Source organism: Ammospiza caudacuta, chromosome 11 (assembly GCF_027887145.1).
Source record: "Ammospiza caudacuta isolate bAmmCau1 chromosome 11, bAmmCau1.pri, whole genome shotgun sequence".
Lineage (NCBI taxonomy): Eukaryota > Metazoa > Chordata > Aves > Passeriformes > Passerellidae > Ammospiza > Ammospiza caudacuta.
In genome coordinates this window covers 11,134,492-11,256,387 of record NC_080603.1, presented here as the reverse complement: position 1 = coordinate 11,256,387, position 121,896 = coordinate 11,134,492, and the positions used below count along the sequence as shown (strand labels likewise).

The 121,896-nt window shown below is 43.9% G+C and overlaps 2 protein-coding genes across 3 annotated transcripts; both read left to right on the top strand.

Annotated features, from left to right (window-relative positions):
- Positions 1-244: 244 nt before the first annotated feature.
- CUL3 (cullin 3) lies at positions 245-55,253 on the top strand. 2 transcript variants are annotated; one of them, XM_058811927.1, is made up of 16 exons: positions 245-655; positions 19,261-19,458; positions 26,862-26,975; positions 33,671-33,831; positions 34,714-34,828; positions 36,090-36,318; positions 37,947-38,092; positions 40,934-41,110; positions 42,142-42,312; positions 43,685-43,792; positions 46,725-46,849; positions 47,206-47,302; positions 48,056-48,190; positions 53,083-53,269; positions 54,004-54,149; positions 54,783-55,253. In XM_058811927.1, the coding sequence occupies exons 1-16, from the start codon at positions 590-592 to the stop codon at positions 54,912-54,914; spliced, it is 2,307 nt and encodes a 768-aa protein (XP_058667910.1). In that variant the 5' UTR covers positions 245-589; the 3' UTR covers positions 54,915-55,253. The 2 variants fall into 2 exon arrangements, with proteins under 2 accessions (XP_058667910.1, XP_058667911.1); XM_058811928.1 differs by lacking the exon at positions 245-655 and adding an exon at positions 871-1,030.
- A 7,574-nt stretch (positions 55,254-62,827) lies between these two features.
- On the top strand, positions 62,828-69,594 carry FAM124B (family with sequence similarity 124 member B). The gene is made up of 3 exons (XM_058811850.1): positions 62,828-62,881; positions 63,817-65,103; positions 66,600-69,594. Exons 2-3 carry the CDS (start codon positions 64,384-64,386, stop codon positions 67,488-67,490), a joined length of 1,611 nt encoding a protein of 536 aa, XP_058667833.1. The 5' UTR covers positions 62,828-62,881; positions 63,817-64,383; the 3' UTR covers positions 67,491-69,594.
- The last annotated feature ends 52,302 nt before the right edge of the window (positions 69,595-121,896 follow it).

The window sequence follows — 121,896 nt, the reverse complement described above, 5'->3', positions numbered from 1 at the left end:
GCCCCCCTGCCTTGGCCCCGCCCCCCCTCGCGCGGCGCCGCTTTCCGCCAATCAGCGGCGCCCTCCCCGCCCGCGCGCCTTCCCCGCCCTCCGCTCCCCGCCCGCCGCGGCCGTGTCCGCCCGCCGGAGACAGGACGTCTCGCGAGAGCGGCGGAAAGCTCGCGAGAGCGGCGAGGCCCCCCTCCGCCCCCGCCCCCGGCCCTCCCGCCGCCCCCGCCCCGCCGCGGCCGGATCCGAGTGTGCCGGGCGGTGGGAGGGGAGGGAAGGAAGGGAACGAGAGCAAGGGAAGGAAGAGAAGGGAAGGAAGGGAAGGGGGGGCGCCCGGCCCTGCGCAGTGAGCGATGTTTGTCCGCCATCGCGGCGGAGGCTGAAGGAAGCGCCGCCAGCGGAGCGAGGGGCCCGCGCCGCCGCCTCTCCCGCCCGGCCCGGCCCGGTCGGCCCGGCCCCCGCGCCCTCCGCGCCCCCCCGGGGGCCGCGCTCGCAGCGAAGGTCGCCAGCGGCCTCCCCCGGCCCCGTTCCCGGGTGCACCGCCCCGCCGCGCGTCCCCCGGCTCTGCCGCCCCGCGCCGGAGGCGCCGCCGGCCCCGAAGATGTCGAACCTGAGCAAGGGGACGGGCAGCCGGAAGGACACCAAGATGCGGATCCGCGCCTTCCCCGTGAGTACCGGGCCGGGCCGGGCCGAGCGGCCTCCGCAGGCCCCGTGGGCCGCGCTGTGCGGCGGGGCCGCGGGCAGCGGGGGCAGCCGGAGCTGTCAGCCGGCCTGGGCGCCCCCGGCCCGGCGCGGCCCCGGGAGGAGCGGGCGGAAGGGAAGGCGCTCCTCGGGGAAGCGGTGCCGCACGGGGAGTGGGAGGCGCAGGAACTGCTCCCTGCGATTATCGCCTCCCTCATCGAACAAATCAATTATGGAAATCCACGGACGGCACTGGGGAGGGGGGCAGTGGGCACCGATTTCTTTGTTTTCAAGGAAAAGGCCTCAAAGAGGGAGCCGAAGGTTATGCGCCTTCATCAACAAAATTAGTTAGCCCCGGAAGGTGAGGGGGGGAATATTTATTTATGTCTTCTGCGGAGCTTCCTCTTGCTGAATTTATCTCTCCGCTCCGTAGCAGAGGCTCTAAGTCGTACGATTATAAAATTTAGGTGGCACAATGCCAGCTGTGGAGAAGGTGCTACTATAAACATGTAGGCATAGGTAACTTCTGCAGGTTCGCTGGAGTCGTGAGCGTTCCTTAGCTTTGAGTTGCACAGGGGAAGGAGCCAGATTATTAATTTGCAGTGCCATAACGCTGCTGTGTTTTGACAGTCGGCTCAATTAAAGCTTACAACAGAATAGCAACTACAGCACGAGTAATGGCGTTGGGGAACGAGAGGAATAGGAAAGGTTCGGCTGCCCGAGGATGACCAGGAAGCGTGTGTGTGTGTGTGTGTGTGTGTGTGTGTGTGCAGCGGGGGGTGTGTTAAAAAGAAGATACTTAGTTGAGTCTCTGGCTTTTAAGGCTTAGCGTTGGCTTCTCAGGTTTAGTGTGAACTTTTCAATGCTCTGTCTGATCCCAGTAGGCAGTGGTGTAGAACTAATGTGCTGTGCCTTTACAGAGAAACTGGACATACCTGTTTATCTCATTTCACTGGCAAGGCATATATCAATATATTTGCTTCATCCAAACTCTTGCTGATGAAATTAGAAGAGTCCTTATAGTGTTAGCAGCCAGCTTTACAGCAATCTGAGTTACACTGTTTTGCTCTTTCCTCTACTTTTAATCACTGATAGTTGCATTTAGTGGTAGAAGGAAAAAAAAAAAGTGGACTATGAGATGAGGAATTTGAGCTGATGATAGGTTTTTCATCTCCATATTTCATTTATTTCTATAAAAAGCCTTTTCCAACAATGTCAATTTGAATTATAGAAATAAAGGAGAAGACTTCCTGCCATGTGGCCACAGTTTTACTAACAAGCAGTAGGAAAACCTGTACAAAAATAAACCACGAGAAAAGCAATGTTTGTGTCTTGTAGCAAGCTGCATCTGAGATAGCAGTATTTTAATTTGATAAACAGATCCATATATTCCTACTGTGAATATGTAGCTATGGGTCAGACAACAAAGGCAGACTTGGAAGTGTGATAAGCTGAAGTTTGTATATTTCACCTCTTCTGTTTGTGAAATTTGTTTTGTAGTGGTGAGAAATACTCTAATGGAGCCCTGTTGTTACCTACAGTTAAACATTGTCAAGTTTTTTATAACTGTTTTTACTAGCATAGTCTTTCTTTTCAGTTGCTATAGAATATCTAGGTTAAAATGTGAAAAACAAAGTGTCTTCTTCCTAAAATAACTCAGTAAGTCACAAGTCATCAAGGCTTGCAACTGTATGGGGACATCTGTTGATAGCAACTTTCCAGGTGTCCCCTCAGATATTGGTTTTCACCTAAGACATTTTGTTGACAATCCTGTTATTGATAAAGTTTTTATAGAAGAGAAGCATGTACTTTGTTGAGAGATTTGGAGGGGTGTCCCTTTGTTAATTGCAGAACTCAGCAGCTGCAGTTGATACAAAAATCTTAGCACACATTTTGTGTATGTCTAAGTGGTTGTGCAGCTTGGTCCAGGAAATGACTTGGTGCTGCAGACTGCAGTGGGATTGTTTGTGTCAATGGGCTGCATTTTCGTGGGGACTGGAGTCTGTGTTTAGAAAATGTGGTACTCATGCAGCAGCTATGGACCCTGGCTCCTTTGTCCCAGATGTGGTGGTTCTGCTCTTTGGCTCTCAATTAAGAGTGCTTCCAGAGGTGGTTTTGTAGGCTGCTTCAATTTGTCTTCTTATTGATCATCTTTCCTCAGGAGGTCTTTCTGTTTTAGATTGGTTTGTTCCTTGCATGGAGGCAGCTATTTACTATTGCATGAGGTTAGAAACAGCCAGATTGGAATGGTGGTGTTCCTGGAGCAATATTAGCATAACTTCCTTCATGCAGGTTCTGGGTTTTTTAATATTTTACATTTTTATAATGTTCTTCATACTTCTGTTATTATGTTTTATAATAGCTAAAGGAATTGAGTAATAGTCATTTGCCAAACATTACCAAAGTTTACCTTTTCTGCCCTATGAAAAATTTGATAGAAGTGGGCCAAAAGATTGGAAAAGCACCAGTCTTCCACCTGGAGATCTTAATACTTACGAGTTAGTTTCATTCTAGATTTCTTTTTTATTATTCTTGTAATTGGTGCCAGATTATCTGTCATCCCGAGGATCCATTAAGATTTGCTAGCTGCTGGTGCATGCTGTGATGTGCTTTTTCTTACCTCAGGGCAGTGGCATGGGGTACACTGTTTTGCCTGTACACAAATGGGTTGTAGAGTAATCAAAAATAAGTGAGAAGAAAGTTTCTCTGTGTGTTTAACCAGTTGTTCTTTGCCTAATTTATAAACTATCTTACTACAAAGAACTTTGCACTCTCTTGTTCATCCTGACTTAAAGATGGTGATAATATTTTTGTCAGAGGTAGTCCAGATGAGGATGCATTCTCTGAGACTTCAGACTTGAGCATATTCCAAACCTAGAAAGAAAAACAGAAATAAATTTCTGAGACAGTTTGTTGTATATTCAGGAAAGCAGATCATGAGGTTAAGCTTGTGCAGTTATCCTTATGTACCACCACAGAAGATTTCCAGTGTGCTACTTTCAGGATCCACTTCTGGTGCTTTTAACACCTCCATAAAATGTAGCTGTTCCACATTTACCTAAGGTCTATCCAGAGAGCATTCAGGGTGATGTTAATGCCAGAGATGGAACAGTGCAAGAGGGCTTGCAAAAGACAGAAGCTTCCTTTTTCTAAAGCAGTCTTCAAGCTTTGGTGTTTCAAATTCATACACACTGCAAGAGATATGAATATGGATGCTAAAAATAACAATATATGAGAAATGTCATGTAATTGTCCATGAAATATGTTGACTGCAGTTAGTAAGTTGGGTTTTTTTTAAATTATTTGGAAGAGTGCAGTGGTTTGCTGATTTCATGTGCATTATATGAAAATGCAGGCTTGATGCATCTGCAGAACATGAATTGTACCTGTTTTGAAGTGTTGGGGGTTGTTTTCTTCCAGGTTTAAAGGTGCTCTCAGGGTCTCAAATTGGCTCTCACTCCTTAACTCTCAGTGAGCCCATTACTGCTGGCTGCAGGAATACTTTCAAAGCTCTCAAGTTTGCAGCAAATCTGATTTTAAGATGATTTAGTTGATCTGTCAAAAATGCTGCCAAAAATGGTATGTTTGCACTTAAAACTTTGGGAGAGATGTGATTTCTGTAAGGGAGATCTAGAATGTGTAAATTATGTTTCCTGCAAGTGTATTTGAGCTGTCTTGCTGTGACTGGTTAGCTAGTGAAAAACTGTAGCCTTAAATGTATTTTGACTGAAAAGTTGTACATAGTAAAAAAAAAAATTTGACATTTCTTACAGAAATAATTAGAATGTGTGAATTCAGAAAGCATTTGGGGAATCAATTTTCAAATTTTAAACAAGCAGCATTAAGCTGTGTTGAATGAACTTTTTTGGAAGAACTCATTCTTCTCTCATTGCAGGTGTCACCATAAATTGGTTGGACAGATCTTTCTGAAAGCCAGCATGACCCAGTGTAGGTTATTTGGTTTGATCATTACAGTTGGAGGGGTTTTTTTGAATGCTTCCAATAATTTTCCTTTCCTGCAGAGATATCTTTCTTCTCTAGAGCAGTGCTACAAAGTAGTGTTTTGCCTGTTCTCAGAACTGTTTTGGTGGATCAGTGTTACACAGTTACATTATGAATTCTGCACAGCATTTAGAGAGAGATTCTACACGTGCACTTGGAATAGAACAAGTCTTTAAAAAATGTGGAAGCTTCTGACTAGTTTTATTTGAAGTACTTGTGCCCAAGGAAATTCTCATTTTGATCAATCTTGTGCAGAAGGACAGACAACCTTTGGCATCCTGCAACTATTTATTGATTGATGTTACTTCTTCCTCGAAGAAAGTTACATAAACTTAAAAGTAAATAACTCCAGCTCTTCCATGAGAAAGTATTAAGACTCATATTTTCATTTTCAGCACTCCTTTCTCCTCCATCTAACAGCCACTTGTTCTAGGCTTTGTGTAGGCAGAAGGCTTTTTTTTTTTTTCAGGGAGCACCAACTGCTTCTGTGGTTTGTTTTGAGTCTTGGGGAATTGATGATGCAAGTTGAGATGAGCTTTGTTAAATTTATGCTTCAGCCTACAGCATGAAGATCTATCAGTTCCAGAAGTTGGTGTAAATTTGGTCCATCTTGAGCATCTTAGAGCAGATAGCCCCTAGAAAAAACACTGAAGTGTGGTTAAATTTTGAAGCGTTCAGGTTATGTAAGCAGTACGTGAGGATCTGCTGTGGCTTGTAACCCTCCGAGCCTGTGTGAGGTGTTGGGGAGAGCAGGGAGAGGCAGGGAATGTGGGAAAAGAGTGCAATGGGGGGTGCTTTACTGCAGCCTTTTTCTGCTCTGAATGAAATAATGTGAACATACCAAGTGCTGTGAGATCACCTGGTAACTCCGTGTTTTACATGTTTGCCTTGTGAATCTTGACTGCTCTGTGTTCTCAGACATATTTATGAGAGCATCTTGGCTAAACCCATGTAGCATTCACAGTCATGAGTTCACATTCAGAACCTGAAATTTGGTAGGCTTAAAAACTAGGAATAAAACAGACCAAAACACTAAAACATTCAAAGGTAGGGGCTTTGTGCAAATTAAGAAAAACATGGAAATACTTGCTTACTGGACAGTTAAGCTTATGAAATCCTTCCAGTTTTCACAATTTATTTTTTTTTTAATGAAATGCTGTGAGCAAACTGAATGTCCTGATAATACATTTAGAATTTTTAGAAGGTGAGAGCACTAATTGCAGGGTAGTCTGAGTAGTTAGTTGTAGGTGGGTTTTTATTTGGTTGTTTTATTTGTAACACATGGTGCATATTATCATTTAGTTTTTGTTAGCATCTCGTTAGCAATCCTCAGTTCTGTAGATGTTCAGGTTTCAGTTACAAATTTTCTTGATTTTCCTTGTTAACTGGATCTTAAGTTCTGAGCAATCATCATTTGTGTTGTTAGAGAGTTTTGAGCCAGTGCCTTTGCGTGGCTCAGGAAGGAGCAGTGCCATTTATGAATCTTGCTGTATTTGAAATTGCTTGATTTTGCACAGGGCTGCAAGGCTAAAGCTGAAGTGATCTGTTAGGATTTTTGTACTGGCTAATTCAATCTGATCTGTTAGGATTTTTGTACTGGCTAATTCAATCTGATCTGTTAGGATTTTTATACTGGCTAATTCAATCTGATCTGTTAGGATTTTTATACTGGCTAATTCAATCTGAGCTTTTTCAAGTGGCTTCATTTGGGTTCTTCACTCAAGTTGTGTAGTAATGCATTATTAAACAGGAATTACTATTTTTCCCTGGTAGTGTTAGGTAAAGGAACTCTATGAGAGTACTATAAAACTGATGAAGAGTTTTTGATATTCTCCATGAATGATTGTAATAGCAGTATGTAACATAAAATTAGGCTTTTTTCTGTAGAAGATAGTAAAATTTCTCAAAATTTCCTTTTAATCTGTTCTGGACAGGTACACACAGCATAAGTGACCCCATTTTTCAGAACTTCAAGCAAGTATTCTGAGGTCTTGGGCTTTGATCTGTAGGGCAGGTAGTCCAAGTGCAGATGCTTTTAAATTTCCATCACCACGACTGATGTGCAGTGTCAGTGTCTCTGTATGTGGTGAAAACATTTTGTGATGGACTGGGACAGATTTTTCTTAAGATAGTTTGAGTGAGTCCATTCATAAAACAGAGTGATTGTGTTACAGTCTGTAATAGGTTCTTGACCTTGTACATATGCTCACTGGATCTTATCTTTGATTTCTAGTAGCTGTACAAGTGGAAAAGCAGCTCTTGAGAAGTAAGGTCATGCTTTTCATTCTGAGTCAGGTTTTGTGGAAACACAGAGCAGGAAAGTAGCATTGTAGAAACTGCAGCACAGCCAGGCACACTTTTAATCACATGATTATTTTATTTTTCCAAGGTCAGTTAAAGCCAGTAGAATTTTTAAATGACTGATGTTTCTTTTCTGAAAGTGCAAGTACTGGCATCTCAGCATAAGTAAATACTGTTAGATGGCTTAACAAAAGATCTTCCATATTGACTTCTACATTTTAGAAAGGTAAAAAGTGCACTTAATGCATGAGTGCTGCAAGGAGGACAAAACTGTAATAAACACTTATGTGTGGATGGTGTTTGCAGTGGAGTGGCCTCAGTTCTTTAATTAGCTGTGTATAAAATCAGTGTTTGAGGGCTGAAAATGTCTTGCTTGTAGTTTAAATAAGGTATAATACTATGCAAAATGTGAGCAGATAACTTGCTTTATTGGTGTATGGTTATGAATGAGGTGCATTTGTGGAAAAGACAATTTTTGTTTAACGCTAATGAGAATAAACATAAATTAAGGCAATAACTGAAATTATACATGTGAATGATACAAAATTGGACAAGCTTATATAATAAATTCATAACACGAATGTCTTAGATTGCATGTGGTCTGAGCATAGGCTGTGCGTGTCTTTTTCTTACATTTTGTAAGTGAAAAATCTTTCTTGAAATGAACATTTTACTTCCACACTAGTTTTGTTTTTACAGTGTTGATAGCATCTGAGTGGACCTGTTTTTTATATATTATATACATGGATTTAATTTTCTGTATAGTGTGAATTTTTTTCTTTTGCAGAAATTTCAGTGTTAGTCTTAAGTGTTGCAGGCACTGCTGATCTGTGCATCTGATCATGGAGTTTGCACCATGTGGTACAAAAATGCCCCAGAGAGAGGTTATTGTCAGGACACAGTGGCATTGATTATCTGTAAATTTGTAAGAGATTTATTAATTGTGTCATCCTTCTCCTACCTGAAGCTGAGGAGGAAAAAAGAATCATCCTGTGTTGGCCTCTGTTTACCATAAAATTTTATCTTTCTGTTCCTATGCAAGTTCCCAAATTGTTCTGCTGCTGTTATTATGGAGGAGGAGTTTTCATCAAACCCTCAAAGCCTTTCAGCCCCACCATCTCCCTTTCTTCCTTCATCCCCCTCATCATTCATTGTGTTCCTTGTTTTGGAATGACTACAGGAAATGTGTCTGCAATCTGTATAAGCTGCTGTGTATTTAACAGATTTCCTCTTTACACAGTGTTGATTTTTGGACAATTGTAAAATACTGAGCTACTTGTAGGTTAATTGAAAAAAGCCAGAAACAATTCCTGTGGGATTTGCCTTCAGTGTTGAGTAGGTGAGGAATGGGCTATTTGTGGTTCAGGAAAGCTCTCTGAATTCAGGTCATCAAAGCTGGAAAGTTAATGAACTAATAGATTTTTTCACTTGGAGAGATGATAGCCCTGAGGAGACTCAGTGCCTTGCACAGGAGGTATGGATGGGCAGAACAGCATTGCTCTTTCCTTTGGCACTTCTTAACTGGGATTGAGGCATGCAGCATCTGTCATTTTTTAAGGTTATTATAATGTTAATATTATAGAAGTCACCAATACAAAAGATTTGCCAAAAAAAACTATTAATTTAATCCCTTAACAAGATTTTTTAATTTCTTCTTTTTAATGTTTGTTAGGTGATGGTCTTAAAATTAAATGGACATATGATCACATATTGAATCAAAGTTTTAGTCTGACTAGGTTAAAAACAATATTTCTGTTAATTTAGAGTTAGGAATGATCTGAGCAGTCTGGGGTATAGTGCTGCTGCTTCTGCTGACAGTGACCTGCTGTCAGGCGTTGCACTCTCAGGACAACCTGCTGCTCCTCACCTGCAGTTCTGAGCTCCCACTGTTGTAAAAGGAAATGAAGAGAGTCAGGGACCTAAGTCCCACTAAAAATTGAGATTTCCAGCTATCTTCAGTCTTTGCTAGTACATCTTAGGTTATATGTAAGCAAACCTTCCCTTTCTGCTTTCAAGTCTGTGGTAAATTGGAAGTAGCTCCAGTGGGAGAGGAAGGAGCCACCTTCCTTCTCCTGCAGCGTAAGAGCCTGCACATGGCCCCTTATCCCGCGTAAACAGCTTTGAGGAAATTGCAGGTGAGTGTAATTTGTGTAGTTTGCTCACAGTCCTCAGGTTTTGAAGAGCTTGTCCTTGGCTCTTACAAGCTTTTATTGCACTAGGATGCTAAATGGCTTGAATGAAATTTTTAGGATTTGGCCCTGTTTGTATATGGGAAAAGGCATTCCCAATAATTGATACATTTTGTGCCACTGTTTGCAGTCTTGTCATTTCACCTTTGCCAAGAGCCTGTTAGACAGCCACAGACACACAGCTGAGCTGTACCTGTCCCTCCCCACACTTACAGACCTCCAGGATCCTGCTGGCAAGTGAGAGGGATGATTCACTGCCAGAAATCCAGGTTTTCTTTGTTCAATATTCTGCTGTTCTAATTAGGTTCAAATATTTTCTTTTAACACCAACTTTGTTTAACATAGAAACAAAGCTATTGTATTTCTTTCAGGAACATGTTACACAAGCCTTTTACATTTTTTTTCCATAGTTTTAGTTTGAGGAAAGTTGTTTTAGGATTACTACTTCTGAAGTGAGTCAGGAGGACTCTAAACTTCTCATTAGTTTTCAAAATACTGACAATAAAAAATATTCTGTTGGGTAAGACACAGGAAGTAGATCTTTGGTGTCAAATCCCTGTATTTCTTCCTCTGTTTCATTCAGAATGGATTTTTCTTGAGTTAAGCAATCCTGACACGATGCACTCTTTTTTTCCCCCATGTGTTATCTGCACCATAAGTGACAGTACATCTACCAAAACTAGTCCACAACTTACTTCAGGTCTGAAAATGCTTCTGTTAATTTCCAAAGCTAAAAGGGAAAGATCAGACTTTAGTGAAGTGTGGCTTAGATCTGGACTTCAGCTCTGAGTTTGCACAGAAGAGTGTAGACAGTGTATAGCAGAATACAGTGTACATGGAGAGTGTACATACAGCAGTATAGACAGCTCTTCTTTACCCTTGTTAGTTTGAAGTGCTCTTGGGAAATCAATACTTTCATTGCAGGTGTTTTATAATCCTCCTCTGTTTTCAGGTACTGTAGAAATGTCACTGAATGTTTTTGAAAAGAGCCTTGGTTAATAGTCACTTTTGGCTGTTTAAGCACTTCCATTCTGTATCAGTGACAACTATCTTTTGAGCTGGAACTTCCTAGATTTAGCTTCTTAGCAGTTCAGTTCTTCTAGAAGCTTGAACAAAACCAATTAATTGGTTTTTTTAAACACAACTTTTTAAAGAAGTTTCATAATGTAATGTCAGGTGGGCAGAAACTTGCATCATTCCAGGAGAGATTTACTCATTCATAGCAAATGCCTTTTGATTTTTGAAAGGCATTTAGATTTGTCTGCACATGCTGGGGGAAAAATGATGTTATTTATAAACTTGGATTTCTGTATTTTAATTAATATTTTTCTGGTGTGTTCTTTGGTCAAAACATGCAACTGTAGAATAAAGTCTTGAGTGTAAATAGTAGCACCTTAGAAAGTTCAGGTTGAAAATAAGTTTATTTTGTGTTTTTTCTTTGTTCTTCCTCTGTATTCAGCCCTTTTGGAGGACAACATCCATTAATCCATGCTGAATAAAGCATATGCTTTTATCAAGCAATTTGAGTCTTGTGGGAAATAAGTAGCAAGGCAGATGAGTGAGGAAGAGACAGAGTTAAGTTTGGTATAAATGATCACAGATGTAGGTGCTCCCAACTTATCCCCTCTTGTTACTTAACCTGCTGATAGAGATTTTAGAGAGAGCCTTGAAGACTGGTCTGTGTACATCCATATATAAGCACCAATCAATGCATGAAAAATGAGACTGCATTCATTTTTCATTGTCCCACTCAGACAAGCAGTGTTCTTGCCTTTGTCTGTATTAATAAGAGTTCTTTTTTATCTGTAATAATAGAGTGACTGAAGGAGCCTTTTGTAAGTTGAGCATCATAAATTGCAAAGTGAACCATAAGTTGATTTTTGAGGAGTATAACAGTTTGTAGTTGCCCATTAGTATGAGATAGTGTTGGGAAAGTGTGCAAAGGTCTGTAAGAAGAAAGTTGTCTTTGTTCACAGAATCACCACTGTGTAACTTCATGTTTCAGTTTGTTTGCCTCTTCAGAATGTCTCTGTTTCTTGCATTTTTTAAAGAAATGAAACAAACTTTATGATTATCTTTTGCCTTGTGTTTATCTGGTAAATGATGGCTGCTCACAATTACATAGTTCATAGTCTCAGTTCAGATGAAGCAGGTGTTTGGCAGTTTTTTTTTCTCAATTTTCTCCTCTTCAGCATTTTATGTTCCATAGGTTTGCAAGACTAAAGATGAGGAAGGGTGTTTGGGAAAAACAAAGAAATTGTACTAAATTGAGGTTGAAATCTAGAGTAAGAGAGGTATGTTGGTAGTTCAAGATTAGTCTCATCCTTCTGAGTTGGTTCCTGAAATATGACAGATAAATGAGTATCTGATCCTTAATTTTGTTCAGATGCCTAAACATGTCAAAACTGTTGCTGCAGTATTACATGTTCTAATAAAGACTTGTTTGAAACTTTTCATGTAGGCTGTTAAATTTTGCTGTTGTGTAGTGAAACTCCTGTCAGGCCTAGCTATAGTGCAGGCAAGTGTTACATTTTGAGAGAAGAAACGAATCCTTTTTCCTGGGACTTACTAGAAAAGGAAGTTCTTGGAGCATATTGCATTTTGCTGTAAAGCTCAAAAGCAGCCAGCCAAGCCTTCCTCTTCAAGCTGCTACCCCAGAGCAGCCCTTGTGTTGTGAGGAGAGCAGCATGCTCTGAGACAGTGCCTTGGAGTGGACCAGATGAGTCAGTCCTGGTGCAGGAGTGACTCCTGCTTTAAGGAGCCATCACTTTTGAGGCTGCTTAACGCAACTGCTCTGTGCTGGCAGAGCAGCTTTTCAGTGCTGCAGAACCCAGTCCAGGCAAGTGGACAGGGGAAGGAGTTTGATCTAAAACACTGCAGCTCTTGGATGTTTCAGTCAAGAAGGAGGACTCCTCTTTGATTTCATTGCATGTTCTGCTTGCTTCTGCTGAGCAAAGCCTGGGAAGGAGAGGTGGATATTGCAATTCCTGCATTTCTGTCACTAAATGAGTGTTGTCGTGGAGCCCTGCCTGCAGGGGCTCGAGCCTTTCTGAGGGTGAGACCAGAGTTGATTCTTCCCTTGGCCTTCAGAAGATTTCTCTCAGCACTGGTTACTGATCTGCTGAGCCTGGAATGGAGCACAATGCAGGCTGGGAACATTCCTTGCAGGAGGAATCTGGAGAACTTTAGTGTAGGGTTTGCCCACCCAAACAAGGGCAATGCTTGAATATCAAGGGAAGAGTGAAGAACAAAACACAGATATTAAAATTTGTGTCAGTATTTAATCTTGTAAATGACAACTGGCAGATGTCATAAGCATGTTATAGACATTGGTTCCCCCCACTACACACACCCTCTGAGGGAGTGTAATACTGTAATAGGCATTTCCTGACACTCCTTAGGAGATGTGGATAATACTGGATTGTCATCTTTGATTGTTGCTAAAGGTCACCTAGGAGCAAAAGGTGTCCTACTTATTAGGACAGTTTTGGTAGAGCATTTCTAGGACTTCCCTGTGACTCTTGACAGATGTCCTGAGATGAATAGCCCAGATGCAGGACAAGAGCAGGGGGACAGGGTGCCCCTAACTTTCTTCATGCTCCTTCTCTTAGCCTTCAGTCGTGCTTTTGGTGTGTCACAGCCTACCTGTTCAGATAACACAGTTGGGGAACTTTGTGGAGCTTTGTGGTGGTTTTGGTTGTTCAGAGATCAGTTGTTTTTATTTGTGGGAGAGTGTGTGTAGCCCATGCATCCTCTTCCAGATGTTACATGGTGAGGAAAACTTAAGAACTCAGAAAAGTGTGGACATTGAACTCTCCATTTGACATTAATAGGAGTACATTTTATCTGCTCTGTAGTTGAAAAAAAATGTAGTTCCATATCTTAATATGCCATTTTTCAGAGATATTCTTGGAGCAAATGCTAGACAATGTATCTCTGTCATTGTAAATTCTTGTCCTTTAAATTAACAATATTCAAAGGGTTTATAAAAATTCAAATAGTGATTACGTTCTGAGGCAGGAAATGTGCTGCTCTTGCCCTTTTCTGGATAACCTCAGCCAAACTTCATCCAGAATGAAGGATACAGGCTCAGGGTACTGAGTTACTGTGTGACAGACTATTTAATACCATCTTGATGAATGTCATGTCTTGCAGTGGAAGGGAACAGTGCTGGTGACAGTCTCCTTGTCCTCAAGGACTGTGCCCCTGTGGTGGCAGTTTTAGATGACAGCAGGTGGACCTTTTTCATTTTTTCTGCGAGGGATAGGAAATGGGGGAGTGAGAATAGGTGGCAATTATTAGGTGCAAACGTTACTCCCAGCACTGGTACTAATTGTTGGTACCCACTCACTTCCTTCAAGGTAGAGAGCATAAACACCTGCATTCTGTAATTCCACTTGGTACTTGTCCCAGTGCTCTGTGGTGTTAGACATGTGAAGGATGTCATGGGAAGGAATGAGGCAGATGGTTGCTTTTTTTGAAAGCTTTGAGAAGCCTTGTTCTGCAGTAATCACTTCCAGACTGACGTGTTTCACCTGCTAATGTGTAGAATCGTTGTAAACACTCTCCAGCTGTGCTGTAGAAAAACTGAGTAGTAGTGTTTGTAACATTTTTGAGTAAAAATGTCCTGCAAATGTGTTGACTGTCTATTAAAACTCCTGAGATGTAACAAGTTTGGTCTGAGATCTTTGTGTCAACTTTGTAGAACTTGTCTAGAAGTTTCTTCTGCATGAAGGATAAGAAGCTGTGTCTGGTCACTAATCTTGAGAGTACTGGTTTGTGTGTCTCCTGTTGCTGCTAGTGGACTTCTGGGGATCCTCCTGCTGGCACTGTAGGACATCTGCTTACCTCTTCCTTGCTTCTTTCTTAACCCCCTCTTGTTAAGAAGACTAAATAGCTACTTAAAGCTGGTATAAACTATCAAGATGTCAGCAGGCTCCTAGCAGTTTACTTCTGTAATTTTTCCTTGCAATTCACAGCATTTCAAGCGTGGTTATGTAAGAGGAGTGAGCTGTGTAGTGTTAAGGGCAAGATGATGACGAGTTAAAAAATGACGAATGTGAAGTTGTGTTCAGAGGAAAATGCTGTAGAAGTTAAAGTAAATAGAATGGAAATTAGACCCCAAAACATTTATTTCTTTGCAAAGTAATCTGGATTTCCAGCAACAGGTATGTTGGGTGTTCCTGGATCTGGGAGCTTTAGTGGGTTTTTTTGACTGCAGTTGGTAAAAGCTAGGGAGCAAACACCAGGTTCCACTGGTGACCTCAAGTATTTTGTTGCACACCTTTGTTACCATACAGTGCATTTCCATTGGAAGGCTGGTACAGGCAGTTTCAAAAGGTCACATTTCCAGGGAGCCCTGGTTTTCCAGCTTCCTCAGCCTCCAGCTGTGATGTGTGTCACCAGATCACCCAGTGGTTCAGGCTGGAAGGCACTTTGGGAAGTCATCCTGTCCTGCCCCACTGCTCCTGCTCAGGCACGGTCACCTGGAGCTGGTCCCTCAGGACTGTGTCCAGATGGCTTCTGAATGTCCCTAAGGATGGAGAACTGTGCAGCCTCTCTGGGCAACCTGTGCCAGCACTTGGTCACCCCCACAACAAAAAGTTTTTGTGACGATCACGAGGAATCTCCTGTGTTTGTTCCTGCTGTATCTGCTCTTGTCACTTGCACCATTGCAGATGTGGTTCCCCCTTCAGTACACCCTCCCTTTGGATTTTACACATTCTGATTTGATCCCTGCAGGGTTTCTCTAGGCTGGCTCTAGAGGCTGGTTCTCTCATTCCTATTAGAGGTGCTCCAGAGGGTTGTTACTGGCCCTTCACTGGACTGTCTCCAGTGTGTTTGGGTCTCTCTTGTACTGGGGAACCCAGAACTGGGCACAGTGCTCTACATGTGGCTTTCCAGTGCTGATAAAGCCCTTGGCCTGCTGGCAACTCTTCCATATGCAGCCTAGGATACCATTAATCTTCCTTGCCTCAAGGGCCCATTGGTTTGTCATCAGCTTGATGTCCTCCAAGAGCCTTGGGTTCTTTCCTGCCATATGTGCTTTCCAGCCATTTGCCCCAGCAGGCATTAATGCCTGGGGTTGTTCCTTCCCCCTAGGGATGGGATGTTGCCCTTCTCTTTGAGCTACATGACTAGAAGGGGCTGATAACATTTTGTATGAAGTTACATGTTGATCAGAAAATAACAAGAATCGAGCTGTTTGCTCATTCTCATTGAATGCTGTGGTAGGTTACTTGGAACAGGTGGTGCCTGTAAGCTTCTGGAGGGAGAGGCCTTCAGGATTGTTGCCAGCTTTACCTGCTTTACAGGTGATAAGGGCAATAGATTGCTGACAGTGATTTATTTATTTGACTTGATGATTTTAATAGGGTAGACAGACATTGTTAAAGGAAGGGGCTTGAGTGTATCTGATCCCACACTGTGGAATAAAGGATCTTTCGAGTCCTTTGTAGTTTCTTTTTTGTGAAATGACTGTACTTTCATGTACACTGACATTTCAGTCTAATTTCCTCAAGATGTACTTGTGTTACACTCGGAGTTCAGATGTTTGTGCTCGAGTTGCATCTTTGAATCGTTCGCATTTGGGCAGCAGTGTGTGGAAGGTTTCCAACCAGCGGCTTCTTATAAACAGCTCTCTCTGCTGCCAATAACAGACTTGGTCGCTTTCCCATTCCCCAAGAAAGGTAATGTTCAGATAAGCGTGAGTGCATTAACACGTTTCCTCTGCTTGGACACTGCCTTCTTGCTATCTTGGTGAATCTGGGTGTAGACACTACTGGAATCACTGGGATTTTGCTTCTGAAAGCCTTTCCAAACCTGTGTGGTTTTTTTCAAAGACCAGCAGAAGCAGCAATCTGCGTTCTGCTTAAATCTGCAAGAATTAAAAGACACAAGCAAGGCAACTGCATTCTAACTGTGGATTTTAGCTCTAAAATATAACCATTAGAAGAAATCTGGGAAAAGCATCTTGGCTCTGATCCTGTGTTTGTGGAAGATCTCTTACAGACTTTGTTGCTAGGGATCTTGAGAGTTGCATAAATCTTCATTGGTGGGTCAGACTGGGGGATTAGGATTGCAGTTGTGTTGTCAGAGATGCTTTTGTAGAGAATTCTGAAGAATTCTAGTAGCATCAACAACTTACTGGTTATTTGTTTGGATTTTAAATCTGCATACAAGCCTGACTTGAGAAATGGGATGAAAAGACATGAACCCGTGAGTTAAATAATCCAAGAATAGATTTAGTCATTGCAATTCTTACATACCCTTGAGAATACAGGAAGATCTCTTCTGCTCAAGTGCTGAACAACTTTTCAGCAGCAGGGAGGAAATAATACATATTTGCTCAAACTTCACTACAGTGACTTACTGCCAAATAGAATGGGATTATTTAAAGTATTAGGAGTCTTTGCTTTGTTAGAAAACACTGCTGCAAACAAGTTAGCTGTGCTAGATCTTTTTGGAAGACAGTGCTCTTCTAATGTGATATTCTAGAACTTGGGCAAACCTGTTCCCATAAAACCTCACTGGTGTTAATCTGAGTCAGAAACAGAATAAGAAGCTGCATTGAAAAGCAGAGTTTTTAATGCTTAATCCTAAAAGGTAATAAGATAATTTTTTAGTACTTTTTCAAATATTTACCTCGTGGAGATGTGTATTCCTTAAAATTACCTTCTATTGACCTTTCTTGTGCTGTCAGAATAGCTCGTGGTGTGTCAGTTATTAAGTGGCAAAAAGCTCTGTGTTCTTGTTTGTATTCAGGGACTTTGGAGCAAATAATGTTACAATTATTCTTTCTATTTTATAGCATTTGGATTAAAAGTACAAGAATTAACAGTTTGCTTTTAGCTTTTTGCTGAAGGGATCTGAATTCCCGGATGTGCTGCTTTATCTCTGAATGTCATGTACTGAGATGTTCCCTGTGACCAACCCAGAGACAGGAGCCCTGTAATACTTCTGCACACTGGTGCCCAGTGATTTGCCTGGTTTATACAGATCATACCTCTGCTCAGAATACAAGTGCAATTAAATTGCAGTTAAGATAAAAAGGTTGTGTTGGCTGAGAGTTTTTTAATTAGCAGGGGGAGCCTCTCCTTTGTTTGAAAACAAAACTTTGGGTTTGTGAAAGGAAAGCTGAAAAGCTTTTACTTGGATTGCTGTCTGCAAATCTAAATAGTTGCCTTCATTATCAGTACTTGTGAAATTGCTGCTTCAGGAAAGCTGTAGAAAATAACTTCCCTGAAGGAGCACCAATGTAGCAAATGCAAATTAAAAACAAAACTACTGACCTTTGAGTGTTGTACATAGCAGAAAAAGGAAGTGTGGAGGGACCTGTGACATTCCATCCACCATTCCTCTGTTACTTTGAGGCTTTGCATTTAGGAGATAGGGAGCTACAAATTTTTCAACATGTTTGTGATTTTATCTTGTTTTTGCTTTTAGATATATAATGGTACATCTTAAGTTTGGGGTACATGAAATGTAGTAGTCAAGTGGATCTGGTATCAGAGGAGTGGAAAAAGTGACTACAGGATTATTTTTATAATAAAAATCCTTGTATTTAACCAAAACTCCAAAAGATGCACAGGATAGAAGATTGCATGTCTTGTTTTCATTTTATTCAGCAGCCCATTCCCTCCCAAGGCAGTGCATGGCTTCTCTTTATTGTGACCTGTGTTGTTACTTATCATGCCTAGGAAACTTGATATGCTATTTTGAAAATACATGTAAAAATATACTTGGAGTAAAAAGATTCTGCTAAATAATTGCATTTTGATTACAAATGCAGTCAAATCTAGTCTTCATGTCTTTCCTCTATTCACTTAGTGGGTTTTGTTGGAAGGAGAAGGAGAGGTGGATTAGCGCTGGTTGTGATTTTTCTCTATACTGTCCTACCATTATTCTTTACTCTTTTAATACTTTCAGTTCTTATTTTCAAGACTACTTTGACAGTTTTGATAGACTCTAGGATATTTTCACTTCCCATAGTAATTCTGGGAATAGCAGCTTTTTTCCCCTTCTCTCTTCAGCCCTTTTCTGTAGTTATAAAATGCTAAATCTGTTCCTGATTTTGTATAAACTAAACCAAGCTTAACTTTACATAAAATTGGTTCAGTTTAAAAGTGTTTGGGGTTTTTTTTTTTACCATTTGGGTGATAAAACTTGGCTGAATCACAGACTTTAAGCAGTACTGGCATCTGATATTTTTTGCTATGCTGACTTGCAATCCCAGATACTGCTTTATCTGTGAAGCATCATATATTGAAGCACCTTTGCATTGGTAAAGCACAAGTGTGAAATGATTCACACTAGGTACTATATAGAAGAATTGAGACTATTAAGAGTTTTTGTCCTTCTCTGAATCTTTTTTTTTCTTTCTTTCTGTGTATTTGCTGATGTTTACAGCATCTAAATAACAGATCAAGCAGATGCTTAGTGCTTGGTACATGTCATTTAGAAAAGTATTTAATTGTATTTGTGCAGAGGGAATATCTTCAATGCAGGTGTTTATGTTGGGCATTTGTGGGGTTTCAGTGGTACCTATAATTATTTAAATTGTAGGTACAGTGTTGTAGGTATGTAATTCTTTAGCTGTTAGTCCCTAGTTAGCTCAAGCAGATGACCAAGTTTCCTAAATCTGTGTCAGACATTATTATCTTTTGTTGTACAGGTCTGGTGAGGCAGATCAGTATTGCAGTACAATTTATGAGGTGTCAAACAATGTGTTAATATGGAATGGGAGTTAACCATCTATCACTGTTAACCTGTGGAAGAAGAGTGGGGAAGAGACTTTTATCCACAATTACCTGCCTTTCCTTTTATCCACAATTACTTGCCTTTCCACCCCCAAAGGCTCTGGGATTGGATTCTGAGCATTTGCATTCTGAAACAAAAAAAGCATTAAACTTTTGCAAATTGCAGTTTTCATAAATATTTCTTGAAATCTGTACTAGTCTCATAAATACTGGTTTTCTTTTGATGCAGTTTGAGAAATCTTATGATAATGGAATCAACAAGATGGGGCAGAGCAATTACCTCATATTATCTATATTCTTTTTTTTGTTCAAAACAATAACGTAATGTTTTATTTTTACAGATGACTATGGATGAGAAATATGTGAACAGCATTTGGGATCTTCTGAAAAATGCAATCCAGGAGATTCAGCGTAAGAACAATAGTGGTCTCAGTTTTGAGGAGCTGTATAGAAATGCTTATACAATGGTGTTGCATAAACATGGTGAAAAACTCTACACTGGACTAAGAGAAGTGGTCACTGAGCATCTAATAAATAAGGTTTGTCCATTTGTGTATTAAAATAGAAGTGTCTTATGTGAAAGAATTCTGAATAGTTATTTAAATGACAGAAAATCTAACTTTATTATGTTCCCTTGTATTGCAGTTGTGTAGCTTCTCTCAAAAATGGTAGCATAGAGCTAACATCAGATGAAATCAGATGATTTCATGTTCCTGGGACTGTTTCTGGTAAATTACTGATGGAAGGCAGACCATAGGAAGCATTTGAAAGAGTGTAACAGGAAACAACAACTTTTTTTTTGAAGAATAACTGTCAAGAGCTGATAATTTTTTTTAATGGTTTGTGTCATTTTTGGTGGCATTTTGTGACTTTCTTAGGCCACATTTTGTCATGTTTGCCTCTCGGTTTTTTAATCTGTGGAACAAATAAATACCAATGTAAGAACTTGTTTTCTATAGGCTAATGAACTAATTCCCAGGTTAATGAGACAGTTGTGCTGGGATTATGCTCTTTAAAGAGGTGGAAACAACAACTCAGCAATAGCAAAACTCCTGAGTAGCTCACATTCTGCCATGTCAGCCTTTGCAAAACCATGTAGGTCAGTCAAAATGACATGCAGAAACTTTCTGAACATCTGTCATCTGAGAAAAGGAATCTTCAGGTCTTGTGTTAAACCATGGAGCCACTTATTTAGTCTTTGAGAGAAGTTTAGAATTGATTAATAAATGTGTAAGTGGAAAAACGTTGGAAGTCACTTTTTAGGACTCCAGATAATATTTCATGGCAATAGGATTCTAAGCCTGTGGGAGATGCCATGGTAACACCCTCATGGTAACATCCATAGCAGAGAGGTACTTGTCTGCTTTGATCCCATGTTCTGGCCATGCTTCAGATGGAGTATCAGATTTTTATCCTGTGTTTACAAGATATGAAAAGGAAAGTCAGAGACCATCATGTGTCTTGGATAATTACTTCTGGCTGAATTACAGAGAATGGATGGGAGATTTATGGCTAATTAATGCAGGATGCTTGGGGACTTATTTTATGTGTTCCAAGTGGAGTTACTGCTGTGGCAGAGAAATGTGTTATTTCTTTTCTAAAATCCTAGTTTTCAAAGGTGTGATCCAGATAAGTGTAGTCTAAAACTGCTTTGAATGTGGGGCTTTTTTACTGTGTGCACCAGAGGAGACATCCTCTCTGAAGTGGTTAAATAATTTGCAGTTCTTTTCTATAATTGTAGCACATCTGTGACTCTCAAAAACTTCTGGTTTCATTATCTGTGCATTCATAATCTGTACTATTCATATAAAATGTGGCAAATGGCTGAGGCTTTTTTTTTGCCTTGTTCTTGCATATGTCTATGCACTTAATAATTGTGACACTAAACTTTTATTATTCCTAGGCTTTAGTTTATCCTGGTTTAATTTGATGGGTGTCTTTTTATCTTTGTTCCTAGGTATTTTGCCACTTATCTTAGTTCCTAGCTATTTTGCATATTAAAAACTATGCATTTGCAGAATTAATTATTCTGAAGTGCTGATTGTGGCAGGCTGACAAAAGAGCAGAAAGTTCTGAGTTTGTAATTTCAGTGCAGAGGCTGAGAAGGCTGCACAGATAGCAGTGCAGAAAATGCCTTTCTGACACTTAATATTCCTGTATCTGGTCCTTTAAATAAAATCTTCTCCAATGACCAAATATTCTGATCGTTAATGTGATTAATCAAATTATATCCATGTGTGTGGGTGATAAATGATGACCAAAGCTTTTTCAAATAAAAAGGTTAACTGAGTTTTAGTAGTTAAAGGCTAAATTATTCTGATTATGCCAGCCTGTAAAATAGTCCAAGGAAAAGACTAAAAAAATGTGACTTATGCCAAAAATTTCAGAAAAATAACAAAAACTGATAGGGGCTAAAAGCTACTGCTTGTCTCTTTTGAATGTTTGCTTAGACACATTATGTTGAGGCGTATATAGATGGAAGCATGGAAAAAATGGTGCATTGTTTATCAAGAATAGGATCAGTTCTATAATGACATCTTCTGTTTGAGCCATTAGTACTTGTAAGACAGATAAAAAAAAATTTTGTTTAACCTCACATTTTGTCATAGAAATTTTAGCAAAATCTTTTATGTTTGCTGTCCCTTTCCAAGAGCAATTCTCTGTAAATTTTAAGTAGCTAATGCATGATAAATTAACTCATCACAAGTCTTTGTAAAACTTGTATTCAGAGATTCAGTGGTGGATGCTAGAATTTAGAAGAGGGGGATTATGCCAACTGAAATATTGTTCATTAAATTCTTTAACTTTTATAAAAATGGAAATGTTCACAGATGAATAGATTTTGCTGAAGCACTGTACTCAGTTCAGGGAGCACTGCTGAGGAGCCTACCCCACATTTGAAACTGCATTAATCCTTGAGGTATAACTGTTATTTGCTGCCCACATCTCCAGGTTATCTTTTTAGGAAAAGCTGCACTCTTGTGGTATTCCAGTCATGCTGGTTAATTAGGAGTAGATTTAAGAGACTAGGTAGAGGCAGTGTATATTTTCAGTTGTTTTTACAGATAGTTTTAAAGCTTGGAAAGCATTCCTTCATTTTTGGTGAGGCATGGTTAAGAACTGTATTTATGATTTATGCTAATTTAATTGCCAGGTGAAAGTTGTGCTTATTCAGCATTTTAATTAGCAATCAAACACTAATGAGAAAAGTATTTAGCTTCTCAACAAGAAAACAGTACAATGCACTGTCTTGACAGCTTAATTGTAAATAAAATAATAGTTACAAATATGCTCAATACAAGGTGTGTGCAAGCAAGTTATTACCAAGAATGCTTGGTTTCAGACTTGCAGACCCCAGTGGTGTGCAGTTCTAAATCAGCCTGTTCTGGCTGTGGGATAAAGGCTGTAGTCAGCCAGGTGCTCTGCATCACTGAGACAAGTCAGCTTTCTTGAGCTACCTTGCTTTTACCACAGGGTAGGAACATGATAAAACTTGTCTTTACCTGTGTATTGACATCATTATTTAAGTATGGTACGTGTAGGGCTATTTAAAAATACTCTTGAATTTCGAAAGTACTGAAACCTTTCATCTTAATTCAAGTATTTAATTCCAGTCCCTCTGATACTTCACTAATTTCTGCCTTTCTTGCCCACTGACAATCTTGTAGCTTGATGTGGATGGTCCTCCTTCACACTTCTCAAGCCTAGTCTGTTATTACATCACACAAATGTTGTTAAGTGTTTTTAAAACACACAGAGCTTAGTTTACAGCTCTGTAAGCCATTTGATGATAAGCAACATCATTTGTGTTACAGTAAAAACAAGTTAAAGTTAAAAAGTTTACAGGATAATATTTTTAATGTTCATTTTATGTATAAGTCAGTGGGGCCCAATAAGGGGCATCCCAGAGTCCTGAGGGAATTGGCTGATGTAGTGGCCAAGCCACTCTCCTGATACTTGAGAAGTCATGGCAGCCAGGTGAAGTTCCAGGTGACTGGGAAAGGGGATTTTTTTTGTACCCATCCTTCAGAAGTGTAGAAAGGAGCACCCTGGGAGCTCCAACCTGTCAGCCTCACCTCTGTGTCTGGGAGTATTGTGGAGCAGATCCTCCTAGGAGCTATGCTGAGGTACATGGATGACAGGGAGGTGATTTGGGACAGCCAGCACAGTTTCACCAAGGGTGAGTCCTGCCTGGCCAATCCAGTGGCCTTCTGTGAAGGAGTGACCACATCAGTGAACAAGGGAAGAGCTACAGACGTCATTTCTCTGGATGTCTGTAGAGATTTTGACAAGGTCCCCCATAACCTTCTTGTGTCTAAATTGGGAAGAGATGGATTCAATGAGTGGAGTTCAATGGATAAGAAATTGGTTGGGTGGTCACACCCATTGGATGTGGTCCATGGCTCAGAGTCCTGATGGCCATCAGTGACAAGTGGTGCCCCTCAGGGTCTGTCCAGTACCTGCTGTGTCAGAGTGACAGTACAGGCACTGAGAGCACCTTTGCTCAGGGGGGCACAGAGCTGCCTCAGTGCAGGAGTGGGGTACTGGTCCAGGTATAGGCTGAAAGAAGTATGTCTACTCTGGGGCTTAGAAAGTTATGTCTGGGGTCCTTTGTAAGCTTTAAAATTTGCTATCTTAGTGTTGCAGAGAAAAGGGAGAGATAAGAGTCATCTCCATCAGGGAGTTTGAAATTGTTTCCATAATATCAATGAAATAGGGAGGAATGACACGAGAAGTTGTGTAGGAGGCAAATTACCTACTGAGCATTAGAGTGAGCCTGACTGGCAATGTATGAGTGTTATCTGCCTTTATATTTTCTTAATGATGTTTTCAGATGATCTTGAGCAAGTCTGCTATTATGTGGAGGGCAAAAGGATATGAGGGAATTGCTTGAAAGTACATGACTGTTGAGAATCCCCAGTATTCTGCAGTGTTTGTTTTTTCCTTTTAGCAGTAGGATAGCAGCTGCAGGGGTGAACAGACATTTCTGGAAGTCAGTCCATTAACCTGCTTGGGACTCCTAAGATGTTAGAATACTATCTTGTAGACTACTTGGATTTTTCTAAAAGAAACTCTATAATAAAAGTTCTGAGAGCTTGAGGCCTTGTTTCAGAAAGTGCTGTTCTGTGCTGCTCCTCCCCTCAGGATGTTCTGGCTGTCTTTACAGTAGTGGAAATTACATAATTGGACTATTTGTGCTGCTGCATCAGGCCAGGCACTGTAAGATAGAAATAGTAGGCCATAAGTCTTCTTTATGTACACTTAATCAAGAGTTATTTAAAGGTATTGAAAGCTTATGCCAACAAACTACTATTATTGGGGGAAGGTTTCTGTATTTCCTGAAGACCTGTATCCAGTAGAAAATACAGTTGGGCCTGAAGTTATACGTAAAATGTCATCCTTGTAACTATCAGAAGACCTTACATGTATTACAAAGTTGCTAATTTATTTTCAAGTCCCTCTGTATATGACAGTCCCATTTAAGCTGGCTTTCCCTGCTGTTTACTTCATAACTGCAAACACTGTCACAGAAATCACCACAAGCTCAGCTAATTTAAAGTAACATTCTGCTGATAAAAATGTTTGAGATTTGAAATTTTCTAAGGCTGTGGCAGAGCAGCAGCTGTGTGTCCTCTTTGTTCAAAGAGTGTGAGTATGCACATTTTTTTACTTGAGATCATTTATTCTACCAAAGTGGTGTGACTCTGCACCTTTGCATGGCTAAGATGTTTTGTGCATTATAGCAGTTTCACTGTTGTTTTGCTGAATTAATGGCCCATACAAAGAATGTGTTGAACACTTGTTAACTGTAAAGTTGCTATAAATGATAATTTGCTTGGCAGTATCTTGGTTGGCTTTTGCAGCAGCTGAAAGAATGGCTTTCTAAACCTCTTCTGCAGTTTTAAATAAACCTAGAAGAATGTCATTGAGGAGCTTCACAGGGAAACTCTGAAGGTAGCTCTGTTGTACAGCACCCATTTCTGAGTTTCAGGCCCATTTCCAGAAATCCTCGTGGCACACCATGTGGAGCAGAGGTGCCACTACTGCAGAATGTGCCAGTGTCTGCTTGGAAGCAAGTTGTCACTGCTACCTGGTGGCAGGTGTCCACCCCCTTGGGTGTGACTTGGCACTGGCAGGGTTAGTGTGAGGGATGTGGGATGTGTGCAGTTACAAGGGCACACTGCCTCTGTGTTGTCAAAGTACAGGGTGTCATAAAATTGATCAGTAACTACCCTTGATTATTTGTGTTTATAATCTAATCAGGCTTTGGTAAATTTTATCAGTGTGGATGAATGGACTACCAAATAATGTTTATAAAGCTTTCCCATACTCACCAAAGAAGTGAAAGCAACCATGTCATGTTTGTTTCTCTTGTTCTGGGAGATTCTGCATATTCTTCACAAGTATGTCTGCTGAAGTTTTTAGTGTGTTGGCTAAAAAACTACCTGGACTGGGTGACAACAGAGCACACATCTGGGAGACCAAAGGGTAAATGATGATCATGATCAGAAAGAATGATGCAGCTAAGCAGTGCTCATACCTGCATATTATGTTTTCCAAAAGCAAGGAGGAGAGGCCTTGCTCAGGTGTGCAGAGTAGGTGTTTGAAGATGTAAGAAAGCTTTGAACAACCTATGCATACCTATATTGCCTAGATGCAGTAACAAGGTGAAAATTATTGGGATAAGTTTCCCTTCCTTCGTCTTTCCCCTCTTCCTTCCTCCCTCTCCTCTTTCTCCTCCTTCTTCCCTCTCTTCTTCCTCTACCTGCTCCTTCATTCCTCTCCTTTTCTCCTTCATCCCTCCCCTCCTTGAGAGCATTGTGTTGGATGGTGTTCCACACTGTGTCTCTGGTTTGCTCGTCTGAGTTAGTGAGTGTGTACAGTAGTGTGGCAGACAGGATTCTGTTACCCTGGTTTGGCCTAATAACTTCATAAACTGGAATGGCAGAGTGCAGCCTGTCAGGTGAGTGCATGAGATGTTGCTGCAGCTTGTGGCTGCCTGGCCTGTGCGTTTTGTTTTCCTGTTTGAGTCTCTGTACAGAAATTTACACTATCAGCCAGGTATCAGTCCAAATCAATGAATGTGAACATCCTGTTTGGTTACAACAGAGGGCAGAATATATTTTGCATGTTGACGTAAAAAGTCAATTCCCACATTTTATTAACTCTGGAACAGTTTTTTTACATTCCCACAAGTTTCTCTTTGACTTTAGTTTCAAGTTTGAGTACTGCTGTATATGCCTACTGGAAAAAATCAAAATATGAAACTGGATGGGCTTTTTTAGTAGTAGGAAGGGTAGTGGCAAAGAGGCATAAAACCTGAAGTTGATGAGACAGATAAACTTGCAAATTGCAAATACATTCATAAAAAAAGAAGATGACTTTCTTTTTTTCTATGAAGTCTTATTGTTGGTATTAATGTAGGAGTCTGATCTTTACCAAGCAATTGCTTCCTTTCAGAACTGTTGTTTGTATCTTTATGGTATCTCAGCTTGTCTCTCTAAATGTCATCATGGCCAATTTTCCACCTGTACTTGTTCCTGTTTGTAGCATTTACTGCTGCTACCCAATGTTCTGAAATGACTTGTGATAGTAAAATTACCAGCAATTGAAACATTATAGCACAGGAAATAAAAGCTATGAGGAGTCGTCAAAGACTATTTTTAACATTTGAAACTTCAGGATTTCCTTTGAAATTTAAAACCCATGTTTATTTTGTTTCTCTTGTTTCTAGCATAATTTTTCTTACTTATTTTTCCACAGAAGGGAAATTCGAGGTAGGGATAGTCAGCACCCAAGTGCTGGAAAAGTAACAACCTGTAAAATTCAGGTCCATGGAAGAGCGAGAATTCTCGTGCTGAAGCTAAGTTTAGGATTTAAATGCTGCAGGAGAAACTGACTTGAGTTTATGGCAAAATATCTTTTATTTTTTTCACTTCAGGTGCGAGAAGATGTGTTAAACTCCTTGAATAACAACTTTCTACAAACACTAAACCAAGCATGGAATGATCATCAAACAGCAATGGTGATGATTAGAGACATCCTGATGTACATGGTGGGTATTCTGCTATTTCACACATTTAGCAGTGTAGTAAATTGTCCTCTTGCTTACCAGTCTTCTTCCAAAAACTACTCTCTGTCCCTTGTTTTCAATTTTCTGTGTGCATGCAAGACTGCTACAGGTGTTTGACAAATTGTAATTGGATTTGTGTTTTAGATTATCTCATTAGCACCTGAAAATTTGATCTAAGAAATATTTGAACTTTGCAGTTCTTAAAAAATAAGCTATTCAGACCCATTCTGACAGATTTTAGATGTTAGTTCAGGTAATGGTGTTTTCTTACTGTGGAAAGCACTATGGTGTAAAGCCTCCTGAAAATTCCAGTGTGGTTGTTCTTTAAGCTTTAGAATTCAAAGAGGATAACTTTGCTTAGATACAGTGTGTGTCCTTTAATGTGAAATTGTAGTTGGATCCTTTGCTGTTCATGAAGAACTTGTGTAGCAGATTAAGCAGTGTACATAGAATGTGATTTTTGGTTGCATGCTTGATGTTTCTCACCTATAGCCAACAGAAAAGAGATGTTTTTTTTTGAGAGAGGTCCTAACATTTTTGTGTCTGGATTGTGTTCTGCTTTAAAATTCCCATAATATTGGGAATTGGAGATGTTTTAGGATGCAAGAGAGTATTTTTTGCTTAGCTTCTAGACAAAGGTTTTGACTTCAAAAGGAAGTGTTGAGATGCTGGTTTTTTTTTGTGTAATTTTTTTTCCCTTCAAAGTATCCTAAATATAATAATTGATGCAGTACTTGACAGTGAAGGACAGACAATAATGGACTTTTTGGTCCAAAAAGCAGATGAACTGGAATTGTACTCTGTCTGCTAAACAACAGGAGTTAAGATCTTGTCTTTTAGCTGTTAAAGATCTCCTGCTGTGACATTGACAGTGTTTGTTTTAGCTGTGAAGTTATCTTTGGTCAATAAGCTACTACAAGTTAAAGAATTTGAAGTAATTACAGAATCACAAACAATTATTTTTAACTGATTTACTGGCCTTCATGTTGGAGGAATTGGTTTATTTCAGTAGGGAAAAGACCACATATCAAAAAACAGAGTGTTGGATAACATGCCATCAGTGACCCTGAGTGATTTGTGTGCCAAAAGGAAGATGGACAGATTGTTTTCAAGATGTACTGTCCTTGCTGTGAGAGATCCTGGACTCCCTAATTTGTTTGTGAAGGAAAAATACAAATCAATTGCTGCTAGCTGCATCTAGGCATATTCAAGAGTATTTAATGATTATATTAACCTACTAAAGGCAGTGGTGAATTTTCGGAAAGGTTAGAAGATGGAATCCAGAGCTTTCTAGGAGAGCAGATTATAATATATTATATATTATTTCAGCACAGGAGGTGCTAGATTGTCCAAAGTAATAGATAATGCAAGGTTATCTGCTGCTCTTAAAGTCAATAAATTTCTGATTTTTCAAACAGAGGCATAGAAAACTTATAAGCTTTACTTGTTTTAGTGGCTTGACCAGTATATTAAAGGCCAAAACCTTTTCTCTTTGAGGAAGGGTTGCCTGCTTCAGTTACCACTCCTGGGGGAGCAGGAGAGCTGTTTCCTGAGCAGTATTTGCAGTCAGAAGAGCAATGCCTTGACTTTGTTTTGAAGCCTGGGAGTGCTGTTCAAACATCCAGCCAGCCTTCTCCTTTCCACCAAGATTCCAGGAAAGGGAAAACTGCAGCATTCCTTCAAGTGTAAATTGAACTTCATTGGCTCTCTTTTAGATTGAAAACAGAATAATAAATAAGCTTGAATACCTCTGGACTGTGTAGCCTTCTGTGTGCTGTTGACAGTTCCTAATTATTTCAAGTGAGTGTTCAGTTGAGCCCTCTGCTTGACTAATTATTTGACTCCCACAGATTTTTTTTCCTTTTACCACAGAAACAGAAAAAAACTATCCACAATAAAATATATTTATAGTATAGTAGTAAAAATAGAACAAAATTTTCTTTCAAAATGCTTATATAAACTTAGGGGCACTGATGTTTGTTTGTTAAACCTCTGATGTAATATGGGGTTTATAGTTAATTCTACCTAATAAAAATTAAAATTTTATCTAGTGTGAAGGTCTAATACAATGGGCAGTCTCTCTCCTTTGACTTGGATGGACATAAGACAAGTTGTCAGTAATACATGTTTTGATTACAAATTAAAGAATAATCAATTACTTAAAACAGGACTACTTTGAAAGATTTGCAATTTCACCTTTGTAACTGGCATGTTCTCTTGAGTAAGACATAATTTTCTTCATTCACAAAAGACTAAAAAACATCCCTGTCTTGAACATGTGTTCATTCAAAAAGTTTGGGAAAGCTGCCAGTACCACAGAATCATAAAGCACCTGTGAAAGATCAGACCTGTCTGCTTTTCAAAGAAACAATTTTCAAGAATTTTATAAAATAAAGAATGATTTGTCCTTACTTTCTGAGTTGAGTCTGACTGACATGTAGGTTTATTATGATATGCTTATGTCAGAAATGATTTATACACTTCTATTCAAGCAAATCTAATATAATGACATTAAAAATATTTTATCTAAAAACAGCACCAAACACTGTATAACCTGAGTCACCTGGCATTGTAAATTAATATGCTTGTGTTCTAGCAGGAGAAGTATCTGCAATTATCTTATGTTAATAAGTAAAGCATGACCCAATCCTTCTCTTGTTTTGTAGGCCATCTTGATTACACATCAGTTTCAGGAAATGTACCTATTGCCCAACAGGCCACACTGTGACATCAGTGAAAGTAAAACATTTAATACCCTCTTGAATTCTGGTCATACTCTCTTGAATTCCTGCTTCAGCCGAGTGATTTTACATCTTGAACATCTTAAACCAAATTGTATCTGTTTTAATGCCACATTTTTTTTCCAACTTTGTTTCACCCATTAGCTGCCTTATGATTTAAGTCAAAACAAACACCTTTTCAACCCACCTTAATTTCTTTCCTTTGTTTAATTTTTCCATTTTTAAAATAAAAATCAATACAAACAAATCTTTTTTTAGGAAGTTATGTGTTTTGTACAGTGGGATTTGTGCATTATGGTGCTTAATGACTAGAACACTTGCTGTTTGATGTTATGGCAGGATTTCATTGTTCATGCAGAACACCCTCCACAAAACACTCTCAAGTTTGCCTTATATGCTTTTAAAAATGTGTATTGCCTTGTCTCCTGTGATTGCTCTTTGGTAAAAGTCTGTTGTTTTCATTTCTGTTGCAGGTGTAGGATGAGGTTTTTGCAATCTTTTGCACTTACTGTGCAAGTTTTGTCTTGATTATTTTGAGACATTCCAGGTTCCCTGACTGAATTTCAAGTTTATGTAGTTCCACTGGATTTTGTTTGATATAGCACGAGCTCTCTTCCTTTTTACATGTTTAGGCTGCAGTAATTGGTGCCAGAGTAGATGTAATACGCTGTAAATTCTGGCACTGTCTGTGACAAGCAGTGAGGCACTGAAGCAGTCAAGCCCTGTGCTAAACAGCATCTTTGCTGAGTCAAATCAGGTGCTAAGACAAGTTGAAGTACAAAGTACATTTGGGCACATCTGGAATTCAGCCTGACAGTGGCAGTGCAGGTAAACATACAGTGGGCTTTATTTGGCTGCTGTATGGAATGGGAGCAATGCAGGTGGAGTGTTTGGGCTTTTCTCCAAGCAGTGTGGATGTGTGTATTCTTAGAACGTCAAATGGAAACTGGGTTAAACTGGGTTCTGTCGTGTCTCTATTACTTGTGCTTGCTAAATTTAAAGCAATTTCAGGTATGCAAGTGCAGCAGTCACACCCCTGGCTGCATTACAGGCCTATGGGTAGTGCCAGTTACACACTGTCAGAAGTGAACAATTGCTCCTTCTCATCTTGCTGTGCACAAAGCTGGTGTCTTTTTTTTAGGCCAGCACTGACAGGTTGGATATGGGAGTTTTGACGAATGACTCTCATTGTCCATGGCTTACACACAAGGAAATAGAGAGAAGTGTTGTTTTTATTTCCAGAACTAGGCTCAAAGACACTTAGTGCATACACAAGGGTGTCTGAAGGCTGCTGCATCATCCAGGTAGTGCATCCATGCAGAGATGGGTAAAATGTGGCTACTGGTACCTTACTGGTGACTTCAATTCAGAATTATTCTGGAGTGTAAGCAGATTGTGATTCAACAATAATTGCTGTCTGAAACTCATCCTTGTCTCCTGAAAGTTACTGCTACCTTTAAGCACCCACTGCTTCTCCCCATGGGAAGTGATTTCTGTTCAGTGGTGTGTAGCCTTGTCAGTCAAACCTGTCCCATAACAGGGCTCTCTGGGATTTTCTTTTTTAGGCTGGGAGAGCTTCCAGTACATGTGATCTGTTACCAAGGGTGAGCAAATCAGCAGGATCAGAAATGTTAATGTTGCTGCTCTGGTTTGGGTATTGTTGAGAGGTCTGGCTTACTACAGAGGCTGCTGATAAGCTGAGGGGAGTCACTCTTTGACAATGGCAGCGTTCAGCACTGCCACAACAGAAGCTATGCAGATGAGTCATGGCCGTGGCTTTAATCCTTTTAGATACCCTGCTGCCTGTGCTTCAGAGACCTGAATATTCTTTTGAAATACTAATTATATTCTTTTCTCTTCAAGTTATAGTACTATACACAACGTTTTAATTTGCTTTTTTATCTGTTTGAAAATGTATTTTAAGTTTGTCTTACTTGAGAATCACGTTTACTTCTATTCTTGATGTGTGTAAATAAGGAAGTGAAATAAACAACCCTGTTTCTAAAAACAGAAAAGCAAAAGTGACCTATTCCAAAGACTTAACCCACCACACATCTCTGAACTGACTTCATGAGAGCAGTTAGTAAATGTTGTGCTTTGAGACAGCTGAGCTTGCTTCAGGAGCCACAGAGGAGGCATATCTGACATGTTCCCATCTTGTTTTTTCATCTAAATTCAGGGCTGCCTGTCTGGAGGCAGAGAGTGGGAAATCACAAATTAGTTGCTGAACCCAGTGATTTGCTTTCCTTTGGTCACCAAGTGCCAATCTGGCATATAATTAGTCTAGGAATAATTTTGCCATGTGAATACAGGTGCTAAATGCTGGGCTGTCTCTTCCTTCTTGTCTTTGAAATTGTGGAATGTATGTAAACTTGCCAGGTTGAAATATTTTTTTCCATAGTCTGAAGCATAACATCTGTTCTTTTAATGGTTTCATTTTCCAGGTGTTTGAGTAGCTTTACTCTTTAATTCTGTGTGTGATAAAGCACTTATGATAGTGATGGAACCAGTGGAGAGGCTAATCTTTATACTTATTTTCATAAATTAAACATTATCCTTTATAGAATTTGATTGATTTTAGTATTACTGGTTTTGTTATAGCTATATACATTCTTACAAAACTTCATCCTAGTCAGATTTGTGAGTGGGTACAAAACTCCTAGCTTTTTCTAATGTCATTGTCCTGATGCTTAAATGCTAGCATTGTCCTGATGCTTAAATGCTGCTTAAATGGTAGCAAAGCAATATTTTTTGTAATTGCCCAGACTATGATATAAGAGATATGGATTATGCCCTGACAGAAACTAACAAAAATAATGATTGTTCATCTCAGAAAGGGGCTGTAAAAACTCACAGTTTTTCTATTCTTAATATTGTTTTAAGTGGCCTGACCCAGTAGTGGCTGTTAATCAAATACATACATTTTCTGTCTGCTAGGGACTTTATTAATAGCCTTCCTTTTTTCAGAGTTAAGTTGGGAGAGAGGAATAGGAAAGAAGAGAAATTTTTGGAGCATTTCTTTGGGTAGCAGTAAGAGACTCAGGTTCTGCTTAGCGTTCCCAGTCAAATCTGTATGATGGATTTTGGAACTGTGCAATTTTAAAAATGCTGATCTGAGGATCAGTGTTGGTTTTTAAATGTAGGTGCATAAAAATGGGTAGTTGAGGAGCTTGATCCTTCCCATAGACAGAGATTATATTGGGAGATAGAATTTAAATATACATGGAAATGTAAAAAATATTTTCTTTTCTCCCTCTTCTTTTTTTGAGGAGGAGGTGGTGTATGGGTGAGATTATAATGAAACATAACAAAATTTTGAAAACTTGCTCTAATGGAATGAAAGTGAATTTGGGGAGGGTGGAGGGAGGCATGCCTACAGAAGTCTTATGTAAAATTTTGCAGTACTAATCCATAAAGATTTTGATTGTAACTCTTTTTGGTTTGGCTCTATATTTGCTGCTCTTTATCTAATGATGCTATTTCAGGAAATTTCACTAAATATTGAATATCTTTTGCCTGAAAGGAGTGGTAGGAAGATGCATGGAGGGGAGGGGGAAGTTAAATTATTTTTCTTAAAAGATCAGAAAGAGATGGAAGGATTTGAGTAGGTAAGTAAAACCTCTTGCAAATAGTGCTATGCATTTAGTCAGTGCTTGGAGACTCCTCTGCACTCAGACTAAAAAGTGGGAAGGCTGTAGATCTGCTTGAGTCATAAATGCTGTGCTTATACTCCTAAGCCAAACAGAACTTCCAGTGTAAATGAAGTTTTGGAAAATAGGACTGATTTTGAATTTTGAAGGGTATACATAATTTCCTTCTGTTAAGAGCAAAGATACATTTGGTCATATTTCCACTGTGGAGAAGCAATCAATCTCTTGTATTTTGGAATAGCATTGATGCAGTGAATTCACAGTGTCATTGATGCCCTTGCTGCAGGACCGGGTGTATGTGCAGCAGAACAACGTGGAGAATGTCTACAACTTGGGCCTGATCATTTTTCGAGATCAGGTTGTGCGTTATGGCTGCATCAGGGATCACCTGAGGCAAACTCTGCTGGATATGATTGCAAGGGAGAGGAAAGGAGAAGTTGTAGACAGGTAAGATGTTTGTAAGTGGAGTCTTTTGTTGTAAATAACAGCTGTCAGTTTTTAAAGAGTGACTCAAGAACATATACAAATTTAATTGATTATTTAAGATCACATTTGTGACTAAAATTTCTTCAATTCTGGAGTCACATTTCTTTGTGTATTATATTTTAGCATAATGGTAAACAGGGAAGCTTGCTAATATAATTTTAATATTTACCTTGCTACTCTGCCTGCATTTCTGTGACTAAGATTGCCCAACATGCAATTCAGGAAAAGAAAAAGACTCCCCAGCTACAGCTGTGTATTGTCCCCTACTGCCAGAAAGTGGAATCTTTTTCTAGATGCAGTTCTTTTGTTTTCATGAACTTGCTGATACATTTAAATTTTGGTGGCGTTTATTTTGTGTTCAGCTGGGTTTTTTTTTCATTTTTTTAGATTCTTGTGTGGTTGTTTTTTTTTTAACAGCCAGCCATCCAAAAACCTCAGACTTTGCATAGCAACTTCCACATGTGCAGTTGTTTTGAAGTTGCAGTTGCTCAGTTCTGTGTGTGGTTTTCTTTGAAGTACTATTTTGGGTTAATTTCTTATATATTAATATATATTCTTCGTAATTGTATGGCTTAGTGGAACTTGAGCCATTTGTCCCTGTCATTGCATTTAAAATTCTTAATAAACATTATCAGCTCTTTAGTTTTGAACAAAACCAAACAACCGTGCTTGTGTAGTGTTCCTGAAAATGCCAAAATGCCATGCACCAAACAGATTAGAATGGACTTTCTATTGCTACATTTTATTAAAGTTAATATTGTGTTATGAGTTGTTATTCTGCTGTGTACTCTGTCTTAAAACCACGTAGATTTCTCAAGTTGTTAACAACTTACTTTTTGGCAGAGGCGCAATAAGAAATGCTTGCCAGATGTTAATGATTCTAGGTCTTGAAGGAAGGTCAGTCTATGAAGAAGACTTCGAGGCTCCATTTTTGGAGATGTCTGCAGAATTTTTTCAGGTACAGCAATATTCTATTGCCAAATTTGGAATGCTGTTATAACTCTCAGATCTCTGAACTGTCAGATTTGGTGGTATTTTACATACTTGTTGCTTTTTTGATGAGTATGTCCATGTCCATTAAATGAAATAAGAAAAATAATCACTAATTTGGAAGGAAAAGGTAACAAATATTTTAGAGAATTAGCATAATTTGACTGTAGTTTTGAGCTATGGGTGCCAATGACATGTACAGTAATCATCATGCTAATCATGTGCCTCCTTTAGATTATTTCATGTAACTTAGTCTGCATCTGCTTTGCCCCACAGTCTTTTTGAAATGCCAGTAGCATGAAAGGTTCAAGCTGTTTCAGGCTTGGAAACCTGTCAAACTGCCTTTGAGGAAACTTTGATACCTTCATAGTTTCCACATTTGTGAGTTTTTTTTGTAATAAAATAATCCAAATCAAGGAACTAAGCATAACCAGTGGCTCTCCAGTTGTTGATCAGACACCAAATAATACATTCCAAATATTCTCTGAGGGGTTCTTTTTGTGAGATACTTGGAGGAGGAAAGCCAATTAAGTGCTTGTCGAGTGTAATCATGATCATCTATTGCTGGAAATTGATAGAAATTTTAAAATCATGTTCAAAATATCTAGATAAGGTAGTTTGTGAGTCTCCCAGTTCTTATGCAGGATCAATTGTCATATGCTCTAATCTCCTAACCTCCTAGAAAAACAGAAGCATATGTTGCACAGCTATTTAAATGTCAGTGTTCTGTTTTTCATTGGTGTTTATATAAAATTAAGAGAAAGAACTACTTTCATTTAAGTTCTATTACTTAGCTTTGCCTGAAAAACAAGACATCTTTTCTCCAAAGACTCTGCTGACCAGTAGGAATAAAAACAATTGGACACGAAATAACATGCTCAGAATAAAGAGAACTACGATCAACTGGTATTTGGAAGGAATTTTTGATCCTTCCCTTTCCCCATCTTTGTTTTCTTTGAACCTGTGGCTAAAACTGTAATTGGTAACTGGAAACTTAAATTGGCTTGGGTTGTTTTACTATGAAAAATACATTGTTTATATTTCATGTACCCCCTTATGTAACACATTCAGTATAATAGAACGTTTATTTTGTGTTAGGTGTGTATGTGAATCTTTGATGTGTTGGACATGCTGTGTTTGATTTGAACTTGATTATAAACGCTGATCTGACATGTTTTCTTTTTACCCTTTACAAAAAAGTCTAAAGTATTAATTTTTGTTAATCACAGATGGAAAGTCAGAAATTTTTAGCTGAAAACAGTGCTTCTGTATATATAAAGAAAGTAGAAGCTAGAATTAATGAAGAAATAGAGCGGGTGATGCACTGTCTGGATAAATCAACAGAAGAACCCATTGTGAAAGTTGTTGAGAGGGAGCTTATTTCCAAGCATATGAAAACTATAGTGGAAATGGAGAATTCTGGGCTAGTTCATATGCTGAAAAATGGGAAGACAGAAGGTAAGACTGCAGCATTTGTGAAACACAAATGCCTCTGATACTGCTTATTGTTTTCAAACATGGGATAAGTCAAGCTTAACATCTGTGTTTCTGTGTAATCATGGAAACATTTAGTAACTGTTTCACAAACATCTGAGAATATTCAGTGACTATTGGATGGCTCTTAAAACAGAGCCCATACACTTAACTTGTTTCTGTTGAGTACCAGATACAGGTAGTTTTTTGGTAAACCAAGTATCTCATAAGAAATATGAGATACTATTGAATACTACTGAATTGAATATTGAATACTGTTGTGGTTTTTGTCAGCAGTTGACCATTGAGCCATTTTATTTTATTATTTCCATTCCTCCAATATGTATTTGTGAAAATGTATCACATTCTTTTGGCCCACAGGCAATTATTTAAAAAGTACTTGTGTAAAAGACTTAAACAGAAGCATTGCAGGACCAATTTTTGGGGAGAGGGTGTTGTTACAGAAAGGAGTTGGCTCTTTCTGAGGATAAGAAGCAGCTTATTGAAGTGGTTGAAACACAAGGGCTTGGCTTGATTTGCTTTTCCCTAATAGAGGTTAATGTAGGACAGAGTGAATGAAAGTTATTATGGAAATAGAAGCTAAGTTTCTAAAGCAGCATAACGAAGAGAGGGATTGTAGTATCTATATTTAGAAATCAGTGCTCACTCTAAAGCCATGAGAATGGGGAGCAGCCTTGCTGCTCTGATTAATGGCCTTTGTTCATTAAAGCAGCTTCACAATTACTAGGTGATAGAGCACAAAGTGAGCACATTTCCTAGCTGTAAAAAGGAATTACTCTGTTTAAAAAGAAAATTATAATATTATACTTAACACTTTCATCTTTAATATCCAGTTTAGATAACCTTCAGGCTGAGGGTGCAAGGATCTTGAAGGGTATTCATAAAATACAGGAATTTGTTTAACTTTTATAGGCCTTGGTTTTATCCAAGTAACTAGTAGAGTGGAAATGCTGCTTTGTGAAGATGAGATTTTTCACAAAGGTACAAAGATGGATTGTTCTTTTGGAAAGCAATGTTCAGCCTAAGCCGCTTGTCATTATTTTAGGTGGATGAAATGTAGTAATGTAAAAGTGTATGACTGGCTTTAAGACAAATATAAATTAAACTCTTAAGTTTTTACCGGTTTTTGCTTTTAATACAGAAACAAACATCTCATTAGTGCTGTCCTATTTGGTTTAACTTGCTTTCAAAAAAAAAAGTTGGATGCAATGCTTGATTTTGGGAATGATAGTCTTGGAAGCTACTTTCTTAAGTAACCCTGGAAAGCATAATCTTGCTGAAGGTCTAATAGGTTCACTATCCTTTAGAATTAGCATCATCTTTTGCTGGTCTGGAGGTCAGCAATGACAGCTTTCCTGCTGCAGACAACCTAGAATAATTGAACACAGTCTTTGGTTTTCATTTTGATGCTGCTGCAATCAGCAGCTAAAGGAAAGAGGAGATCAGAAGAATCTGGTGCCTGAGCTGTTACAGGATGCTTTCTGTGGCTCAAGAGGCTGAACTGCAGCTGTCAGCTTTAGCTGTGAGATGAATGAGTTACAGAAGTGTAGCACACAGAGGTGTCCTGCATAATGTCTCACTCTTCCTTGCAGACCTTGCTTGCATGTACAAGTTGTTCAGCCGTGTGCCAAATGGTCTGAAGACAATGTGTGAGTGCATGAGCTCATACCTGAGAGAGCAAGGCAAAGCACTGGTTTCTGAAGAGGGAGAAGGAAAGAATCCAGTTGACTACATTCAGGTAGTGAAATACTTTAACTTCCTTTTCTTTCTCACATCCCCCACATTAGCAGTTCACCACATACACAATTTATAAGGTATACCTTAGTATTGATTTAAAAGGGGTTGTTATTAATAAGGTAAATTTATATAAATTCTTTTTAATGTATGTTCTCTGAATCTTCAGACATGTTTAGAACTTTTACTGAAATTGGTTGGCAAGCACATACTAAGTTTTTGTGCTTTTAGTACTTGCTTTTAATAAACAACTTACTCAGCCTAATTATCTAACAGCTGGAAACTTCTTGGATTTCCCTAAATGCTGTGCCTCCAGAGTGGGTTGTATGTCTGACAAATAGCTTTATAGTGTCCACTTTGTTGAATTTTATGTAACATTAGCTATCAGTGTTTATTGAGGCAAAAATCACATGGCAATATTTCATGGCAGGCTTAGCTGTGACTGAGAGGGGAATGTGTTTATCAGTCATAACAAATTACTCATTCCATTCTCTGTCTCCATAAGAAACAGAGCAGCTCTGCATGTTAAAAGATGTGAGTGTTCTTTCTTGTTCTCTCTCACCAAGTGATGTGTACCATTAATTTATCAAGATCACAGAATATGCTTCAGAATTATTTGTCATCTTTTCCATCGTCTCTGAGAAGATGGTTTGGAACTTGCATATAAAACCTTTAGAGTTTATTGAACCTTAAAGCTGTGTTTCTATAGCTGGAAGATGTTTTATATTTCTTGTGAAAGTGTGTATTCATTAAACATTGCGGTTTTTTAAAATGTGTGCTTCAAGTCCTTGTGTCTGTTCTTCATGAGAAACATTTAATGTATGTCTGTCAATCTGCTGTTTTGTTTGAAGACAATAACTGTGCTAGAACTGGTTACTCTTTGAAGAAGCCATTTGAGTATAAAAACATTTTTGATTGGATTATTAATTTTCTGGCAATGCTGAAGCAAACTTCTTACCAGGCTTGCACAATAATCACCTCTTCAAGGCCTGGTAAAAAAAAGAGAGGATGCCCTTGAAAAATTATTAGCTTTAATGATTAAGGACTCTTGCATTTGTGGTGGTGTGATTTAGAAAAAAATAAAACAGGGGAAGAGGAATGTGTGGAAATTATGTGGAAAATAGGGGTCTGGATTACTTTGAAGTAATTTTAGCTCCTGATGGGCCTAAAGAGGTATCGTAAAAAATTTAACTGAGAAAGAAAGATCTAAAAACTTAATTATAAAGATAGTATCAAGGTTTTCTGTCGCAAAGGTGGAAGGGAAAATGAGGCTGAGGAAGATTTGCCCGTGTGCTCTGGCAGAGCTCAGCCCCTCAGTATGGACTCCAGCATCTCATGAAGATGTCCTGGGGCAGGGACTGACATTCAGGCTGAAAAACCCCTGGAAAGGTTTATCCACCCCCAGAAAGGTTTAAATAGAGAGGAATATCTATGAATTGAGAAAGCACCTTGCTCTTTTCATCTCAGCCATGTTCATGTGAATCTGTCAAGGACAATAGCACTAAGGAGACAGATGTGGAAGCTGCATTAAACCATCAAGAAAAAAAAGTCCATCATAGCCCAGCGCTGCTTCCACAACATGACATCACCCTGAGCATAATTGGTGAGATGCTTGCAACAGCATTGCCAGGGGATTAGATTTAAAACTTTGTATAATAGTTTGAAGGGATGTTGAAATGCTTTTGTAATTCAAGGTACTAACAGTTTCTCCTGTTTAACACCAGGTTGTTCAGATGGTGTACTCCTGGAGAGGAGACATGAGCTAACCTTGGTAAACAGAGAGATAGTGGGATTTACTTTGAATTTAAAATTTCTAATACGCATTAATTAGCCTGTCTAAAGATCATTCCTTTAAGTGAGATGGTGAGTTCCTAAGAAATATTACTACTTCTTTGAATAATTCTTGAATGGCTTCTTTAAGTAACCTCATACGAATAATTTCTTAAGAACCTGAAGACATAAATATCACTTTACTTAGAGTTTTTGCAGGCAGTGATTGTCCCTGACAAATCTAACTCAAGTAAAATTCTCTCCACCTGCCTGCCAAATGCTGTCTCGGTTAAAACCTGTGTGTATCATATTTATTTAGCAAGGTGCTCAGGTGATTTTAAGATGCTTCCCCCTTCTATACTCAGTTGCTTTAACCTTGGCTGAAGATGTAAAAATGATGCTGAGAGTCCAATGGTTTAGTTCAGAAGAGGTGGTTCAGTTCAGGACCCTGATGCATGTATCTAATTTTCATATGCTCCCAGTGACTCCTAATGATCAGCAAGAAACACACAACTGAATAACGCAGAACATGTCCCTGGATTAAATTAGAGGGAAACACAAACACTGACAAGTTTAGACCTGTTGTTTTCTCCTCAAACTTGTTCAGCAGCTCTAGGGATGCGCTTAATGGGTGCTCAGCCTCAGCTTTCCCATATGCTGTGTTTATGATACTGACTTTGTCTATGATGTTGGAATAGAAAAGGCTTAATGAGTACAACAAATACCTCCTTTGAGTTGTTGATTCAAAAATACAGGAAGTCAACCTGTTTAATAAGGATGTTTAAAAAGCTTTCTTAATCTGAGAAGGGCATTTTAACAAACTGCACCAGTGTTTGACACCAATACTTTAGCCAGTTTATGTGAAAATTACTTCTATAAGAGATTCATGGCAGCAATAGAAATTTGAAAAGGCAAATGACATTTCAGATACCTTCTAACAATTCTGAACAGAGAGCATTGCAGAACCTCTGACTGTAGATCTGGTCTTCTCTATGGCCTCATCTATTATTATTGTTTCCCAGCTTACAGCTTCACATCAGTGAAAATGGCTTTGCTTTCTTCTCATTTTTGACAGGGTTTGCTGGACTTGAAGAGTAGGTTTGATCGCTTCCTCCAGGAATCTTTCAATAACGACCGGCTCTTCAAGCAGACGATCGCGGGGGACTTCGAGTACTTCCTCAACCTCAACTCCAGGTCTCCAGAGTACCTCTCCTTATTTATTGATGATAAGCTGAAAAAGGGAGTCAAGGGGGTAAGTATAAACTAGCTCAAAATGTCATGCTTTTTATGCTGTAAACTTGGATGGAATTAAACTAAGCTACTTTTTGCAGAATTATTTTTATATTAAGAGAAATTAGAATTTTACCTTGAAAAGGTGTGTGTAACATGTCTGAGCTCATAACACTTTAGATCTAAACTTACAGAAAAATCAGGCATAAGGAGATCTGTGTGGCTTGTCACCTACCTCTGAAGCAGCATACCTGAACTCCTTATAGCAAATATGTCTCAAAAAAGCAATTAGGTTGTGGTAGATTCTGCAGCTCTCTTCTTTTGAAACCTTATATATCATTTCCTTAAGTATATTTATAGTTTAGCAGCTATTCCCATTATCTAATAATTTCTTTTGAAAATTAATTTGGTTAGAGAAAAGGGTTTGTCTTTGCTGCTTTTTAATGTTTTTGCATATTAGAGAACTATTACCATATCTGTCTTGTAGTTCTGAGTACATCTGTTGCCTTCAGTCTTAACTTCTTTCATGGCATTTTCTGAGGTACTGAATCCAGACTGGCCAGGATGGTTCAGCTGAGGCTTCAGTTACTCTAAATAAAACTTAGTATTAGAGCATACAACTAGGACTTTGGGAATCAAATAGTAAATTCTGTTTTTTTTATAAAACAAATAATAATTTTATTTGTGTGGCACTAGACAGGCTTTGCAAAGGATGTCTTAACAGAAAAAAGCTTTAACTCCAACTAACTTTTCTACTCCTAATACTGCTTTCCCTCATGCTGTTTTAAACTTACCCAGGAACTTCTGCTGTATTTATCAAATTCTACCCATTGTTTCCCTCTTCCCTTGCTCTTGCCTTTCCTTTCATTTTAGATCTATTTCTTACTCCACTTTATTGAGTTAGTGCACTGTTCTCTAGGCTGTCAATCATATATTGGACCAGTTTTGTTGGTTACTGTTAGACCATCTGCTGCTGTGAATTACTTGAAGTACTTAGGTTGTGTAAGACACTTGTGCTGGAAAATTAAAACCAGCAAATTATTTCTTTTACAGCTAACAGAGCAAGAAGTAGAAACTATATTGGATAAGGCAATGGTTTTATTCAGGTTTATGCAAGAGAAAGATGTTTTTGAACGCTATTACAAGCAGCACTTGGCAAGAAGGCTTCTCACAAATAAGAGTGTTTCAGATGACTCTGAGAAAAATATGATCTCCAAATTAAAGGTAAGACAGTACTTGCATAATTTTTAGGGGTTTTTCTTTCTTTTTTGTTTTTCATAAATATGGTTTCTTCTGGTTTTACATGAGATATATAGATAATATAATCTTGATGGCTGCTAAATACAGAGCTGATTTTGAAAGCCCCAAGAGAAACAACAAAAGGTTTTTCAAATATTTTCATTAAAATAAAAGGAAGGAAGTACTGAAAAGCCCCTGTGATGAGAATGCAATCTAGAAAACAATTTTTTTCTAAGTTTTTAAATAATAGGATAACTGCAGTGACTGAATTTGCAGACTGTGTATTGTCCTGGATTTTCTGCTATTCACAGTACAATTTTGTTATTGCTTGTGTTGCTGTTTCTTAGTTGTCTCCATCAGCAGACTGGTGATGGTGCTCAATTCCTTTTTGATTAAGTGGTTTGAAAAAAAAAAAACTTCATATCAGTCTTTAGAAACACATTTTCCTTAGTTGGGTAAATACTAATTAAATAGACCAAGAGATGGAGTAGAAGGTAAGGCCTAAAGTTGAACAGACCTTAAAGTTATACTGCAGCTTCTTCTCAAGTTGCATGATAAATGATTAGAGCACTTCTGAAGCAGAGGGATCCTAAAATGAAACTGCACTGATGCTTATTTTTGAACTTCATATTCTATCAGTGAGCCAAGCCTGTTTGTATCAGATTGCTCCAAATTTCTCAGTATTAATTCCTTCTCAGTTACCTCTCCACCACTTTGAGCCTGGTGATTCAGAAAGCACAGGGCACACACACATTTGCAAGGTGAATTCAGTGCACATGAAGTGCCCTCTTTTCTTACAGAGCTGCAGAGTGGTCAGGATGCTGAATCTAGCAGGTTTCCTTTCCCATGTATCCACAGTATGTGTTAAAAACAGGCACACAGCCCTGCCTGTGCACATCTGTCCCTGTGCAGGTGTTCCTGATTCTCACAAGGCCTAGGAATCTTGCTGGGTAATCTGCAGTCAGCCTTCAAAATAAAACACTCCTAGGACAAAAGAGTTTCCTTGTGATATAAATAAGGTTCATTCCCCTTTACAGAATAGTGCTAAAAGCAGGTGAAAGTGCATGTCTTGATTTGATAAGCTTTCACAGTTTTTTTAATATGATATAGAAATCTAAGACAAAAATACAATAATAGAGAGAAGGAAAGCACGTTAAGATCTGTGTAAGGTTAGATCTTTATATAAAGATAGGAATCTTTTCTGAGATCTTAATGTATTGCAAATGGACATTCCAGTAACCAAAAGTATAGAAATGTAATTTGGGGGATTTATAAGCTAACTTTAGTCTTGCAGTTTGCCTATCAGAAGCTTTGTTATCACAGTGCTGGTACAACAAATGATTTTGTGTGGTTTTAGACTGAATGTGGATGTCAATTCACGTCGAAACTGGAAGGAATGTTCAGGGACATGAGCATCTCAAACACAACGATGGATGAGTTCAGGCAACATCTTCAGGCAACAGGGGTAAGTGCTGGGGTCTGTGTGCTTGACCTCCTGCTTCAGTACATCTGTGTCCACACTTGTGTTTCTTCATTTGTTGGTAAATGCGTGTGCTGAGAAGGACTTGGTCAGCTTGTACAGCTTGTTCCTTTTTTCACTATGTATCTTATCTTATCAACTGTATCAGCGTTTCCTGAAATGCCAGAGTCAGCTGGGACTTCCATGCACGGCTCAAGAAGTGCCGGTTCCATTCCATAAAATCTGAGAGTCCGAAGGGCTGGGCCGTGGCTGCCGGCTCAGCGGCTCTGCCGGGCGGCACCGCCAGGGGGCGCCCTGTGCCCGGCCCCGGCTGCCAGCTGTGCCCGCCCCAGTGTTGTGCCCATGAGTGTTTCCCAGCACAGCCTCCCGTTCTTCAAGGTTAATGGTCAGTTGTGATGAGTATTTTTTGCTAAGAGCAAGAAAAATGCTGCGTGCTGCAGGTATTTGCAAAGCACACCATCTCATGTTAAGCTTTCCTGGCACAATTAATGCCTTTGCTAAATCTGCTGTTTTATTGCAGATTTCAAAATTTGGGTTTTGATGTTTTCTTGAAAATTGTCAAATATTGATGTAGTTGTTTAATTAGAAAAATTACACTGCCTTGTAAAAGTAGGCCCCTGGAATATTTTAGGGAGACATCATTCTTTTCAAGATATGAGTTTACGTGCTCTAAAACATTATTTTTCTGTACTGATGCTCAGTAGCACTTACTAGCATATAATAAAGAGCCAAGTAGTTCCCTGTGTGCAGGTGAGTAAGGTCAGTACATCAAACCTGTTTGAGTCAGTTTCAGAAATCTAAATGCCAGGAGTATTTTCATGGATATACTCTGTCCAGCGTCCCTGGTTGTGAAAGGTGATATGAAATCTTTGTTGTCTTGAAGCAGTTGGCTGAAATCCTCCTCATCAGCATTCTGTGACTCATCATGAGTAGGAGAACAGCATGTTCTCTAATGGGATTCAGAAAAGGATGGAGAGGAATTGGATAAAGGTGTTTTTGGACAGGCAGCTTTATTACTGGTTTGTTTGGTTTCTCTGCTTTAGAGACTAGTCATGTTTTGCTTCTGGAATGCCTGAAATATAAATTTCAATTAAAATTTGTTGGAGCATTCCCTTTTTTTGGTAGCATAGCAGGCTTGGACATGGTGGGAAAGAGGGAGTTGTGCTTAAAGATTCATGTACTTTACGTGACAATCTCAAAATAAGTGAGTTAATAAATGATATCTCTATCTTCTTTTTAGCTATATACAGCTAAGAAGATGAATTTAAAATGTTAACAGATGTTCTGTTAGCTTTATTTGAAACTTCATCTTTCTCTTGGCAAGACACCAGCAGTTCATGTGATGGTTTCCTTGTGGTCAGCCTAATTGTGGCCTTTTAATGAAATTTCCAGAAGTACTATTTAGGAAATACAGGAAGATTTGGGGGATTTTGTTACTGCTAAATTGCTGGTGATGCTGTGTTTCATATGAAATAGTTTGTTCTGCTTCTTTTTAAACCGTTTCAGTACCTTGAATGTGTACAGTGCCTCCTAGAGGTGTCAGGCATCTGCTTTTCTCTAAATAATCCTGCCTGCAAAGTTTCCTTCTGGATCCTCTGTCCTGAGATAGAGGCAGTGCCAGGGTCTGTGTAGATGATTGATTTGCTCTCAGAAAGTGGAAAGCTCAGCACCAGGGGAAGTCCAGGCTTAGACATTGAGAAATTTCTGTAACTGGGATCCTGGAACATTCCAAGGAGTTCTGTAAAGAATGGGTCACTTCAGGGTACTTTCCACTAGTTCATACCATTTTCATGCTGAAAAGACATGTTGTAAAATAAAGTGCTGCCAAAACTTTGTACCAACTGCTTATAATGTAGGATGGGAGACATTCTGAATTAGTGCTGTGTTCTGATCTGGCAAAGACCAAAAAAATTTGGGAAATTGTTGCCATCTCAGCTCAAATGTTTCAGTTCCAGATAAAGATATTTTCTGTATCCTTCTGTCTGCACTGATGGCCTTTTCCCACACTTTGTCTGGAGGAAGAAAACTGTTGAAGCTTGTTTAGGTTTGTCAGAAGTTTCCTGGGCACAAGCTGGTTGGTGCACACAGGCATTCAGTACACACAATACAAAAACTCTTCTGTAGAGCATGGGAATGCTGCTCTGCTATTGAATAGTGAAAGTTAGAGTTCGGGTGGCAGTTTTTGACCTTCTAAAACATAATGTGTTCTATTTCTGTGAAGTGGATTTATGTAAGTTGAATATTGTTTGCTTTAGTTTTTTACCTTCAAAGAACACACATATAATGTGTGTTCTTTGAAGGTATTGGTTCTACCTCCTAAAGCTGAAAGTAGTCCATTTTAAGCTTAATAATGCTCAGCTTAGCTGGGGAATGTTTCCTCACCAGTGCTGAATATTCAGAGTCATGGCTGTCCTTAGGGAGAGAGTAGGTGGGCTGTGCAAAAGTGAGTAACTGTTGGCATGGCAGTCCAGAGATAAGCTCCCTATGGTTTAATATTAGATAGGCAGTATCTCCTCCCTTCTTGCAGAGAATACATTTAGAAAGAGTTCTTTGGAAACTGACACATTTCATGCAACCCAGTTTTATTGCATGTCATCAAAAAACCCATTTACAAAGATTTGTTGTATGTATCACAAGTTCTGTTTATGATCACAGACACTTAGTTCTTGATTAAGAATTCCTTTTGTTCAATTCTGTATGCTCTTAAATGCCAGAGGGGAATAATGTAGAGGATTTTTGCTGTACCATCTACTCTGATAGTGATGAATCAATGTATTTGTCTGGTTTTGCAAAAAGAATGTTTACAGATATGTCTGTTTCTTTTGTAGCTAGACAAAATTCTAAATATTTTACACTGATACAAAGTGAAAAATGGCCTTGTTTTAAAATAGTGTATGTTTTCTTCCAACTACCCTAGGTCTCACTAGGAGGTGTTGATCTCACAGTGCGTGTCCTCACAACAGGTTACTGGCCTACCCAGTCAGCCACACCAAAGTGCAACATCCCTCCAGCTCCCAGACATGCTTTTGAAATATTTAGAAGGTATGTATTACTACAGATTTTTAGGTAGAGGTTTAAGAAGAAACTTTCTAAACTTAGCTGTACAGATTTTTTTTTTACCTGTACAGATGTTTTTTAACAGCTTTGCTGTTAAAGATGTGCTGGCAAACTGTTCTTTTTCAGCTCATGTGAAAATTAGAGAATGCAATGCTTGCATTATGATGCTTGTGGTTTTGGGAGATTTTAAACAAAATTCTGACAAAAGTTAATGTTTTGAAAAAGCAAAAATGTTCTAAGAATGTCCTCAATAGCTCCAAAAGGCTATGTAACTTTTAAAATGTATTTCCTCTTCATTACAAAATGTGAGCTATGTTGTTTTCATTTTAATTCTATTACAGATTTTATTTAGCCAAACACAGTGGGCGACAGCTGACACTCCAGCATCACATGGGGTCTGCAGATCTCAATGCCACTTTCTATGGGCCTGTTAAAAAGGTAGAGAATCAAGATTATATAAATATTGTATCATCTTTTACTTGTAGAAAAGTAATAAATGTGATCTTGAAGGGACCTCAATCATTTGAGTGGTTTAGATTTTTTTGACTGTCATTGAAAAGTGAAAAGGAACTTGTTACTTATTTTTGCTAAGTGAAGTTTAGCCTGCTTTTCACATGCAGAGTGCAATGCAGACAACATCTTTTCAAAAACAAGACTCTAGCAGAGTTTATAGAAGTACAGTGCATAATTTCTATATGTACAAGAAAGGAATTTTATAGTGATTAGACCAGTACTAAAATGCTAAGCTAGAACTAGTAATGGCAACATGCTTGGAGATGTGGGAGGCAATGCAAATTGAAAGCAAAATTCTTAAAACAAAGTATTAATAACATGCACTTGTGAGGATGTTGAAATTGTGTTGCTGTGGGAAGCTTAAGAAAACTTGAAGGGTAGACAAATAATGGAACAGGGGCCTCAGAGGTGGTGAAGTCTCCATCCTTAGCAATGGTCAGTGTTTGATTGGTGGCTGTAGATGGCCTGGCCTGGGCTCTGTATGGAGCTCAGTCTCCCTGGCACTGTAAGGCAGCTGCTGGAGTAGCATCCTGGCCATGCCCCCAGGTGTTTGCTTTTCTGTCACCTCTGTAGGCTGATCCTCTAGAGAAATGTTTCACATGAAACTTTCATCTTACCAAGATAAAACATTTTTTCAGTGAAGAATAATCTAACAGTAGTTTTGGAATTTTAAAATAGGAAGATGGCTCAGAAGTCGGTGTGGGAGGTGCCCAAGTAACTGGCTCGAACACACGGAAGCACATATTGCAAGTCTCCACTTTCCAGATGACAATATTAATGCTATTTAACAACAGAGAAAAATATACCTTTGAGGTAAGTGTGTGGGTTTCTCACCTGATTCTAAATAAGTGGTTTGGGCCCTTCCTTGTCCTCTTGAGTTAGGCATTTGAAGATCAGGTGCCTCTCATTTTATTTGAGTATGGATCAGGCCAAGCAGATCACTAGCAATGCACCTGGGAAGCAGTTCTGGGGGAGGAAATTATTTAGGAGCTGAAGGTTCCAGAAATGTTTGAGAATTGTGAGTGTGGTTGTTCTAGGCCATTGAGCTGTAGAAAAGCTGAAGTTGAAATGCAGCAGGTGGCTCCATTTCCTCATTTTGTCTTTGAGAAGCTGGATTTAGAGGCCAAAGGGTGGAGAAGGGTTTGTATCCTGGCTTCTTGAATACCTAAGTCAAATTGGCAGGCTGGACCGAGCTTGGAGGATGAATCAAAGAACTTCCAGCCCTTCTCTGAGCTGGTCAGCCAGAAAGGACAGTGAAAAAGGCCCTGGATAGATTCTTAACAAGGAGACCAGAGGGGTGTTGCTGGGAAAGGTTGAAATGTCAGCTGAGAGATGATGATGAAGGCTTTAGGAGAGGAGGAGGATCATGTGCTTTGTTGTGTGAGCACTTTATTGTTAAGATAAATTGATAGTTTTGTTTTGGACATTATCTTCTGTTTGAGAGAGCATTGGCAGCCTTGAAAAGCAATACGGGTGCAGTTTGAAACAGTTGATTTCCAGGTTTTCTCATCTGCTTTTGACTGTGCTATGCATAGTAATCATCTGCCTTTTTGTTTGGATTGTGTTTTCAGCTTATTTGGCATACTTCTAGCCTGTTAATAAAGTAAGTTTCTTTGAAAGGGTCTCAGTAGTGATTTAGGAAGGCAGGATTTGATAAGGTACTCTTAATAAACTACTGATAATTTAGAACGTTATTATAGAACACAAAGTCCTGTGTGTTATGAAATCCATTGCAGGAGCATTAGAGCTTTGAGTACTTTGCAGAATATTTGAGGGAGTGAAAACAAGAAGGGGAACTTAACAGCTCTCTTTTTTCTTGAAGCTGATTTTGAAATTGGGCTGGTAGCTGCCTTTTTCCACCAAATTGCAGTCTTAATGAGTAGTAGAACCTTACCCATATATGAATAAATAACACTTGGGAGAGCAGTGAAAAATACCGTTTTTAATACATGCTCTAAATTATACTTTATTTTTCCAAGACCAGATGATAGAGAAATATGTCCATCTGCTTTTAGGCTGTATGTTTTGTTTATTTCTGGTTTGGGAGTTCTTAAACTCTTGCTTTGTGTCCCACTTGAACTAAAACGTTAAGGAGGCATATTTGTGTTGCTTGGTTTCTTGGGTGAAGTGTGTGGGAGTTGTCTTTAACCCCAGCCAGGAAAGCTTATGAAAACTTCAGGGGAGAATGCATTTTATCTTTGTTCATTGATTATTGGATACCCTGATGGACTGCTGAGTGCTGGGCACCCATTCCTTCTCTCTTGTGTCAGATGGGTGCTTTGTGTGTGCTGGTGTATCCAAAGCTGTCTGATACACAAAGTGTTTCTGCAGATTCACAGCTCAACAGATTCCTCTGAAGTTGCCTTCACAGCTGAACAGACTTTGCTGTTTTATTTTGCATTCAGTGTGATTATTAATTGCAAATTTGATAAGATCCTCATAATAATCCTAATAACCATTAGGCCACGTGATTGAGGGGAAAAATGGGATACTGATAATGCAAAAATTATCCATAAAATACTCTGGAAATGTAAATCGTTGCGTAGAAAAATTTCTTCACAAAAAATGTATACATTTATTGTATTCCTGCACAACAACTTTTAATTGTATATGCCAGATATCTACTGACCTTATAGGTGTAGGTTAATGCTTCTGAAGTGGAAGAGGAAGAATCTTCATGCAGGCCTTCAAAGAATGCTAATTTTTTTCTGTAAATTCAGTTTTATTAATCAAGTCTTATATAGTACTCAACATATTTTTGAGTTGATTTACATTACAGCTCAGTATTTTAAAAGGTGAAATCCTCACTTTTTGTAATGGCATCAGAAATAAGCACGGTTCTTTATGTTTAACAAACAGGAAATACAGATGTGACCATAGTAGAAGTTGTGGAATAATTCCACAAAAATGAGAGATTAGAACTATAAACTAGATATTAGAACTATAAACAAGATTCCCTCTTTTGCTGTATGCTCTGGAAGGCACACAAGTTGCAGTCTGTAAATAAAACTAAAAATACTTTTTATTATAAAAATGATAAAATTATTTTCCTTTTTTTTTTCTGCACATTTTCCTTCTAATAATCTGTGTTCTTGTATAGAATGGACGGAGTTCCATACCTAGAATTATCTCTTTTGTAGCCCCCAGATAGAGCTCTTACTTGGTAATATTTTAGCACTGAGATTGTCTAATCAGTACTACTCCTGTGCACAAATCTAATGTGATCTTTAAAATAAGGCATTTGTGGAGATGAGGAAGAAGTATACATTTCTCACTGCTACATCAAATATCTACATAAAAATATGTTCAGGAAAACATTATGCTACAGGCTGAGGGAAAGAGAGCACAGGAACATCTGTTATTCCAATTTACATTCATCGCTGCGTTTTTTTTTTTATTCAGCTTGAAATTTTTGGCTCCTTCTGAGGCAGCATATTGCAGTGCAATTCTTTGTGGTCCTTACTTTAATGCTGGGTTATAAATTCTAAAAGTGAAATAGTTCAAGTGTGTTCATAGCTCAGTGTGAAGTACAACAGCAAATAGTGGTTTGTATAAGGATGGGTAGCATGAAACCCCCTCAAATTCCCTTTTGCTCTTTGTTTCACTTTTGTTAAAAGCGGAGTATTTGTATATATGGCCTTGTAGAACTGATGTAGTTTTTAAAGGATCAGTTTTAACTATTTAACAAAAATCAAAGTTAGGGAGCCTACATGTCACTGGCATTACATCATTAATAAGCTGGGTTTGGTTTGTAGCCTTTAGGGCTTTTTATTTATCTAAGCTCTAAAATCTTTCGCCTTCCCTTGGTTTGGTAAATTTTATGCTGATCAGTCCATTTCAATAAGGTTTGTTTGTTGTGACCATGTAAAGGATTATAGCTGCTTGGGATTTTTTTTTAATACTACTTTGTACTGAATCTGAAAAAAAAATGTGTGAAGGTGACAACTGTGTTTTAAATAAAGCAGCAAAGGAAGAAATAGTAACTTTCTATGAGCAGCTTGGGAAGAAACTGTTTGATACTAGGAAATAGTTAAAATATGTGGATATTCACAACTTCAAATGGTATAAGTATTTCTGAATGCATTATTCCAAGAATACTCTCAAGAACATTATAGTATTTCCTAATCATCTATCAGCAGAAGGTAGCAAAACCCCCGATTTTTTTTAAATTTTTGACTGGGTGATTTTATTCTTTTTACCTCATTCCAGTTCACTTGACCTTATGTCAAAAAACAGTTTTATGTGGCTTTATGTAAAGTCACCACTCTGTGTGTAGTGTCAAGGTGAAAAATAATGCCCATTTTGTCTGAGCCTTGGCATCACAGAGAGCTGGTAGTGAGGTGCTGTGCATGAGGTGCAGTCTAGTTCCTGATAAAAATCTGAGTCAAAGGCACTACATCCAAATCATTTTTATTGTATGTTGTCAGTGGTGCCTGAAGACAGAAAAGTGGCTGTTTTTCCTGGGTTGATTTAAGAAATAACCTGAGTATACTCAAGAAATAATATTATTTGATAGAATTTAGTTTGATTTTTCTGGCCACTCTAAACTTTTAACAAGTTGTTTATAGTTCTTTACAGATCTTAGCATTTTGATCACTTGGAGGTGTTACTGCTGTTTTTAGGCTAAGGTCATCATGCGGACTTGTGTGCCACGAGAATCAGGAATTTATGGGGACAGTGTAAGGGCTTGATACTGCCCTTGGAACCAGAGTTGGGGAAGCTGAGAAAGGGATGGCTCTTGGGGACAGCTGCATGTCTGCAAGGGTTGTTTTTTCTCTTTAGCTGCTACAAGTCCCTCAAGAGTCTGAATAGGAATGTGAAATCAGAAGTGTCTGCAGTTTCCTCAGGCTAGAAATAGGAAGAAAAGAGATGAGAAGAAATGAACTTTTACTGAAGACAGCTCAGTAAACACATTAGGTCTGGGAGAGCAGCATAGTTGGCCTTCTCCTAGAGCATATTAAGGCACCATTCTGCATCCAGTGTAATTTATTTACTAGCTCATGACCACTGTTGACTTGCCTAACATTCATCTCTCAGCTGCCTCTTGAGAGCACTGACAGAGGTACACAAGGTTATGTACATGTTTTACAAACTGTCTTCTTCAAAATTCATATATTTGCTGCACTATAATGGGCTCTTTTTGTATTTCACCTGGAGCAGTCCTAGCCAAAGGCATCTGGGCAGTAAATAAATTGTTGGAGCTATTCAGAAGGGAGAGGTGTGATGATCTAGAGTATTTGTATGCTACAGTGAAACCAGACATTGTTTGTTCTATTTGTAAAAATCTTTTTAACAGCATGGCTGAACACAAAAGTGTTTGTGCATCTCTTGGTCAGGAATGGTCATGAACCATCATGGATGTTTTCCACCACTGAGTTAGTCAGAAGGTTTGGTTTCACCCTGTTCAACAAACCCTGGAAACAGTTAACAAATCCTTTCAGCCCTCTCAGAAATTGCAGGGAAATGGAACAGCTGGTTATTCATTCTTCTCCTTCAGCTCATGGTGACTGTTCATGTGACAGAATTCAGAGTGCTGACCCAGGTGGATCATTTGGCACAGTACCCACTGAGACCTTGCTGCTGAATGAGTTCTGACCTTTCAAGTGCCACAACTGTCACAGTATTATTTTAAGCAATCCCTGATGTTGTGTGCAACACACTATACATCTGCCACAGCCATGAGCTAACAAAGTATTCTTCTTTAGGAAATTCAGCAAGAAACTGATATCCCTGAAAGAGAACTGGTTAGAGCCCTACAGTCCCTTGCTTGTGGCAAACCAACACAACGTGTCCTCACAAAAGAGCCCAAGTCAAAAGAAATAGAAAATGGTCACATATTTACAGTGAATGATCAGTTCACATCCAAACTACACAGAGTCAAGATTCAGACGGGTAAGTCAGCTTTATATTCTATTCTCTCACAGTCTGCCTAAAACTTCAAATTATCTTTTGCAGGATTGATGTCCATAGAGGTAAAAGGAGAGAATTTTTTTTTCTTGGTGATTAGTTGCATCAAAATGAAAATTCAAATGCCAAGAAGAGTGTGGAAGTCAGTTAAGCCTTTTACTTTACAAAATTTGTAATTATCTCTTACAGGAAATACTGAAAGAAAAATAAAATTCAAATTAAATAATAAAATGAAAAATATGCTACTGATTGATTCAGAAATAGGAAAATTGCCTCATAAGTTGCTGTACTGCAGTGAAATGAGTGATGTTTTTAGCCCATGATACAACAGCCATTTTCAAGTACCAGGTAGCTTATAATGGTTTTGGGCAGTGATTTGGGTTTAACAAATAAGGGAAGCTGAGTGTATAATAACCACTTCATTAGCTTATAGAAGTGCTGCTGCTTGTGCCTGTAAGCAGATTTGAGTACTGTTCAAATTTTATCATAGTTGTAATTAAATAACAGTTTGTTATCTTGTCAGTTGCTATCAAAATATGCCAGAAAGTGTTAGTATGTTCTTGTGGCTGCTTTTCATTTAAAAAAAAAATCAACTTTGAAAATGTCAAAACTCAGGAAAATATAACTTGATGTCTAGATGAAATAAATAGTGAAGCTAACACACAATGAAACGCATTTTAATTTTGCTAACATAATTTACATTCTCTATTTTCTTTAAGTTGCTGCCAAACAAGGAGAATCTGATCCAGAAAGGAAAGAAACAAGGCAGAAAGTAGATGATGACAGAAAACATGAGATAGAAGCTGCTATAGTTCGGATAATGAAATCTAGAAAGAAGATGCAGCACAACGTGCTAGTAGCAGAGGTATGCTGGTACAGAGTTTTGCTTTTGCTATTATCTCATTAAAGTTACACAGCTCTAACTGACATGATTCTGAAAGGCTTTTGAGAGATGCTGTATTTAACCCATCCTTTCTTTTCTCCATGTCTGTGAAGACACCTAAATTGTTACCTTTCACTTTAGCATGTACTCATGGGTGTATCTAATTTTCCTTCCTACTTTTGGTGCTGTTGTGATGTTAAATTGCTTGAAAAGCCAACCAGTGTGCTTTACATTATTTTTGGCTTTGATCATGTTACTGACTGTTGGGTCCAGGTTAGAGAGATTTGAGCTCTTAGCAGAGAAGCAGTCCTGCTGCTTTTCACTGCTAAGCTCACACAGCTCCAGGACAGGACACGTTTTGCACTCCTGAACTCCCTTAGAGCTGTGAAACTGGGAGCATTCTCAGGTTGTGACCATGCCTCTGGAGCTTTGAATCATACCCCAACATGAGCAAGCAAGTGGAGGGACTGTCAGAAGTGTGCAAGCTGCTTTTTATGCTCTGTAGCTGTCACCATCTCTGTCTTAATACCTTTTTCTGGTTGTTGTGTTCTGTTAGGGTACATCAAGATCTTCCTTGCACTGTGATTTTATATTGTTGGGTTTATTTTGTTTTAGGTAACTCAGCAGCTGAAGGCCCGATTCTTACCAAGTCCAGTTGTTATTAAAAAACGTATTGAAGGACTTATTGAGAGAGAATATTTGGCACGAACACCTGAGGATCGCAAAGTATACACTTACGTAGCATAAAATGCGTTCAGAAAATTTGATTTATTCTTGGACTATACTCTTCGCATGAACTGGGAAGTTCTTTTAAATCATTAATATTAAGACGACCATCTTCTCTATTAAATTACAGTACATGTTCTAGACCATTCAGATCAAGCCTTTTACTCCTTTTGAGAGTTTTTGACATGAATTAATTGAGCTTCAGGCTTTTCAACGTTATCCCTGTAGAGATCATCCTTACAATTCTTCGGGAAAATGTGAATGTGCCGCGTTTGTTTTCAATACTGTATGAAAACAGAGAAATAAAAATGACTTTAGAAAATACAGCTCATTTAAAAAAATAAATTTGTTGGAATTTCATTTCCCCAGATCTTCAGTGTTGATGTAAATGTGTTTCTGTAGTGTTGCTTAGCACTTCGCGCATTGTATAAGTTGGGTTTAAAAGAAACCACGAGTGGTAAGGCAAAATTCCCACTTACCTTGCTCTGCTTCAAATGTTGTTTTTTTTTAACTAGACATGTTTAATTTAAATACTTGCTAATTTTTTGAAGACCCAAGAAGACAACTTGAGCATGCTTCACTCTTCCAGCTGCACTCACTGTTCCAACAACATGAATCAGGAACTTCTGGGGGCTCAGAAAAGACCGTAATAATTTTGGCTTTCCCTTCTGTAATTTGAGTTCTTCTAAATTAAACTATATTGATTAGTTTTTTTCTGGTTTCTTTATAGGAAAAAGGACAAGATTTTAGTGTGTATAAACTGTATAATAATTTTTGCTGTTGTACTCACTGCTGATGGTGGATTGTACAGGGCGATGTTTTTATTTCACTAAATGTAGACAAAATAAATTTAAAATAAATGGATTTAGTGTACACAAACAACTAATTCAAGTGTGTTAGAGTACAGGGTTGACAATCTTTGGAACTAAATACTGTCCCCTGGGGATGTACTGGGATTGTATTTTGTTAATAAACATCATAGATGGAGCTGTAGCCCCAGGGCTTCCCATCATAAATGCATATTTCAGGAGATTAAAGTGAAGCCAGCGTGCACTATTTGTTTTTAAAAATGCATTTTAAACATGCAATAAAAAACTGTTACTGTAATGAAATTTTTAGTTCTTACCCTAAAACTTTTTTTCTTCTTGACAGTATGCTGCAAAATAGATTAAAAATAGGAGTTTGGTGGCATCATTCTTCTCACAGTTAGAAATTTTTGAGTGTGCATTGTACTGCAGCTTTTATTAAACCATATTTCTGACATTCCAATGCACATATTCTGTGCTTTCCCAGCCATAACTATTCTTCTACTTTAATTCAAAACAGTATTTTTTGGCTTGGTTCACATTACTTTCACCCATAGATCTTGATAAATATAGTTGGGATGGGCTTTCCAATATGAAGAGCTGGAAATGAAGCAAAATGAAAATGTTGGTTGTAGAGCATCTGCCAGAGCAGTTCTTGATGGGCTGTGCTAAACAAGTGCATGGTGCTGGTGCAACATTTCAGTGTGACTGGAGGGTGTTTTTCGCAATGTGTCCACAATTTTACCCCTCTCCAGCCTGTTAAGTACAAGTCCTGGCTGTTGTTCAAGAGTAGCATATTTCTTCTAAAGAGAGGGACTGGAATTAGGATGATATTTTAGCTTGACTGTTTGGAAGCTTTTTTTATGAAGCTTTAAGTTTACTGCACACCCCCATCACACCTACACACACACAGAGTAGTTTTTGAATCAGCAGAAGGAGGTGGTGGCTGAAGAACTTTCTTGCCTTGTCCATCAGGAATTTAGCCCCAAACGAAAACAGCTGGGCCCTTGGCCCTATTGGAAAGGTGTTTGCTGGCTGTTACTAAAACACCTCTGTCTGCACCGGGTATGCAATTCTTCAGTAGAGATGTGGTCATTGTTTAGCCAGTACAACAGTACTAAACACAGCGAGCTGATCTGCGCTTTTGATTTTGTTTAGTCATCAGAAACATCTTCCTCAAAATGTAAATCACTCTTTCATGTACCGATATGAAGGTTTTATTTAATGTATAACTGACTCTTTATTAGCATCAATGTTGTGATATTGCATGTTAATGTTTTCCCATGTGCTTTGCAGGGAGGAACGGGTTCAAGTCCTTTTCCCTGTGAAGTTTACAGAGATGTGTGTGTTGTGATTTGGGACAGGAGGTCTTTGTCCTGTGCGTTGCCTCTGTACTTCTGTTGTACATCAGCTGAAGTTTGCTACTTCTGGTGGCTTTTGGGAGGCTGAATGTTGTGTGAATGACTGTATAATTAGGTGTTGAAGAGTGTCTTTTTAAAAGCTGTGTGGGCAAGAGTGTTTGCCAGAAGAACAGCAGGTGGTGATGGCTGTTTTCAGTAAAAAGTATTAAGAGCATAGTTTCCATTTTAATAGAGTTTTGAAGACACTGTTCAGGAAGAGACTTCTGCTGAAGTCAGATTTCAAAAATATGCCCTTTACCATTGAACATGAGGTAGAGGATTGAAAAATGGAGAATGTGAAAGTTCCAGTAAGAGACAAGAAGACATCACTAAGATGTGCTTAAGGTGAGTTTAATGTTTACATGTTTGTATCTTAGTGGGATTTCATTTACAATCTATAGTAGAATTCTGCTAAGCCTTATCTAATTTCAGTTCCTTCTTAATTTCTACTTAAAGCTTCTTTGTAATTTTGTTAAAATTTCATTAGTAGGATTGTAGTTACATGTGTGAGTGCAATTATTAATGTTTGTTTTCTTTGCATTAATGTGCAGCTGAAAGCAGTAACAAGACTTAATAAACATGGAGTTTAATTCTTTGGAATTTTTTAAATTAAAAGTAGGATTTGAGTTTTGTAGCTGTTTGAAGATGTGTAGGCATGTACTGTCCTTGTACATGAGCTTATTTAAAGGGATTTAGAGTATTCCTCATTTACTGTCATAACAAAGGTGATTGATCCTATGGATCCCTGGTGCAATTCTTGTTCTTTTCCATGTTCACTACCTTTACAGCTTTGGTTTACTCTTTGTGTCACCTGGAATTAATCCAGACAAATTCCCCACTGGCAATTCACAGAATAAATGAATGCCAAGCAGACTAAGTCTGTGATGTTAAACTACTCCTGAATGCAATGTCTTTCCTGTTTTCCAAAGACCAACTTTGCTCTGTTGACCCTGAAGCTTCCAACGCAACACAATTTGTTCCACTTGCTGCTGCTCATTTAGAATCAGCCACTGGTGTCAGATTTACTTTCCCTCACGCAGTGGAACAGAAACTTTGCACTGAATATGCTGAGTGGGTGAAGTGTTTTTATTCACATGTATTGCAATCAAATTGTGTAGTACCTGATGGGTGGCACTTACATGTATATACATATGGTAATACAGTATTTCATAATGCAGAGTTGGGACAAGCTTGCACAGAGATGGGGTTCCAATCTTTTCAGAAGTACCAAAAACTGGAACTACTTGTGGCCTCTGCATGTCCAAAACTGGTCAGAACCTCTGTAGCTCAATCCAACCCTGTGGCTCTGCTTTGTTCCTCGGGGTGCGTAGGGGGAGCTGCACTCTGATCCTGAGCTCCCCCTTCCACAGAGCCCTGTAGAGCAAGGGTTGCTTTGACAGCCTAGAACTGGACTAAATAATGTGCACAGCAGGCATAATCTTGTGTGTGTCTGGGACAAAGGCGAATTTCTGTTGAAACTCGCATTTTGATAGCTTGGACAGTAAATGCAATAACGGCTGTGCTCAGTTTGAAGTGTGAGTTTAATGGTTCCCCTGTCCTCTGGAATGTTCATTTGAAAAGACTGTAAAATGCAGAACTTACATATCCAGCTGAAAGCTGGATAAAGGTACAGGACAATAGTTCACCCACTTTTCTGTCCTTTGCTGTGCAGGGAAGTGTTTGTCGATAGTGCCCCCAAACTGCATTTAATATTAATTTAATACCTCACATCAATATCTGCCTGGGTCTGGAGCCAGTCTGACAGTCTGCCTGCTCTCAGCAGCTGCTTGTCCTAAAGCAAGAACCAAATTGCTGCCCAGGAGGGAAAGGCCTGATTCACCTCCCCAGTCCTGGAACTGCTGACCTGGACTAGCTGTAGTCAGGACAAGGAAATTGTCTGGAGAGCTCCTGTTTGCCTGAGTAAAACTGGAGGGAGAAAATGGGGATCCACCAGAAAGTGCAACTTCCAGCCTCTGTTTATGAATAGAGTTCATTTTAGCAGTCCTGGTTTTGGGAGGAAAAATTCACAATAAGAAGTCCCGGAGCCTCAGAGTGATGCTACATTAGAGCCTGGTGGTGCTTTACAATGGCTTTGGAGTTCATGTGCAGATTTTCCTTTGCAAAGTTACCAGAACATGCCCCAAATCCCAGTAATGCCTGAGTTTCCTAGACCTTAAGAGCTACTTCTGCTAATATTTGTTGGCTGTTTGGATCTTGCTTCTTTTGAAATTCTGTTAAAGATGAGGCTAATAATCTCCTGCAGCTTGTCTGTCACAGCATTTGGTATCAACTTAATTATGCAAATCTGCAATTCCAGAATAATGTGGGATCCAGGCCAAGGCTCTTTTAATTAGAAGTTTGGGTGTATTATTCTGTATCTCAGGAAGGCTGTCTTCAGGAAAGGGAGTAATTAGAAGCCTTCACAGTGCGTGGGTCTGTGTTGTTCCTTGAGCTGGAGCTGGCCTGGCTGGCGGGGTCAGCACCTCCTGGGGACTGGCTCTTATTAGCACTCGGCAGGGAGCAGTCACACCCGGGCTGCTGCTGGCCTTCCAAGAATCCTGCTCTGAGTGCCCTTCCACAATGCCAAATGTGAGCTGGTTAAACAAACACTTCGCTGGGCCCTGCAAGTCTTGGGTTTGTTCAGATCTGCCGGTGTTCTTTTGCTGGAAGATTTTTAATTAACATTAAATCTTTCAGAAACAAGTCCCTGGAGCTGGGCACATAAATTCACATGTAGCAAGCTGACCTCCCCCTTGTCCCACTCTGACCTGTGGGAGTGTGACACTGGGGATGTGGCAGAGGGATCCTGGAGATGCCATCTTGGGTCAGTGCTAAATGCTGGCTCTTCAAAGTCAGGACACCACAGGAAAAGCTGAGAGAGTTGGGCTCGTTCAGTCTCAGGAAGGCTGAGAGGGGATCAAATCAATGTCTATAAGGGACTGAAGGGAGGGTGTCAAGAGAATGGACCAGGCTGTGCTCTGTGTGTGAAGCAATAGGACAAGAGGCAATGGCAGAAACTGATGCCCAGGGAGGGAGGTTGGACCAGATGCCCCATGGAGGTCCCTTCCAACCTGGCCCCTCCCCTGATCTTTGTTACAAATACTTGATCCTGCTATAACCTCCAATTGGCTCATTACGTTTAGTGGGTCTTGTTTTGGGTGCACGGAGTGTCTCGGCTTTTTAAAAAAGTATTTTAGACAAACTGAAAACTGAGTTAAAATGGTGCCATCTGCAGGTGCCCTGTAACTGGCTGAGGACACATAACCTGGTGAGTTGAGTATGACAACCAGCCAAGGCCATGCAGTGCCTTTCTGCAGCACATTTGTTAGTACTGGGAAGCTCACCTCTGTGTCTCAGTGCTGCTTTCAGCCTTGCCCTTGTCCCTGCATCACCTGCTGACAGACCCTTGCTGGATCACTACTTTCTGATAGCTGGCTAAAAAGAAGAAATAAGAACAGCTTGGGAAAGAAGGCTACTTAAATAAATGCAGTAGTTAGATGGTGTTTGGTCTTTTGGTCATTGGGTCTTTAGTTCCTCCAAAGTGGTGATGGATTGGAGTTACAGGGTTTGAAGCCAGAGACAACCTCTGAAAAGACTTTTGTATTCAAGTAAGGCCTTAATCTTGATTTTTATCTCAGTACTGTGTATGCTGTGTATAACTGTCACCTACAGGTTAATTTAGTAGTTTTGTGCTTGTTATAAGCAGAGCTTGAGATTGGTGTAAAACAAAAAAAGTTTTTAAAAGAAATTAGGAAGCCTGAGTCATGTATTTAATGAGGCCTTCTCCCGAGGTGCTTAGGTAATACATACTCAGTCTCTCTCCAGTTAATTACGTTCCAATAATCTTTGTAAAGTACCTTCCTTACAGATGTTGCTCTGAACTTATTAAATCCTGTGATGCATCATCAGTGTTGGTGGTGTCAGCTGGAGCAAAGAGCTCTTTGCCCTTTGGAACAGTGCAGAGGACTAAACACAACTCAGGAATTGATTATGAAAAGGAATTTTTAATTAAATTAATTAAAAGCCTTTCCACTGTAGAATTTTAGACTTCCAGCAGGCAGTATTCTCTGAGGTTTCATACCATAAAGTGTTTATTAGTTGTTTATGTTTGGACTTTAATTTGTGCGGGGCTTACCAGTGTGTGCATTAGTGCCAGTTCATATTTGTCCTGCTCTTACACACAGCTGGAGTGCCCCACAGCTTCCTCTATGTTCTGCTGTGTTACCAGTCACTGCCAGGTGGGAATGGGGCCCTGATTTTTTTGAGTCCCATATCAGAATTGTTCACCCCTCCTCCCCTCAGCAAAGCCACTTTTCACATACCATTGAACTGCTATTTTTCTGATCTCTTGAAGAGATCTTTCTTGGCGTGTTCAGTAGGTCACTGTGAAAAATGTGCTTTTCCCTTTGGCGGCCAGACTGGGAAGCTGGGGGAAGGGGAGGCAGAGAGGAAGGCAAGGACTCATTCCATTCAGGATCAGAGTGAAATCAGCACTTTGCTTTTCTTAGATGACCCAGCAAAAGCCAGCACTGTTCTGGTGGCAGCCATCCCTGTTCCCCTGAGCCTAGCAGTGGATGAAGCTCTTAGCTCAGCAGCTGCAGCAGGGAGGGCCTTTGCACCCAGGCTTTATCCCAAGGCTTGGGGGCACTACATTGGACACAAAGGGAGGGCATGAGGATACCCTTGTCCGAGGCTGAGGAGCCTGGTTTGGGCCCTTCCCGAAGGATATTGAGTAGTCAGAGCAAGGGGACGAGAACAGGAAGGTTCAGCTGGGTGGTGGGGCTGCCCTCCTCTGAGGAACAGGGTCAAACAAAGGCTGAGCTTCACTCCCATGCTCCTTGCAGGAGGACTGGTGGGTGCTCCTGACCCAGAGCTGCTGGGGAGCTGAGAACCAGCCCTAAAACTGTTCTCCAGACAGCTTCATTTCAGAACTGAGATTGTTTCCGTGTGTCACCCCTGCAAGCACAGCAGAAACACATGGTGGAGGATTCAGGATTTGGCCCTTTTTGTGAGTAAGGCTCAGGTTTTTGGCTGCTGCAAAAACAGGAGAGATGCTGCATGCCTTCAGCAGCCTCTGTGGGAGGCACCTACCCATCTGGAAAACAATTTGGCTCCCCCTGGCCACAGCAGGAGCTGGAGAGGGCCGAGGTTTCTGCATCATTCCCTAACCAGCCCTTGCTCTCCATCTGCTCTGCAAGAATTCTCATCTTCTGTCACCTTCACCCCAGAGCTGCAGCTGCCCACCAGATTTTACCCAGCAGGCTGGAGCAGGGCTGGGGCTGAGAGCTGCCAGCAGCAGTGATGGCTCTGCACCAGGAGAGCCTTGCTCCTCCTCAGTGCCCTGAGTGGGAGCAGCTTGCAGGGCAGGACTGGGGGTCCTGCTCCCAGAGAGGGGGCTGTGGGGCTGTAGCAGCCCAAGGATCTTCACCTGGGCTGGGAATGGGGGACCCTGCTCACAGGAGCTGCTTCCAGCAACAACCCAAGGCCTGATGAATTGACTTTCTTCAGGGGTTTTTTGTGTTTCAGTGTTTTCCTGTACAGGCAAATTCCCCTGTTCTTCACAGGCAGGAAGGCAGATGACTGCCTGCCCCTGCCCTGTAGCAAGGAGTTGATGAATCATTTCCTTTTCCATATTTTAGTGAATTGTGTTGTTCAGAGCTCATCTAGAGCATTTTAATGTTTTCAGCACTTGCACTCTTCACTCTCTTCCTGCAATTGTCTGAAGGCTGGATTTTGTTTTTGTCTCCCTCCCAACAGCAGTTACTTGCTTGAAGTGTTGCAGGTGGGTGCAAAAGAATCTTTTTCCTCATTTTCTAGACAGTCTTTTTTAATTTTTATTGTACATAGGTGTCAGTGTAGCTTTTAAAGCATGAATGTGTGTTTCTACCAGTGGGAGAGATCTCCCTAAAGCAAACCAAGGCACTGTTGCTTATACCTTTAGACCTTGGAGATTTTACTTAGTTGAATATAAAGTTAGGGTCATATTAAAAAAAAATAGTTCTGAATTTTCAGAATTTTGAATAACAGACTTATTGATGCTGGGATTTCTTAACAGTGAACCAGTGCTTTGTGTGCTTGGCTGTTTGGAGGGAAGTTGGCACGTCAGCAGAGAGAGATGTGCTGCCCTTAATTAGATGGGCCTGCACAGATCACCAGAGGCCCCAGGTTTGATTTAAATACTGGCTACAGTGGGGGCAGCTCTGCACAGGAAGTGGGTTTGGCCTGACCTGTATTGTGCTGCTGCTGGGCTGGCAAATAGGGGGATGAAAGGACAGTGTGATTTATTGTTCACACTAGAAGAGAGCTGGAAAGCAGTGTATTTTCAGCAATCCTATTGTAGCTTATGCAGTAAGCTAATTACCAATATGTAAACCCAAGGAGCAAGAAAAAAAAACCCCTTGGACTTGGATTAAGGCTGCTGATTACATGGGTATCTCAGGGAAAAAAAACACTAAAGGGGGAAAAAGAAGTAAAGAGGGCACTGAGAATGGGAAGCCTGGTGCCCAGCTTTTATGGGCTATGTACAGTAACCCAGGACCTGGTTTCCAGTTAGGCAGGAAGTTACCTGTGTTGTGAAGGTTGTAACTGGGAATCAAGGCTTTTTCCCAAAGCTCCTCTTTCCTGATTTATATCTGCCCTTATTGTTATCTGTTATGTTCACACGGTTGGGTTTTTTCTTTTGTTATTTTGTTTTCCTTCCTTGTTTTCAAAGAACAGCTTATCTGTGTGCCCCAGAAGGGTGGGACTCAGAGATCACAGGCTTTTTACAATGAGCCAGAGCCAGCCTGCCGACTACAAGGAAATTTGCTGAGCGTTTCAGCCATGAGTGCCACATGGGCTTTGCAAAAGGCAGTGATTGCCGCGGTGGGACTGGGCTGGGTCCGGAGCGGCCACTTCCACTGCCGGGAGACAAGTGAGCATCACCTCACCCTGGGAAATCGCTGCTGGAGACTCTGCTGTCCTGTGTTGTGAACGGTAGGAGGATGCAGTGCTGCTCCTGGACACTTGGGTGGCAGGTACTCAGTGCCCAGAGCTAGGAGTGAGCCTTGAGCCGAGCTCCGCTGGGATGTGACCTGGGACCGCTCGCTTAAAGCCTTGTCACCCTGCACCTGGCCCCTCTGGGGCACACTGTGCTCACCCACGTGTTTCATCTGCTTACTGCAAAGCCTGTGGGAGTCCAGGCTCATTCTCTCCAAGGCTCAGAGTACACCCTTGTGCTCCCGAGGCAGAGTAAAAGGAAGGCACCAATTTGTCTGGTTTGATTTTTTGCCCGGAGTGTTTGCAATGGATGATGGAGCAGAGTCTCTGATGACCGTGCATCTCCTCACCCATTTGGGACGTTCAATCCCTCTGCAGCAAACTCTGGATAGGCTTCTGGAGTGGCTCTGCCTGGACATTCGCCTTTTCCTGGTGTCAGAGCGAGTTCCTCCGCTGAGATACTACGAGAGATACCGCAGGAGGAGCTGCAGCTTTCCTGGGATCTCCATCCTCCTTTTCCTGCACGAGGACTTGGGAGAAGAGCGGATCTTCCAGGTGCACGAGCAGTTCCAGCGCCCTCCCTGGCGCTGCCAGCGTGCCCAGTTTGCCAGTTCCCGCTGTGCCCCGTCCCAGCAGGAATTCTACGGGCTGGAGGAGCAGCTGCCCGTGTGGGGCATCAGGCGGGTGCGCCGCGGCCCCGAGATCCTGCGCGTCACCCTGCACTGCAGCTTCGACAACTTCGAGGACGCGGTGAGGCTGTACGAGCTGATCCTGCGGAGGGAAGGCAGCGTGCAGAAGGGCACCCTGTGTGTGTTTGTGCTGCACTCCGGCCCACACGCGGCCGTGCAGCTGTGCCTGAAGCAGCTGCCCATCGGGGTGACGGCCGAGCCCCCCGAGTCGGCGGCCCTGCAGTTCAAGGTGCAGGAGATCGGGCAGCTGGTGCCCCTCCTGCCCAACCCCTGCGTGCCCATCAGCAGCACCAGGTGGCAAACGCAGGACTATGAAGGAAACACAATTCTGCTCAAGGTATGTGTCTGTGGGGCTCTTTTATCCACTTGTTTACAAGGGAAGCAGGACTGGTTCAAAATGGAAATAACGATTTTGTTTGTTCATGTTCATTTTGTTTTGGATTTGTGAATGCAGTAATCGGTGTCTGCCGGTGCTGCGATGCTGTTGATAAATATAAGCACTGATCCTTGCAATGTTTTTATACAGTTAAATTAACATCATTACTGCTTCCCTGAAATGCAGATTATTGATGTTTTCTAGGGCATACTAGCTTAACATCTTCCCTCCTCTGCCTCAAAAAATGATTGTAGCAACCTAATCTTTTTCTGATAAGTCATTGCTGTATAAATGTTTTTCAAAGTAGATTTTTGGCATCCAAAACCAGAAGTTTTGTAAGTGTAATGTTGATAGAGCACTGCCTGCAATTAAGGTTGTGAGCTCACAAGTGAGTTGCAGTCGGGCAAAAGTGGCAAGGAGATGTGTTCTAGGAAATCTCTGCCTTTCTTTTGAAGTGTGCAGTCCAGAGGTTATATGAATACAAATTAAAAAAAAAAAAAAAAAAAAAGAAAGAAAAAGACAGAGTCTGTGCTGAGATCATATGTAGTGAGGATTACATATGTGAGTAGAATGGAAGTTTGGATTTCTTTCCATTCTAATAACCCCTCCCACCTCTGGTTATTTTTCTTGTAATTTGGATTTTAAATTGTTTGACCTTTTTCCTCCCAGAAGTTCTCTGCTAAAGTTAATTACTTGGTTCAGCCTATTTTTGTGCTGCTCTGAACACTAATCTTAGGGCAGCCCTTGCTGCCTCATTCAATATCAATTTATAAAGTGGTTTTCACCCTCTTGGAGTGGTCAAGGCCCTGGGTATCTTCATATAGCTTTGAAGTTGGTCCTACCTGGAGCAGGGAACTGGGCCAGGTGACCTCCAGAGGTCCCTTCCTAAATTACTTTGTGGCTCTTCCTGCTATAGATACAAGATCTTTGAGCTGACAGATGTACACGAATTCACTGGCAGGAAATTTGGGAGCTTTTTTGGGGCTGTGACCATGCTGTACTGTGCTCCTTGCAAAGGAAGGTGTAATCCACTTGAACTCGAGGATGTATCTTGTGTCCAAGCTCCAGACAGCAGGCTGACAGCCCAGTGCTTTACTCTGCAACTCTTCAGCCCATACTGTAAATCTTTCTTTTGAGCATCTGCATTTACCCCCTGGCCTGACCTCCTGCCATACCCCAAACTAAATCCCAGGCTCTGCTCACAGACTCCACATGGAGTTGTCACTCCCCCTGAAGCCCCTTGTTGTAACTGGCGGTGGCTGTCCTTTCCCAGTGTTTATCGAGGTTTCCCTGGAGTGCATGTGGATTTTTTGTACCCACAGCCTCCTTCGGCAGGGAGTTCCCCCGGTGACTGACTCAGGCTGCAGGTGACCCCAGCACAGCGAGGCTGGAAGAGAGCATCATCATTAGTTAAGGTAGAAATGTGTGATAACCGGCTTCTCTTTCATTTTCAACAGGTTCAAAGCAGCTCCAGGACCCTCGAGACAAACACCGGGCTTTCCCAGCAGCATGGTAACACAGGCAGTGGAAGAATCCCGCGGGACAGTGTGCCAGCCCCTCTCGCTGTAAAACAGGGCGATCGTGGGCGGAGGAGCCGGGAGGTCACAGCTCCGAAGGGTAAAACCGAATGTGCCCCAGGTGAAGCATCCCTGGGCTCCGAGCGGGCGGGCAGTGCCCTCCAGAGGCCCCTGCGCTCTGCCCCCGGTGTGGCCGCCCCGCAGCAGGGCTGGGCAGCGCTGTGGCTGCGCGGGCGGGCGGGCCGGGCGCCGCGGGGAGCCGAGACCGACGTGGACACCGGGCTGGCCGTGCCGAGCCCTGAGAGCGGCCGCTGCCCGCTGAGCCTGTTCCCCGGGGCCCTGCGGAGCAGCCTCCGGCCGCTGACAGACCCGGGAGCCGGCACCGGCAATGCCCTGCCCGGCCCGGCCCTGCGAGCCCCGGCCCGGAGCGACGGGACCGCGCACGGAGCCCCGGCCCGGCCGGACAGAGCCCCGAGCTGCAGGGACAGAGCCCCGCACGGAGCCCCGGCCCGGCCGGACAGAGCCCCGAGCTGCAAGGACAGAGCCCCGCACGGAGCCCCGGCCCGGAGCGACGGGACCGCGCACGGAGCCCCGAGCTGCAGGGACAGAGCCGCGCACGGAGCCCCGGCCCGGCCGGACAGAGCCGCGCACGGAGCCCCGGCCCGGCCGGACAGAGCCCCGGGCTGCAGGGACAGAGCCGCGCACGGAGCCCCGGCCCGGCCGGACAGAGCCCCGGGCTGCAGGGACAGAGCCGCGCACGGAGCTCCGGGCTGCCCCCCGCCAGCACCGGCACCGCCAGCAGCGGACGAGGAGCAGGAATTCTATATATGACCGAAACGAAACGCGCCTGATGGACTCGTGCTTGGCAAAGGACAGCGGAGCGCTTTGGGAAGTGCTGTGACTGCTGCTGCTCTGTCGCTGTGACATCCCACTAGGGGTCACTGAGGCAGACACTGAATTTCCATGGAGAGATGCTAAGGAGGCTGCAGGCAAAAATAACACTGTATTTACAGAAAGCTGATGTTTTGGTTTGGTTTTTTAATGCGCAATAGGTGAGGAGTATGTTGTGCAATGAATAGGAATAAGCCATGTGACTCCTACAGCTGTTCTAAGATGCTAAAAATTAGTGATGTCTTCAGATGGGTTTTGAAGGTGCAGCTTGGCTGAGCTGCCCAAGCAGCTGGATGTCCTCAGCTGTGGGAACTCACAATCCCTTGCTAGGACAAACTGGAACAAGGTCGTGGCATGGTCACAGGTGGTCATGCTGGTTTTCCTTTGTTGGTATTTAAAATCTATGCGTGTTGTCAGTTTTATGCAAGATTTGAAACATAAGAATATTCTTTGAAATATTTCTATTGAGACCTTTTTCCCAGCTCAGCACAGTACATGCAAAAACCACACACTTGAAGAGAAGTGCCAGTAAAACCTGCTGCTGCCTATTCATTTGACACTTAAAATAAACACAGCAACAGGCCAGGCTTTGTTAAACCAGTGTGCAATTAGCAGGCAATCTTAGCTGGTTTTTAATTAACAGAAGACAAGAGAAGTTGAGAGTCTTGGAGGGAATTGCTAAATCCTCAAGAGTAAAAAGGATGGGAGAAATGAAGTCATGATTCAGCATCAACAGATGCTGAAATAACTCCCATCTTGATCAGTTTGCTTTCTCAAGTAGGATTAAATAAATCTCAGCGGGAAAGAGATGGGAAGAATATGAAGGAGGAATGAAATTATTCAAAGAAGAGCCCCACCTGGGGATACTTACCTTCCAAACAGTACCACAAAAAGGTATTTTCTCCCTTAAATATATCTGAATTCTGGAGGGGATATAGGGAAGTCCCTGCTCTGGGCCCTTCTAGCTGGTTCTGCCCTGCCAAGTAATGCTCATGAACCCTTCAATTTGAGGACCAAAACCTACAGAACAGGACATTTCATTCACTGGACACTTACAAACATCCCCCAGGTTTTCACAATTATGGATGGGATAATCATGAACTGGGAATCAAGGCAGAAGTGGGATTCCTGGGAGAAACAGCTTTAAAGAGAGATTTCATGGCCTTCTCTCTATTCTCCCATGCCAAGGTACTTGAGTGTGACTATTTAGCATAATCTTATTTTACGTAAAAGAAAGAGGCAGAAGGTCAGTATCTAGCCTGGGGGAAATTCTTCATCATTGGGAAAAAAAATGGGACAAGTTTCACCTTGCCTGTAAGAGATCATGGAAAAGGGCCTTGAATCAAAGGAAAATGGCTCTGAAAATACTGCTTCTAACAGTGAGCATGTAAAATCTGTGTATTTTAAGCACAGGATATATCCAGTACAAATTCAGTGTTACACAGGCAGGTGTGCAGGGTGTGTTGGGTCAGAGGGCACATTTCTCCATGGACAGACTCAGTAGTGGAAGGCAAAGGTTCCCATTTTCCAGAGTGTTCGTATCTCTGCAACCTCTATTTTATACTTCCTTGCACACTGTGCCATTTCTTCCAGGATTTAAAAAAAAGTCTAACAAGGAGCACGGCTTGGTAGGGTGTGCTGGAGATCAGTGTCCCAAGCACCCTGAGAGAGAGGAGCTTCCTGATAAGGAGGCAGGGAGAATGGGTGCCTGAGGTGTGTGGGGCTGGCAGCGAGCTCAGCCAGGGCTGCCCATCCCCTGTGCTGTCCCAGCAAAGCACACAGGGGAAAACAGCCTTGGTGGGAAACTGAGGAGGGAGTTGGACAAGTTATGCTGAGAGGATCATGTATCACAATGTAGGGGGATAGAAAATAAGAAATAAAGGTGGTATAGAATGTAATCTTACCCCCTAAAGAGTTGCAGCTGAGCCAGTTATTAAGGATTGGAGCAGGCCTGATGTTAACAGGCCACAGCTGTAGCCAATAAAGAAGAGTGTTATAAAAGAGTGGATTGGTTGGTTGTGAGGAACTGGATTCAGTGCCTGGAGGAGCTGCCTGCAGAAAACATCAAGGAGGTATGAAACTCTAGCAATATGGAGCCCTTGCAATGTAATGGCAATAGAGCTCTTGCAGTATAATGACAACATCACAACACTGGATGAAGGGAAATGCAGTGGGATTTTTACCTTTGGTGTGTTGAGCTTGGTATAAGGGACTCGGGTGGGAATGGCTGTGACCTAGCTGTCACCATTGGGGTCGTGGTGCTGTGGGTGCTGAGCTGCTGATTCCTTTGATGGACAGCAAGGTGGGCAGCATTGATTAACACCCTGTAACTGAGATTCTAATTTTGAGGTGTGTGCTTTTTGGGGGACAGTGGGATCCTGCTTTGTTCCAGGCAGTGCCATACCAGGAGTGGGGATGTGGGGACTCCTGTGAGCCACGGGTGACCCCAGAGGGGGCACAGATGCTGCCATGTACCCACAGGGGATGGTGATGAACAGGCCCATCCGAACTGAAAGGCTTTTCTCCTGGGTCCCTGGCACAGTCTGGGTGATGGAGGGAGGAAACCTGTCCTTGCAGGAGCAGGGTGTGTGCTGAGAGAGCGAGCCGTGACACTGGGCTCACAAGATGCAGGAGAACTTGCTCTGGGTCACTTTAATACAACCTGAAGGGAAGGGGTGAGTGCTGTTGCTTTTTTTTGTTTAGCCCCTGGAAGCAGTAATTTTGTCTTTTGTCTCCTCTGGGGGAAGCACAGTGGTGTTTCTGAGGGATGAGGTGCCTGGGAGCAGCAGAAGCACTCCCTGGTGCCTGGATACCAGCACCAAGGCAGGGAGGCTCCCTTGCTCCCCACTCCTGCCATGGTGTGGGCAGGAGCCAGGAAACCCCTGCCGTGGTCAGTGAGGGCACAGGCTCGGCCTCTCGGGCTAAAGAGAACCTGGCAGCCTTGATTCTTTGGGGAAGCACATGCTGAAAGTCCTTTTCCCTGAATTCTGGGCCAAATTCAGCTTTCACGAATGCCTCGGTAAATCCTGAGGCAGTTCTGTGAGCACAGCCGAACTCCCAGATTGACACTGTGGGGCTGGGCTGGGCCTTCCCTTCTCTCCACCCGTGTTGGTGCCTTCCCTTCTCTTCTCTGCACCCAGTACAAACAAAGCCTCGCAGCTGCTTGGTAGGGGACAACAGATGTTTCAGAAATCTCATGTTTGTGACGGGAACACAAACCAGAATTTCTCTTTTGCTGAAGGCGAGTGTGGCAGCTCCAGCCCCTGCCCGGGCTGTGTGTAATTGGTGCCCACCTGTGTCACCTGTGCAGGGCTGGGGCAGTGATGGTCACCTCCTCTGCTGTCACCTCTTGTTTCTTGCAGATTTCCAGATTATTGCTGTTATTGTTACTTTGTGTTATTGCTGTTATTGTTGCTGTTATTGCGGTTATGTCTGTCGGGTTTCCGTTGTCCCGAGTGTCGCGGTGCGGGGCCGGTCGGGCTGTCCCTGTCACTGCAGCTCCGCCTGCTGCCCGCACACGGCATCCTTCCCCCGCCGTGTCCGTCACTCGGGATGAGATCATTCATCATTTATTAGATGCTCAAAATTTACCGGAGAATTGCTCTTGGAAAGGGACAGCGAACATAAAAGATTTTGCTAAAATTTCTATGACAAAACATGAAGTTAAACAAAACTCATTTTTTGTCTATCTTATAACAAGTACCAATGGCACAAACAGAAGATGTCATTATAGAACCGATCCTATTCTTGATAAACAATGCACTATTTTACATAATGTGTCTAAGCAGACATTCAAAAGGGACAAGCAGTAGCTTTTAGCCCCTATCAGTTTTTGTTATTTTTCAGAAATTTTTGGCATAAGTCGCATTTTTTTAGTCTTTTCATTGGATTGTTTTACAGGCTGGCATAATCAGAATAATTTAGCCTTTTTAACTCTATAGCAATTAACTGCTAAAACTCAGTTAATCTTTTTATTTGAAAAAGTTTTGGTCATCATTCATCACCCACACACATGGATATAGTCTGATTAATCACATTAAAGATCAGAATATTTGGTCATCAGAGAAGATGTTATTTAAAGGACCAGAATAGGAACATTAAGTGTCAGAAAGGCATTTCTCTGCACTGCTATGTACAGCAGCAGCTCTCCCAGCCCAGCTGTGCTCCTGCATGTCTGAGCTCCTCATGGAGCTTTACTCCCTGTCCCCACCCTCCCAGCAACCTGGGCTTTTAATCCTCCCTTTCAGTAACACAAAATTAACCTGATAGATTAGGAAGCAATAGAGGTACTAATAACAAAGAAAGCCCATTTCTCTCTCATTCATTAATGTTCTCTGACAGCAGAGTAGTCAGTTAGGGAGATCTGTCATGTAAGTGACAGGGAAAATAGAGTTCTTCTTAATGTGTTTTATTGTTTTTTGGCAGCCTCAGCCAGTGATGCTGTGCAATGTCAGGTGCAGTGGTTACTGTGCATCTGCTGTGTGTGAGAATAGTTGATACAGTACTGACAAGCTTGCTACAAAGATGTTTTACTAAAAAGTGCTACGAGTTCTTCCTTTTCACCAATAGTTGAGCACTGAATGATCACTCTAGTTCAGATGTGATGGAGCAGGGCAGGGATGAGGTGAGGAGTGGGGCCTTTGCTTTGGCAGAGCAGGAGCAGATTCGGAGCATTCCAGGTCATGTCTGTCACTCTGTGCCTTGTTTGCAAAGTGGATTATGAAGCTCAAAGGCCCTGAGGCTTTGCTTTTCTCTAATCAGGAACAGGAAACTTCTGTGGCAGCCCAAGGGATGCCAAAGGAGAGGTCTGGGCTGTGAGAGGGACACAGAGGGCCTGGGGTCTCCCTGTGGTGCCCTGTCTGTGTGGCACACATCCTTCTCTTCCCTCCCATCACTCATGTAGGCTGGCAGTCAGGAGGATTCTCTGCAGCCCCTTCTGCCCATGGTGCTGCTGCCACTGCAGCCTGGAGCTCCTGCCCATCCTTCCTGGCACTCCTGCACTCAAACTCAGCCTTGCAGCAGCTCTGTGGGCCTGTGTGCTGAAGATGTAAGGTCTTGCTGCTGAATTTTGCTGAGTGAGCCTCCAGATATCAGTCCTGCCATTCTGACAGATAGGCTGGGGTGGGACATGCAGGAGTGGAGCACACACAGGTTAGGGCAGGGGGCTCAGCTGGGATGGAGCTGCCCAGCCTGGGCATATTCCTGTTGGAGCTCTGCCTTGTCCCCTTCTCAGGACTGTGTTTTCCTGTTTTCCAGCACCTTTCTTTTGTCCTCAGGGAAATGAAAACTCATTTTTCCTTGTCTTCTGGGCCCTGCTATGGTAAGTGTGAAGGCACATCCCTGTCCCAGGGATGGACACCAGGGAACATGGAGGAGGCCTTGGCAGCAGGAGCTTCCTGAGGATGGGATGGGATGCCATTGCCTGAGTGCCCCCTGGGCCTTGGGAAGGAGCCTGGGGGTGACATGCTTCCCCCTGGCCCTGTGCCTGCTGCTGGGGCTGTGTCCCACCCTGCAGGGCTCGGGGGCTGGAGCTGCTCTGTGACCCCTGCACACGGAGGGAAACCGAAGGTGAGAGAACAAAAATGCCTTTTGAAGAGCTGCCTGCCACTGCAGCGTGTTCCTCAGGGTGAGCACTCTGTCAGGCCCCTCTCCTGGCACAGGAGCTGTGCCTGCAGCCTGGGCTTCAGCAGCCAGCTGTGTCCTGAACTGTGCCCTTCTCAGTGTCAGCTGCTCCCCACCAACTCTATTTCCAGCAAAAGTTGCTCATTTGCAATGCAATATCCTAAATTAAACACCCCAAACACTTGGTACCTCACTGAAGTGTCAGAAGTGTTCCCTATCCCCAAACCCTAACAGCAGAAATACAGAATACAAAACACAGCAGGTGTTACAGTAAGAGCTTCTTTCCTGTTCCCATGTGTTTGTCTTCTTTAGGTGCAGGGGATGCACCTGATCAACCTGTACTAAAAATTCAATTATCCTGTTTTTAAAAGAGAAACAGGGATCACAGCCAGGTTTGGGAGGGTATCTGGGGTAAGAATCAGTGTCCCAGGGAACATTCAGGATGGATCTGTGTCCCAGGCACTGCCAGGGGACAGTTTCATCTTCCATGGAATTTCTCAGCCTCCCATTTCAGCAGGCTCCTCCCGACAGCACAACTGCATTGCAGTTTGCTGTACTGTGCTTCTAATGTTTAATTCTTATTATTTCAGAGAGGTTTTGAGAGGTTTTCATCTCCCATTGAGCACTTGTATTAATATTCCAGCTCAGGATCCCAGTTTTGCTGCTGATTACAGGCAGGGACAGACACAATTCCTATTAGGGTGAATTTATATTCTTTAAGAGTCCCAAAAGCTTTCTTCTCCCCTATCACCCCTCTTCAGGCGCTGGCAGCCTGGCTGTGCTGGGAGGTGATTAGGTTTGTAAATTTGTTCCTGCAGACACTCAGTGACACTGTTCATTTTCTCATCTCCCTCGTGCCACTGAAGTTGTGACAGCCTCACTTCTTTAATTGGGACCATCTCCAGCAGCATCTCGGCACCAGAGGAAGCCTCACAGGGGGCAGCCTGGCAGGCAGGAGCTGCTGTTAGCTGCCACAGCTGGTGGAGATTGAGCCTCCCTTCCCAAAACTGGAGGAGAGGATGTGAAATCCCCTGACAGCTGACTGAAAGATGCTTGCTCTGAAGCAGCCTCCTGCCTGTTGGCCTTGCTGGGTTTCAGCACCTTGGTGAGGAGAAAGAGGATAAAATTTCTCCTTGTGCTCCTGCCTTAGGTTTGGCTCCCTGCTGCTCTCCTGGGAGTGCTGTGAGAGATGGAGGCATGACCCCTTCCAACACTGTCCCTTGTGCCACCGTGCTGGGAGCTGGGGTGGCCCTGCTGGGTGTGGGGCTGCTTGCTCAGGAGGGCTGGGTCTGCCTCAGGCTGAAGCTGCCACGCTCATGGCCCTGACAGGAGCCCAGGCCATCAGAGCCCATCCTGGTCCTTGCTCAGCTTCCCTCTCCTGCTGGCAAGGATGACTGTGTGAGCAGTTCACTCACCTGAGCCATCCTGGCCCCTCGCTGCTTTGTGAACCCAAACCTTCACCAGTGGATGGTTGAAGTGGGAGTGTGGTTTGTGCTTTTGCTTTACCAGAATTGGCTTTAAATGTCCCGGGGATTCTCAATTAAAACAATAAAAGAATGAGATTACACTAAAGGAAACCTCTGGGAGAACACAAAGGATTCTGAGTGAGCACAAAGGGAATGTATTTTGGCCATTCCAGTGGCTGGAAGTTTTATTTCCACTCTGGCAGCAGAATTAGGCAATCAGACCTTGGTTGTGTTCCTGTCCCTCCCTCATTTGTTGGCTGTGTTAGACAGAAGTGTCCTCTCAGGGTGTCCAGGTGTGCTGGGAGCAGCAGCAGCTTCCTCTGGGTGCAGAGCTCTGAACTGGAAATGGTCACTGGGGTGGCTGCACAAAACTGGCATGGATAAATGGGTGTTGTGACACGCTAGATGAAATGCAGCACTTCATGGCACTGATATTCCACTTCCTGGGCTTTCCTTGTCCCCTGTGCATGGTGGCTGCTGTGTGGCCTCCTGCCAGTCCAGCCAGCTCTTGAAGCTGTTGCTGCATCTCCAGAGGTGAGCAGTTGGAAGGTGACTGATCAGGCTGCTCCTGCCACCACCAGCAGTGCCTTGGTGGAGCAGTGACACTGCCTAGGCTGCACTGAGGGTCCCACTGGCCTTGGTGGCTGCTTTGGCCACACTGCTTTCACTGGCATGTTCAGGGGTTTCACACTGAGGAGGGCACTGGGCTCCCACCTCTGCAAAACCTTACAACTAGGACAGGCTGTGAGGGTTTCCAGGCACTCTGTGAGCTGGGACACCAGAGGAAGGGAGAGGATGAGAGAAGAGTTTCCCTGAGAATTTGACTGTGGTTTTCTCATCTTGTTTTAATTTGGAGCTACTGGGCTTTGTGGAGGGAACAGCTGATTGCAGAAATGCCTCATGCTGATGTTTACCAGATATTCTTTCTAGATGGGAAAGTCATTCTGTGTCATGAGAAATATCACAAATGTTGGCTTTTTTTGCAAGTTGGAGTGAAACCAGATTTCAGGAGGTTCATATTTCTCACAAGCTGGGAAGTGTGGCCACCCTGAGGTGCAGCTCCCTGACACCCACTGGAGCTGCTCAGCCACCTCACCCTGCAGCCCCTGGCACAAAGGGTTAAAGTGCCATGGGAGCCAAGCACGTTCTGGTGGGGAAGAGCAAAATTTTACTTCTCTGAGCTGCTTGGACTCAGCAATTGCTTCAGTGGAGACTTCTGTTTTCCAGTCTCATTGTTCAGCTCTGGTAATAACCTCTGTTGTGTTTACAAGCTCTAAGTGATGACAGGCCAGAAGCCTCCCCAGCATTTAATTCTTGCTGTGTCAGAGGAAGGCTTTGCCTGCCTCCATCAGCACCCAGGGCTCTCTGTCCTGCCTCTGCTTGCCCTGGAGCTGAGATGTGAACAAGCCCAGCCCTGGGCTGTCCCTGTGCCTCCCCACTCAGGGCATCCCTCAGGCATCTCTTATTCTAAGAGGTTGCATTTGGTTTGTAGTTTGCTGGCATTGGTAGGGCAGGTACTGTGGCATGGGCATCCTGAAGGACCCTCCTGCTCCATCTGTGCCTTGTGTGGTGTTTGTTCCTGGGTTTAGTCTGGACAGAGGGAATTGCTGCCAAGGCAGAGGTGACAGCAGGAGGTGTCAGAGGTGCAGTCCCTTGGCAGGCAGGCTCAGGTGGAGGGGCTGCCAGGTGCTGTGGGAGGACATGCCCAGGGCAGGAGCTGGTCCCTGCCCATGCAGCAGGGCAGGAGGAAGGGCTCCTGCTGCTCCCTGTGGTGCTGCTGGCACAGCCTGTCCCCTCTGATCGTGCCTGGGGAGTGCAGCACACCAAGCCAGCAGCCTGTGTGACCCTAGGCAGCACTCAGGGGCTGGGAGCAGAGAGCTTCTGGCATTCAGGTTCCAGAGTGGGAGCTGCCAGGCCAGCAGCCCCCACAGTACCAGGCAGGCTGCTGGCACCAGCTGGGTCACTTCCACTCATGGGGCGTGTAGGGAGCTGTGTTCAGAGAAAACCTGGAGCCTTTAGCCAAAAAAAAAAAAAAAAAAAAAAAAAAAAAAAAAAAAAACAGGGAGGAGAGGAAGGAAGGAAAACCCATAAAACACTTTCTTCTAATGTCTTGCAGATTCACAGCCCTTGCCCCACTCATCTGGCTTCTGGGTTTTATTTTCAGCTGTTTGATTAATGAGAGCATGTTCTGGGGCTTTTTGAAGCATGGAGACCACTTCCACCCCCCTGGTGCCTCATTCCATCCATGGTGAGCCAGCAAGGTGGTGCTGCCATGGGCTGTGCTCCCCAGGGAGGCTGGGGCTGCATGGCAAGGTACCACTCTCTGGAGCTGGATTGGACACAATTTACCAAAACCAGGGCAGGAGAGGATTTTTGTCCAGGTTTAATTTGAGCTTTCTGATGTAGCTGTGAGATCTGAGGGACTCCTGTATTTCCTGTGCTCTGCTGTGCTTTTATGGCAGGAGCAATGATAAGCCTCATACCAGGCTCGTCACCAGAGCCTGGGTGTGAGTAGTTTGTGAGGGAAGCTGTGCTGACAATGGAAATACTTCACAAGTATTGCAAAGGTTGAATGGAGATCCACACCCACCATGGACACCCTGGGCCTCTGAGAGGTGGGTGAGGATGGCAGTGCTGGCTGCCCACACCTGGTGGCCACCTAGAAACTCGTCTGTGTTTCTCAGTTGTTCCTCTAGGTAGGATTTGTGTGCAGGAGAATCTATCATGGTTTTGATTCAACACATGGTTGCTGCTCAGAAGGTGATTATTTGAAAGCATTTGCTCTATCTGTGTCTGTTTTGTGCTCTGTCTTGCTTGACCTATACCCACCAATGCACATTGGCACCCTCAGCCTGTCCATCCGTTATCATTAATGCTCCAGCATGTGGTTTTGCTTTATGGAGGATTGCACAGGGTTGCTGATGGTAATGGGAAAGGAGATGTTTTGGGCATGCAGCAGCCCCTTTTAACATTGACATTTTGGATGGGTTTTGAAAGCAGTCGCCCGTTGTATGTTCTAAAAGCTATTTGCCTGTAATCTTAAATTATGATAACAATAATAACAATAACCTTGCTGATGCAGAGGCTATGTGGGAGAAACAGTGAAAATTTACCACAAAGCTTTGCCAAGCTTGAAGTGGTTTTTTTTTCTGTTCTTTTTCTCCCTTTTAGTGATTGAAAGCCCTTTCTCCCAGCAGTGGCTGGCAGCTCCAGCTGTGCTGTGTCGTGGGGAAGCGGGATCTGGCTCCAGAGGCAGCAGGGTCTGGGCTGGGTCCTTTGGCAAAACACGTGGGAAGCAGCGCAGTCATTCCCCCAGAAATGTGGGGATGCAACTGGCCTTTGGTCCAGCAAGGTGACAGGGGAGTGACCACATCCCCTCCCCAGCCAGGTGTGCCCAGGGCTGATACCAATGCATGTGTACAGCTCACGGGGCCTGGCTTCAGGCCTCAGAATCCCTGTCTCATCCAGCAGGGACACTGCACAGCCATTCCTCAGGGACACCTGGCTCATCCACAGGGACACTGCACAGCCCCTCCTCATCCAGCAGGGACACTGCACAACCCTCCTCAGAACACCTGGTTCATCCAGCAGGGACACTGCGCAGCCACTCTGAGAACCTCTGGTTCCTCCTTCAGGGACACTCACAGCTGCTCCTGCTGGAGCGATGCAGGCCCCAGCCTGCTCCAGAGGGCAGGACAGCCATCGGTGGGGCTGCCCTCAGGTGCAGAGCTGCAGTTTGATGCCCCAGAAGCCACCAGGCCGTGGGTGAGGGCAGAGCTGGGCTGGCAGGGTGAGCAGCGAGCTCCAGATGCCGCTGGGATGCGGAGCCGCCGCGCCAAATTAATGAGATTGTCACAGGCCGGTCACGGCTGAGGAGCTGCTCCCGTCCCAGCCTCTGCAGAGAATTACCCTGCAGAGTGCCATTCCTCAGGCTTATTCTTAGCCTAATCGGGTGTACTTGGTTTGGTGTTTGGAAGTTGGATGAAAGTCAATTCATTTGAGTTTAAAATTCAGTCAATCAGATGTGGTTGGCTGAGTTGTTTTTTCTTTCACCTCACGCTTCACAGACATTTTGATGGTCGGCATTGAGAGCATTAGGGCTGAAGTTATCCAAACCTCTCCACTGGATAGGAAAATAGCATTATTCTCATTTTATCCAGAAGGAAATGAAAATACAGGGATTTTGTGTAGCTTGCCTAACATCACAGGGAGACTCCCTTTAACAAAAAACAGATCTCTCATCTCCTAATCTTACAGATTAAAAGTGACATCCTTCTTCCTTTATCCTTCTTTCAGACACTTCAAAACTTTGCACTAACAGTTTGTTTTTATAGACATGGCCTTGATAAGTGATTTCTTTGAGTAATAGCCAATTCACAGGCCATTGTTCAGTGGTAATGAGCTGGCTTAACATAAATTCAACAGCACGCCAAGACTCTACACCTGAACAGGCATCCAGAGGTTGGAACCCTGTCTATTATTTGAAAAAAAACAAACAAACACAACCCATTATTGTTTAGAAAGAAAGATGAGGACAAGTAGGAAGAGGATGAATGCAGAGTTATGGGATATGTACAAACTGCAGTGATTTCAGGCACTCAGGCTGGATTCTCTGTTTTCTTATGCTGCACCATCACTCCCTGTTTCAGGGATGTGTAGAAACATCTCTTTGTCAGGGATGTGTAGAAACAATGGTGATGCCTTTATTTGGAGATTCTGGGGGCTGGGATGGCTCTGTGGAGGCTGGTCAGTGGTGGGTGGAAGGAGGGAAGCCTTTGCATATCTGCAGGAAGAGAAGGGGCTTTGGGGTGGCAGTTGAAGACATGGCTCTTGCTTGGAGCAGTGGTGAGATATTCAGTGTTGTGAGCTATTCAGTGTGTCTTTCTCCATCTAAAGTAGGAGTTGAGAGGCCAGCTAGGCTAAAGTTAAGGCTCTTCTTGGTGAATCTGGGCACTCATAGACAGGAGGGTATCTTGGAGGGATGTGCAGAGTGGGAACAGAAATAATTAATGACTGGTTTTATTTCCATTTTCCTTACATGTTTACATTAATTGAACTACTCTTGTCTTTCCCCCCCCCCTGTCTTTGGACATGCTTATTACTACAGGCTGCTGGAAAATCTTGGGGAGAGGATGGTCTTGCTTTGCAGGAGCATTGATTGTGCTTGGAAATGAAGTCCTTAACAGCATGCAATGTCCACCCTTCCCCTGGTCAAGAAGTGGCTGTTCCACTTGTGTACAGGGCATTCCTTGGATTCCAGGTACTGAGGGCTCTTTGCTGTGCTGGTTTCCTGTGGGTTGGGTCAGTCAGGCAAGGTGTGGCTGGTGCTGCCTTTCAGAGGTCACACATCTGCAGAGGTTTGCCTCATCCTTCAGGAGAGCCCCACAGCCATCCATGGGTTCCCTCTCGGTGTGTGCTTGTTGCCAGGCTCCTGCCAGGGACAGAAAGCAGGTCCAGCAGCCCTGGGTGTTGGAAACATTGAGGCTGGCCCGGCTCACATGGTGCTGCCCTGCAGAGCTGTGTGAGTTGTGTACTGCTGGTTCTGTAAAGCATGACTGGAACTGATTTTGTTTGTTGCTCGCAATAATTTTCTCCTGGGGTCAGAGATTAGGCAGTTTTGGTTTGCTCTTTTCCCAGTTTGGTTTTAATTAGTATTGGACTCCTCACTGCTGGTTCTCTTCTGCACTTGCTGTATTGCAGTCACTTTGCTCTGGGCTGTTTTCTGAGAAAAACTGGGACATACTCAGTACCTTTGGTAGATGTTATGCCTGGAAGGTGGCCCAGTGCTGTAAGAAGTGCTCCTGACTGAGTGAGGGAAGCCAAGAGCTAAACAGTTATGAGAGTGTTCCAGTTAAAACATGGGAGTACCTCATACCATTTCAAGCTGGCTTAGCTGTTGTCATCATGGTACCAAAGGCAAGGTGAGTCCAGGAGAGGGCTGGTTGTGTAAATAATCACTGAAATTAGGAGCTGTCAGTGATAGCCTGAAGCCACCCTTTCCCTCCTGCCTGTGCCCTTGGCTGGTGTAGCCAGGCCAGCTGTGCTGTGCAGGGCTCAGGAGCAGGGCTCATCCTGCAGGCCCAGGGACACACAGGGCATTGCTGGGGCTCTGCAGGGCTCATCCTGCAGGCCCAGGGACACACAGGGCATTGCTGGGGCTCTGCAGGGCTCAGGAGCAGGGTTCATCCTACAAGCTGTGCCCAGGTACACACAGGGCATTGCCAGAGCTGCTCCAACGACCCATGCACTTTTAGCCCCAATGTTCTGCTCTGCTTGGTGTGCCTGTGATTGTTTAAATCTCTTCTGAGAGTGTTTCCCAGGGTGATAAGATCTTAGTGGCACAGTCTCAGTGGTGACCATCTGTGAGTTTATCCTTGCAGAAGGCTGTGCTCTCCCTTTGGGGCAAAGGAGCTGATGGAGAGCCCCAGGCTCTGCCCCAATGGGCCAGGCAGGCAGCTCACAGGGAAATGGGACATCAGACATCCTTCTAAAGCCTCATCCGGGTCAGGGAGAAGCTAAACAAATACTGCTTCTCTTAGCCCACTGAGGTCAGTACCTCCAAATCACATTTTATGGGCTATTTGGCAATTTAGGGCAAAGGCAGTGGTAAGAGAACCTTGAGTGGAGGTACCTGGTTTCAGTGGAATTTGATATTGGTGACCTTTGTGCATAAATCAGCCAAGCCCCAATGTGCTTTTGTCAGTGTGAGTTCTCTTGGCAAGACCTGGGTCTTCTGCTATGTTTGTGAATTTAGTGGGGCAGTGCTATGCCCCACAGTTCTGCCATGTTTCTGCATTTAATGGGGCAGTGACTTGCTGGTAATATTGCTCTGGGACGGCTGAATACTGGAATTTTAGTGTCTAGTGCTGAACAGGCATAAACTTGCTAGTTTGTCAGCATGACTTCCTTTTTTTATTCTATTTGTGCATTAAATCTAACAAACAATGGAGAGCCTCATACTGTGCTGTGGAAATGCTTCTATTCTGTCTTGTGCTCTTTTAAACATTTTGTAGATTGCTTTGTTACCTAGAAGCATAAAGCTCCCTCATAAATTGATGCATATCATGACTTTATAACACTTGGATATGAATTAGCTTGTTATCCATCTGAAGAAAGGATTTCAGAAACCACAAACATGGTCAGAATCACCTTGATCCAGTTTACTCCATAGTTTTGCTTGACAAAGCAGATGTTTTCTGTGTGTTCAGCAGAAGAAGGGTCAAACCCTGTAGCTGAGCCTACTATCTATTTCTGGCAAAACCACTGATGTTTTTAATCCTTTTTGAACAAGACTCTTCTGAGAACTTATTTTGATTTATTAACCTGGTTGTTTGAGCACAGAGAAACAATCTGGAGCTGGGACCTTGATTCAGGAAAGTGTGTGCTCAAGTATTTCTGCTCTGAATCCCTTCAGGCTCAGCACAAAGGCTGTGAAGGAGCCTGACGTGCACAGAGACACAGCTCAGCCTCAGGTGCTTCTCTGAGGGGTTTGGGCATGGTTGGCTCTTCTGCTCTGTGTGGGGTGGTGGGGTCTGCACCATGCAGCTCCCACAGAGGTGTGATGGGGCTCTGCTGGGCTCTGCAGGCTCTCACAGCTGAGGAGCAGTGCCCTGTGCTGCTCTGGGCTCTGCAGGCTCTCACAGCTGAGGAGCAGTGCCCTGTGCTGCTCTGGGCTCTGCAGGCTCTCACAGCTGAGGAGCAGTGCCCTGTGCTGCTCTGGGCTCTGCAGGCTCTCACAGCTGAGGAGCAGTGCCCTGTGCTGCTCTGGGCTCTGCAGGCTCTCACAGCTGAGGAGCAGTGCCCTGTGCTGCTCTGGGCTCTGCAGGCTCTCACAGCTGAGGAGCAGTGCCCTGTGCTGCTCTGGGCTCTGCAGGCTCTCACAGCTGAGGAGCAGTGCCCTGTGCTGCTCTGGGCTCTGCAGGCTCTCACAGCTGAGGAGCAGTGCCCTGTGCTGCTCTCTGCTCTGGAGCAGTGCTGGCACAGGCTGAGCTGCTGGAGCCCATGGCAGCCCATGAGGCACACAATGCCCACTGGCAGGGCTGCTCTCTTATTGACAACAGCTGGCTTTGGGGCTGTCACCCCATGCAGCTGCACTAAATCATCTGCTCTCTGTCTCTGTGTCTCTCAGGAACAGAAATCTCCTGTTCCCACGTGCATTGTGAGTGTGGTGACACAGCACAAGGACAGCTCCTGTTCCCCATTTGGCCCATGGCAGTGTCCATGGTGTCCCCAGGCTGGGCACTGCTGGTGCCCCAGCAGTGACACCAGCCCCAGCCTTGCAGGGGAAAGGTGCTCCTGCAGTGAGTGGCAGGATGAATAATGCCATTTCCATTTTCCGTGGAGCCCGAGTGATGAGGCAGCACTCATCTGGTCTGAGCCTCCCTTCCTGTTACTCACAGAGCTCCTGACTAATTCACACATTTCTGGCCAAGGATTTTCCAGCGTGGCTGCCTCAGAGAAGGCATTTCTGGCAAAAATGTCTGGGTTTCAAGGGTGAGAGGGAGTCTCTGCTGCCAGGGATGGACATGCAATTGCCAGCCTATGTTTTCTTTATAATTGCAAACTCTATAAGCATTTCACTGTGATTGGAACTTGGAGCTGATTTAGAGTGCTGCAAACAGCCTGCACTGGCCCAGGCTCAGCAGCAGAGTGTTCCCAGCCTGAGGTGGAGCTGTCCCTGCAGGGTGGGTGGCAGTGCCACCATGCTGACAGAGCCGTGTACGCATGGGGTGTCTGCTGGATGTGATTACTGCTCCTCCTGCAGCATGGCTGCTGGGAAAGGAAACCCATGGAAACAGGAGGAGGATCCAACAAACAGCCCAGCATATGACGAGTTTGTGCGTTGTCCATTAGTAAGAGATGGCAGCAGCCCAGGCCGGGATACACCCGCCCGCCCTGAGCGCTGATGGCCACCAGATGTTCAGGCAGATGTGACCAACCTCTGCTGCAGCAGCTCAGCCTTTCCCTGTGCTCAGGGCCAGAGGCAGAGCTCCCCCCTCCGAGGGAGGGTCTCTGTGGGACACGGGGGCTTTGGGATGTTTTCAAAGGCCTGAGGTTGTTTGTATAAATACTGGGAAGATGTTTCAAGCAGCTTGCACTGTGTTGTGAATGCTGTTCACTTCTGGGCTTTGAAAATGTGTCAGATGTAGACATTGCTAAGACCCAGCATTGTGTGTGACACTGGAGTGAAACCTGGGGATGGGGAAGGAGAGAATTAAAACACCTCAGCTCACACTACTCTTATATCTTGAATACACTTATCTTCCTCTCTATCCCAGAGAAATCTCAGTGGGCACCAGTGTGTCTCAGTCATTAGCCAATTATTTTGTGTGCTGACTTAAGGAAAATTAAATCCTGGCCCTTCATGTTCTTTCCCAAAGCACACACTTTAACTGTATTTTTAATTTTGGGATCATTTGCCAGAGTTTTTAATTATCAGTCTTGGCTTATCCTCATGTGGCTTTGTTAGCTCAAGAAAGCCTTTTTCTTCATGAAACCTGTCTTCAAGACAAGTTCCATGGGTCTGTGGGTAAAGTCCTGAGGGGCAGCAGGTCTTGTGGGCTGTCCTTGTCATTCTAACTGAGAATAGCAGGGCTGGCTGGTCAGTGGCACAGGGACAATTGCCACCTTTGGCTCCCAGTGACAGTGAGCTATTACTCAGGTGAGTGTTTCTGGAAGTCCTTTTCTACCCAGCAATGCTCTGGCAGGGGATTCACACCCAGGCTTGGATTCATCCCTGTTCTGGTCTGGTCTGTCCTGCTCTGTCTAATGGCCAGGACTGAGAGAACCTCAGCTGGATGGAGGCTCAAAAGGTCTGGGCTGGGCACTGCATTTCATGCCTTGATTGCCCTGTGGTCAGCGCACAACAGCACAGCACAACTGGCTTGGGTACAGAGTTTGTCAGGGAAATTTCTCTTTCAATCCATAACTGTAGTGCATCAGTCAGATTTATTCTGTTATCATGGATCCTGTGGTGCCTACTGTGGCCTCTCTGAAGTGACAGTATGGCTCCGTGTCCCTTTGGCAATTGTTCACTGTGCAGGTGCCTCTTGGATATCTTCACTGAAAAGCCAGGATGTTTTAGTACAAAACTTCAATACCTAATTTTCCCCTGAATTCCCTAAATAAATCACATACTCATCTAGAAAATCCTCATATATTTCAACTTTGTTTTACTTCCTCCCCTGGCCACTCCATTTTCTTATTTTTTCCCTATCACAAGGGATCCCTTGTGATATCCCTTTATTCCTTATTTTGTGCCTTCCCTAACTCAGTTAGGGAGTTAGGGAAGGTTTGTCTGTAAGTGTGCCTGGAAACTCTGCACATGCACTCCATAACAGTACCATAAATTGCTTCCTTTCCTATCAAGTGCCAATAGAGACAATTCAGGGTTGCTTTTTTGAACCTCCACCTGTTCTCTGGAATTGCAGCCTGCACAGCTACAGCTCATTTCCAGCATGGGAGAGCCACATTCAGGAGCTGGAGCTGTGAAGTGATGAGCAGAGCCCTCAGCTGCTCCAGCTGTTTTTCATGGTAAATGAAGATCAGCACAGTGAAGCTGGTGTCTCCAGGTGAGCTAAGGAAAAGGTTTTAGAAGGTCAGTAAGTAGCTGTCTGTTAAACAAACCTGGGGTGGAGATCTTTGTGGTGAAGAATGAATCATAACTTGTGCACTACCTGGTGTTCTTGCTTAAGAAAACAAACAGTTGTTGCAAATCTGGACAAACAGAGACTTTTTGATCAGGATTTGTTCTAAGCCAGGGGTGACAGCATGTGTCATCTGAGGTCATTATAAGAAGCTGTGCATTCAATTGATCTCTGTCAATAGTCTGGGTATAACGATCTGCTAGGAGCTGACATGACAGCAAATGCTGTGTGCCATTTCCCTGGAGTTTCACCCAGCAGTGTGGTGCCTTGCACACTGTGTCCCCAGCCCAGAGCACAGGAGCCCTGTGCTGCTGTTGGCAGAGGAGCCAGCAGCACTGCAGGGCTGGCTGCTGCTCTCCTGGCAAGCTCTGCTGGGCTCTGCTCTGTGCAGCCCCACCCTGACAGGACAGTGATGCCTCTGAGGGACAAAGTGCTGTACAGGACAGGGCACCCAAGGGGACCAGAACTGGGGTCTCTGCCACCTCCCTTGGCAGCACCCAGCCTGTGCCCTGAGCCAGGCAGGGCAGGACAAAGCCAGCCTCAGTGACACTGGGGCCACTCCTGTGCTCAGGCAGTGACTGCATGTGGCCAAAACACCCACATTGTGCAATTCCTGCAGACAGCACGAGGAAAATGAGTTTCCACACGCTTTTTCTGTACATTGATCACTGTTCCTTTGGGATGGATAAAGCTGGTAGGTCTGGGCCAGCCTTGTACCTGCTCCTAGCCGAGGGGAAAGGAGCCATCAGTGCCTATTTGGTTTCCCTGGTTTATGAATTTACCTGTGTCCTATGGAGAAGGAGCCCTCTGTGCACCTCCAGAGCTGATCACCAGAGCAGGATGAGGCATTGGTTCTGCTCTTTACTCCCAGCAAAGTTTGTGCCTGTGGGCAGAGGGAAGGTGGCTTTGGGGAGTGCTCTTCCCTCCTCAGGGCTGTGTTGGGATGCTCCTGCAGCCCTGTTACAGGATGGTGTCACACACAGCTCTGTCTGCCTGTCCATCCTAAGGAGATTCCCTGTCTTAATGCTGACTGTGAAAAGTAGGAAATATTGGGATTTTATAGCTTGGCAGACATGGAATCTGGGGCTTGGCTGCTGTGCCATGAGGGGACAGCATGTCCTCCCTTCCACTGTTTAAAATAGGTGGATTTGAGCACTATAATAGAGTAGGCACTGTGGGTGTTTAAACTTTCAGGATGATTGATCACCTGGCAGAGGGAGCAGATGGTGTGGTGATGAGTTCCAGATCCGTCCAACTGAGCATCACTGAGGAAAGTGCTGTGGACCAGGCTGGGGGGAGGCTGCTCTCAATTTAATTTATTTTAAAACCCCCAACAATGTAGGATTTCACATTAAATCCTCTTAGCTCATAAACAATAACAGTAAAAATTTACTTGGTTTGCAGTTAACTGCCTGACCCCCTCTGGTGTGTGAGCCAGAGGAAAGGGCCTTGGTTCACAGCCCCATGAAGGCTTTGGGGAAGGAAGGTTTGGATTTAGTGCCTGGTCTCAGCCCAGAGCTGCTGGGGAGCTGAAGGGAGCCCAGGTCTCCTCCCAGCCACAGGGCCTTGTCCTGGGCTCTGGCAAAGCATTCAATGCATTCAGTGCCACTGTTTGGATCACCCTCCTTAGAGACTTTTGATCCCTCTCCAGCCCAGTTAAAATATTCCAGTGGCTGTACTGGAACCCTTATTAACCCCACAACAGGGCTGTGCTCAGTGAGCTACCATGGATCTTTATCAGTGAAAAGCAACTAAGGAGCAAAGCTGAGCAGCCTCCCCAGCATGGCCCAGTTCCCTGCTAACCTCAGCTCTCAGGGGAGCATTGATTAGAGTAATTTACCTTTTTCCTTTCTGGCATAATGGTACCAGCTCTCAGCATGTGTGCTGTGGGCCAGAGGAACCCCTTCCCTGGTTCCCCCCCAAGCTTTCCCTGGGGCTCACTGCAGAAACATTTGTCTCAATGTCAGGGGCTGCATCTCCATGTTCTCCTTGGTCCCCACCATTTGTTGGGGAGGCTGGGAATGTCACATTGGCTTCAGTTCACAGAGCATTCACTGCATGGGCATTTGAGGAGCCAGTTAGTTTTTTGAAGGCAGTTTCTGGGCTTTAGGGTGATGTAGAGTTTCTCTCTAAGCCAGTTGGCAGCAGTGCCTGGGTGAAAGCCCATGCTGTGTCACTCTTCCTTGAAGTGCTCTCCCAGCTCTGTGCCTGTTTGGGCTGTCTGGCTTGACTTCTGCAATTAGGGAAAGGTTATTGTAGGTTTAAAATGTTGCCTGCTTTGGCAGTATCTGCAGTCCCTTAAGGCAAGGATGCCTGTTTATTGTTATAGCACCGCCTAAGCACAACACACAGAAATCCCTGTAGGAAAGAGTACTTCAGTCAAGTCGATTTTTTTGTAAAAAAAAAGAAGTTTTGGCTGGCCTCTCAAACTTAAATGCCATTGGAAACTAATACTAAGTTTATTTTTTCCTCCATAAATCACATCCCAGGGCTTTTGTTATTCTGCTCTCATCCTGCCCTATCTCCCAGCGCTGATAAGGAGCTCTCAGCTGCTGTCACAGATGCCCGGGGGTGAGCAGAGCTCCTGGGGCTGCTGGCAGGGTTCCCAGGGCCTGAGCGAGCTCCTGCTGTGAGTGATCCATGGGCTGCTCTGCCAGGGCTGGGGCTCCACCTCTGCCAGCACCTTCTGCAGCTGTGCTGCCCAGGCCTGCTGGCAAACAGAGTGTGCCAGCACCGTGTGGGGCTGGGAAAAGGGATGGGACATCACCAAATGGCTTTCCAGCAGCTCCTGTGCCTGCCACCCAGCCTGCTCACAGCACTGGGGTGGGTGGGCTGCTGGGAGCCCCTGCATCCCAGACATTTGGGAACAGCTCCTCTGGGAACCAGTCCTTTTCAGACTAAACAGCCAGCCACCAGATAAGCATCTCCAAAAGGAAGAATTTCCATTGTGGGATGGACTTGCATATGAATTAAAACAAGCAAATGCCTTCAAATCTATATTGGGCTGTTGTTGAGAGGAACTGGAATATCCAGTTCAGTATGGCAATCCCTGCATCCCTCACCACAAAGCTAGGGATGGATGGGGAGTGAGAGCCTGTCTGTCAGGCTGTTACAAGGGTTTGAACACTTCTGCATTTTTATAAGTCAGAGCAACATCATATATATGTATAAACTGTATGGGTTGTTTGTGTTTGTCCCTCCAGCACACAGCTTTGAAGCTTTCCCAACACTGCACTATGGCTGTGCAGGGAGGAGCCAGCCCAGCCTTCCCGTGTGCCTTTTCCTCACTCACTTTGATGTGAGGATGCCAAACGACAGGAGAATTGAGTCCTCCTCCCCCTGGTGCCCAGCTGGGTGCAGGCAGACTCCTGCTGCTCAGAGGGAGCTCCTGCTCTGCTGGGCCCCAGAGCCTTTGCTGGCTCCTGATTGAGCCAGGAATTCTGGATTCCTGGGATAATGTGGGATAGCACAGAGGGCTTTCTCCAGCTCACTGCAGAGGACACTGGTGCATCATTCTGATCCATCCCTACTGCTGAGCAGCAGGGCAGCCACAGGTGAAAGGAATTCCTGTGGTGGGAATGCCTGCCTGCCCAGCCTGTGCCCTGCCCTGATGCCAGCAGCACCTGTGGAGGCGTTTCCAGTGATCTGGCACATGATGAGCTGGAATGATTTCTGATTTCACTCCTGACCCAGCGCTCCCCCCTCCCTCCCCAGTCCAGTGTGCATAATTTAGCAGGGACAAGGAGCCAGCTCATCATCTCTGCTGTGACACTCCAGCTGATGGAGTGGCCTCTGCAGCCACCAGCGCATCCTGTGTGAGCTGTGCCTTCCATGGCTCGGCCTCCCAGGGCATTTATCTCACTGTGCTCCTTGCTTTTGATGTGAGCCTCATGCTAATGAATCTCAGCTCTCTTGATGTTCCTCTCAATATTCCAATTTTCACATTTTTGTCAGTAAGGAGCAAATCAGGTCCCTAAAACTTCACAGGAGTTATGGTTTCAAAGCAATTTTTTGTTAATGCATTACTCAAGGAAGGCTATTACCAGAACAGGTGTAGGTTTATCTTGCGGAAGGAAAAAAGCCAGGCTTAAATATCTGTGTGTAGCTTTATCTGCTATAGTTTCCCTTTTGGGCTCTGTAACTACTATATGAGAGTCTAATGTTATATGCAACTCATCTCTTTCAGAGGAAGAGATGAAATAGCTGTGTAAATTCTGAACTGGTTTCTTTTTCCTGCCTTGTTAAATGGCAACTGTGGGAATGATCTTTTTTGAGGATGAGGATTTAATAGGAGTATTTATTACACCAATGTTTTTCTAAATGCACGAAGTGGAACTTACACTTAAATTATCATTTGATTAAAATTGGGATTATGTGAGCTCACAGTAATGATCTTTCTGTGAGGATAATTTCTTTCTCAGCTCTCTGAAGGGAAGCTGGGAGGAACCCTCCTGCAGTTAGCAGGGTCACAGTGTTATTGCAAACCTCCTATAATTTTAAAAGGGTTTTGGGACAATAGTTATTGGAAATACAGTGCTGATACATGCCTGTGAAGTTGCAGTGCACCCATTGCCCTAACTTATGCTGGGCTGCAAAAATCCTTTTAGACTTTTCTTTTTTTCCTTGGTAAAGGTGAGTCTGAATATTATGACTTTTAAATACTTTTTATAGGAGTTGAAAGAATTTTAAACCTCTCCACCAGCACATGGCAGGAGCCGTGCCTGGTACAGGGAGCTGTCTCAGCCAAGGTGCTCCTGCACTCCCTCAGCAGCTGATGGTGGGAATCACTGACAAGCACAGGGTTTCCAGTGTCCAAATGGCAGCTGGTGGCTTTGCCTGGGAGAGCTCAGCAGGGAAGGGATGTCCCTGTGCCCTTGCAGCTGGCCAGCAGCTCTCTGCAGTGTCCCTTGGTGTGTCCCAGGGCTCCCAGCCTGCAGGAGCTGCAGTTCTCTCCCTGCTGCAGTGGGTGTGCTGGGGGCTGTGCTGTGCCATGCCTTCCCCTTCCTTCTCCCTGTGGGACACAGTCCAGCACACAGCCCCCTCCAGCCCTGAGAACAGCAGCCAGGAAATGAGGGACCGGCAAGCTGCCATCCAGCAGGGCTGTGATGCTGATGTGACCCTAATTGTCCTGATGCTTCAGGGCCAGTGATTGCCAGATTTAGACTGGGGTATCCCCTCAATTCAGTCCTGCTCAGGGAGGTGTTTTTGCAGGCAGCTGTGCTCACAGTAAGTCTGTGTGGAGCTCTCTGTTACTGGAATTATTTCCACACTCAGCATAAAAGCACTGAAGTGCTGTGGGCACACTTGGGCATCAGAGGCAGCCTAGGACCTCGTGCAGGCTGTGACCTCCGATGCCACTGGCGGTTTTGTTCTCCTGTAAATGCCTTGAGGATTTAGGGGCACGGACAAAGTGCAGGAGGGTACCAACATGAGCTGCCATCACCTTCATGGTGAAGCCTGGCACAGGCAGCAGGGCCTTGCTGTGCTTGCAGGAGAGCACAGCCATGGCAGAGGGCTGGTCCCTCCCTCTACTCGCTGCTGGGCTGCCTGCCTGCAGATTTGGAGCATCCCTCAGGCTGCACAGAGCTGCCCTCCCTGCCCCAGAGCTCCTGGTTGGTCCCTGCTGCTGGCAGTGCCAGGCAGAGCTGGGCAGGGCAGATGGAAACTGCAGCAGGGACTGAGCACATGCTCTGGGCTGCTCCCCCAGCCCAGCCCAGCTCTGCTGCAGCTGCCAGGCCGGACAGGAGCCAGAGGGAGCCTGTGCCTCTGAGGAGCCTGGGCTGAGTTTCCACAGCAGGGTCCAGCAGGCTCTCCTCCAGCTCCAGGCTCCACTGAGCCTCCCAGCTCCACTTCCCTTCCCTTCCTTCCCTTCCCAGGGTGTTGCTCAGCACAGCTCAACCCCACAGCCAGAAATGCAGTTCCTGTGCTCTGTGTATCTTGTTTCTTCCCACCATCCTTCCAAGGACTGCAGTCACAGGCAGCAGAAGGCTCCGAGTGCTCTCCTGCAGGGTGGGGTGTGTGCTGTGAGATAGCCACTTCCAAAACTGGCTCTGGCTTTGAGGAGATTTGCATGCTGATGGCTCCTCTCAAACCCCTCATCCCAGCTGTTATCCCTGTGATGTGCTGCTTTCCTGCTCATCTCTGCATCCCCGACTTCTCCTCACCCCTGTCTCTTCCCTGTTTCACAGGGTAGTTGCTCTCTCTGCAGTGGCACAGGACATGCTCCAACTGCAGTGAAGGCTGCTGACACCACCCTCCCATCATGTCAAAGCATTGCTCCACATCTGGATAAATTTCTGCCAGGTTTTCACTAAGTAAAAATGAGGATTTTTCCTTTTCCCTCCTATTCCTGACACAAACGTTTCCCTTAACATCTTGAAAAAGCTCAGCCTCAGGGAAACATCTAGCTTGGGAAAAAAAAAATAAATCCCAAGGTGATTGATTTCAGTTGTGCAGCTTCTAGAGGCACCTGGGAAGGGCAGGTTGGGAGGCAGAAAGCAGGAGGCAGCTGTGGCTGAAGAGCAGGGAGGGAGCAGCTGGCCAGCACAGGGCCACCAGCCAGACCTGCTGCCTGCATGCCAGCTTGGCTGCAGCTCCTTCAGGAATTAGAGCAGAATGCTGTCATTCTGAGCTTGCATTCCTGCTTTTTGGGGGCACTCACAGGTAAGTGTTCAGCTGTTACCAACAGGCAAGGCTGTAAAAGGGAAGGGAACATGCAACATGGGGCTGTTCTGTTGCTTAGGCTTAGAAGGGAGCTATGGGAGAGCTGGGATAGGGATGGAGAGATGTGAAAGAGGTGCTGCATGTCCACATCATGTCCACATCATGGTGTTTGGTGCTCGGTTGACTTGGCCTTGTTGTGCCTTACAGTTGTGTGAACTGATGAGCAGCTAACTGAAAGCTCCAAAAGGTTTTTGGCAATGAAGGGCTCTCCTCTGCACCTGCCTGGGCTGCCTGCATTGCCCATTATCACAGCATTAACTTATAGCTTGCTGTGCCTTCTGAATGATTTCTTTAATACCAGGCCTGACTTGAAGTAGGTCAGCTGAAAAATGAGTAAATTACACTTGCAAAAATGCATGAGGAGCTGCAGTGTGCATGAATCTAACTGCCATTTAGCAGATCTCATAACAAACTGGAAATTAAAGTTGTAGATAGAAGTTTTCCAGGCTGTGGCTGGTGAAGCAGCCTCTGCTGCAGGACCTTTGCCTGCCCTGTTGCTCCTGCACCTCACCTGGGCAGCTCCAAGGGCAGCTCACAGCAGAGCTTTGTGTGTCAGACCTGTCCTTTCTGCTTTTCAGGTGAGATTATTCCATAAACCCTCATTTCTTGGGGCACTCCTTATAACAAGGATTAATGTGGCTTCCTGCAGCACAGGGCCCAGGAGTGCAGCCACTCTTCTGAAAGCCAAAACCTGCAGTTTATGTTAATATGGTATTTGGGAACCACTGCAGTTTGAACTTGGAAGCCTGTGAAATCCTTCCAGCCTTGGTCACTGAAAAGCCCAACTCTCAAACTTTCAAACCTTGCTCTTTTTCTTTATAATGGGGATGGGAAGGTATTCAGAGGAAACACAGTTTCAGCTATTTTTTACTTTCATTTTACAGGAAAAAAGACAAAACACCCCAAGACCCCAGTCTTTCAAAGCTGTATTCTGAACATACCCAGCCAGAAATGCCAGCAAATCTGTTTCCTTAAGGGTATTCTTTAGTCACCAATTAACATTTTAAAGTCCAAGTCTCCAAGAAAAGAAAAGCAGTTTAATATAAATATGTTGGGTGAGTTGAAATGACAAATACTTTGAAATATGCATTTAAAAATATAATTAGTGTTTTCTTGTTCTCAGGCTTGTAGTTTCTGGGCCAAGCACCTTCAGACTTCAGAAAATCAATTATTTTTCCTCCTCTCCCTCTCCTCCCACCTAATTTGAACATTATTCCCTTTCCCCAGTGTGGTTCTTGTTCTGCTGTCTGCCAGGCATGCCTCCTCCTCCAAACACAGACAAAACCTGCAATGTATTTAAAAATAAATGCTTGTTATGCCCTGGCACCCACGTCCCCTTCTCAGGTTCCTCTGGAGGGCAAGAAGCTCTTGAATTTCTTGAAAAGATATCAAGGAAATGCCTTTAAAAAGTGCCTCTGAGCTCCTTCCCAGGTGCTCCTTTTGCTGGCAAAGTGCACTCTCAGTGCCCAGCAGGGAGGGTCCTGCTGCTGACACCAGGGAGATAAGCAAGCCTCAAGCTCTGTGTCAGGGCTTGTCTGTGCTGTGCAAATGCCCTCAGCACAGTCTCTGGGAGTCCTGAGGATGGCCAGGGCACCTGGGAAGGAAGGTTTCAGTTGCTGCCCAGGTCCATGGTGTATTTCACCAGGGGTAATGGTGTGTGAGCCTGGAACACTTGTGTTTAAGGAAAACTTGTGTTTGAGGAAAACCTGTGTTTGACACTGCTGCTGCTGGAGCTTCTTCACGCTCTCATGGTGAGAAAATTCACCCATCAGGGAATGTGAAACACCCACCTTGCTTTATTGCATCCTCAGAGCCCTGCTTTGAAATGCTGAGAAGCTCCTTAGGATTCTGCATGTCCCCCTCCCTTGCCCAGCTGCTCTGTGGTGAGTTTGCCATCCTCCTCCTTGCTGCAGCAATCTCTAGCACAGGGTTAAATGGAGTCTAAATTCCTCTTTCTGATTGAGGGGGCATCCTGCATAGTTGCATGGTGCTGACCTATATCTTTCATTCTCCACAAAACCATTAAAAAGAAAGCTAAAATTATTCTGCTTCAGGTTAAATTTTAAATGCAGGCAGGGAATTAGCTGTAGACAGCCAGCAGTACCATTTAAAATCTTTTATTAAACAGTATTTTGATATCTGCTCTTACTCTCATGCCAAAACATGTATTTTGGGGCATAAGTGTATAAATTACTCAGGGAAAGGAGGAAGGGGTAAGACTGTGCCATGAGGCAGAAGTACCTCTGCATCCTCAACAACTCTAGCAGGAGCCAAGGCCTGACTGCACTTAATTTCTGAGCAAACCCCACAAATTTCCAGTGGGACTGGCACAGAGGCACACAAAGATGGGCATGAGCCTAGGGCTGCATTCCCAATCATGTGCTGCTGCTGGGTTCTCACCCTTGCTTGCTTTTGGGGTTTTAAACCTTGTTAGTGGAAAGAGCACTGAGGGCTGAGGGTGTGTAGGATCCTGGGAAGAAACAATCCCTGTGCCCAGGAGCTCTGCTGAGCCTGAGCTGCAGGAGGGGGCTTTGGCCAATTTATGGAGAGAGGAAAATGAATGGGAATATTCTGTGCCTTGCCAAGGCTTTGCCACAGGAATCCTTGGCAGGTCTGGAACTCCTTGGCAGAGCAGAGAGCCTTCAGTGCATGCAGATATCACAGCAGATGGCTGGGTCTGTGCAGTCTGGGCATCTCTGAGAGTCACTGCTGTGCTGGGGCTGCAGAGTGATGCATTTTGTGCTCCCTGCTTTGGCATGGTGGGTCCTGCCTGTGTGACAGGAGAGCATTGTCCTGGGAAAGAGTGAGATGATGGGGAATGGAAAGGCATCTTTGAATACAGCAGAGCACTTGCCTGGAAAGAGAGGAGATTCTGCTGCAGTCAGCATGGTCAGGCCTGTGTGCCACCAGCTGTCCAGTTCAGGACTCAGTCTCTGGTTTAACCTTGATTTTAGCATTTCAGAGCCTGTCCCCTGCCTCGCTGCCCAGCCCTGCTCTGGGCAGCATGGGCTGGCCTGGATAGCTCCCTTGGGAGAATAATGAACCTTTCCTCTAAACAGGGAGAGGGCAGGGTGGTGCAATGCTGATCACAGTTTGGATGAGTTCTGGTCTCTGTTTGCCTGTTTTCTTAGCAGCCACCACTTGCAACTCATTCAGCACTTCAAAGAGAGAGCAGAGACAGGCACAAAGCCCCTGGGAGCACCTTTCCTTTGTGCTGTGTGCAAGTTGCTAATTGCTGTTATATGTTTAGGCACTTGGATTGTGCATAATCAGAAATCAGAGCCATGCAAAATCAGGTGGATAAATACATTATTAGTAGCAAAATACATCCAGTCTTTGGGTATGTGTTCTTTTTTTGCACAGGTATTTCAACAGCAATTTATTTTCTTCAGTTACTCAGCATAACTGTAGTAGCAAAGGATGAAGTAGCAGAGTAGCATTAGGTTGTTGATGATGGGTAAGGGACCGTCCAAGCTGGTGAATCCCATGTGTTTTTGTTACCTATTAGAGTTTATCTGTTCAATATTCCTCCACATGGGACAGAGAGAGAACTGGCCCTTCTGACCCAGGCTACCAACAGTCTTGTGCCTGAGCAGAGTCAGCTCTATTTAATATCTAACTTCTTCCATGTGTCACTCCAGCTGGTCGAGGAGAAGTGCTTGCAGATGCCTGAGCTGAGGAGAGCAGCAAGGGAGAGGGCATCACATGCATCCCTCTGCTCAGGAACTGTCACGCTGCAAACCCCAGAACGCTGGAGTTTCCAAACCCGGTTTCTCTCGCCCTCTGAATCAGCTCAGTGTGCTGTGCAGAACAGTCTGAGGGGCACAGAGTGAGTACAGCTCCCTTATTTTTAATAGAAAATAACCAACCAAACGTTCTGCAGATGAAACTCAGAATGCTGCTGCTGCAGGGCCAGGCCTGCCCAGGTGGATGGGACCCCGTGTTCCTTGGGCACTGTTCTCCCCTGCAGCTCCTTGCTGTCCCCATTGTCCTTGGGCTGCAGTAGGGCTGGGCATTTGTGTTCCAAGCCTTTCCCAACCCCATCCTGCACTCTTTCCCCCTGACCCCAATCCAGGTGACTCAGCCCTTCCTTCTGTGGGGCTGCTCCTTGTGCCCATTCCCTCTCCCTGCCTGGCCTCCCACACACCCAGCCGTGCCTCACTGCTGCCTTGGGTTCGTGTGCTCTTTGCAGGCAGAGCAGGAGTGAGCAGAAAAGTGCTGCTGTAAGGAGTTACCTGACTTGTCCTTTTCTGTGTGCCTTGGCTGCTGTCCCAGCTCTCCAGAGCAGGCCCAGCAGTGCCCCAGCCTCCCAGCTCTGCTTGCAGAGAGTCTTGCCTGTGGTAACTGCTCAATGGCTCTCAGTCTAAGGCCTGAAAAATGTAAAACACCCTGGAAAAACTGCAGGCCTTGGGTACTTAACTCTTTGGTGATCATGGAATAAGCAGCTCATAGCTGTGAATATGTGAATGTTTCTCTTTTGTTGCTGACTTAAGAGAGAAGTCAAATCAGCCTTCCCAGCCTCATCTAGAAAATCTGTGTAGATGACTTTTCTTGTCTGCGTTAGGTACTGCCCTAATGCAGTACCTAATTAGAAGATTACTTCCCTCTTTTTGCTCTATTTCAGGTTAAATATCCTGGAATTTATAGATTATGGTTTGCTGCATTACAGAGTTACCAGTTTCCTGGTCCTAGCAAGGATTGATGTGTGAAGACACTGTGCCATGGACACACTTGCAGGGAGAATTGCTGCATTAACCTGCAGAATCACGAGTTGTGTGTGAGCAGCATTTGCAGTGAGATTTATCTCAGCTGACAGGATCTCCTGCTGCAATATGAAAGACATCCACAGGCTTGTGTCACCAAGCAGAGGTGACAGAAAAGCTAAAAAGTGCCCTCATCTCTCTGCTGCCATGTCTGCCAATAAGCTGGGGGATGGCAGGGGGGATTGGACTGTCCAGGCTTGGGGCAGCATTTCTCTCCTGTGCACCCCTGGGCAGAGGGGTGAAGGCACCTGGAGCATTGGGGTTGTGTCAGAACTACAAACCTGGTGAGGATTCCCAGGTCCAGTCAGCAATGTGAATTATTACATCATTTTTATGCCCCAAAAGATAAAATAGCATGTGTTAGAAAACCCCATTAGAGGTTTCAGCCTAGGTACAGAGTGTGCATTCCATGAACACCTTGGCTGTGGCCTGTGTGAAAAGGCACAAGCTCCTCTGTGAACTTCAGCTGATCTTTGTTCTTCCTTTAGAAACCAAGCACATTGTTTAATTTTTTTGGACAGTACCCACATCACTTATGGGCACTTCATAAATACGGCTAAACCCATCCTGGCAGACTTCATCTCTAATTTTACAATGTGGTTTTCTCTGTCAGAGGACTACACTTTATCCTAACTGTTTTAACAGCAGCAGCCAGCATGATTCAGGTTTATTCTCCTATCAATCATACATCTGTGCAATCAAAATAACCAACTCTGCTGTCTGCAGGGCTGTACAGTGCTCCTGGAGCAGCAGGTGAGGGGCTTTAATCTGAGATTCCCACTATGAAGATGGTGCAATCAATCCATCTGACTTCTTAATACCTCTGTGTGGGTTTTTTCCCCCCTCTGTGACTAGGAGTGACTCACTGCAACTTCCCTGAACTGCTCTGGAGCAGCAGCCTGCTTATCTGTGCTGCTTGTTCCTCTCAGAGGTTGAGCGATGGGCCAGTACCTGCCTGGCTTGGCCTAAGCCTGGCTGTAGGGACAGGCAGTGGTGTGAGCTGCTGAGCCCTCCCAGGAGATGGGCCTGGGCCAGCCTTGGCCCTGAGCAGCTCTTGGACGGGATGCTGCACTTGTGGTTTGTCTCTTGGTGCTCAGAGAGCCAAACTTTTACTGGTTTTGGGTTTTTTTACTGTGTTCTCCTTTGCTCCCTGTGAATGCTCTCCTTTGGCAAGCAGGAATGTTCAGGAAGAAACATCTGGAGCTGCTGGGTGAGAAGAAAACCATATCAGCAATTGATTTGAATGGCAATAACAGTTGTTGATGGGAGGTCAAGGCTCTGGTACGTCATGTCTAACAGTTGTTTATCTTCTATAGTTTTTTCAGAATGTTTCCTCACTATTTTTTTAAATGGAAAATCTGGGGGTGGTTCTTTCCTTTCTGCTTGTAATCTCTCAGTTTAGTTAAGCCCACAAAAATGCTGAGAGAAATTGCTTAATTCCACAGAAGTCTGTCATCATCTCTCAGCTTGATATAAATTTCTGTTTGATTTTTGAGGAAACTGTTGTTTAAAGTGTTTTTAGGCCATGACAGAAGATAATATCTATATGTGTTACAGAAAGTTATTAAATAAGCCCAACTAACATATTGCAAAACTGATGTTCTGCATGTTCAGCTCTTAGGCACGGGTCACAGGAATGTCCTAGAGGGTCTGGCTCAGCAGGCTGCATGTGCTGTGCTTGGGCAGGCACAGGTTTCACACACATCACTCCCAGGAGTACGTGTCTGTGAGGCTCTGTTTTGCTACTCTGTTCTGCCTTTATCAATGAAAACTCCTGCTCTCAATACAAGGATCAGCTTCCAGGCTTTATGGCATTGGTGCCATATGCTCCAAAGGAGATACTAACTATGATCTCCCTTGTTACTTCTCCTCAAATCACCTTTTTTCAAAGGGCACATTGTGTTCTGAGTGGTTGAGGTTTGGCATAGACCTGTCTATGCACGTGGCAGGACAATATCTGCAGCAGAACAAAACAGGTTTGTGGATGTGTAAAGGCCCTGGCTTCCCAGAAGAGTTGTTGGTAAGAACACTTTTTTGGCCAAAGTGTCCATGATTCAGCATCCATCACTGATCTCTGGAAGTCATCATGATACCTGTCAAACAGTCAAGGGTTTTTCAACTCACAAGTAAAAGTTCTTTCCCAAAGTTTTTTTCCATTCAAGTTTTTTCCTAAACTGATACTGTGTGCAGAGCCTTTTAATTAGATCTTTCATCTAGGTCTGTTAATTTATTAAAAGGACAGTCTGTACTAACTGAATGAGCACCATATCCCCTTGCTTTAGCCTTCCATTCTTCCAAAAGATCTGCTTTTAACTGTGGCAAAACCATTGAGTTCAAACCATCACCTAATCTAGAAATACAAGGTGGTCTTGTCCATAGCACTGACCTGAACCTGCTATTGAGTTCTCTATCAGCCTGAAACATCTGCTCTCTTGTGACCAAACTGAGTAAGAACCAAAACTCAGGGTGTGTTTTGGTTTTTTGGGAGTTTTTTTTTTGGTGTTTTTTTGGGGGGGTTTTTTTGTTTACAAGTTTTTGTACAAATTCTGAGAAACTTCTGTACCATTCATATTCTGAATGTGGTCACGGCCCTCCCTTGGTACAGAAAAATACCCCCATGGTTGTGTAGCTGGTTCCCCATGGTTTTTCCCAGCTGAGGCTCTGCTGACAGTCAGGCAGTGTGATGTGGTGTGGTGTGGTGTGTACCAGGCTGGAAAGGCACCTCCTGACTGTGTCTCTTGGTGGCAGAGGCTGTACAGAACATTGAGCTGGCTGGGAGGTTGCCCTCACTACCCCTCATTATTTCCTGAGATAAATAGGTGGTTTTAGTAACACATAGTGGGATTTTTTTTTTTTTTTTAAGAAAGAAAAGTCCAGCAGTTGATTTGGAGGAGCAGGGGAATTCAATTCTCTATCAAGGAAATCAGGAGGAGACATTTCCTCTGGGAGATGCTGATGGAATGCTGGCCCTTGTCTGCTTTCCCAGCAGTGGGCCAGGAGCTGAGCAGTGTCCTGGGAGTGATTCCCTGCCCTGGGCAGGTGCTCTGCTCTGCCCTGAGCCAAATCCACAGCTGCCCATCTCAGCAGGTACATGGGGCTGATGCACCACAAGGAAAGTTTAAGCCAAGAATGTTCTGAGGTCCCACACCTCAAGGGAGGTTGCAAAACCATGACCTTTTATGTTCTGATCTGGGACAAAGCCAAATGGAGTTTTCACAGATGGGAAAACCCAGGGATTCTTGAACCATCACCCGTAGCCCACCTTAAGGTGTTGTAAGTCAGCCTTAATTACACAGATACACAGTGGCCCTAGAGACAGCCAAAATATTTTCCAAGGGTTGCAACAGAAATGGCCAGGGCAGATTGTTCTCCTTCTGTCATCAGCCCTGCCTCAAAGGAAGCTCTGTGATTTTAAATGAAGAGAAAACACAGGGTTTGGGAGACAGAGCCGTTCAATGTGCTGGCTAAGGACAGAGCGCAGCTCTGGGTTCTCCTCTGCAGAGCATTCCCCCCTTGCAGAGCAGTACAAAGCTGTATTGAACACGAGCATGGCCTTCCTGGGGCTCCAGCTGGTGCAATCCTGCTCTCCTGCACTCTGGGGCTGCATGGCTGGGCAGCAGGGATGGGGCAGGTGAGAAACACGTGCTAAACCTTGGAAGAGTGTAGGAAGCAGAATCAGAACATCACTGACTTGCTTGGGAAGGTGAGGGGTCAGGCAGTGGCATCCCACCTTGCTGTGTGTGTGACAGGGCTGCTGCTGGGTGTAGGAAAACGCTGAGCTGCTCTGCCCAGGGCTAGAAGCAGAAAATGACTCCTCACTGTTTCCCTGTAGCTCTTCTGGGCTGCTCTTGTGTTGGCTGTGAATGTTGTGAGGTTTCACTGGGGGCTTTGCAGCACTGATGTATTCCAAAACAACCCAGAGGTGTTTGCTGCAGCCAGAGGAGCTGGGCTACAGGGTACATTTGGATTGTTTTGCATTAGTAGTAATCCTACACCTGGGTCATAAAAGATAACAAACTTGATCCAGTGGCTGGAAAGAAGACCCCTGTATCACCCCACTCATATTCCACTTGGACGGATGAATAGAAATGAAGTTCCCATATAGAGGGTTAACATCAAGTTGAAGCCCTACTGATTTCTCTTGAAAATTCCTCAGGAAGACCAGCTGCAGACAGCTCTTAAAACTAACTTCACTTACAGCATCCTATAAAATCATGGGATAGATGAGGAACCTGTCCCTTTTGCCTGTTTTATTCAGCCCTACTTCAGCTCCTTTCTCCTGCAAAGTCTGTCTTCTGCAGTACATCTTAGCTTTATCTAAGGGCTCCTCCCCAAATCTACATTTTTTCCATCCTAGTTATGTGTGGAGAAAATCTTATTCAACCCAGCCTGAGAAATGAGAATAAGAAAAGACTCATCTGAATGATTTCTGACCATTTGGGTTTTGGTTTGGGTTTTTTGAATTGAGTTAAAGTAGTCCCAGCTTGTGCAAACTCTTGTGAAAAAAATGCAGGCAGCATTAAATTTCACAGTCAGCAAATATCCACAAGGCTGATGGTGGTGATGGTGAAATCCTGTTTACATCAGTTTGCTGTTGGTGTTTGTTCAGGGGTGCTGCTCCCTGCCCTGTGCAGTGACTCCCCTGTGTGTTCTCAGTGTGTCTGTCTTGTGCCAGGTGTAAAGCCAGGAAAATGTGGGGCAGAAGCTGAGGCAAAAGGTTCTTCTGGGGGCTCTGGTGTCAGGGGCTGAGGCTGAGAACAAAACACAAGATGAATCCACTGAATCATCTGCCCTGGGAACTGCCTGTACACTCACTGGCTTCTGGAAATTGTTACAGCTGTTAATTTCCCAGGACAATCCCTGGGAGCAGTTCCTGTGCCATGACAGGAAGAATCTGCTGTTAGTTTAGGCAGGAGATGAATTGCCTGTGTTGCTAATCAGCAGGGCCAGAGGTGTGAGAGGATGAGCACCAGGATCTGGGTGTGGGCACACAGCAGGGATGGAGATGATTCCCAATGGACATTGCTCCTTGTAGCACCTTCCAGGCATTTACCTCGTATTGGGAAGAGACAAATTCTACCCCACACCTCCCTCCTGACACCAGATAAAGAACTGAAACTTGTGGCATCAGGTTCTGGTGGGCTCCAGCTGCAGCTCTGAGGGTCAGTGCTTATCCTCAGGCAATGGGCTCCAGACTGGGCTCACCCAGAGCATAGATCAACTCCAAGGCTTTGTGCACAAGGAGGTCATTAGCAGGAAGGAAATGAAGGGAAAATTAGGAATCATGTTTTCAGAACAGATGAAAAATCCCTCAGTGATCCCAGACCCAGGGTTGTCTGTGCCCTTACACTGAATAGGAGGAAGAAGGAATAATTTCCTCACGTCTCTTTTTGTGCCTGTTAAATAATTAATATCACTGAAGCACTGGAAAACCCTGGGTTGCATTCAGGCCAAAGAAAACATATTTTTGCTATTAAAAGCACACTCTCATTTTATCTTGTCAGCCTATGAATTTCTTGCAGACCACGCTAACACTTGCAAAAAGGAGTTTCTCTCTTCTCTTTTTTCCATGCATGCAGCTATTTACTTTGGCCAGAGATAAGGGAAAATTTTTGGACAACACCTGACCTCACTGCAGAGTAATTGTGGGTATGGAGTGAAAAAAACCCTCTTTTAGCATATTGCAGCTTGTGACACCCTTGGGAACAGCAAAACCCCCGAGACAGCCCCAAGGGAGCACCTGGGGGGCTGCAGATTCCTCCTCCACACTGGCCCAGGGTCTCTGTGCCTGGTACTGGGCATCCCCAGCACAGTGTTGGAGCTGACAGTGGGCAAGAGAGATGCCACTGTGGGAGCAGAGAGCCCATTATGAGGGGCAGGAAGGAAATCTGCAGCTACTACCAAGGGCAGCAATAAGGAAATAACCTAGTTAATAACTGAGGTGCTCAGAATTAGACAAATAGTGCAGCCCCTTGATTTCCACATGCTTTGGAATGGGTAAGAGTTCTCATGAGTCTGGCGGTGTGGGACTGGCATTGCCACCCAGATCTGAAAGCTGCAGCTGGGGGCTGGCCAGAGCAGGGGGGAGGCAGGAGCAGGCAGCTGGGCCAGGCAGGCAGGAGAAGGGGAGGAAAGGCCCTCAGGTGCATGAGAGAGACCTGTAACCTGTGCAGGGGACAGCCTGTGCACAGCAGTGATGCTGCTCCTCACAGACACCTCGGGACAGGGATGTGGCACTGAGGGAGGGAAGGGGCTGGAGCTGATGCACCACAGAGGGGATTGGGCTGTGGAAATAAGCTGTTAGGATAGATTTTACTTTGTTTTGAAGAAAATATCCCCATTCCACCTGCATTTCTGGTAACAGCTGGATTGTCTGCAGGTTTTGCAGCAGGCTGTGTTTAGCAGCATCCTCCTGTCGCCTGTCTGCTCTCACTTGTGTTTATGGCAGGAGAAGAGAGCAATGCTAAGGAGAGATCCAACCTTTAAAAGACATGTCTCCAGGTCTCTTACTCCCAGGCCTCTGGTGGGAATATTTTTTAGGTTTTTCAGGTGTACAGCTGTTGCAGATAGCCCTTGATACCCTTAGCTGCTAATTTAGAAGCAAAATAGAGCTGCTCACTCCCCTCAGCCACAGGAAGGTTGGCACAGAAGGTTCTTAGCATGGTGCTGGGGCTGGGAGAAAGCTGTCTTATTTGAGTGTTGTTTTCTCCTGCAGTATTCAGCTGGGAGCAGCCTTGACTTGCCTATCCTTCTCAAAGAGGTCCTGTGGTTTTCCAGCACCACTGATGAAAAGCAAAATCTGCATGGAATCCCTGGGGGCTGGGGGAGCTGCAGCAGCTCTCAGAGCAGGTAAACCCAGATTTCCCACTTACCCACAGCTAATTACAGGGAAGGGCAGAGATGGTTCTTGCCCCCCAAACAGCACACCTTTATCATTTTAGGGGGTTTTACTTGACTAATGCAGCTGTTCTTACCTTTATTCCTACAAGGTCAAACCATTTGTTTTCATAAGGTATGCTAATGTAATCTATTTTTTCTTCTTCCTCAGCCATCTCTTTAAAAAAAAATCTTAGGTGTTTGTTTGGGAAAGTGTTGTTAGATGTATTTTTATGTGACATATTTATGCACACTGTGGCTGATCTGAATTCAGATTAGTGATTCTGCACTAGAGCAATAACTGATAGGTTGTAATGTTTATAAACGTTGCTTTGAGATTGAAATTTAAGAGACAAGCATAGGAAATAGATCTTAGCACAATACACTGTAACCAAATGGAGTCCCAATAAAGAGGAATAAAGAAAACAAATTTTATATCTGGGCATTTGCATTCTCCCAGATGCTGGGTACCATCTGCCAGGATGTTTTAGCTCTAAAGTAAGCTGCAGTTTAACACCTATAAACAGAGATTGCTTCCCCTCTTCTCCTCTGCTTCTGCAAGGGAAGGATACACACACCAGTAACTTGGGGTGAAAATTTTCTGGGAAGGATTTTGGTGGGAGAGGAGGTTTGTATCTTCAGAGCATTCATATTTTGGATGCAACAAGGCTGCAAACTGTGGTTGTTGTTTTGAAGAGAGCCATGGATGTGTGACATGTATTCATGTGCAGTTCATGTGTACTAATTACTCAGTGTTTCAATTCCAACCTTATTGTTATATCAAAAGGATGTATAGATTTCCTACAATTCGAGATTTTACTGGAGGGATGGTGTTTACTGACATATTGAGAAGTCTTATCTAGTTTTGGTTTTGTTCTGAATCCCAGGGATTCTGCACAAAGATGAGATTTATTGGAGGCTGGAATGCTCAGTTGTGTGCATTATTTCCATTGGATTGGGAGCAGATTCAAAGCTGGAGAACTGGACATTCACATGGAACAAGAACTGAAAAGTACAACAGGCACTGGGTTATTTTTTTCCCCTCTGGGTTATGCTGACAGCAGCCATTACATTAAGGCTGAAAAGTTTATTTACTATACAAAGGCCATATTTTCCCTTCTTATCCCAGCTTTCCTTGGCTTCCATTGCTTGGCAGCATCCCCTTAACCACTAACACCCAGAGGCGTGGTATTAAACTGGGATGAGAAATGAACATGCAGAAGAATTTTGGAGATTTAAGTGGGTATGGTTCTAAGAAAACCACTGGAAAATATGTTTACCCCAAGCATCTGTAGCACCTAATTGAAGCAGTGATATTTTCTGTAAGAACACAAGGAATACTTTTCTGCTTTCTCTTTGGCTTTGAATTTCACTTTGAATTGATGTGACATAATCCATGGAATTATTTTCTCACAGCTGCAATGGAAGCTTTCTGCCAATAGACAAGGATGTGTTAATGGGGGTGAAAAGCTTACATTCAGTTCATCTTTGGTGCTTTCTGGAGTCTTTGTTCAGGAAGTGTTGCTCCCCCCTCATTTATTGAAACCCAGTACACAGTAAACACTATTACTTTTGAACTATTAATGTTGCTGTAAATTTGAATGGTGGGAAAGGGTGGCAGATTGTGATCAAAAGGGAGCTGATCTACAGCTGTGTGTGAAATAATTGCTGATACTAAATGTGACAGAGACTGAAACCCACATTAATGTGCCCATAAAGGATGATGTAGTGCTCCTGAGCCTGCAGTATTGGCATTGCCACATGAATTCCCATGAATCTAATTTAGGAGAGCATAAAAGAACCTGTATCACCTTTGGGGCACCTGCAAAGTGCTGCTGGTTGGTACTTGGTGTTCATTCATATTGCTTTTCTCAGGCAGCTCTGATGGGCAGGCTGAGTCCCCAGCAGTGGACTTGCCGGGACAAGCTGCTCTGTGCCACCGTGTGCTGATCTGTGCCACCGTGTCCCTCTCTGTGCCACCATGTGCTGTTCTGTGCCACCACGTGCCTCTCTGTGCCACTGTGTCCTTCTCTGTGCCACCGTGTCCTTCTCTGTGCCACCATGTCCCTCTCTGTGCCACCGTGTCCCTCTCTGTGCCATTGTGTGCTGATTTGTGCCACCGTGTCCCTCTCTGTGCCACCGTGTGCTGCTCTGTGCTCTGCAGGCACATCCCACATCCTGTAATTCACTTTTATCCTGTGTCTTCCCCCACATTTGGACTTGCCTATGGTCAGCAGGCAGGGCCAAGCCTGGACAGATGCCTGAGCCCCCAGTGCCTGCCCCAGCCAGGGAAAATGGGTTCCCACACCTCACTCATCTCTCCAGTCCCATTTCCTCACCTTTTATCACATATGCTGAAACAGGAGCTGTTTCAAAAATGTACTTCGTAATTATTTCTTTTTTCCAAAATGCAGACTAACATTTCTCAGAGACCTTTGAAGATGTAAATTCAGCCAGATATATTTTAAAGCTCATTTTAATCAGCATCAGAGCCCTCATTTGAGCCATATGGAGGAGCAGAGGAGCAAACTGGAGCTGAGGCATGGGATAGGGTGGGTGACACAGCAAACAGCCCCACCAGCAAGTCACACCAGTGAGGTAAGGCCAAATCACAACAGAGCATGAAAGTGCCATCAGGGTGGCTGGAAAAATGGATTTCCTCATTTAACCAACTGTATCATTGTGCAGTCATGCTCTGGAGATTAACAATGAACAGAAGAGGCCACTGATGCAGTGCTTCAGAGATGGGGACTTCATCCACGGTTACTGACAGCCCTGACTGCAAACAGCAGGGCAGCGTTTGGGTGTTTGGGCTGCACAGGCAGGGCCAGCAATGGGCTTGGAGCAGAGGTAATCTCATGAATGTGTCTGTGGGGAGAAGGGCCAGAGCAGAAATGGCCCCAGCTGCTGCAGCAGTGCTGTGCCAGGCAGTGCCTGCCTTTCACAAGCTCTGCAGGACAGCAGAAAGGTAAAACCCCTGTTTTGGGGACCACTGCCCAAACATTCCCTCTGGGAGCAGTTGGACAGAGCGCTGCTCCTCCTGGCCAGTGTCAGCCTGGCTGCTGGACTGATGCTGGCTGTGGAGTGGCGTGCCCAGGAGGAGAGGAGGCTGCTCCACCTAAGGCTCACAGCCTGTCCCACAGCAGGAGGAGCTTTGGGCTTTGCACAGGCTGGCAGAGCTGTTGTGTAGAGCAGGGTGGGCTGGCTCCCCTCACTCTCCCTGTGTCACTCCAAAGCATTTTGTGGGGTGGCTTTTGGCCAAATGAGAGCAGAGTGTGGCCTGCTGAGGCCAAGGGGCTGCTTTGAGGGTGCAGCCCAGGGCAGGGGGGGAGCAGCACCTCCTGCTCAGCTGAACACTCATTCTCTCACTTTGCATAAAGCAGAGCAGGGCTTTATTCCAGGATTAGTGCTGGGCACAGCACAGAGCTGAGCTGAGCTCAGTGGGGTCTCCATTGGTGTGCACAAGGAGCAGCCTGGGGAAGAGCTGTGCCTCACAAACACAGAGCCAGAGGTGAGAAGGAACTTCAGACTTTGCCTCCAGCTTCCCATGCATTCAAACCTGACTTGGATTCCCTTCTCCATCTTAAAAGTTCCTCCAGCCCTGCCTAACTCCAAGTGCAGGAGAAGCCTTGATTTTGTCACTCTTCTCCACCTTTCAGCCCTTTTGTCAGCAAGATTATTGTGAGTGCAAACTGATGGGCTGGGAAGGGCAGAGCTCTTGCCCAGTTCTCATGTACACCTGTGGCATCTGAGCCTCCCACTGGTGTCACCATGAGGGTGGGTGCTGGGAAGCTCCATTGACAGGGATTTCTCAAAATGTATTTTTACCATTGCAAGTACTGTCAACTTTCTCTGCTACCTTTTGCCTGGGTTGTGGAGGAAGTGCACAGTGTTGGGCACCAAAATAGAAAATATTTATTTAAAGAAGTCAAATGTTCTAATTTCTTCTCTTTTCTGGTGGCTGTAAATTAATGGCAGTTCAGCACTCTGCTGAAATAAGTGGAGTGGGATTGTGGGAGAGCTCTTTTTAGACAGAAATATAAATATACACCACTTTAATTGTGTATATTTAATACACACCCACTCATTTGCTTTTTAATGTGAACAAGGCTTCAGCAGGCTCCAAAGAACATTGATACCCACATTCACTCAGCCCTGGAGCAGCCCCAGCTCCCAGGGACCTCCAGCTTGTCCACAGGCAGGTTTTAAGCAGCTACAAGATCACTGCTCAAGGAGTCAAACAGCTCTTCCTGTGGCTGTAGCCTGGGAAAAGGGCTCCACACTTGCTAAAGTGGCAAATTAGCAAAGGAAATGTAGGAGCCCCCTGCTCTGCTCATTTCCCACAAGATATTACTGGGTGGTAAAACCTCCCCAGCAGCAATAACCATCACATGGTGTAATGGAACGTGGTCAGGCTGTGGGTTCTTCCCCACATGTGTGGTTGGTTGTTTTTGGCAGGGGAAGAAGGGCTGCCCTGTGCTTGAAGGTTTTTCAGAGTCCTCTGCCCTGGCCTTATCCTGACTGGGAAGTGTCTGACTGATGCTGGTGATTTCTGGAAGCCAGCTCCAAACACCCAAGGGCAACTCTGTACTGGAAAGGGGGCAGGACACCCCAGCAGTGTTGCTGATGGGCTCTCCAGAGCTATCTGGCCACAGAGCTCTGCTTCTTTATGTTACTTCACATTGACACACAGCTTTATCTTGAGGTTTTTTTCATTTGCTGTCAGGGAAATAGAATAGTATTTTAGTTCTTTCCTTCCCCTTTGTATTGGAGTGTAATCACCATCCTCAGCCATGTGCAGAGAGCTGCATCCTGGAGCTGTAATTGCACTGGGGACACACCAGAATGCAGGATAATAACTGCATGCTAATGAGCTCCATGCTCTCAGCCAGAATCAGACCTGCCACCTCCCTTCCCATTGAAATTACTGTGCCCTGCTCATGCTGCTTTTCTGAGTGTATGCTGAGGTTTGCAACCAATTGGAGCAAGTCTCAGTCTTGATTCAAGTTGTCTTCTGAGTTATCCAACAGAGCAAGGCAAAGCCAGGACAGCAAAGCAGACATGGATCTGCAGGGCTCTCTTTAATTTTAAATCTGCTATTTAAGGGAGTAAACACAGCCATGCTGAAGATGCATAAATACAGCTTGGAGTGCCATTGAAATGCAGGTCAAGGTTCCAGCCCTGCCTGGGGGTTTCATTACCTGACTGTGCTGCTCCAGGAGCAGGGGGAGGACGCTGCTGAGCCTGATGAAAGCAGGTCCACTGCACACTGCAAACAGCTCACACAGGCTATTGCTGAGCTGGAATTGCTGAATTATTGCTGAATCTCACTGGTCACTCCTGACAAAGGCCTTTGGCTCTCCAGGGGCTCTCCAGTGCTCCAAGGAGCACTTCCAGCATTTGCCAGCAGTGACCAAATTGCCTTCCAGGTGCTGGGAGGGAGGGATAGAGCTGTCAGTGTGATAGTTGTTAACAAAATACATAATTTGGAGGGGGAAAAAAAGGACTTGCATTGATGCACATTCATTTGCTTTGCAATCCAAGTATATGACTGCTGAAGAACATGACTCTGTTCCATGTTTGAGACTCAGTCTGTGTTTGTGTTTTAAGTTCGCCTTCCAAGCAAAACATGTGCAAGGAGAACATTTAAACAGGAAGGGTTCATGGATTTTTTTTTTTACCTCATAAATTTCTGGAGGTCTTGTTGCTGCTAATTACTGGAGATCTCAGCACAAGAGCTTTTCTTTCTAGCAAACCAGCTTCTCATGTTTCCTACCCTTCAGTTAATCAGTTTTAATCTCCTTTCTGTTTGTTTATTTAACTTCACAGAGCTAATTGATGTTTGTGGCCTGAGTCTGCCAGAGCCTGGCACAGCAGAGTTTGTGTGCACACAGCGTGGGCAGCGGGTGGGCTCTGGCAGTGCCAGCACAGCCCCTGGGTGTTCCAGGAGCCAGGTCTGCCCTGTGCCTCCCAGGGAGGCTGTTTCCCTGCAGGAGGGTGCCTGTGGGGCTGAACAGCAGCCCAGCACCGTGCAGGTTGGGCACAGACAGCTGCCAGGGCCGGTGGCTTGCAGCAGGCAAGGCAGAACCCTAGCTGGAGAGAGTGGGTCGGCATCAGGGAAGGCAGGGATGTGCATGGAGACACTGCAAGATTCCTCTGTTGGGGCTAGAAAAGCAGATTAGAAAATAAAACATTGAGGGTCTCTGTAGAAACCTTTGTGTTAACTGAAGGAAGATGCTCGTGGTGAGAGCGGTGGGCTTGTGTCCTCTCTAACTCAGCTGTCCCCTGTCCCCTCCCTGGCACAGGCACACCCTTTGGAAATGCCAGGCACCCACTGCTGGCTGTGAACAGGGAGCACAGAGCAGCTCCTTCCTCCCTGTGCCCTGGAGTCAGACTCCAGAGATGCAAACCAGGAACTCTGTGCAATGAGAGTTGCACTCCTCACCCACCCACTCCTGTGCTTCCCACCCCAGTACCTGGCCTGTGCCCCCACAGCAGCCTCCACACTCAGCCTGTCTGCGGGGCTTGGTGTTCCCAGTGCTCTGTTGGGTCCTCTGAGCAGCATCAGGAGATGGCTCTTCTCAAAATCCAGCTTTAGTTGATGGTGAGGTTCTTTTGTCCATGTGTTTTTTTACCTTCACCATGCAAGAGTAACTAAGCAGAGCTGATCTTAAGGAGTTTTTCCTTTCATCCTTTATAATGGGTCCCTAAATCCCATCAGACTCTGGCCCCCTTATACATTTCTGTGATGTCACTTGGCTACAGGCTCAAAGCAGATGCCAGTGGAGAAATCTTCCTGCCTAAGGGGAAATCCTGAAAGGCTGGGTCTGCTCAAGGTGCCTTAGTCATGCTCACCAATGACATTATCACTGCAAAAGAGGCTTGTTTTTATTGGCACCTGTGCTGCTGGGATTGTGTTTCAGCATGGGAGGAACAGGCTGTAGCGCAAGAACCCTTCAGAAGGTCCCACATGAGTTCCTGGTATGACAAAACTAACCTCAAGCCATGAGGTAGGTGGCACTCTGTTTCTAAAATGACTTGAGGCATTATGCACAGTCCTATAAAGTTGCAAAATGGGGCTGCTGTGTTTCCTCCTGTAGCTCAAGAGGTTTGGAGCAATTGGTTCATCATTTGCTACCAAAAAAGCACTTCCCTGAAGCAGTGGCTGCCACATCTTCTTTTGCAGCAGGCTCTTTATTTTGTGCTTATAACACTGCAGTTTATTTCCGTGGCAACGACTCTAATGTGATCATTTGCATCCATAATAACTTTGCAGTTACTAGAAAAGGTAAAACTGTGATGATCTTTTTGAAAAAGTGAGCTGGGTCCAACTGAAACTGCAAACTATAAAGAAAATACTAACAATTAAGTTGATTTCTAGGGCATTAAATCATGGCATATTGAGCTGAGCAGATGATTTTTCCTGTCTCTGTGCCGTGGTGAGGGTGAGCCTGTGTAAGCTGGCTGGAGAGCGGAGGCTGTGGAGCAGGGAACACACAAACACTCTCAGTTGTGTTTTACTTAAGCTTTCACAACGTTGCTCTCTGTTTTCCCTTCCTCAAGGACTGCAATCACTCATGCACTGCTTTCCTTCCCTCTGCTAAGTGATGCACAAATTGTTTCTGCATTCCTGGTTAGTCTGTGACATTCCTCTCTTGTGTTTGCATGGGGATGATGAAGATGCTGCCCTGCTCATCAGGAAATGAGTGGGCTGCCTGCCTCCAGCCTCACAGGAGCTCGTCCAGGCTGGTGGAACAGCCATGGCTCAGCACCAGCCCTGAACCAGGGTTTGCCCCAGCACTGCCCATTGTTCAGTGGTTTTGCGTGTTTTATCTTTCACCTGTGTCCACAATCTCAGTGCTGTCCTCCACTGAGCAGCTTAGGATGAAACATGGACTTTCCTGGGATAAGCACATTGACAAACTCAGGCCAAAATGCATTTCTCTTGGTTCAGATTGAAACAAGCCACAGGGTGTTTTTTCTGTCTCCTGTAGGTTTTGCTTGCTTGAAATTTGTTTAGAACACAGCATTAAAAAAAAAAATTCTTACACACACTCATGTTTAAATAAAAGAGAATGCTGCTTGTCTATGAGACACACCAACTGTCTTGATTCGAACAATCCTCTGTTTTGATGAGTTGATTAAATCTATTTTAGCTAAATACTTAGCAGAAGTCAGGCTACTGGTGATATAAAGTGAGCTAAGAAATATGCTCTCCATATTCTTTGAGCAACCTGGGCTAGTAAAAAGTGTAAAAACCCAGGGAGTTGGAATTTGGATGGTCTTTAGGGTCCCTTCCAACCCAGGCCACTCTGGGCTGGAAGGGACCATAATTCTAGACTTTCCTGAAAAGATTTCCTCCATAAATTAGAAGTAAGAAAGCTGGCACTAATAAAACAGAGCAGGCTATCAGTTTGGCTGGTGTAGAATGCCAGATAATGCAGTTTTCCATGAATTACTGACTGCATAACCATGTTAAGAAGTTAAACTTCTCTGTGAAAGGTAAGTTACATGTAAGCTACTTTAGCCCACACATGGTCATGAGCACTTTATCCTTCCTTGAAGCAGCTTGGTGAGCAAGTATCTCTTTTCTTTGTTGTATGTGATGTGGGTTGAGATAGAATTACAAAACTAATCCTCCTTGCCTGCTGCTTTGTCTCATCTCATTTTCATTGGCCAAGAAGAACAAAAATCCCACATCCAATAATGCAAATGTTGGCTTGCCTCAGCCCTGTGTTCCCCTGCCAGAGAGGGGTGAGAGGGCTCTTTCCAGCCCCTGAATGCTCCTGGGATATCCACAGTCTACCCTGCAGCTGGCCTGGGTCTGCCTCTTCTTCCTGTGTGCTGCTCCTGCCCCTGGTGCTCACCTACACCAGCATATGGATTTGGCAGGTAAAGCTTTTGCTATGTATAGATGATCTGCAATCTGATAATTAATGCCTGGTCTTAATTAGAGCACAGTTCTGAAAAGTTGTCTCTCTTTTAAATGTCCTGCTTTTCCTGTTGCTTGTTACTGCAGTTTCTTCACAGCTATTGGAGTCACCACATTATATGTGCTCCTTGTTGCTGTGTTTATTTTTTTGCTTCAAAATCAGAGTATCTCAAGATGGTTGCTTTATTGTTTCTAGATAGACATGCAGATTGAGCCACTTTCCATTTAATATTAACTGAAACTCACTGGAACATTATCACCTGCATGGCAACCAGAAGCCCATCTGTGCTAACATCAACAGTCCAAAGTGAAAGAGTGTGCTTCTGACAGGAGAAATACACACTGTGGAAATCCTTTTCAGGTCTGAATGGGAAAATCTGGGTGGGAAGAGCCACCCTCTCCCTAACACCAGGCTCAGGTCACGTCCAATTTCAGCAGTGAGTAATGGACAGCAGTGATTCACTGCACAACCAGGCTCATAAAGTCCACTCCTTACTCCCAGAGACAAATGGGAGTGATATTTTTATGGGCAAGTGTTATTGTTGGTGAGCCCTTTCTAGGTCAGTCCAAACCAGCACACGTAGCCCCTCCTGGCTGGCTCCAGCTCCACTGGGAGCTGGTTTGGAGGGACCTGCTGGGCAAGGCACATGGCAGAACTGGGAACTGCCTACAAAACTGCACCTAGGCCAGCACCTAAATCCAGGAGGGCTGAGCTCTGCTCTCTGAGGGAAAAAGAGGAGTGACAAAGGATTGTCAGGGAAGAGGAAGCCTGGTCATCTGATGCTCTTTTGTTGAGAGATTACACCAGTGCAAGCTCCCTGTTTGGGGTTTTGCTCCCCCTCAATGCAATGGTGCTCTTGTGCTTACAAGAAATCAGCACAGTGTTAATTTCACTGTGTCTCAATGATTCCTTTTCTGTTTTCCTACATATATGGCTGCTTTACTGCTTTAATGCAGTATTTTCCCTTAAGCAGTTCTGTGCAGTACAACAAAAATAAACACACGGCAACGTGCGTAAGATGAAACCATTAACTCACTCAAAGAATACAGTTCATAAATTAAAACTGCTTATGCTTATACTTTATTATTGATTGCTGAGTTGATACAAGAAGAAGAACTTGCCCTTAGGAAACAAAACTCATGGTTCCTTAAGCTTTTCTTTGTCAGGAAGCCAAAAAGACAACATTAAATGGAAATGTCACCATTTGTTCTTGTCAAATGTAGTTTATTCAATTAGATCTTTTATAACTCTACTGAGTTATACAAAGGAGGTTAATATTTTTTTTGTTTTTCTTCTTGCTGTGCCTCTAATACACACAGAGATAAGTTGGCCTAGTAAAATATACAGTGTAATTTGGTAATGTGTTTATTGGATTCCAGTAAAAGACTATGAGAAATTATCCAAGACTTTTTCTTCTTCAACTGAAGTTTTCTTCTCTCTCTTTTTTGTTTTGTTTTCTCTTTTTCTTTTCTTTTTGGTTTTTTTTTTTCTTTTTTTTTCATTGTTTGGGAAGGTGGGTAATAATCTTGCAAGTTTTTGTTTCCTGAAAATGCTTCAAAAAAGAAATTCCTCAGGGCAGATTTGGGTTTTTCCCCTGAGTTAAGAAAGAAAGAAGAGATTGTCGGTTTTGGGGTTTTTTTATGAGTTAAGAAAGAAAGACTTCCTGAAGAACCAGGTCTTGAGATACACTCATGTTTTCAAAAATTTAACTGTGGTTGTGAAACATATCTGACATAGTGCAGAATGATAAGAGGAGCTTAAGTTTACAGTAACTTACCATTCAAAACTGTCTTACAGAGGGTTCAGATCCATTCAGGGTTTATGGATATGGTTTAAACCAGCAAAAACATATTCCTTTTTCCTTGTGGGGTTAGTTTTCTGTCCAATTGGCAGCTGGAGCTCCACTCTGCTCCAGAGGTCAGAAAAATATCACCGCTGATGTAAGGAAGGGAGGCAGGAGCATGCAGCCAGTGCTGGGGCAAGGAGAGGACCAGAGTGATGTCAATTTTATGTTCACTTTCCAGTGATTGCAGGATTCCAGGATTGCAGCCAGAGCAGCTGGGTAAAGCTCTGGGCATGCTCACAAGTTCTGCTGGACTGGGACAGTGCTACCACGCCTGGCCACAAATGTGAAGAGAAGGAGAAGCAAGGCTGTTCAGCACTCTTGGGGCTGAGAACCACATGTGTGGCCCATGGCTGCTTCTTAAAAGTACCTGCAAGCTACTTAAAAGTACCTTTCACTATGTGAATCTACAGGAGATGAGTGAATTTCTTGAAAGAACCAACACTCTTCCTGGAAAAATTGCAACAGTTCAGAAGAGGTGAAAGTTGAGCACTGCCACCCTCTCCCTCTTGTGTAATTTGATTAGCTCATCCTCTGAGACAGCAGGAGCTGCCATGCCCACCGTGCCAGCTTTAGGGCTTTTTCTAAGTCTTGTATTGTACTGGGAACTGCTGTCATGTTAGAACTTAGCTGAGGACACGAAACCAACTGCAGTTTGGCAAGCCACACAGGCTGGAGCTAGTTTTTGTTCTCTGTTCATTCACCTGCCTGTGGCTTTTGGTGCTGCTCAGGATATAATCAGCTTGCTCTGGAGATGCTGAGCATGTTTGTCTGGAGCTGGGCTGGTGCTGACTGATGGGCAGCAGCAATGTCCTCTGGGCTGGTCACTCCTGTCACAGCAGGCACAGCTGCTGGGCTGTGACATGGACAGAGCCCAGGGCTGAGGCTTCTCTTTGTTTCTGAGTCTGACAGGAGCAATGGAGGGGTCTTCACAGCTTTGGCTGCCTTGGCTGGTAAGGACCTAGTGGGGCTGACGTGCAGAAACCCTTCCATCAGCTCCCAGGCCAGACAGGGGAGCAGAAGGGCTGGAAATGAAGGTGTGCTGTGGCACAGGCTTTGTGGAGCAGCCTCTGGGAGGGACGCTGCAAACTGATGACTAAGAGTGGCCTGGAAGCTAAATCCCATCTAACCAAGGGTGTCAATTCAGGAAACTGCTTAATCCCGTTTAAGTGCAAGCTGCTTCCAACAGAGGTGGCCTCCTCGCACCCCACATGTGCACTCCCACCCTCTCCCTTCTCTTGCCCCTGGGTGTCCCCGAGCTGTGAGGTTGACTCAGACCATGCTGTTCACGCAGTACAAAGCAGATGATGTTCACTGGAGGCTCAGTGTGTGTCAGGCCATAACTATGCACACAAGAATCTGACCTAGGAGGCTCCATCTGCCAGGGCTGAAGGAGAAATGCTGCTCTGTTTGGTGGCCTTCCCTTTGAGTGGATTGTGTAAAAGGAAACCGGACTGCACAGAGTGAATAATGCTCAGGGCTGAACTCCATCCAGCAGCTCAGGAGACTAAAAATCAGAAAACCACTGAAAGCTCCTCTTAGCTACTTCATGTAGGAAGCCCACAGAACCTGGAGCCTTGCACCAACCTCCAGTAAGCATGACTGCAAAAGAAGGAGCCTTCTTTTGGAAGAAACCAGCTAGCCAGGGATGGTTTGATGGGTTTGCTGATACATTTATACAAGTGAACAGTCTGGAGGCCAGGAAGGAGCTCTGGTTTCCAGATAAATGCCCTCTCCCACATTTACTTTACTACTGAGCACAGCTCACTTCCATTTCCTTTCCTATTCTTTGCTCCTGTTTCAGGACAGGGATGAGAAGGGTTGGAGAGGGGCTGGGGCTCAGTGCTCACACAGCGCTGCAAGGGAGCACAACCCAAAGGAAACACTCTTTCATCACTGCTCTTCTTATGCCTTAATTTTAAACACAGCTTTTCCATTCCAGGTGTAAACAGTTCCCAGGTTTATCACCTCTGGTTTCTGGAAATGGACATTGATTTTGGGAAGCAAGTGGAAGAGCAGCATTCTGCCAGGGTAAGTTCCCAGTTGCCAGCAGTCTGTTGCACAGGGCCTTGCTGCCAGAGCACAAGATTGCTTCTCTGCAGTGAGAAGCCTCTGGTGATTGCTTCCTCCAGTCTTATCTGATGACTGTGCTTGCACACAAAAGGTGCTACAAAACTTCTGGGAGGAAAGGCAGATCAGGGAAATTTTGAGAAGACATAGGTGGAAACTGAAAGTGAGAGACAGGAGAAGACTTCTGGGTTTAATCTGTGATGCAAAACCCAAAACAAAACCAAAAAAACCCAAACCAACCAAAAAACCCTACAAAACCTCAGAGAACTCAGGACATAAAAGCCAAAAAAATAACCATAGGAGTTCTTTTTCCAGCTTCCCCTGCTCCCTGTTCCCCTGTGCTCGGTGTGGGTGTGTTGCAGCTCTGCATCTCCCCTGCAGTGAGTCCCACACACTCCTCCTGTCCTGGTGCTGCAGGGGATGTGTCTGGCACACAGCCTGAGGCTGCCCAGGTGAGTGATGCCCACCTCAGGCAGGGGATGTGTCTGGCACACACACCTGAGGCTGCCCAGCTGGGAAATGCCCACCTCAGGCAGGAGATGGCTGGCACACACACCTGAGGCTGCCCAGGTGAGTGATGCCCACCTCAGGCAGGAGATGGCTGGCACACACACCTGAGGCTGGGAGATGCCCCCTCAGGCAGCTGGGCATTCCCACCAGTGCCCTGCCTGCCAGCCCAGCACCAGGCACCCAGCCAAGGGGACCAGGGGCCTGTGTGTGGCATCAGAGGGGCTTCCCCAAGCCAGGCTGTTGTGGGTGAAAGTCAGATGGTGAAGAGAGGTTTGGGCTCTCCCAAACACCTCCCCACAAAAGCCTGTGGGTCTCCAAGAGCTCCTCCATGCAGCTCAGGATGGGCAGGTGGCCCTGCCCCTGCCCACAGTGGCACAGCTCCATCCCAGGCTGCACAGGAGGCAATTCCCAGGGGGACAGGGATGGGAACAATCATTGGCACAGAGCACAGGTCCTGGCAGACCTGGACTGAGCAGTGCTGGACTCCAGACTGCACACTCAGCAGTAAAATCCATTATCACACCAAGTAAATACATAAAAATACATTACTTCAGGTGACTTTATATAGTAATGTCCTGCCTGTACCATTGCTGAAGTCTTTAGTGAGTTCCTTCTCTGGTAAACTCTGATCTTTTTTTATTATTTTTAATTATGTACTATTCCAGAAATGTCATCCTATTTCCTGCTGACATACAAAGTGCCTGAGGCTATGATTGAAAAATCTGATGAAAAGACACATATTCTGTTTCTAATCAGATATGTTTCTGTCTTTAGAGTACCTGCTAGTTTCTTTTTGCCTGCATGACATTTCTATTTTGATCTGTCCTCTTCTTTCCCTCCCCCTGTTGCAGTACCTCTGTCTCCATGGCCCATTTCTCTTTCACAAGTTGTTAATGTGAAAAAATTACACTGCCCCATACCTGGGCAGGTCAGCTTCAAGCACTCCTGAATCACAGCTTCAGCCCATGTTTACAGTGGCTAACAATGAAAAGTGTTTTTATGCTGAGGATAATGGTGTATTTGCACTGTGAGATAAACCTCAGATGTAAAAATCATTATTTATTTAACAGGCACATCAAAGAATACTACGAGAGAAGGGAATTTCAAAGTTTCCCAGAATAATTAGATTTCTGCTATTATGTATGTTTTTCTCCTGACTCAATAATAATGAGTAATGGAAGTGTAGTTCTCAGAAATCATTTAAAGCATTACTAGACTGAGAAGAAAAATAAAGAGGAATTGTTTCCTTAGGAGACAGAAATCCAGTAAGTGACAGGACTGCACAGCTAATGAGAGAAAGAAAGGTCTGACTTGGAGCAGACTGCAGCACTTCCGAAACCTGAGAACGATTTTCTCCATGGAAGGAGGAGAAGTACCATTGGGAAAGTTCATTGCTTGATTTCCTAGGGTGCTTTCCTTAATGAAATGCATATTTAATAAGCAGGAGCTGAGCAGTGGAAGTATCCTATAGCATCATTGTGCATTGTGCTCCACGTACAGAGGCACCACTGAGGGCAGCCCTGTCCCCAGCATTGCATATTCTAGGTGGAGAGTGGCACAGAAAAGACATCCTTTGTGGATCTCCCCTTACAGATTTGTCAGAAGGACTTTCTAAAGCCTCTGATGGCTGACTGTGAAACAAGGCCCCAGTTGATTAAGAAGCCGACTGGCTTGGCGGAAGAATGAGGTCCTCAGTTTAGATTCGGCCTGGTTTCCGCTTTCTGAGCCCTTTCCACGCTCGCAGAGAAATCCCTCACTATGTGTTAACCCTTGCTCTGCCTGGCTGAGCCCTGGCAAGCTGTGGGTGCCCGTGGCTGTCTGTGCTGATGCTGTGCCCCCCAGGCTCAGCAGGCAGGGCTCGGGGAGAGCTGGGTCCCCAGGAGCACAGAGGAGGAACCAAGGGAAAAGGGCACCCAGCAGTGAAGGAAGCCTCACACAAGAGGCACTTTTTTCCATTTTTCTCATTGTACTTTCAAGTACTATCAAATACAAAGGTATATTTTCCTTTGTCCTAAATACTGTATTACAAAAAAAAAAAATCTGTTTCAAGTGGCCCAAAGTATATGGCTGAAAGCTTTTCAGAGATAATAATCTGCAGGTGTGTTCCAGCCCTAGACAGTGATGGATCTGCTGCAGGGAGTCCTTCCAACAAAGAAAGGACCTCCTTCTTGTGGGATGTGCAACACAGCAGGAATGAAAAGCTCGAAAGAATATTTATCTATGTACAGGTGACAAAGATAGTGTCAGTTTAATTTTAAAATCAATATAGGCATTGTAATTATTTCTAATAGCAGGAAGCAAGACTCTTATGTCCCTTGTCATTAGGGCTGGTGAAGTCAGGACAGGGAACATAAGTGGGAGATTAGTTCAGGACAGGAGAGAAAGGCCAGTTTCAGAGCATAGATCCCACCAGATGGATTTTTAATGTGCCAGGAGGACTAAAAAGGAGGCTTATCCTCAGTGCAGTACAGTACTTTTGAGAGAATAATACTAACAATAGCATATACAGCTGTCATAAGGAAATTTTTTTCTGGACCGGCTCCAAGAAACAAGGTCTGGACCAAAAAAAAAATAATCCCTCCAATAACATGTGTGATAAATACAATACCTTCTTGAACCTAGAAGGAGAAATAGAAAGGCTGGAAAGAGCACTATTGTGCATGACTTTTGTGGTATTTTTGTGGAAAACTGACTAACAAGCACATGATGTGCAGATTGGTAGAGTGGGGGGAAAGTGCTGGGACAGAAACCTGAGTTTCCTGAGAAATTATTCTGACTGACATTAAAACAAACTCAGTTCACACATTTGTAGGAGAAAAACTCCACTGCCAGATTTCTAATGAAGAGGTAGCCATGATCAAGGCACAAAAAGCAAAGAGGCATGGCAAAGGTTTCAAAAACTGGCACATACTGGAGAAAGTCTATATGGAATATGTTGGCTCCAACTACAATATTGAAACAGCTGTTGAATTTCAGGCTGAAAAAGCATAAAATATTGAAAACTGGTAACACAAGCTCCAATTCTGAAATACTTTTGTGACAAGCAGAAGAGAAACTCATTAGGCAGCTGAAAATGTCACAGAACTAATTGTTTCATTTTGCTAGCTACCTTCTGTTGCATGCATATCAAAAACCACTCATAAATATGAGGAATATTCAACTTTTTAGGAGCAGTAGTAGACTCTGTGACGTCTGAGCATCTCCATGCTCCAAATTCTTGCTGTCTGGCACCACAGTAGAGAAATGTCACTATTCCCATCTTACAGACAGGGAGGTAGATGAAAGCAAATGAAATTATTTCCTAAAGGTTGCACTGAGAGCTTGTTCACAGGTCAGGCACTGAACCCAAGTCCCCAAAGAAGTAGCTAAATCTTTGGACACTGGAGGTTTGGGGTTTTTCCTGAGTTGTAAAATGGGTCACTGTTAATAATCCAGAATTGTTGTTCTTTTCTCCTTTGACAGATTTAAGGATTTTCAGTGCCACCTCCTTGTTCTCTCATATTTTATATAGAGCATGCTCTGCATATTTGGGTGCAAGCCAAGCGTGCCTCAGTTCCCCATCTGCTCTTTTTATGTTGCAACTTATCTCCCATCCCACCTCTGCATTGTCTCTTATAAGTGCATCTCTAATCTCAGGCAGTGTTCAGCAAACCCAGATATGAGTGTCACAAGGGGTGGCTGCAGCAGCAGAGCCCCTCACGGTGCCCACAGTGCATCTGTGGAAAACTTGAGCAGCCCTACTGGGTGTTGGAGATTATTTTCAAGAACCTTCACTAAGCATCCACCAGGACTAGGGAGACAGCTGTTAACACTCCAGAAATACCAAGTGAAGGTTTGAATGCCAATCCAGAAAAGGAGTTGAAAATATAGTAGATGATTTATCAAGGGCATACTGGAGAAGTGTGAATAGAGATGGTGCTGTCATGATGTGTCTTAAAGTGCCTGATATTCAAATGACTGCTTAGAGATTTCCAGTCAGACATGGCAAAACCCATGATAATTGCCAGTGTTAAGGGAGTCTCTGTTAAATGGGCACCAAAAGGCAAAATGTGAAGAGCTTGAGGACAAAGATTTGTTGAGGACAATGGAATTTGGCTGATTTGGTTTGGTTTGTGAAATTTTTTGGTTGGTGTTGGGTTTTTTGTTTCAGTTTTTCTTTAGTTTTGTTTTTTTAAAACATTCCAATGGAAATTGTTATAAAGAATTAAGAAGAAAATGGCATTTAGCACTATCCTACTTGCTAATAGTGGGAATTCTCCCAGTCTCTAGATCCAGAAAGGATGGATCCCCAGGTCTGAGGGATGGAGCAGTGAGTGTGGTGGGGACTGAAAGAAGAGCATCTGCTGCTTTTGTTTCCCCCACTTCACCCCTGCTGGTGTCAGAGGCAGCTGGGAGGCAGTCAGTCATGCCAAGGGAATAGCAATCCAAACAATAGGAATTGGTAATAAAATGTAAGGGATGCTTGGCAAGAGGGCTGTACAAGAGAAGGAGTGTTTTAGCCCTAGGTGTGAGGTGTGAAATGCTGAATGCAGACTGTTTAGGAAAGATGGATGCAGGATCAAAGGAGCTGCTGGCACTGCTTGAGTGAGCTGTAAGCTCAGTTTTGTCTTCGTTTTTTGGAATTGGCTTTTAGCTTCTGCTGCTCTAGCACTGCACTGGTTTGACAGAAACTTAATAAAAGTAGGAGTCAGCTGCTCTGAGGGACCCACTGGGAGCACAGTCCCAGTCCATCAGGTAAGTAGCTGGCCATGTGTGGGCACAGGTGCCACTTCTGGGCACACAGTTGCCATGCCAGTGCCAGAGATGTGGTGTGTGCCAACAGGAAACCCGAAAATCGAGTCTTGAAGGTATGGGGGTCATTACCAGAGATGTGATGTACCTTGAATCTGTTTAA

Coding starts and splice junctions, on each gene's coding strand:
- CUL3 (XM_058811927.1), top strand. CDS start 590: ATGTCGAACCTGAGCAAGGGGACGGGCAGCCGGAAGGACACCAAGATG. Junction 656..19,260: donor TGCGGATCCGCGCCTTCCCC/GTGAGTACCGGG, acceptor TTATTTTTACAG/ATGACTATGGATGAGAAATA. Junction 42,313..43,684: donor ATATGATCTCCAAATTAAAG/GTAAGACAGTAC, acceptor GTGTGGTTTTAG/ACTGAATGTGGATGTCAATT.
- FAM124B (XM_058811850.1), top strand. CDS start 64,384: ATGGATGATGGAGCAGAGTCTCTGATGACCGTGCATCTCCTCACCCAT. Junction 65,104..66,599: donor GAAACACAATTCTGCTCAAG/GTATGTGTCTGT, acceptor CATTTTCAACAG/GTTCAAAGCAGCTCCAGGAC.